This window comes from Phaethon aethereus (assembly GCF_964289735.1).
Source record: "Phaethon aethereus genome assembly, chromosome: 12".
Lineage (NCBI taxonomy): Eukaryota > Metazoa > Chordata > Aves > Phaethontiformes > Phaethontidae > Phaethon > Phaethon aethereus.
In genome coordinates this window covers 11,066,119-11,200,832 of record NC_138588.1, presented here as the reverse complement: position 1 = coordinate 11,200,832, position 134,714 = coordinate 11,066,119, and the positions used below count along the sequence as shown (strand labels likewise).

Here is a 134,714-nt window from a genome sequence, read left to right as displayed (position 1 = left end):
CAGGGAATTCCCTTTCGTAATTTCCTTTAATTCATTGATGCATGTGTATTCCCTAAGCAGGTGGGGCTCAGATCCTGCCTAGGAGCACCCAGACCATGCCACTATCTCACTGGTAATAGTAGGACAGAGAGCATGGAGTCCTTGCTGATCTTCCAGGAGTTCTACAATCGATACTGAAGGAGCAGATATATTTCCACTGAGGGCTGAAAAAAACAAGTATCCTATTTTCAAAGGGAACATGCAAGGAGAGGCAGAGTTGGCTGCCAGATAACGTTGTCTTCGTGGCAATTTTATATTGTGTTTCCCTATACATGCACCTATTGTAATCAGCTGTAATTTGCCACATGGCATTAATTTCTTCTGTTGCATGCAGGCTTCTGTGCCTAGTTCAAGGAAAAGCACTCTGGCTCTATTAGAGGGAAGCTGCGTCACACCATCAATATCTCCTCCACCTATCGGCTGCAGAGAGGATAGGGGAGGAAGAGTAACAGCATATGGGCCCAGAGAATGTCTCAGGAAGGGGGTAAAACTATTTCTTCATAAGCATAGTTAATATTCTGGGTTGTCTTAATGAATGGTAAAAGCAGTTAATTTGATCTGCTATAAAAATGCCTGATGCATCATCATCAAAAAAATGTGATCAATATGATTAATGCCCTGAAATTCACACTGCATCTTTAATGCCATTACTTGGAGTGTAGAGCTATGCTAATCAACCTTCTGTATCAGCCAGATTTAGGTCCATATTGGTGTACAGTAATCTCACTTAACACAGAACAGCGATTTGCAGACACTGAATGCAGCTCTGTTCATTCTGTTGTCCATCAAAATTTTGCTGTTGCCAGGGACAGATGATAATTAAAGTCTGGAACCAGCATGCCTGATCCTCACCTAAGATCTCTTGCCACTGAGCTGCTCTCTATAAGCTACACCTCTTCACCTTTCTGTGCGGTGTGAGGCTGTGCAGGTTCAGCAGGGCTGGTGCCAGGCTGTGCCCGTGCAGCAGGAAGGGCCTTGCTGTGGAGCAGTAACAGCTCTAATGTGATACTGAGCGCTCCAGGATCCAGATGTCTTTGGATCCCATTGCAAATTCTCCAGCCATTCCAGATCCCCTTCCTTTCCTCTCCAAGATTACATAGCACCACGTCATGCCTTGTGCTCCGAACCCTTTCCAGTTTAGTGTCTCTTCCTGTGCCTTTTGAACTGTCACTTGCTGATGGAGCTCTGCTTGGGACAGAAACCATGGCTTTACTGATGGTCCTTCACCATGGAAAGGAGAACACTGGAATAAAATGAAAGGGTATGATAGAAGTTATTCCCGATTTCAGACAGGCTGGCAGTCTTATACGGTGTGTATACTTTTCATTTGTTCTTGCTTTAATGCTAATACAAGAGTAAATTCCAATGTAGGAGAGGTCCTTTATGTACCTCCAGGGTTTTAATCTTTAAACTTTTAAAACTGAACAAGGTTCAGCAATTCAGCATTAAATGACCCATTCAGAATTATTAGCTCTATTTTCCATGCTGCATATTTTAAGTCCGGTAATACTGTTGCTAAACCTGGGTATCACTTGGTTTAGTAAACCTCGGTATCACTTTAGTTGCTTCCAGCTGAGTCTGAACTATATCATAATAGGTTACAAAAATGTTTGCTCCTCAGCAAATTGCCCTAAATGAATATCTTGGTCCCTTCAAGGGATAGGTATAAAATTCTAGGTAGTAATTGTTTATTCTTACAAAAGAAGAAACCAGACAGGTGTTGTGCACAGCTACCTTGTCACAGGCCTGAAGATGGCTTTCATACTACAATTTTCCCAATGGCTATATATAAATTAAATTATATATAAAATTAAAAATCACCTGAAATTGACTGAATGCCTTGGTTTTTGTGGCAGTGCTTTTTGCTGTGGCTGTCTCTGCTTGTGTCAGTAGAGACATCATTGATATGACACTTAAGAAAATGTGTCATGAACATGAAGAAATTGAAGCAATGACAAAGCCATTTCTACATTAAAAAAAAAGAAAGGATAATATAATTAAATATCTACTAATCCCTTACAGGATGCTCAGAAACAGCACAGGGCAACTCTAGTCAGTTGTGCCCTTCTGTGAGACCAGAAGGGTTTGAGTCATGAGTCTGCATGGAGCACTTTGAAATGAAGTCTCGGAGCTATTTGCAAGCTTCAAAACAAATAATCTCTCTGCCGATGTGTGACATCATGCCTCCAAGGTACAGTGGTCCCAGGGGTGCTCATTAAATGATAGCACGATGGATTGCATTTCATCTTGACATGATGTTTGGATGCAGAAAACGAGCTTCTAAATTACTGCCACGTCCCTGTGTAGCCTGTACTGCTGGTTCAGAACAAAGGGGATATCCAGGTACTTCAGATATCTTTTGTTCTGCTGAAGCTATGGCTCTGTGGGCAAAGGACTTCTGTCTTGTGACTCCACTGAATGCCTTCTCTTGGTGCCTGCCTTGAATGCTACTAGGGCAAAGTGTCTCATGTTTTCCTTTTTTCCCCTTGTTTAACATCTTTAAGAATCTCCTCCCACATTTCCCACACAAACCTCAGTGAACTTAGCTTTGCAAACCCTGCAAAGTGGTGTTAGCATCCTCTTTTAACAAGCAAGTCAGCTGAGTTAGAAAAGGCCAGAGGACTCGGAGCCACTAAGCAAAATGGGTTTGAGGCTTCTAAACACCTTTGAAGTCCTGGACCTTCAAGCTCTGCCTGTGGTTTAACAGTAAGTCTTTCTCAGGCCAGGAAATGGTCTTCCGGTCTTCTGATGTTCCACTTTTTCGCTCTGAGCTTCTGTGTCTTTCATTTTTCTTCTAATCCCATTTGCTAGGAGTCCTTCCCTTAACTTCCACTGGCTGTGATCTCCCTCGAACACATAGCCATAACGCTGGAACTAAATCCTGCCTTTCAAACTGACTCTTGCTGCTTACAACAACTCTTACCGCAAGAAAATCTTCTTTTTCTGATTCAAGTTAAAGTGAGCTTGGAAAAACACCCTGTGATGGCTGAAAGCCTTACACTGGTATCTACAGACAGAAGGAGAATACATAGTTAACTAAAACACTTTGTGAGCACTGCATTACTACCACATGCAGTGTGAATATGTATGCAAGGTCTTTTATATTCTACTCCGACATGCAAACTGAAGTTCAGGTGTGTTTGCAGGCACCTCTGCCTTTAAGGTTATGTTAGCAAATACAAGCAGCTGTGGACACTTGTTGAAACTTGAATCTCTCTTTTCTTGGTTTGCTTGCTCCCCCGCTCGAGTGGCAAGAGTCATTGCTAGAGCTAAGACTAATCTTAGTTCAGCCCACGGTAATTAACAGAAGTTACTTCATCCTTTCATCACGTATGTTTCTCTTGAGGCAGTGAAATAGCAAAGCAATGAAAACGGTGTTAGAAAGAAAGTGAAAAAGGTGATTGCCTGGTTTTGAAATGAAAGGAGGAATTTAGCCAGTATGTAATTATTCAAGTGAGAAGTTGGTCCTGTCTGTCTTTTAATATTCCAAAGTGGTATTTGATGCAAATCCTTCCCCAGAGTTCATTACATTAGCTCTTAGCTCAACCTGAGCACACAGCGCCAAGTTCAGTGTGCAGCACATTTTATAACCAAGTAGAATGACGTCATCCTAGTGATCCTGCAGCGCCCTAGCTCCTCAGGAGGAGGTACGGCTTTCTCTTCAGCCTAAAGATGAAATGGAATATGTTTGATGAGACTCCCTTGGTATTTGCAGTGTGGAATGTGTGAGGAATATTGCTTTGCGCCTCCAGCACGAACTGTTGCTTTTTGCAAAAAAAAAAAAAAAAGAGATCTTGCTTTGCTTGTAGTATTTTTCTTCACAGAAAATTAAATTTTTCCTTTACAGATCCTGAAGTGCTTTACAAGAAGACCCACAGAGCCCTTTTGCAGGTGAGTAAAACAAGTTTCAGGGAAGCACAGTGGCTTGTCCATGTCCACCCCATGGAAAACCCTGGCCTAGACCGGGGGGCTGCCAGGCAGGCGCTGAGGGCTCTGGGTTGAACTGTGCTGACTTTCAAAAAAAAGCAGGAAGAGAAATTTAGAAAGCAGGTGCTTTCGTAATGGTTTGTCACTGCCGCTTTACAGAGATACTGGTCAGAGGTCCTGAGAAGCCAGAAATCCGTCCTCCCTCCCCACTTTGTCCTGACCTCAGTGAGACTCGCGGGAGTGCCGAATGCCATCGGCGTGTGCACAGAGTCCCAGCGTCCGTCCCCAGCGGTGGGTGGTGCCAGCTATTTCAGATGCTGTTTACCGTAAGTAAGAAAGACTGCAATGATACAGCATGAATATAAGTGCTAAGAAATAGGCAAGGTGCCCAGCCACCCCACCAAGACTGGGCTGGGAATGGCATGCATAACATCAGACACAGCTTTTGGGGGTAGTTAGGGAGGAAGACTCCAAATGCAGGAATAGGCAGTTTTCAGGACATTGTGAGAGCAGAATGAAATTCTCATCGTACAACCAAGCCCTAAAAATGAGCAGCCTCTCTCAGACCCTGAAAATCCATGCTGGCAGACTCAGTGCAAATATGCTGTCCCCTGTTACGACAAACCTCTGACAAGCCAAGGACAGAAAGCAGAAAGTTTTAGCTGCTCTGTCATGCCAGGAACAAAGAAAGAAAGAAAACACAAAACCTTATTTTAAAAATAAGCTGTTTTAAATAAACAAGTGTTCTTTGAACCACATCAGAGTACATACCTAACAATATTTGTTAAGTAAACATCAGTGACATGTTTAAGTCTGGCTCCGTATGTCTGAGCAAAGTGGTATTTGTGTTGCTTTTGTTGTAATAAGAGTCAACAGTGTTTCTAGAAGGTGGTCTGAAAAAAGGGACTTCAGGGTTTTTTTCCCCACTTAGCATCCCACAGAGAAACATCTGCCCACCAGTAGCCCCAGGACTTTCAAGTAAAAAAAACTTCCCAATGCACTGATTTTGGTGAAATTATACTTCACTTTCATTGGCGTAGTTCAGTTCATTATCTGCCTCTTAGGTGTTAATTTTTTCATCTCTTAGATAATTTTGGCTTTCTGAAGGAAGTCTGCCCTGAGACTGGTTGCAAATAGACAGTTATGTTGTTATAGTCTGTATTTGAAATGCCACGGTGCTATGGCTGAGCGAAGTTCAGACTTATTCCCACCTCTTCTGATCAGCTGCTCCCCGAGCTGAGATTTTCTTCAGTTTGATACTAGTGCTGTAAGCACAGAGAGCCCCCGCACAGGCATGCCCTTCGTAGCTTCACAACTGAGCTGACCCAGCGTCAGCCGAGATACATTGGCAATATGCAGAGAGCCACTGAGGGACCAAGAGGGCATTGCACAGCCTAAAGGCCGATGGTTGCTTTTCCATGTGCAGCAAAAGAAAAAAGTAGTATCAATTTCTAATTTAAACAGATCTTTCTATATGTATTTGTATTTTTGTCTGTCTATCCTTTGACCTTTCAGCTATTTAACTCTTTTAGGAGCCAGATATTAGCTCTAGGGTTAATGCACAGACAGAGGAATGCAAAGCAAGAGAACAGGTTGTAACAATGATGATGCTGAATTTTTAATTCCTCCCCAGGAACAAAGATTTTCTTTTACATCTGACAAAGCTGTGAGGAAGTCGGTCTTGCTTCTTAAGTGTCCTTTCCTGTATGTTAATATGAGCGATCTCTTTGGGCATGCTCAGAAATTTTGAGCTTAATAAATCATCACTGTACACCGCGTGCTTCCATGTACGGGAAGCAATGTGACATTTTCTCCCTGCCTTTGTGGGGTGTTGGAGAGGAGGAAAGGTCACGCTCTATGGGACCCAAGAGGGAAAACTGCAGTTCATATATCAGGCTTGAGCTACCCCAACGTCAGGCCATTGAAGTCACGGTGAGGCTCTGCAGGCAAAAATGACAGCTAGGCTTTTATCTGTATGCCATGACATCACAGGTCAATACTATGACTTCTTTCTCTTCTTTAAAGCCTTCATGTCAGAGGAATAAAAGCCCCCTACCTTCCCCTCCCAAATTGCCTCCAGTTAATAATAGCACGAACAGTAGTTAGCCCAGATTTGAAAGAGGCTTTGATGAGATACTGCTCTTTGATAAGCCATTTCAGGGGCAGGAGGCAAAGTGTTTACTTTGCTTGGAAGATAAGTCTGATGAGCAATTTGCTTTTCTTTTGCTGAGGCCAAGCAGAGCTCTGTTACCTCAAGAATACGGAGACTGCAGAGGTGTTTTACAGCTACTGCTCTTTACCTCTGGCTGTTTCTTTGCCTTGTGCAAGGAAAAAAGTTATGAATGAAGCCCAGCAGCCTGTCTCTACTTGTGACAGCTGCCTCTGCCCTGAGCCTTTGCAACCATCCACTTTACTTCCAGTGGCTGTTTTTCCTGCCTTTGGCTGTCCTGCAGAGTTAGGAGTGTGGTGAAACCCAGGAGTGCAGCTGGCCCAGAGGGGAGAGCTGAGCCCTCCTAACGGTGCACTGCGGCAGAAAGGGGCAAACACGCAAATAAGGCTTCGGGTTGGGCTGGCCAGGCTGACTGGTGTTGGGCCAACCTGAAAGACATGAAACTATTTAGTCTGAGGGTACTGAAGCTCTCCCAAAGCCTAGGCTGGTACTAAATGCCCCAGCTGCGTTCCTGGAGGCAGGAAAAGCCACACCAAAGGAATGAAGGCAAGCAGGATTGCTACTGACTCTTGTTACAAGAAAGCTTTACAAACTCAGATTATAAATGGTGAGGCTATTCAACATTCATTTCACCAAGCGTTTTAGCACACAGGCCATGAAATACATCTGACTCTCACTGCACCGGCACAGTAAATAGGCTTACTCCAGGAGCCTAGCTGCAGCTTTCAGGTCAGCATGGGAGTAGGACAGGGCAGGTGTTGGGGTAGCCCCAGGCATTTCCTGGCCATGCGCTTTCCAACACTGTAGATGGAACATAAGGAATTTTGTTTAGAGGTTGAAAGAAAACTTGAGTGTATCCAGCTGGCTGCAAAATACCCCCAAATAGAGGGACTCCACATGCTACTTTTGGCCCAGCCCATCCTGGCTAGTGGGCGTCCACCAGCGGCTTGGGGAGGGGGACTGGGGAGCTGTGGACCACCTGCCCCAGGGGTTGAGATAGCTCAGCAGCTTTGTCATGGCCCCAAACCCGCCGGTGGAAACCCGAGCTGAGGGCTTCTTACTCAGCCGTGCCAGTGTGCCCGGAGCAGGGCCCGGGGGGAAGGAAATCAGTCGCCCGACCCAGTAAGGACGATGTTATTAACATGATTAAATCGACAGGATCAAGCACTTGTTATCGGAAGGAAAGGAGATGGACGAGGTAAGCAGGTGTTGCACAAGATGGTGGTGTTTGGGAGAGGGCTGCTAGAAGCCACCAATGCGCTACAGACGGAGCCATCGCTGGAAAAAACGGTTCCGCGGCCCGGCCGGCGGACAGGTAGGGCAGTACGCGGCCAATTACTTCTCGGGAAAACGCGGCGTTACTGAAGCCGAGACGGGCCCCGGGGTCACCCCGGCTCGGCTGGCGCTTCCACGCTGTCCCGAACCAGCCTCCGCCGCGGGCGCAAGTCGCGCTCCCGGCGGCTCCCGCCGATCCCCGGGCGCCTCCGCAGCCGCCATTTCCCCCGAGACAGGCGGCAAGAGGCCTGATGGCCGCCGCGCTCCCCCGCCCTACGCGTGGCCAGGGGGTGGCGGGGGCCGCGCCGGGACCGAGCTCCCGCCCAGAGTACAAGATGAGTCGTCTCGACACGCCCTGGGACACGGCCACGCCGGCGCAGGGAAGGCAGCGCCCGTCCGGCGCCCGGCTGCAAGGTCATGTTTATTCAAGCAAAGAAAGAGGCGAGCCCGCGCCCGCCCCCCACCGCGCCGGGGCAGGAAGCGGCGCTGGGCGGCCTTTCCCGGCGGCGCGGGGCGGGAGTTCGGCGCGGCGCCTCGGCTCGCAGGAAATGGCGGCGGCACGAGGTGAGGCGGGAAGGATCACTTACGGCGGCAGGGCGGGCGGCTGGGTGGGTGCCCGCGCCCCCGCTGCGGCGCAGCCTCTCCTCCGCCCTGCCCGCGGCGGGTTCAGGGCGAGCGGCGGCGTGGCGGCCGGCCGGCCGGAGCTCGTCCTCGAGCCGCGGCGGCGCCGTGCGGCGCTCGGGAACGGCCTCCTGTGAGGGGCGGCGGTGTTTGCCCGCGCTGCGCGCGCGGATCACGTAAAGGCCACGCGGCGGCGGCGCGGGGCGGGTACGCTGCCTCGGGCCTCGTCCGCTTCCCACCGGAGCGGTGCCCTGGGCGGTGGGCGCCCTGCGAGGCCCGGCCTCCCCGCTCCCACAGCACGAGCCGCCCGCCCGTCTCCGTCTTCATTACTCGTGTGTCGCCCTACAGGATCTGCCGCCGTGATGTGCGTCCCGCGTGGAATCCCCGCGGCCATTGCCGTGTCGGGGCTGGTGAAGAGGCGCTTCTGCCCGCAGCCCTTTCCCCAGGGCGGCAGGTAAGCGCCGCCCGGCCCCTTGCGTCTTGTGGTGCCCGCCGGGCCCTGCTGCCTGCAGGCAGGACTTGGCTCGGGCAGCGCCTGCAGCAGCGTGACCGGCCCTGCTGAGCTTGGGCTGCCGGTGGAGTTGGTTTTGTGAAGTGGCTTGAGACCCCGCTGTTTGCTGTAGCCCTTTTGGTGCAGTGTTTGAGCCACAGCTTTGTGTCTGCAGAAAAAACACTTCTATTCAGCTCCAGCTGGGGGATAAGCACCCATTTGTCAGAGAGCGCGGTGCCTTACAGCCATTTTATGAAGCATTTCATGGCCTCGGTATTTCTTGCATCAGAACAAGTAAAGCTTAAAATGTAAGCCAGCTTGGAAAAGGTTTTAAGTAAGCTGGGGCCAGGACAGCTGAGTCCCAATATATACTGGCAATTGAGCACGCCGGCATAAATGCAATGGAGACAAAATTTAACAAAAAGTCAGCATTGTGTGTTGGGCTGTCCCAGGACTGTGCGGTCAGTGGAATCCAGGTGTTGAGCTGAACGGGAAGCAGAGCTTCACCTTTGCATGGTCCCTGGCCGCTTTGCTGTGCGTTACTGATGAGTAATACTGGGTACTGTTGGAAAACAGAAGTGGGCAGTTGCAAAGATACAGCTGAGTTTGAGGGCAGGAATAGGGAATTGCTTTCCAGGCCGGGAAGGCTGTGCTGTCTCCTTTAGGAGAGCACAGTCGATTCCTGAGGCTTCCCAGGAGTTTCTTACACAGACTCATTTGGAGGACTAAGAAAGTGGAGCCAGTGACATTATATTGACTCCACTGATACTATCCTCCTAAATTAAATGGTGGAAGAACAAGGCCTGTCTGTGAGATAAAGTCAGGACCTACTTCGTCTGCCTACAAGGTTTTAATAGCAATTAGGGGGAGCAAGTTGAGAGACAGGTTTTTCTGTAGAAAATGGTGGGTGTGTTTGGTTTGAATCGAATGCACTAAACTATGTTTCAGGGCTGTTGTGTTGCCTGTTGCTCCATTTTCCATTTGTGCTTTTGACATGGTCTCACCTGTGTGTTTTTGCTCACAGGCCCGTGGGTCCCTTTGTTCCGGCTCCAGGACTGGGTGAGGAGGGATGCTGGACATGCTGAAGGATTACGGTAACCAGTTTGTAAACTAACCCTCTGTTCAGCCATAGACGGTTTGCATAAACCTGCCTGATAACCGGTGCAGCCTTGTGAAAGGCTTCGTGTGATGCCCTCCAGTGGCAACAACGTGTACTGATATTTTACATCAAGAGGGAGCAGAAGGGAATTGGAAAAAAGGATCCTTTTTGCCCAGCCTAAAGAGGTTTGAGGGTAACTCCTTGTAAGCCCAAGGGCCTTTGGGCAGCCCTGGCAAAATCCCCAGGTGTGGTTGGGAGTATCCTGTCCTCTGGCAGTTTCTGCTGCTGCGAGCTCTGCCGGGATGCATAGATCAGTGCTGCAAATCTGGGCAGCCTGTGGGGTTCAGGTGACCAATACCAGAGCTTTAGGCATGAGCCAAGATAGAATTTCGCTGTGTGCCAGTAAATGCACATAGTGAAAAGGAATGGGAAGAAAAACACCAACATGTACCAGGAAAAATGGATCTTGCAGCACATGACTCGCTGCCAGAGACAAGGACAACTTGTTTTTAACTGACGGTTGTCCTTTCACTTAATGTAGTTCAACAGTGAGCCAGAGTTCCTGTAGGCAGGCCAGAGATGAGAACTGGTTTTGCCTCAGTGAGACACCTTTCAGAGCAAAGAAATAGCTCTCGGATCGGCAGCTCAACACAGTTCTCCAAGATGAGTGCTATACCCAGGATTCCAGATAAACTGAATACACTTGGTGTTAGTCTGCTCTGGGTACCGTGCTGGACCTCTTAATGCTCTTTAGCTTCAGCAGGAGACTCGCCTTTTGCTGTCTAAGTACAACTTCTAGTTCTGTATGGGGTTTGGCCCTTACTCACAGGTGCACTGCATTTCCCCCTGTCTGGTGGACTTTTATGGAGAGATGAGGTTGATGGGAACTTCGGGCTTGGGTGCCATACTGGTCTGAGCAATAGACCCTATAGTGGAAGTGGTGGCCTCCCTGTAAAGGTTTTATATAAAGGTAATTCACAGTGACAGCTGGTTTTAGAGAATTCAGGTTGTTCATGTTTTTTCCTTTAAATGACAGGGTTGGGATTCCTAAGGGAGGAGATGCTTAGGTTATTGCTGACAGGTGAAGCTTTTATTAAACAGAAATGTGCAAACTCATTTCCCATATTGTTTTTAACCTAATAGCCAATTATTGCCTATTTGTTCTTTTTTCAGATAGTTCTGTTGCTGCCTTAGCTGTTCAGTACTATGCCTGGCGATGACCACAGTCATACTCTGCTGAGCAGGCTGCTCCGTACGCAGCCATCAGGCCTGCATTCTTCAACAGGTTCATCAAGCCAGCCACGTAATGACGGAGCTGTTTGGTACCTGTAGAGTCCCACACCAGGCGTGTCTGAGCACCTTGCATTTGGCTTAGAAAATCTGTCCTTGCAGCAGTCCTGTGGGAGGGTTGTGGAGTCCCGGGGACTCACACGGCAGTTCACCAGTTGAAAAATAGTTTGGATTGGCTTCTCGTATCATCTGAGGTGAATGGCTAATCCTGGCAATCCAGGTATGGTTTAAGCTCTTGAGGTGAAAGCTGTTGGTGGGGAGCAGTGGGACTGTTCACAGCAGAACATCTGCTTTCATCAGAATTGTGGGGTTCACCAGCAGTCTTTCTGCATTAAAGGCTTTGTTGGAAGGTTCAGACATCCTCATACCTCTGCTCTGAAATCTTAGGTGTTTTACTCTTTCAGGTATCTACTTGCAAAGAAGAGTGTGGTGCTTGATTTTTGGCAGATAAAGATAAAATGTGTTCCAGTGGGTGGAAGTTGGACCCTGAATCAAGGCAGACATTTTTAAGCAAAGAAAAAAAAAAAAAGGGTGTGTGTGTAAAACAGCTTGGGTGGTGCTATCTGACCACTTCATTCCCTGGCAGAGGAGCTGTACGCTTTAGCTGCTGTTCTGTGGTACAGCCTTGCCAGTGTCAGCAGGGCTCGCCTGGCCACATCTTGCCTTCTGCACCAGCAGTGGTTGCTGAGTCACCCATGTCTGGTGGACACAAGCTGTCGTGCTTACTGCAAGCCATAGCAATCGAAATTCTCTGGCCCGCCTTACAGGAGGTCTGACAAAGTGACCGTAACAACCCTTTCTGCTGTAGAAATCTCTTGAGTTCCTGGTAGGCTAAGAAATGATATTATACTTGCATAGCTCAGTGGTGCTAAACCCGTCGTCTTTCGAGGCTTGCAAAACAGATACCTGAGAGAAGATGGTACTAATCATTGTCATAATGACAGCTCCTGTTTTTATGGTTTCTGCAAAGCCTGTTTGGGGTGACTTTCTTTTTTTTTAACCTATTTGGGGAAGAACAGACAAGCTTTTGGCACACGGTTCTACATTAAATCTCTTCAGTTTTGCTAGGCTCTGTTTATTTCTAGGGACCCTGTATATTGAACAGGCTGCCACCTGTTCCTGACGATTCCCTAGAATGGAAACTTGAACCAATGATTTTTGTAATGAATGTGCAATAAATCTGTGGAAAAGCTTCTCTGTTAATGACTCTTGATTGAATTCAGGTGGTTTTGACATACATGAATGAGGCTGTGTAGAGCTAGACAAGCCTGCCTGACAGGAAGTGCCTGTCTGATTGGTGTCTGGAAATGAAGCCTGAACAAGGACATTTAGCTGAGTGCTGGACCAGAGTACTAACAGCCCCCAGTGGACACTGAGAACTTCAAGGGCACAGCAGCTGGGGTGAGAAGTCTTCTGTGGTGAGGGGGAGAACAGATTTGTGACTGTGGAGGATATACCCAGGTGGAGATGAGCATGGCCAAAAAGAATAAGCTAAAAATGATGCTCTAGATTTCTCTATAGGGGCAATCAAGTGCTGCAAAAGGCCCCGGTTTGGTTTTTGTCCCTGGATGAACGAATGAGAAGCATGGGCATTCTGTAAAAATGTCTTTTAATATTTGAGACTGTAGCACATGCCTGAGTATTTCAAAAAGCCTCACCGTGTATGGTAGGCGCTAACCATTCACACACAAGGGAGGCGTATTTGATTATCCTGTGTCACAGACTTCATGTAGTGACAAGAATACTTGATTGTGAGATCCACTTCATGGTTGGAGTGTTTTCAGCTCTGTGTAGCAGCTGTACAGTGATTATGCCTTTTGCTATTTTTGTTTATCTTTGAGTTTCTAACTCCTCAGCAGATCCAAGAGTGGAATTAACGATTGCTCTGGAAAGGGGGTGTTCCCTAGACATCAAGTGGATGCTGGGGGAACCAGAGATCAGCTGCCACTGCTGCTTGGTGACAGTGTCACCTCTGGGAAGGATGGTATCCATTTCTAACTGGACAATTCTGGGATGCTGATGGATCTTGTGATCATAATGGTTTGCTGCTAAGATCCTGCCTAAGAGGACCGAAACTGTCATAAGGGCTCAGGCGTGGCAGCTGGTTGGGGTCAGGGTTGCTTTGCTCTCTTTCTTTGGAGGCGGCTGGTTTATAGGGGCTGTGGTGGTGCAGTTAATGCTGAAAGAGGGCATTGCTTAATGCAGGTTATGTGTAGATGTGGCAGCTACAGAACACGTTACGGGAGGGCAGTCCATGGGGGTATTGCTATTCCAGTATATATCCGTAGGATACCAGGTGTTTCCAAAGCAAAGCAGGGGTGGACGTAATGCTGGAAGTGCGAGTTGAATGCGTAAAGGTGCTGGGAAATATCTGCATTGAAAAATGACAGTCTGCAGTTCTCATAGTCCAGCAGGATGCCAATCCTCCTGGGGGGAATAGTAATTCTGATGTCTGGTGTCATCCCGCTGTGCAGGAATTCATACTTGTGCCTGTAGGCAAGAAACACAGACAAAAAACCTCAGGGCACCCTGGCTGCTCTTAAAGGGAAGCGCTTTGTGTGCACGGGTGTGTTTCAGGGTACGCTTCCTGCTTCGCAGTCCCATCCCTCCTTCATGCCCTGTGGTTACTGCCTCAGTCCCATCACTTCGCTGAGCAATGTCTGTGTTTGCTGACTGTCTCACCCCTGTAATAGGCCTCTTGTTTCATATCCCAGTCTGGCTCCAAATGGATGAGAGGTAGCCCTTGGATATGGACAAGGTCGGAGCGCAACGTGGGACTCTGTAGGCACTGTCACGGAGGGACTTGTCAAGATGACTCAGTCCCATCCTTCCAGGCCCTGCCGTGCTGCCCACTTGCTCCCTGAGGGCCTGTGGTACTGAGCCCTCTTTCCTGCAAAGTTACAGGAACTGCTCATGCCCACCTTCACAGCAGCAGTGAGGGGAGTGTAATTCCTTGGGCAGAGGATGCCTGATTAACGGTGTGGCTAGACATCCTCCAGACTATTTGACATAATTTTTCAAACCCCAATCTCTAAATGATGTTTCTGGCTGCTTTTCCAACAAGATCTCCCTGCTCAGCCGTGGCAGTATGGATGGGGAAGTTCCAGTCTTCATGCTTGCTTACTAGAGGTTGATGTGTTTTAATTACAATTCCTGGACTGTGGATTATTGGAGGCCAGGAAGGTGCTCTGTAAGGTAAGCAGCTTTGTCATGAGGGTCGCCTACTTACTGCCTATGTAGTCACTGTTTGAGTAATGCTGAGGTCCTTCAACATACTCAAACAGCTCTCCCTAGTGTAGCACGCTGCAACCAAAAATATAAGACACTTGTGGAAACGTGTGCCTTTCTGAGCAGAAATTAGAAGATTTATTCAGCTGAAGTAAGTTATCTGGCATTTCATAAGGGACAGCTTCTTCACTAACCACCTCCTCCACCCACACGACTCAAACCTGAGAAAATTTCCCTGCAGAAATGGGTATGACAGTGAGTGACTCAAACTGAGCAATGGCCCAGCTCCCTTTTCTCTCCGAAGTCCATGCTCATTGCTCCAGAAGAATGAGAACAAACTTCAATGTACTTTGTTGCTCAACGTAGCAAGGAAATCAAATTAGCCTGCCTGCAGTGTATGGGAGTCATTAGCTTAGTGGGTTTGGTCTCCCTCATTAAGCAGCGTTTCTTGCTGTGTGGGAGGTGAACGCCAGCACTGCTAAGGGATCTGACTATGCAGCAGCCCAACTGCTGGGGAGCCGAGAGCAGCAGGTGCCTGGGGAGGAGCGTGTGCCCCAGCCAACTGAGCTGCATCTAAAACCTCTCCCTGCATACCGGCAGGCAGAGGACAGGCAGATTTGGGCTCATGCTTTGCCATCCTTACCATCTGCTGACTGTGCATGCTGGAGATGCTCAGGTGGTGTCCAGGCTCCCTGTTCAAGGGAGCCCAGCAGCACCCTGGCAACTTGCAGGCTGAGCAGTGAGCCATTCAGACAGGCAGTAGGCAATACTCGGGGATGCCTGGGGGTGTGACTTGTTTTCTTGCTCCTGGATGCTTTACAGGGTACCCAAATCTCACATGGGAGTCAAAGGCAATGAATCTAATTTAACACTGTCCAGGGGAGAGGCAGCAGGTTTAACTGAGGCATAAGGGGAGCTGGCATTTATGCATGTAGGTATGGCCATTAGCTACTTCCATAGCTAGGAGAGAGATCAAAACCAGTTGCATACAACTGGGTTTAGCCAGATACGTAGTTTCTAGGTTATATGGATCTATTACTCTCTCTTCCCACTGGGGTTTTGGTGACCTAAAACAAGGCTGTAAAGCTAACTTCTCTAATGCTGATTTTATGCAGATTTGTTCCTGGGACTGCCTATTTCAGCGTGAGAATGTCATTAAGCAGTAGGATTTGGTTAAAGGTTCCAGTGTACTTCTAGCACTAGTTCACAGTGCCAACAGTGGAATGCCACAGGAACCTGGTTAAGTGCTTGGTCTGGGCTTTGATATAAAATCTTGCTGCCACCTACAAGTAGGAGCTCTCTGCTGCTCTGCCTGCAGTTGTATGTGTAGGAGGTGGTCCTGTAAGAGACCTGTAGCCTCCATAGCCCTTACCTTGATGGTGTGATGATATGCCTCATGCACCAGGATGAGTTGTTTGCCCCCAGATAACCATGTCTTGGAGTGTTTTCAAAAGCCACGCCGATTCTGTACTCTGTATCTTCCTCAACTTCCACCTCCCAGTAATGCTTTCCTGGAAATGGGATCAGACTGCCCAGGATCCCAATACACCTGTGGGAGATGGACAGGTATATATGCTTTGGCAGGGACTCTCTGCAATGCTGTTTAAAATGTTTAGGTATGTAATGTACCTGGGCATCACATACCAATAAACAAAAGCGTTTTTTGCTGTCTCCTCAGCAGTGCAACATGGATTTTTGACTACAGCAAAGTCCACGTGCTAAGGACCTGCATGGTTTCTCTGTGACACCTACCCCATTTTTTCCCTGTGGGTAGTTTTGTGCAAATGAGTGCACTGGGCACTTTCAGGAATAGGAAGAACAGCATCCTGTGCTGCCTGGGTTTTCTGGAAAACAGAGTGCTCTGGTGAACCCCAGTATAGCAGGGGAAAAAGGCTACAGATTTTGTATTTCCTTCACAAACAGCCCAGGGCTTTAAATGTCACTATCAGGAATTGAGCACTGTAATGGCATGAAACTCCTGGGGCAGTTGGGGAGGAGATGACCTGCCTATGCTATGTTTGGAGACACCAGCAAGAATTGAACATAGTAGGAGAGCTTGGAATATGTTTAGGTACCTGGGCCATGAAAAGTTTTAAGAGTAGACTGTGGGTCCTAGCCTTTATGATAGGAAACACGTAGAAGATGACTCTCTAAAAAGATGTGTAGGAGAGACAAAGACAATATACCACAGACAGGCCCTTCAGCTTGATTTATAAGCACAGTCTGAGAGTAAAAAGAGCTGGGCACTTTGAAGATGCAAGTCTGCAAAAAACCAGGTTCTGAAGCAAGAAAGCTGGGCAAAATAACCCATGCCAAATGCTTCTGAAGCACCCTAACTCTGATTAGGAGGGCAACATGAATCCTGTAAGACTACACCCCAGCTTTTGCCCAGAAAAGTACATGGTGTATTAGCTGTCATTGCTGTATCACAGGGGATAGCAGGTTTCAAATCACGCATTCGGTTTTGGATGGGGAGTCACAAACAACCTGCATGTTTCTGTGGTAGGGTCATCTAAAGTTGAAGATTACAATGGCAAAGGATGTTGCTGGCAGACACTCTGAGCTTGTCTACCTCTGGCTAATGCTGAGAAAGAGCTGCACTGAGCATTCGGAGGGCCTGATGTTTAAGGACAGGCATCCACAGCAAGATAGCTGTACTCTGTGCCACCTCAGCAGCAATCCCTTAAAGCAGGTGTACAGTTCATTACAAGTGCCTGTAGATGTCCTGGGAATAGCTTAAAGGCTGCTGAAATCAGGACTCAGGCTGTGCTGCTACAGCTTGAGAAGGAAAAGGAATGCTAAAAATGGATGGGTAAACATCTGTGAACAAAATATTACCATTGTAATGAGAGTTGCAAAGCCATCAAGGCAAACCTGAGTCAGACTGTAGGAGCTGCTGTGGTCAGGAAACACATTAGCCTTTTGGACATCACACAAACTTCAGAACGAAGAGTTTGCAATGTAATTCTAGCCCAGTCTAGCCCAGCTAGAGCTCAGTCTGGCCACAGTTGTAAAGGATAATAAAAAATGCTTCTACAAATATATTAACAACAAAAAGAGAGGCAAGGAGAATCTCCATCCCTTACTGGATATGGCGGGGAACATTGTCTCCAAGGACAAGGACAAGGTTGAGGTACTTAATGCCTTCTTTGCCTCAGTCTTTAATAGCCAGTCCAGGTATCTGCAGGGTATTCAGCCCCCTGAGCTGGAAGATGGAGATGGAGAGCACGATAACCCGCCCATAATCCAGGAGGAAGCAGTTAAGGACCTGTTAAACCACCTGGACACCCACAAGTCTATGGGGCCTGATGGGATCCACCCGAGAGTACTGAGAGAGCTGGCGGAGGAGCTTGCCAAGCCACTCTCCATCATTTATCAGCAGTCCCGGTTAACAGGGGAGGTCCCAGAAGACTGGAGGCTTGCTAGTGTGACACCCATCTACAAGAAAGGCCAGAAGGAGGATCCTGGGAACTACAGGCCTGTCAACCTGACCTCCGTACCGGGGAAGATTATGGAGCGGTTGGTCTTGAGAGTGCTCACAGGGCATGTGCAGGACAACCAAGGGGTCAGGCCCAGCCAGCATGGGTTCATGAAAGGCAGGTCCTGCTTGACCAACCTGATCTCCTTCTATGACCAGGTGACCCACCTAGTGGATGAGGGAAAGGCTGTGAGTGTTGTCTACCTGGACTTTAATAAAGCCTTTGACAGCGTCTCCCACAGCATTCTCCTGGAGAAACTGGCGGCTCGTGGCTTAGGTTTACTCTTTGCTGGGTGAGGAACTGGCTGGATGGCCGAGCCCAGAGAGTTGTGGTGAATGGCATTAAATCCAGCTGGTGGCCAGTCACAAGTGGTGTTCCCCAGGGCTCGGTCCTGGGGCCAGTCCTATTCAATATCTTTATAGATGACCTGGATGAGGGGATCGAGTGCTCCCTCAGTAAGTTTGCATATGACACCAAGTTTGGTGACAGTGTTGATCTGCTGGAGGGCAGGAGGGCTCTGCAGAGGGATCTGGACAGGCTGGATCGGTAGACAGAGGTCACCTGTATGAGGTTTAATAAGGCCAAGTGCTGGGTCCTGCACTTGGGCCACAACAACCCCATGCAACGCTACAGGCTTGGGGAGGAGTGGCTGGAGAGCTGCCCAGCAGAAAAGGGCCTGGGGGTGCTGGTTGACAGCCGGCTGAACATGAGCCGGCAGTGTGCCCAGGTGGCCAAGAAGACCAACAGCATCCTGGCCTGTATCAGGAATAGTGTGGCCAGCAGGAGTAGGGAAGTGATTGTGCCCCTGTACTCGGCACTGGTGAGTTCGCACCTTGAATACTGTGTTCAGTTTTGGGCCCCTCATTACAAGGACGATGCTGAGGTGCTGGAGCGTGTCCAAAGAAGGGCAACAAAGCTGGTGAGGGGTCTGGAGCACAAGTCTTATGAGGAATGGCTGAGGGAACTGGGGTTGTTTAGTCTGGAGAAGAGGAGGCTGAGGGGAGACCTTATCGCTCTCTACAACTACCTGAAAGGGGGTTGTGGCGACAAGGGCACTGGTCTCTTCTCCCAAGTAACCAGTGATAGGACGAGAGCAAATGGCCTCAAGTTACACCAGGGGAGGTTTAGATTGGATATTAGGAACAATTTCTTCACCGAGAGGGTGGTCAAGCATTGGAACAGGCTGCCCAGGGAGGTGGTGGAGTCACCATCTCTGGAAGCGTTCAAAAAACTTGTGGATGTGGCGCTTCAGGACATGGTTTAGGGAACATGGTGGCGCTGGATTGATGGTTGGACTTGATGATCTTGAAGGTCCTTTCCAACCTTAGTGATTCTGTGATTCTGTAATTTCCTTGTAGTATGACTGTTACTCATTTCAGCTTGGGAGCTCCTCTCTTGCCCCAGTATCTTGGCATGAAAGAGGCTTCCAAGAGTTCACAGTGGCATCAAAAACTCAGCCTCAGAGTTCAGAATGAGATGAGTGCCAGCTCTGGCTGTTTATGTGAAACATAAAAGCACCCTGTGGAAGTGGGATGAAATCCCATTTAGGCTTATCATGATGGCTTTAATGAAGAGAATCTTCTATCTCCTGTCTCTTTTCTAACAAGCCCTCTAGTAACATTGCATTTCCATGGAGGGACTAAGTTGTGGGCTTGTATTATTCTGTGTCTGCAGATGCCTGTCCTGATTATATGTTGTTTCCATGGTTCTGACTGGAAACATCCATTTCGGCAAGCTAAGTCTCTCATTTCAATGGCAAAGGGTTTATGCTGTTTTGAAAGTAAAATCTGTAGGCCCAAATAGTATCAGCTAGATCTTTTGACAAGAGATAAGTATTCAGATCCCTCTCCTTTCCTTAGCATTTACTTTGCCACTTAAATACCTGTTTAAATTTAGCTCAAGGTGCCCAAGATGTGTAAGCAGGTTTGTACGTAACTGTGGCTGGCTGCATCTGTAATCCTCTTTATGAACTTGCATTAACTTCCAAGTGATGCTTAAGTTCCAAAGAGCAGCTAGAGAGAGAGATATTTAAACTCACAAAATCAATGAAAGCTGTTGAAAGCCCCATTAGACACTTCCCAGCATCTATTAAAAAAAAAACAACAAAACAAGAAACAGACCAGCTGTGCTTTGAACTACACAAGCTTCTCTTAAAGAAGAGGGTCAGGTGTCCAAAGCACCAACAGGGTTTTTTGCTCATTCTGTAGTATTTGCTGTAGTGAACAAGTTTTACATAAAATGAGTGTTTGGTGGTTTCCATTGGACAGAGCTATATAAAACCAGCCCCCAAATCTCCACGTGTGAAACCGACACCAAGGAAGGATGGGCAAAGCCTCCTGCACATTATGCGCAAAGCTCTATCACCTTGGCAGCTTGTAGAGGAAGGGGTGGGAGAGAGGGAGCAACAGCCAGCAGAGAGGAGCAGCTCCTCAAGTCTTGGAAGTGTGCAAGTGCTGGATCACTGTAATTAAAAGAGAACCTAATAATTATGTTGTTTTTTTTTTTAAATCGGTGCTGTATTAAGAGTATATGGGGTTTGATTTTTGGGGGTTTTTTTGGTGACATTTTTCTGGGGGTTTTGAGCTGTGTAAAGAATTAAGTGGGAAGAAAGTTTTGGAATTTAATAGAAGTCAGTGTACACATCATACAAAGGGAGATGTTGTAAATAATATGTATTAGTCACCCTAGAAATTCACTGAAAAGAGCAGCAAGCCACAGGGAGTTCAGTAATGGTGCTCAGGAACGATAACCTCAGTGAAATTATGGGGCCTGGATAAATGGATATGGAGTTTTACTCTCCAAGAAACTGAGGAAAGCCTACCATTTCAAACTGAATAGTTATCTTAGGAGCCCAACTTGAAACACCTTAAAATAAATCTGATTTTCTAAAAGATGAGTAATCCATATTTTAAAAGGACCAACAAAGTTGTTTGCAGTTGTCTAAAACTGAAGACAATCTTAGTCAATTATGCAAAAACCAAGGCGGAAAAAAACACTATACACACATACAGTCTGGAAGTTTTACTTGGTTGGTGCCTGGCTTGAAGGTGAGGAGAGCTGCAATACCAAACTTTTTAGTGGATTTAAATTCAAGGTAGGGGTGTGTTGTGAGTGAAGCAGCCACAAAACACATGCATTATTTGTAACCAAAATTCTTTTGCGTACCTTGTAAAGCTGTTATCATAGACGGGCAGATCACACTCTGGGTTTTCCAGTTCATCGCATGCAATTGTAAATCCATCATCTAGAATCGCAAGTAAAGGATGGGCTGTGTCCTCGTTAAGGCAGAAGTAGGTGCCTGCAAGACAGGATGTCTGAGGATAACTCCAGCAACTCCTTATGGCATTAGGGTTTGCAGCAAGGGTGTGGTGAAATATTTGGATCTACAAAAAGATTAACCAGTGCTCTGGAAGGAGTCTGTGGCTGACGTTGAGAGGACAAGGTTGTCCATTTGGAGTTTTTCAAACAAATAGGTGTTTTACAGTTTAACACTGTTTAGTTACAGCCTTGTGAAAGGCAGAAAAGGGGCCTTAACCTGGTTTTGAACCCAGCCAGGGTTCAAAGATGCAGGCACTGCACAGGAAGTAGCTATTCAAAGATGAGGGGTCCTCCCTGCAATGGATTGTCCGGTTTCAAGTCATCTTCCTCTGAGCTGAAGTGATCTATTTTTAATCGCTGAAAGGAGAAGGGGGGCTTAAAGGCCTCTCCATGGCCTCACTCTTCCACATAAATGCTGGAGACAGTTTAAAGAGAAGGAACCTCTACAAAGGTGCCACATGCAGCATCCCTTATGCTTCAGCACCTCCTCATCAGATCAGCCCTCAGAGAGGTAAGTCAGCTAAGCCAGCCCAGGGTAAAAGTACTTCTGCCCTTCTCCCTTCAGAGACTTCACAAAGCAGGTCCGATGTGCTGTGCTCTGATGTGCAGCCACATGCGTCACAGCTGCTGTTTGTAGTCGGTGTTTGTGTATCCACCCCAGTAAGAATCAAAGGTCATTCCCAGTGTTGGAGGTGAGCGCTTGCAGCTGACAGATCAATTTGCCTCAGCTGCTTGCATAATGTAGACTCAGAGAAGATAAATCTCTCCATGCTAATCCCAAATGAAATCATTATGATCAAACTGCAAGTTACTTCAATGCAAATACAATACAATAACAGGGCAATTACAGGCATGTGCTGCTGAAAACAAACATACTGTGCAAGCAGAATTGGCAATTTCAAATACTGAGTTTGATTTAAGTAGTTGAAACACACACAAACAATGGTAACACAATGACAGTCTTCCTCTCCAGGGATTTAAGAATGACCATTTCTTTTCTGTGGTGTCACTGATGTGTAGCAGACAGGTGTCTTACTGAAACGTAGCCTTTCACAGGTTAGCGGATGTGTGGTCAGCTTCCTGAATATGCACAAATCGCAAACCTCTCACAGAAGGTAAGGGCAGAAGAGACACGGCTATGGTGTGATGGCATCTGTGAGTGATGTGTGAGGTTTGAGACACCCCAGTGAAGTTGCAGCATCATTACAGCAGTGGTGAAGATGAAAGCAGCTGTCTACCTGTAAGTCATTAAACCAAGCTTTGACTAGATGGTTGGGAGGGGAAGGGGCTTCTAACTTCCCTTTGGGGGAGAAGGTTAATCCTTGCCCAGTGTGGCACTGAGAGCAGAGATGATAATGCTATGTCAGTTACCTGAAGCAAAGCTTCCATCTGAAAGCTGGACTGCCTTTTTCCTGCTGAAAAAGGGAACCAGCCATCAGAGCTGCCCCAGCCAAGCTGGAGATGTTCTAATATATACAATGGAAGATTTTGCCTATCAAAATGACTCTGGAAAGTGCTGACTGTCTCAGACATATTTTCCAGCAGCATCAGCATCATTACAAGATAATCTCTGAAGTAAAATGAAATCCCACTACAACTTTCTTCATTAGTGTGTCAGTACTTGGCAAGCTGGCAACATCTGGGAGCATTGAGTTGATATTGTCCTTTAAAATGTTTAGAAATTAGTAACTTTCAAGTATCAAATGTACTGGACAGAAATAATTTTAAATAACAGAGCTAAAGCAATGCACTTATTGTTACAAAAAGTGTTTTTTTTCATTCCTGAAAGATTACAAGGTGTGTAATTAGATGTAAGAGATTAGGACCTGATCGAGAGGCCATTGAAACCAGCAGGAATCCTTCCCTTGAGATAATATATGCTACAATAGGCTGCTGGAGTTGTTCCAAGCTGTACAGTACCTGTGGTGTGTATCAGGACAGGTTCACTTCTTTCACTGGAACCACCCAGATTCAGGGCTCTAACACAGATGCGATAGCTTTGTGTTGGCTGGAGGTGAATTAGGACTTCACAGTTAGGAATCCCAACAATAGATCTACAGAAAATAAATCCATGGAAAATGATAGGGTAGAGGACAAAAGTAGGCCTTTGAGATTATTTTTCTGAAGAACAAAGAAGAAATTACATGATCAGCTCCTCTTGTAGCCCATCAACAACACTTTACCTTGTACTGTTGTCAGTTGCGGGAGCAAGAGATAGTCTGTGATAGACTATGCAGATTTTTACATTTGCTTCTGCCCTTTTCCCATACCCTGTATCGTGATTTTTTACTAACATTAATACAATTAATTTTACTAAGAGGAATGTTTATAAAAGTGAATTCACCAAAGGGTCATGGGTCCTTTCTTAGCGCTATCTGATGCCACGTGACTTAAAATGGTTTCATCTCTACAGGTCATGGGACTTGATAGAATAGTGACTTACTCAGTAATAATATCACCATTTTCTTCATCTGTCAGCTTGGACAATTCAACCATGTAGGAATCAACAGGGTTAATGTCTCTAGATTCCCAGCACACCAGTGCTGCATTTTCACAGCTTCGGATCTTTTTACTCTTTATGGTAGGTGGTGAAGGAGCTAAAAAGTAGGCAAAAGAACAATTCTAAGCTGTTGCTTGAAAATGTTTGCAACAAACATGCTTTGAAGACTTGAAAAATAGAACAAAGTTGTTTACTAATACTATATAATTAGAGAGACCTGCTTCCCCAATGGACCATAAACAGCAGGCAAGGCAATTAACAGTACTATTCAAAGACTTAATTTGGACTATAAACATCCCAAGAGGATTAATCAGAGAAGTAACATAGAGACTGATTACACAACCATTTTCTATCATTGGTTTTATCTTTGTCACAAAGGTGCATCTCTTCTCTGCTCAAAGATGTCAAAGACATCTGGAACAAGTACTTGAAGGTCTCACTCTAACTTGCTCAATTTGATGTCAAGATTTCACAAAATGCACTTGACTGAACTGCAGTTACAAAGGGCAGCAGAGCAGGTGAATCCACAAAATACCTACGGGCCAATAAAAGGAGAGCTGGCATCCACCTGGCAGAACTGGGAGACTTGAGCCTTATTTCCAGCTCTTCTACATGCTTGCATTTAAATAAGTTATTTTGTCTCTATGCTTCTGTTTCTTCAACTCTAAAACAGGGACAATTGGCGTGACACACTCTCCAAATAAAAGTAGGAAATCCCCTTGCAGTCAGTAGACTAACATCAGAAGAAATAAAGTGCCCAGAAAGCGTTACTGGCATAAAACTCAGAGATGACTGTGAATTTTACTATGAAGGTCACATAGTTGTATGAATAAAATATTTTTACCTGTTACATAAACTGCTCTTTCACTTGGTGGACTGATACCAGAGGCATTTAAAGCACTGACCCAAAATTCATACTGTGTATTCGGCAACAGATTAGTAATGGTGCAGTATGTTTCTTTGACTTTTAGCGTATGCTCTGAAATGAAAACAACAAAGCATTTACAGTGCCTTTACACAGTTACTCACTCTTCCCCCAAAGCTGCCTCAAATAATGGAGTTGAGGTGCATTGTTTTGTGTGCCGAGTTCCAGAGAGCTCCTTGTGCTTCATATCCTTTGATTAACTGTCAGGTTGTTTCACCATGCCTTCCTCTAAGGAGGCATAAATCAGATAATGCATCAGCTTCTGAAGGGGCCACATCACTCAGAAGAAAAACACACAGAAGGAAAGGTCACCTACTTGTCACTGAATTTTTTCTAAAAAGACCCTGCATGTTCCCATTCCAGGCATGCTGTCTGGTCAGCTCATCTCAGCAGTGGAACAAGAGACGAAGCTATTTCCCTACTCATTTCTCATTCTTCATCTTATAAAATTAGGATGGGTTCTGTTTTTCTTTCTGAACTTTGGCACTCTACCGGTTTCTGCTTTTGCTGGGAAGTGACTGGGTGTTTTCAGTAAAATGTTCTGCAAGAATATTACTAGCAAAGGCAGTTTTGTTGCAAGGCTGGGACATTTTAGGATGGTTCTGTGGTTCTTTTTTTGTGCGTGTGGGTGATGGGGAGGTACAGCCTATTATTAGCACTGAGATAGACTGCAAAGTAACTGTGAGGGTTTCAGTGGGCGTGCTGATAACATGATTTGCTCTCTAGAAATACTGTGCTTTGCAGTCGATGCAGCACATGTGTGTCTAACGCAGTGCCCGCCCTCCAGGAAAGGAAATGCTACTGTTGAGACCTGGCTCCATTCACTGTCCCCTTCCCACTCCTGCTATCCCAGCTGCTGCCCCATCCTGTCTTTGCTCCTGTGATGGGTCCTGCTGCAGCTGGCAGCATGGCAGACCTGTCAAGGGAAGAGTGACAAAGCCAGAAGCATGAAATGTGGTGGCAGATATGACAGTTTTGGTGGCAGAAAGAGTGCACAGAAAGTGCAGTGGTTGCCACAGCAAGTCCAGAGGCACTTTGGAACCAGCTGCTTTTGCCAATGGAGTGCTGAGGTGTCCCCTTGTCCTTACCTGCTTGTTCATCACTGTGTCTCTCATTGCTCACTGGTTTATAGCACAGTTGGTAGCACTCAACAGTGTCATCTGAGAAAAGGCCCCAGCAAACTCTTAGTGAGGTGCCAGTCGCTGCATTGGGAGCCTGGGGATTGATCACAGGGGCACAAGGAGCTGGAGAGGGGAAAACAGGTCAGGTTTTGAGTGTATAAGCATGGTACATTGTTCATAGGCAAACACCTCTCCTCTCACAAAGGTGTTTGCACAAAGCCTAGGCATTGAATAGAGTCATATTCCTCCCACATGGAGAAAAGTGAGAAGCTGACCCTGTAAAGAGTTGCAGATAATAATCAGGTCACTGGTATATGAACTAGTTTGCTTCAAATCAAAATCAAAACAAAACAACACATAAATAAGCCTCAGCCTAACCCTTCTCTGTAAACTTGACCTCCCCTGCCCCTGAGGACTGCTGTTCCCCTGTGAGCTAGTACGGCTCTGCAGAGCAACTTCTGACACGCACTGAACTGCTGTGGACCAACCCCGGGGCTGAGGAGCCTCTGGAGGAAAGATGAGGGAAAAACTGTATAACATGGGGTCAGCAGCACAGGCAAACAAATAGCAAATGCTATTTTACTTTAAGAAAAGACAAAGTATGGGCATAAAAAAATGCATATTGTTCTTTCTGACCATTTGTGGTATGACAGAAAAGATTTAAAATCTTTTGTATTTTTATTTTTTTTAATTATTAGAAATTTCTTTGGGTTTTGCTCTGTTTCCTGTGGAAAATAGGAAAAAAGTTTGTTAAACATCAGAGGAACAAGCCACTGAAATCTGGTTATCAAGAGAAGCTGTGCAGGTTGTTTAAAGCAGTCTGGTGTCCCTCTCTACCTTGTTCAAGCAACTACAAGGTAAGACAAGTTATCACCAGTTAAGCATGCCTGACCCCTCAACAGAAGTCTTCTTAGGAAATCACTCAGCAAAAGCAGGGAAGACCAAACTTGGCAGTTCTGGTAATCTTATACTGAAAACAAATGAAAAAAAAAAATCCAAAAAGAGCTTCCAACGTCTCTGAATATACAGGCAAACAAAAAAATCTAGAGGGAAAGCTAGGGAGAAGCTAATTCTGCTTTTGCAGTTCTCCTTTAAAAGGAGTAATGGACTTCTGTTTAATACATATCCTTAATTAAATGTAAATAGGTCTGAAATAATGATCAGATAGGAAGAGTACCTGGAATAGTATTAATGGAGTTCATTAGTTGTTCAACTTCAGAGAAATCTATGACCCGCTCTTCAAAGTCTGGCAGTGTTGAAAGCTCTAAATCCACTTCTTTCTTTAAGAATTCTTCCAGCCTGTAATTGTAGGGAAAAATGTGTCTAATTGGAAGTACCATAGTGTTGGAGATACCTTTCTACGATACCTATTGGTAAGAGGAAAAGAACAACAAACTCTAAAATAACAGCTATTTCCTTAAAATAATGTTTTCATAGCTGTACAAAGCTCAGCCTCCCCAAGCCCTTTGCTTGGAGATACACGGCCATGCATCAGATCAGCGCTCCAAGATGCCAAACAGAGCTGGATGCTGATGGGACTGAGGGACCACGCTTTGTGTGCCCCAGTCATGCAGCGACCTGGCTGCTGCACACTGTGCTCCGACTAAGCAGGTGAGCAAGATTTCCCCAGCACCCCTCTGTGGGAAGCAAGCTATTCACTCCATGATTTGTATAATTTTGAATTTGTGACACTTACTAATTCAGGACCTCATGGTTCTAGGTGTTGTAAATTTGAAACAAAGGGGTATCTTTTCTCTGTGTTTTCATAAACAATGACAGTCAATTTAAATGTATATTTTTTGTAATTGATTTAGTGTGCCTTAAAATTTCTTCCAAATGCTCCAAGATCTTTCAGTATCTGTTTTGAGCTCCCACAGCTTGACTTTCTACCCCTCTATATTAATGCATAAATAAGCCTGTTACTAATCTATTTAGGGAGCTCAGTTTTAGGCAGACTTATATCCAGAGCATTTCTCTCAAGATCTTTAGCAATCCTGTTTCTCAGTCACTGAAATTAGTTCCTTATGAGTAAGCTGAAAACAGTCATTCATTCATGTTCTAACTCTCCTTTTGGGTTTTTTAAATTGTCTCAAACCTAATTTTGAGTGTTAAACTTGTTAGAGCAACTTTTCCTGCTGCAGTTTAAACCAGAAATACTAAAGATTTCAATAACTCTAGTAGCTTAGATAACACTTATGTGCCTGAATGGAGTCTAAAACATGCAAGTGTCTCCAATAACAGGTCCAATTAGCCGGAAGAAATGTGACACAAAATCTCAGTGATACTGTGATACTACCTGTCAACCATGGTTACTGCTGCCTGTACAAAAAAAGAAAGAGAGTGTTAAAGACAGAAAAGATAAATTTCTTGCATTAGTCTACTTCATGCTGTTGATCTGTATTACATGAATGGTTCCAAATGCCTAGCGTGCCCTAATGCCAGTTTGCTTAGAGTGAGCTAACTGGCTCTCACCCAGCTCCAAGAACAAAGACGTGCCTCACTCTCCATTCAAATGAACAGATCTTGGCTGAATTTACAGTAAGACAACGTGCAGAATCAGGCAGTGACCAGTGTCTGTCTACCCATCTAGACTCTAGACTGTGTTCTTCTTTGAGTGTCCAAAGTGCCAACAGATACTTCACAAACAAAAACCAATTGCTAGGGAAAAGAACTTAGCAAAATTATCTGCATTGGAGGGAGTCCAAGCAGTTCACGTTACTGGAAGGCAGATGTACTGTCCCTGGAGAAACCTAGGCAGCTGAGAGCTCATGACCAAGAGCTATTCACTTCTTGGTGAATAATGGTTCCTAGGGGTGATATAAAACTGTTTAAGAGCTTAGGAGAAAATAAGGTTATTCCAGAGCTGCAAAGGAATGGGAAAAGTCAGCTCATGCAAAGAACTCAGCAGGTTGGAGTGACACAGCAAGCTGATCCACTGGAGCAGACGGGAGGTGTTAGATCTGTTTACTGTCCAGTTCAGAAGTTACTGTGTCTGTGCTATAGAAACGTTCCCTCCCACCTGAGTCACAGAACAGCTCACATTAGAGCAATCACTCATCAGAAGTGAAAATTCTCAATTTTTTTCCAATTATTTTTCTACTTGCTAAAGAAAAGTAACTTCTTGACACCTCCTCAAAAGTGGGATTCATCCATCACTTTGCAGGAGCTCCTGATGTATTTAGTTTGGAGCCTCCTGTTCAGGTGAACTTTCCAACAAAATGAGCAAGAAAAAGAAACATCTTCCATAGTGGTTGCATCAGCCTGCCTGCTGTGAGCCCAGAATAGAGCAAGTGTGCTGAGCCTGCATGAGGCAATGAACGCTAAGTGCGTCCAGAGTTTCTGGAGATAAGCCTTTTAGGGAGGTATCTTCTCTCTAAACCCCAGTGAGACTCACAAATCATTGAGCATCCAAGTTACAAACTTCTGCTGCTGCTTCTGCATTTTGGCCCCATTGTGTTGCCCCAATAAATCAATGCCACCATACCAAGCACCTGGAGCAGTGACAGCACCATGGACCGAGCACCCCAAATGCTCTCTAGCAATAAAACCATTTGGGACTTCCCAGCTAGGGACTACTTGCAAGCAGCAAAGAGCATTTAGAAAGGGCCTTGCCAGTTAAAACTCTTTACCTTCATAAAATCGGCTTTGTCATTTTCCAGGTAAAGCTCCTGGGTTGCATCTGTCAACTCCTTGCAGCTGTCGAGATGTTCCCCACAACTGACCAGCTGCCCATATAAAGCTTCCAGCTTCTGTCTCTTCTCTTCCCCCAGTGCTTCCAACTGTTCTTTGTACTTCTGAGCAAGCACTTGCACTGCATCGTTGTAATGCACCTCGAAGTTCTGCTCTTGCCTCCCAAAGTTTTCCTGCAAGGCATTTGGGGGTTTGTTCCTTGGTGTCAGGCCTGATCCACAGGTCAGCCAGAGAAAAATCTTACGCAGGTCTGCCTAAAATTCTTCTTGCCAGGGAGGCAATGCCAGTACACAGAAGCTGTAATTTCACTAATTTGCATTTTTAGGGGTTTATTCTAATCATTCACCACTACTGAGGCACAAGAGAGCGTTGGATTTGGTTCCAGACATAACAGCATCAGAAATTATAATAAAAACAATGATGCAAGGCAACTGTCTCCAACCTAAGACCAGGGAGCACAACTAGGGATATATCCTAGTCATAATCTCACAAGTGTTTCCACCAACTCAGTCAAGCACATCCTTCCATGAGAGAAACCATAGCAACCCAGTGGGATCCATGGATTCACACTGTGGGAGCTGAGCAGCTAATGCTGGTATCCTCACTCACTGCTAGAGAAAGCATTAGGAAGATTTAAGGAGCAGGCAAGTCTTTATTGACAGCAGCTGCCCGCTGCTCAGGCACCTATGTCCATCTGTGCCACATGCAGCAGAGAAAAGACAGTAGGTGCCTTGAATTACTGCTTCAGTTTGACTTGCTGCCAGCTGGGCCAAACTGACATCAGCCGAGCAGGAGCACAACCCTTGAGATGCTGTAGCTCAGTGCAGCTGGTCCAAGGGTTTGCCTGTATCTGGCACTTCTGTAAATGAAACCAAGTGAGCACAAGGGGTACACTCTGGATGGAATAGTTAGATCACAGGTCCTTGGCCATTTAAAACCAAGATAACCTGAGTGGGGGTCATGTTATTTCTGACTGCAAGTGTCTATGCAAATGCTTAATGTGGTTTTACTAGCCAACTTAAAAAATTCTTTAGGATTAATTTTTTTGAGTACCTCAGTCTAGGCAAACACCAAGTAACTCTGTGCTCTGTTACCATAATTACTCACCTCATTACCAACTGAACACTATGACTGTCAAAACTGTTCTAACCCTAGTACCACAAAGTTAGCCCAAGAAAAAATGCCTTACCTCAACAGTGATGAAGATTTCCTCCAAGTGACTGGCAAAGTTTTCCATCTGAGCAATCTGCTCTTCCAACTTGCATATGTTTTTATGAATCTCCTCCTACCAAAACACCCAGTGTGATTCTTAGTATGTCTGAACACTGTTTTAGAGGCATCATAGTACACCTTTATTACTCTTACCTTTTCGCTTTCCACGGCACTGGGGAGCTGAGCCACCTCGTGATCCTTGTGCTCACCAAACAGTTTGTCAAAAGCTCGGATTGGCATCTTGCAGGTAGAGCAAAAAACATCTGCTGCTTCCTCCTCCTCACTGACAGCCTGACTGCTCCACTCATCTGATATGCCGCTGCTGCTAAGGCCCTCTCTGGACCATGTGTGGCTCTCAGCCTCATCCTCTGCTCTGGCTTTGCTCTGGTGTTCATTTTGAGAAGCCTTGCCAGGAAGTCCCTGTTGCTTTGTGCTTTGACTTTGATCTTTCACTGGAGAGCTGCTTTTTGATGCATTATATACAGAGCCTTGTGATCCTACTTTTTCTGTGCAAGCAGGTGGCCATCTGCCCTCCACCATCTCCAGATGTCCTCCAAGAAGCTCAAGCTCTTTTTCTCTATCCTCATCAAGTCCATACATCTTAGCCAACTCTGCAACCTCCTTTTCCAAGTCATATCCAGCTTCCCGTGGGCACTGAAATTTTTTGCTACTCAATGCAGATTCCCTTCTGGTATCTCCCAGAGATCTCTCTCTTTGACCAAATGGCTCTTCAGGAAAGATATCAAACCTCTCCCTTGATCCATAAAGATCCATGTGATAAAATATCAAGCCTTCAGCCTCAGTCTCACTAGACTCTGGAACTGGTGGGGAAGCTGAACGACTGGGCGACTGGTCACCAGTTTCATACTCTTTTGTGCTGCCAGATCTGGATGACATTGGTATCTTCAGTGAGGCTTTTGAGATGACAAGTCTCAATCCTGTAAAAGGAAAAAAAATCCTTAGCTACATGCTTAGATGTCAAACATGAGTTTTCCTTGCTTAAAAATACATAAATGGAATAGGTTTGGCTGAGGACTGCTGGAGGTAGGAGGTAGGCATGGGAGAGACCAAAGCCGGTAGCTTCACTTCCTAAGTGAAACTTCTGAAGTGAAGCCATGGGAAGCTTGTTTTTTCTCACCTCCATGCAAAGCATGGCAGAGCACTGTCTCTGGTGTGCATCTTATGTTAACTGAGTGGCTCACCTGTGACCCTGATGTCTGATTTCCAAACTGTGGAGTAATCCTGTCCTCAGCTCAACACTGTGACTGTGCTGTTCTGTGCAACTGGAAATGGCCTGATTTGAAGTCTGCTCACCCTTCAGCTGCTGTCAGCTTTCTGAACTGTCAGTCAGGCATACTGTAGGATGCCCTCTTTTGTCACCACTGATGCCACATAACACACTAGTAAATGCCCCAAAATATCATGTTCTGGATTTTTCAGGTTGCCATTCTTGATCCTGAAACTTGAGGTTTCTTTTAACATTATTCTCAGTCCATGTCTCCAGATCTTTTTATAAAACAGGGAAAAATACTGCCCTTCAGGGGTTTTCAGGTGCTGTGAAAATACATATTTTAACATAAATGAAGCTCAGAAAAATGATTGATGATGATCTCCATGTTAAAGCATACAGTAACTAGGAAGCAAGGCAGGTCATTGACCCCTGAATTGAAAGAAGTCCACTCCGACCTGGAGCTTGCACACTTTGTCCATTCTGTGCAATGTGGGAGGTGTGAAAAGAGCATGTGGATGCAAAATGCAAAGGTGTATGATAAAGCAGATGCACATGGGACAACATTGCAAAGGCAATTTTAATGCTGACTCCCCAATTATTAACAACAGCACATGAAATAAGGTTAGTACAGAGAGACCATGTGATGCTCTGTCAGAGCTACAATGTCGTTGCAGCCCTCCGCTGTTCACCAGCACTAACAAAATCATGGCTATAAAACTACTCAGGTCAATTTTCTCAGCAGTTTTCTATTACAATCAAAAAAGTTAATGGAAGGATTTCAGCTGAATATTAATAAGCCTGTATTTACATCTAGTACTAGCTCAGTGAAGCATATGAAAGCTTTAAAACCACTTTCTCACACAAAAAAGCCAAAAAGTCAGTCAGACATCAAGGTTATCAGAGCTTCTGCAGAAAGCTTTCACATAAGCTTAGCTTTCAAACTACTTTTTATGGTCTTTGTAGTATCAAGTACTTGCTATCACTTCAAATTTATTTCACCAATATTTTACTGATATCCCTAAGGATTACTTAGCTAACAAAATCAACAGAGTCAGTGACTTATTAGAACGCAACTTCTTGAACTGGTGAAAAATGCTAAGAAACTTCCAATTCTCCAGTTTTATATCAATGACTGAAAACAGTCCAGCCTACTACATCTGCAAGAAAACACATACAGGTCATCATTTTTCTTCTGGCAGTGCAGACATGGGTGTAGATTCTACAGCTAGCAATGTCTTTCTATAGACAAAAACAGTTAGGCAGAAATACTATTTATGCTAAAGGCAATAAAATAAAACATGCAAATTCTAACAAATTAAACAGAGAAAAGGTCTTGACACATACCAGAAAATGTTGTCTGGCTCCCACAAAGACTTTTCTCCCCATAATTGTATCAATAAGGCTTGCTTTAGAAGCTACTACTAACTAGAAAAGTGAATTAACAAGTATTTTTCCTACCAAAATGAAATTAAATTACATAAATTAAAATGAGCACAATTAAGCTTGTCTGGAACCCTGCTGCCTAAATAAGACTTTCAGATGATTGCTCAGTGTTTGCTCAGTTTACAAGCACAGATACAATTACAGTGAAGAATGTTCTAGTCCGTGACCATCAATTATCAAAAATATATAACAAAGAATGTTACTACCTAAAAACTTGCCTTCTATCTTAAGACGTCATAAATTCTTCTGATAGCTCAGATGGCATCAAACTTCACATTTACTTCCCCTAGTAAAAATCAATTCACATGAAAGTAATTCCCTGCCACTTTCCTATGACTGCAGTTGGAAGACTTATTACCGTAACCCTAGACCGCCTCTTTGCTCAGATAGGGCCATGCCAGCAATGAGCAATGGAACAAATATAGATGTGCCCCAGCTGTCCTTCAGCAGTGTGCTACGTGAGTGTCACCAGGATGAATGTCATACACCGAGAAAAGGCTCTGAAGGTTGATTCCTGGATTTGAAGTACTTGGAACAATTATACAAACCCCTTGCTAAAGCCAGAGCACCCTCTCACTTTCTGAGCTGGTGTTAATAAACCCAGCAGAGTGCAGTCATTGACTCTGAGGCGTGATTTCCAAGGCTGTGGTGCTAGGCAGAGTATCATGTGCAGGATAAAAAAAAATGCTCTCTGCACAAACAAACTCAAATGGCTACATGCGTGCTTACAGCATTGCTGTACAATTAAATGGAAGTATCTGTTCTGCTCTTTGCAAAAGTTTAATGGCAAAGTCTGTTAAATTAGGTGAAGCTTTACTACTGGGTTGAGTTGGAATCAAGATCAGATTCTAGAAAAAGATATTAAAAATCAGAATTTAGAAAAAAAATCAGAAATCATAATGTTGCATACCCTTATTATAAATATACATACATCCCCAGCCCATGGGTGTATGATAGACCTCTGGAAAGCTAATGATAGTGAAGAAAATGGCCAATGGCCCAGCTAGGGAGAGTTGGGGAACCTATCCCTTCAGTCTACATTCAGTAGTGCATCACCTGATGAAAACCAGGCTGTATATTACCACTGATTATTGTGATCACTGTAGTACTTGAGCTCTGTGTATCCACTCAAACCCACAAACCTTTCAGTTGTCCAGCATAAAGAATCTTCTGCTTGGGAAAGCGCTAGTGAGCAAGCCTTGCTGGCAAGAGGTTTATAAGCACGTTCAAGGACACTGCATTATATACATCTTGAGCTCAGGGGACAGTGCAAATGGAGACATCTATTGGATCTTGACAGCTCTGGTTTTTCTTCCTTTTCCAATTAAACTTGGTGTCATTTCCCCACATTTCTAGCAATGCAATTGTTTGCTGTTTCAATAAGGAATTAGAAGTTAATTACCCATGTAGTCATGATCTCATTACCACTGACAGTGCCTCTATCATCTGTGAGATCAGAGCAGAAATGTTTTCACATAAATGATGTAGCTTTTTGCTGAAATGTTAACATTTATGCTGCAAGACAGGTTTTATTAATTTTTCAAATGAGAACTTGTTTTTGCCTTTGTACTGTTAAGCAACACTATCTTCTATCTTGCAGGCCTTAATTTATTGAAAAATTAGTAGTGTCAGCTTTCCTTCCAAAGACTAGAACATAACATTTTGTTTACTGTGAATTAAATTCAGCCTGGGAGGCAAGGCCTGCATAAGAGATGCATGTTATATAAAACCCCCTTCACTCCCCGCTCCCCTCAGAGGTCTGTGAGGCAGTATTTAGGCAATATGACAACCCTAGGACTGAGTTTGATTTAAGGACCATTTGACTGCAAGGTGGTTTGTGGCCACAGCCTCTTGGGCACACGGCATATCAGGTGCTGGGGCTTGGGGCACCCACCACCCCCAGGGCTCGAATGCTGATGCAGGGCATCGCACGTCTCCATTTTGAAGTGCAGGGTAGGAGCATGGGGTTTCAACTGGCTTCGGAGAAGGGAACAACCTGTGAAATGCCACTGGGCCCATGGGAATGATGGCTGGAAACTACTCACACACGGCAGCTTTCCCTCAGCTGGTGGCCACAGCAGCCAACAACTCAAACCCTGGGGGCACAGGAAAATGGCGGCTGTCTCCCTCCGTGTGGGGACGCCCTCAGGTAATGCCTGCGCTCCTTCCCACAGGGCTCTGTGTTTTGTGCACCTTGCCCACCACTTTCCACAGAAATAACTGTTTATTTGACAAAAACATAATTTTTTTCGCACACTCGGGGCCTTTATGCATGTATGCCTCGCCTCCCGCTCTTTACATTTTATTATTATTTATTTCCATTCCGGCTATGTGGGGGCCGCTCGCCCCGCCCCCCTCCGGCAGTCACGCATTGGCCCCTCCCCCCGGCGGTGCCCACCAATGGGGACGCGATCTTCCCGTGACCCGGCGCGAGGCGCCCGCCCCCTCGCCGGGTGCGAGCGGCGCCTTTAAGGCCTGCGGGTTTCTGTTTCGCTCCGCGGGTGCGGGGGCTGCGCGGTCGTTGCTATCATGGAGCCGCAGCCTGACAGTCTGGAGGGGTGGGTGGCGGTGCGCGATACCGCCTTCGCCGAGCCTCACCCGCCGCGGCTTCGCTTCCTCGTGGGCTGGAATGGCGTGGAGGGCGCGTTCGCCGTGACCTGCCACGGCCGGGCGGAGGCACAGGCCCCGCAGAGCTGGGCCGGCCTCTTCTCAGCGCCGGCTCTGCGCGGCGTCCACCGGCAGCTGGCGGCCGTCTGCCCGCGCCTGGAGCCCGCCTTCCCCGCGCTGCCGCCTACGTTGCCCGGCGCCGCTGCTGCCGGCGGGCTCTGGGCCGTGTTGTTCCCCGGCGGCGCGGCGCCGGGTGAGGCCGAGGTGCAGGAGCTGTGCCGGGAGCTGGAGCGCTACCTGGGCTGGGCCCTGGAGCTCTGCGGCGGCCGTGTGGTGCTGGACGCCCTCTTCGCCGCCGACCGCCGCCGCGACGACGAGTACTTCGAGAGCCTCCACGAGCTCCGTGGGAGGGCCCTGCGCGGCCACCTGGCCCGGGCCAAGGAGGCCCTGCGGCGGGTACGGGCCCCGGGGCCGGGCGGGGGGGGGCGGAGGGGCCGCCCCGCAGCGCCGGAGGGGGCCGGTGGCCTGGGCCGGTGGCCTGGGCCGGCCCTGCCGATGGGGCCAGCAGCCGCCTCTGGCCTCGCTTAGGCCTGCCCGCCTGAGGGAGCGCAGCGGCCTGCGGCTGCCTTGAGGGGTGCGGGGCGGGCGTGCTGCAGAGCCACCCCCTGCTCCCCCTGCAGGCACAATAAGGTTTCCCTCGGTGTAGGGCCGCTTTCACTGTTTAGTGCTACAGCACAGCTCGCAGGTGCACCTGTCTGAGCCTCTGCTTTTGCCTCTTGCTCACCTGGGAGTTGCATGCATGAGGTTAGCAGCCTCTGCTGCAAGAGCTTCAGTCGCACAGGTCAGACTCATGTTTGGGTAATGTGAGCGGGGGTGACCAAGTCACTGATACCATCTTGCTCATAGTATTGGCCAATGTTCAGATTAGTGCTGACACAAACACTTTTTTGATTGTCTGGAAACAGCTAAGTCAACTTTCTCAAGTACTGAGTGTCATCAGTCTTTGTAAGTGCTACCTTATTAAGTGGGGAATAAGCCAGCTCTGGGTGGGCAGCCAATATAAGGCATTGGGGTGCTTACTTAAGCTGCAAGTACTCCTAACAAAAACACATTGCTAAAAATATCCAGCAGTGTTGTGCAATGGGTAGGATGGTAATCAAAAGGGAGAGTACAATCATGCACTAATATTCTAACCTCCCTATAAAGTTCTTGGACTGCCTGTTTGCAGTGATGCCTATAACTGGGAGATTCTCAGTCAAGTTTTTTCTTAAAACCAAACTTAGCCACAGACCTATGCCGAATAGGTGTTTTGTAGTTAGAGAAATTGTTATGTTTTTTTAAGTGTCACATTCTGACCTAATGATTGTATGAACTAGTGATGATGGTAGCCCTTTCTCCCTTTAGTACTGTAAGTTTCTTCTTGCTGTAGGAGTGTTCCTGGATTTTTTTCCCTCCTTCTAGTAAGCATGACTAAAGGGTGGTGTCTAGTAACATGGTTGCAATTTGGACATTGGTATGTTAAAACAAGGGTTACAAATACTTTAAGATTGCCAGTGTGTTTCTACTATGCTTTTCTTGCAGTATTTGTTTGCAGTCTATTGGCTCCAAACTAAGCTGAAAGGTGTTTTATGAAAATGATCATGCTTTGTGGGAAAGTTAAGACAGTTGGCTTTAGCCTTCTGTTTCCTAGTTCAGTATTTAACAGCTGTAACAACATTACTGTTTCAGAAAGGCACTGTTTTTAAAAATACAACTTTAGTTTACATGAAGTTCATGCACAGCGTTGTACACAAAGGCTAAGGTTTCCATAACTGCCTATAACAGTCCATGACCCAGTTAAAAATACATTCTAGCCACCATGCTCTTCTGCAGGCCACACAAGCGTGTACAGCCATGTGGCAGTTTGGGGTTTGGTGGTTAAGTATAACTCGGTGCCTGTTATTCTGCTGTTTCCAACTATAGATATTGCTAAACATGCTATGGAGTGTTGTATTTGCAGGCCTAACAGGGACATAAATTCATTATATTCTGGTCTACACCAAGTTACACAAGATTCAAGAAATAAAACCTGCCTATTCTGTCACTAAACTAGCCTTAAGTATCAGAGCATCCTTCTTCCCTTTTTACAACCATGTCCTTCTGAAATGCCTCATCCTGTGGGCCAGGAAATTGATTTTGAAGAATGCAGAAGATATCGGTATGAGATAGAGGAGAGTAGTATTGTGTAAATACTTCTTTTTTGTGTGTATGTGTACAAAGACAGAGGGGAAAAAACACAAGCAATACTGCTACAACAACTACAGGAGTTAGATGGGCTAATGGTGAACCAGAATTCTATGAAAAGAATATCAGATTGTGTAAAAGCAAAGATTTTTACTTTAAAACAGGGGTGGGGAAACAACTGGAAAACCCCAACCAAACAAAAATCCCACATCCCTGTAATGAGTAACTTTTTCATGAATTGACTTCGGAACTTCACTAATACTTCTCTTCTACTCACTATAAATATCCTCCAGGAGCAGCATGACCCTCATGACGCTTTGAGTATGGGAGCCAGAAAGTGAACTACCGTGTTTCTATTTGACTTCAATAGTGGGGAAAAAGCAGACTGTTAAATTGTTGCAGGTGGGCCCTAGGACTGTGTCTGGGCTACCATGAGCTCCTGGGGAAGCCTAAGAGGCCACAGGACTTTGGGGACTATCAGAAATGTTGCAGTTCAGATCCTCTTGTTCCCCTGTCCTGCTGGTGCCAGGCCTGGAGGGAGGATGGGTGGGAAATGCCCTTGAGCTGACTTCCACAGATTTTGCCTTGGGTAAATGCCTCCACAGCTGGGATCTTTGTTCCTGTTGTCTTACCCAGACTCAGCTGGCAAGAGCGAAGGTGATGGTTTAATTCCAGTGCATTTCAGTTGCAACGCAATCAGCTTATGTTTCTAATGCTTTTTCTCATTGTTGTGGCACCAACCACCTCCTAGTCCCTTCCCTCCTTACAGAGCTGTAAAGCAAACACTGTCCTTCCAGGAAGGTCTGTGCTTCTCAGTGGAACTCAGCTCTATTCTCTCAGCTGGCTTGCTCTACCCTGGCACATAGAGCGCACTATGGTCTCTGCTAGCTGCTGTCAAAGAAAAATCTTTGAAGCTTTGATTGGCGCCGGTAAACAAATGCAATTGACGGGAAGTTTCCAACTTTGTGTTTTGTCACAGAAGCAATTAAAAACCTCAAATAAGGACTAGTGTATCAGACAGTTGTTCCGTGGAAGAATTACAAGTTACAAAGTGCAATATCACTGGAACTGAGATTAGAATAAACTAGTATAAACTATATGGATGTTAAAGGAATTTAGCTGCAGGGTATATCAGGAGTAGAAATCTGTTTCTGAATTCTTATTTTTAAATTGCAATCTGATTTTTCTGTGCCCAAAATCAGAAATTCGGGATCCAGAAACTCATTTCATATTAGCAGGCATTTAGTAATTGTGGCAATACAAGAGCTAGTTGAAGAATACTTTACTTGTCCTTCCAGTACACAGCCATCCCCAGTTTCCCATTTGTGTTTATAAAAAGGAGCAACCAAGTCACCTGCACACAGTTGTTAGAATTTCTGTGGTGGAAGCCCTAGGCATGATTCTCCTTGCAGTCTCCCAATGCAATATACTGTAATTAGCGCCTTTAACAGTGCGGTGTTAACGATATTTCCAGCTAGGGGTGGCTGCTGAATGCCTGGCATATGCCTCCTGTGTAGTGGGTGTTCTTGCCTGTTCATCAAATGACAAGCGGCGAGTCCTTTCCACCAAAGCTCGTCAGTAGTCAGCACACATAGATGCAAAGCAGCCGAGTCTGATTTACCTTTTATTCCACTAGGTTCTTCAGCAGCATAAAAATGCTGACACAATGGTGGCTTTGATGAAGGTTTATGAAGAAGAAGATGAAGCTTATCAGGATTTGGTCACCATGGCAACACAATTCTACCAGTATTTACTGCAGCCCTTTAGAGATATGCGAGAACTGGCAACGCTTTACAAACTGGAAATCCTGGTAGGTCTGCCTTTACAAGGTGAAAGGCCAAGTTATATAGCAGGGCATCAGCTGCTCTTGGAGCAGTTTAGACTCAAATCACTTAACATTCCCTAGTTCTTGTCTTCACCTACTTTTTTTCCCTGCCAAGCCACCAAACATGACTGAGAAATTCAAAGTTAGGGCAGAATCACTCCCAGTGGACCTCAGAGTCCATGATATTGGCTTGAATAGAACTGCAGCTGTCTTCCCACTAGAGTCCCACTTCCCTCTGTGTTGTGGAATTAAAAGGAAAACAGCCCCAAGCTCCACCTGTCTGTGGTTTACTCTCTGAAGTAGCCTTTGTTGTGCCACCTTTAGTGGGATTAGTTTGTGACAGTGAGAATGTCATCCCCCAGCAATGCTGATGCACCGGATTAACTCAGTTGTGGAGGAGACCTTACCACACAAAGCAGTTTTGTATTGCTGCTACAGCCTGCTAGAAGTACAGATTAAAACATGTCAATTGTAACTTCATTTAATTTTACGTGCATCTTAAACTGAAAGCACATACTGAAAGTTATGATGCCCCTGGAAAAGACAGCTATCTACTATTTTCATTTTTCCTTAAATAGTCTGTTAAAATTAAAGTGAGCTTTTGATGTTCTAGAAAAGAGCAGAACAGTGCTCTGTTCAGTGCTTCACAGAGAGCACTGTGCTCTCTAACAAAGGTTCTTGATACTGAAGGTTTAAATCTGTGAAGATGAAATATCTAGTATGCTGTACTGAAAATTAAAGTTAAAATCTCCTGCGTTTCTTTTCTATATCCCTGTTCCTGTGTGAAAGAACTGCCAAACTGGAGAATCTGACAATGCAGTGTGCTGTCAACACGTGGGGAAAAATAGAAGAGAACATTGCATGTAGAAGAGTGCTTTTGAGTTACTTTTAGTAACAACTGAAAACACTTGTGTTGGACATGATTTTTAAGATGCTAGTTTAAAAATATTTTAAGAAATTAATTAATCCAAAGTTAAAGCATAAAGTCATGGTTGGGGAACAAATGTTGGTTAACCTGGAAAAGAAGAACAAGGCAATACACAGGCATGAGTAGTGATTCACTTTGTGTCAAGTGAGGGGAAGGTCATGTTTGCCAGCATGCTGTGCCTTGCTTGACATGTCCCTAAGTATAGCACAATGTGGGCTGCACCGCTGTGGTAACCAGCTGGCAACTGAGAATTTTGTCTCCTTGCAGAAATCTTTGCAGTATGACAATTTGGGGCCTAAAAGAGTAGCAGCTTTGCAGAAAGATGCTGAAGAATGGACTAAGCGAGCTGAGAATGCTGTGTGCTCCATTCAGGATATCACTGTGAACTACTTCAAGGAAACTGTAAAGGCTCTGGCGGGTAATCAGAATGATTTACACAAAAGGTTGTGTAAATACTTGACTTAGGCGACTGAGACCTCTTTTTATCACCTTTGCTGGTCTCTCTCTGCAGACCCTGAGGTTAGAATGAGTGTCTAGTTTAAGAAAGAAACATTTTATTCACTTAAGATTTATATCTTTTAACCAATTTGGTTTACAACTTGCATTTGGCTTGCACACAAACATTATCAAGGCCTGAGATTTCTGGCTGCAAACCTCTGAACAAAAACCATGCACACTTTTAATGCTCGATATGCAAGCTTCAAGGATTTTAGCTTGTTAACTGAGTAGATTGCTGTGTAACTGTTAAGACATGTTTCCATGGTACAACAAAATATTTTACTTACATATATAAAATCATAAGTTCAACCTTTTAGTTTTGTAATTTCTAAAGAAGCTTCAGAAATTGTTTAATAGCATCAGCATTTTTAGTACTGCAGTTGTAGTAGAAACCCACGAGGGCTATTAGTACACTGCATTTCTTGGCTCTTATTGCAATATTTTAATCTGCAGCAATGCACAAACAAATGGAACAAGATCAGGAAAGATTTGGTAAAACCACCTGGGCATCAGCTTTGCCACGACTAGAAAACCTGAAATGTGTGTTAGCTAAAGAAACCCTTCAGCATCTGAGGGCAAGAGAGTTGTGCCTGAAACAGAAGAGATCTGGCATTCAGAAAAACGTAAGACCTTGAAAAGCCTCCTTTTCTGTCACTGTTTGGTGAAGGGCTGATCAAAACCTACCAAAGTGGTCGTGGGAGTAGACTTTCAAAGTCTTTGTCTATGAAACAGCTTAGGTTTTCAGCATGGTTTTAAGTTGTGGTAAAATGCATGTCTTCAGTTTTTTTAAAATTGTGCCTGCACATATGAGGACACTTAGCAAAGGTTAAGATACAAGCTTTTACAGTTCAAGTGTCATATTAGCATTTGTGATATTAACCTTTAAAATTGCTAGTTTTAGGGAAATCAAGACCAGATATTATTTTCAGAGGATGCTGCAAAATAAAGATACTTATTTAATTTTAATCTTCTGATCTTCTGGATTTGATGCCATCTAACTGCTGCTAGGAGTACCTGGTATTTATTTTCCAAGAGTACGGTACTGCACTATATATAATTGTTTTCAGGAGCAGTATTATTTGTGCAGATTATAATGAAGTCCTTTCTGGTAGACTTAAGGTAAAATTACACTTCAGGTTAATAAAGCTTTCTGCTCCAAGCCATTTCTAATGTTGTGTTGTTTCCATACCAAAGCATGTAAGCAGCTGCCAGTTAGGCCAGGCTTGCGTTTTACAGGTATTTGTGCATCCATGCATGTTTCATGTGTGCATATTTTGTTATTAATGCTTTTTATTTTCTATTTGGGGCTGTACAGATGGAGAACCTCAGTGAACAAGAAGAGAGCCTAACTGTAGTGGAGGAGCTGGAAATACAGTACTATGAAACGCAGCTGGAATTATATAATATACAGCTTGAAGTACTGAAACATGAAGAGATGCTGCTTATTGTACAGTTGGACACTTTAAGGAGACAGATTAAAGGTAAGAATAAACAAATATTTAAGCACATATCCAAAACACAGGAGTGATATAACCTGCTCTGTTTTCACTTGAAAAAAAAAAAAGGATGATTATCACTACTCAGGTCTTGATAGTAGAAAGCATCACTGGAAAATGATGCTGTGGCATCATCTGATATTTTGTCTTCTGACTAATTAGACATTAATTGGATAACACAAGTTTTAAAAAAACCCCACGCTAGTAGCTCATCTTGACAGCAGCTGTGGTATGTGCATGCACTGGCTTAGCATATGGAATAACTTATATTGAAAATACTTTACTGCTCTTGTAGTTACAGGATCTATGCATAAAAACTGTGGATACCATGACCTGCTGAAATGGGTCCTGAATTTCAGGACACACAACACAGGACATACATCACAAATCTGTTGTAATTTAACATGTAGGAATTGCAACATTCTGTAGTGACAAAAAGAGGTAATTTTAGCTAGATGGTACTTGAGTACTGCTATATTCCAGTCTAAGTGCCTCTTTGTAACATATTTATGACCAAATTAGGCACCAGTCTTGTTTATGCTTATTTGTGCTTATGAATTCTCTGTTACTGTGTACACTGTGAAGTAAACATTGCTCCTGCTTGTTGCATATTTAAAGCCTGGTAAACAGTGAAATAAGTCACCCAGATCAGAACAGATGATCAGTGCTGATCAGAACAGTCTTCAGTTTTCCAGGAAAACTCCAGTCGGTGAATGTAGGAGTTAAAGCACAGAGAGACATTTGAAAGAGGAAGCTAAACAATAACAAATGTTAACAGCATAAATTTGATCCTGCAAAGCACCCCTGTGAGTAACATCACATGTTTGTGTAAGACTCTTGAAGGGCTAAGTTTGGCTCTGAAGCATTACATTTTCTAATAACTAACTCACTGCCTTCAGTGGCTTTTAAAATGTCATTAGTTCTTTAAATGTTTAAATATCTGTGGCAATTTTTGGGTTTTTAAAAAAATGCCAAATGCCTTTTTAGAGAAACAGGATGAAGTTGTTTACTATGATACATGTGAAAATCCTGAGGAGCTCAAGGTCATTGAACAGACAATGGGACAACATTACGCTAACTTGTCAGAAATGACGATGCTGAGGCAGAAGACTAAGCAGTTGGAGACAAAGCGTGGGACTATCTGTGCGAGGAGAGCCTACCTCAGGAACAAAAAAGTAAATGCAGTCCTGGAGATGTGCATTTTCTTTAGCTGATGTTTTGACTCATGAGGGATGGACAGGAAACAACTAGGGAAGCTTTGGGTGTAATGTGCAAGATGATACATGACTCAGTGCCAAGGCTGCCAAACAGGAAGAGGGGCAATGTGATTTTAAGCCAGCTTTGCACTCCACTGTGTGGTGCAAGTGCCTCTCTAGTTTATTAAGGGAGCACAAACTTACATGGTGACCCAGGATGTGTTTCCCTATCAGCTAAATCTTACCAGAGCCCTGCTGTGGCCAGATGGAGCTTTGCCCTGGCAGCCTTTTACAAAGCAGCTACAGTACAGGAGGAAACCTGGCCTGCAGTGGGGGAAGCTGCAGTGACAGAACAACCCACACAATGATACTTTAACTTTGAATGGGAGGGAGGGGAAAATCTAACTGCTGCAATTCTCTCTCCAGCCTCTCAGTTCTGTGCAAAGGGCAGTTTTTTCCTTTGGTTCCCATTCAGAGCAGAACACTAGGAAGACACAAGTGAGATCCCAGTTGACTCTCATGAACCTTCCCAGTGAGCTGAGCTTGCCTTACACCTGCACAGTCCTGCTGGGGCAGAGAGCAGAGTTTAAGCTCAAGTCTGTCTGGCCTTTTACTCACTAGCCTGGACAAAATGGGAATGAAATTGGAAATGTTTTGTGAGCCATCATTGTCTCTTGCTTGCAACTGCTTCCTCGTCAGACACTTCTTTTGCTTCTGTTTTCATTCACTTAATTGCTGTCTGTTGGGTTTATAACACTAAAGCCAAATGCCAGATGATTTGGAAATGCTTACCCAGCCATGTAGCTAATCCCCCTCTGTACAGTGACAAATAGTGACTCCCAGAGAAAATATTGAAGCCTGCATCTTCTCTGCAGCACTTTTTTACTAACAGAAGGTACCTCTGTCAGCCATTCATTGTGTTTCCTATACCTTTGTTTCCCTGTACTTGGGAGTACATAGCTCCTGTACGTGGGAGCTATGGCAACTTTGGAGCTATTATTTTTGTAATGCCCTGCTACCTTCCCTCTTGCCTTCTTCCTCATGTCTTTGTACCCCTTCCCTTGAGCTGGTACCTGGGTGAAATTTCTTCAGAGCTTGTTTCTGCCTTTTTTTTGTTGTTGTTCTCTTTTTTTTTAAACCTAAATGTAAGGCAGAGGGATTGGTTCAGATGTGGGTATATTTCCTCTGCAGCATGAATAACCCTATTGCTAATTAGGAGAACAAAAGATCCCATTGTCTTTAGCCATGAAGGAATCCCACAGACTTCACCTTCAGGGTCTTGCATCTGCCACTGGTTGAGCTTAGCTATCCTTCTTGGCACAGCCAAGCACTTGGCCTTGGTCACTGTTTAGTGGCTTTTACACAGGAGTTAATGGCACAGATAGTACACAGTAAATGTGAACTAACCAAGGGTTCCATGAATTTTGCTGTTCTACCAGGATCAATGTGAAGCAAGCCATCGGCAGAGACTGCAACAGGCAGAAGAGAGCAAAAAACGCTTCCAGCAGCATCACAGCATACAGATAGTGAGTACTGAATAGCAGCCTTGGAGAATCTGGCAGCTGTTTGTTTTCACACACTAATGCTCACTTACTTGTGCTTTAATGCAGAAGAGAGACAAGCAAAAAGAGGAGGAGAAAAAGAAAAAAGCTTGGATAAGCCAGGAACGTCAGAAAACACTGGAGAGGCTGAAAACATTCAGGGAGGCAAGTACTGTGAACTACAGTAGTCCTAAATGGTGTCAAAACAGCATTAGAAAGTAGCCATAGCTCACGTGTGAGAACGATCCAAATCAGAGACCACCGTTTGGATAGTGTAAAATAGGATTGTGTGTAATGAGTCAAGAGCATTAAATCCACTAAGGATATAGCTTCCAGATGTGGAACCTGTTGCGAAGAATACAAGTGAGGAAATGGCTTTGAAAGAAATACTTTGATATTAATTTAAATCTGTTCAGGGTTGAATTTTCTGTTTGAATGGGTGAGTGGGACAGGTCTGTACTCTGTGGCTTTTTGACCTTTGGGGTTGATGTTTTGGGCAGTCCAAGGAAGATGTGACCTCCTGCCTCATGATTTGTTTTTCAGAAGTGTCCAGCTCATGTTGTTCTGAAAACATCTCGTCCCCAGCCTCTCAGTCCCAAGTTGCCACGAAGCATCACTCAGCAGGTTGTGGTACTGTCCCCTCCACCTTCGTCAAGAGCAAGGGCAGCTCCAGAGCAGCCAAAGAGTATACTGCTAGTAGAAGCCAAAGAATCAAAAGCCTCACATCAGAACACCCCAGCAGATATCCCTGTCCAGACTCTTATTACTGGTGGTGCTGCAGAACAACAAAAGCACAGCGAGGGATTGATGGTCTCTCCATCTTCACCACCACCTCCTCCGCCCCCTCATCCTTTGCCCCCTCCTCCCCCACCTCCCCCCTTACCTCTCCACTTAAAGACACCATCAACAACAGCGGATAAGCCACTTCCCTTGAGCTCCAATAGCCCCACAGAAAGCCCTGCGTTGCACAAACAGGATGACTCATCCAGGAAGTCTATAAATAATTACATAGGTAAGAAGGCTCACATCGACTAGTGTTTTTTTTCTCCATTTCCTATATTTTTCTGTTCTCCGTCTCTCTGGTTCTGGACAGGAATAGTGTGCAGTCTTGCTCTAGAGAATGAAGCTCTTAGAAAGCTTGGTCTAAGAAACCACATACAATAACATTGACCATAACTCAGGTTGTTAAGTGAGTAACAATGATTTGTGTATCCCATTTGATACACTTCACAGGCTCCTTATGCTCAGAGTGTGTGACTTGGTGTTTTTTGGGAAGTGCTGTCAAATTGTACAGGTCAGTCTTTTACGACATTGGAACTTGAATCTCAGTTGGAATCCTGCACTTGTTAAGTACAGCCTTACAATTAATTTAAACCATGCTTAATCACAGCACTACTAGTTCTGTGGAGATCTTAATTCAGGACCTGCATTTCTCGTAACACTGAAAATCCCACTGCTGTAATAGGTAGGAATGTGTCAGAAGAAATTCCAAAGAGAGGAGGTTTATTCATGTTGTTTGGTGAGAAGCAGCTTTTGTTACCATGTTTGTTCTTGCCACAATTTTGAAACTTCTGAACCGAATGTGGTATTTTGATTGAGAATTAATCACCTGTCCAGTCAGAAGACCTCTGTGGGTAAATTTGTGGTTGTACTGAGGCTACGCTTCAGTGTTTATGATTTATGTACTATAGAGCTAGCAGTTGGGCTGCTTGCATTTCTAAGGTGTGCACAGCCTGTGTCCACTTACAATTTGCTTGGTTTCTAAATAAAGGTTTCTTAAGAGAATTCATGCAGAATTTAACCAGGATTTGAAAGGCAGATGGATAGCTTTGGCATACTAACATTCCTAGGGCAAAAATTCTGATGTTACACCTCTGCTTTCTTAGCAAGATCATGCAGGTGTAATTGAAGGCTGAACTTGGCAATTGAAACAGTAGTTTGAAAGAGAATAGAGCTCAGCAGTCTCTCAAGGCTGCACTGGTTACATCCTGCTAACAGGCTTATTTTTATCTTTAAAGCAAGCAGATATTTTGACTATGTCAGGGAGATTGATCTAAGTTTGAAAGCTGCAATTTTTTATTGTAATTTTTCACAGTGGAGCTTATGCTTGAATGAAGCATGTCTTTAAATGTGGTACATTCCTTTTCCTTTTCAGACTGTTCACAATACAAGCAGCCCTCGTATCCTCTCCGTTAAGAGGCAAGCCACAGGCAGAAATAGCTCAGCATTTTCAGTTCTTCCAAGTTGTGGGGAAGCACAAGCAGCTGAAGGGTTGAGATGCAGCTGAGTTACCGTGACAAACTAGTGTGCATCCAGTGGATCTGGATGAAGTGTGCAGACTTCAGTCTGGGAGGTCTGTGGGATAACTCTACCACAGATACTCTTAAGCAGCTTTGATTAGCAACAGGAGTTGTACATCAGAGTAGTCTGACTGCTACTGATTAGCTACTAGCCTTGGTAGTAGCTAGTATTTACTACCATTCACAGCCTTACACTGATGTCCTTTCATTATTTTTGGAGAAGAAAAATCCTTTTTTGTTTATCAGAGAGATCTGATTGGTCGTTTACACCTGTTTCATGAAGAAGACCAGCATGATAATTGCTGCATTAGTAATAAATATAAAATACTGCCACAGGAACTTACTGAAACAGCTTCATAAACAGGTTGGTTTTAGTTACACATGGACTACTCATGTCTTTGTACATGAAAAGGCAGGAGAGGTTCATATTCTGGTGTTGAATATATTGTCTGTAATGTGTTAACATACTTTCCAAGGGGAACTTGGAAAGTATGTTAACATAATATAATCTGTTAGTCTGACTAGTCTGTTACCACGCAGCTCATTTGATTAATGGACTGAAGACTTCCTTACTTGAAGGCTTTGTATGACAGCTTGGTGGATCTTTGCTTGATCCTTTTCTGGCACGTCAGTCTCTGAAGGTACCACAGGATTTAGCAGAATGTTGTATTTCAAGTGCTTGATGTGAATCGCATAATCTTCTGTGCACTGCGCATGGCAAAAATACTTCTAGCTGTGAGGCACAGATGGTCTGAACCTATGGCTATAGGAGTTGACTGCTGTCCAGGTAAACTTCCTCCCTGTCTGACAGTCTGAAGCTAGCAACAAAGAATCCAGCAGAAGGAGTAAAATACGTTTTACAGTGTGTATCAAGAGAAGTAGTGGAAGCTCTCTCAGTATAGTGTCAGTTATGGTCTGAAGTTCAGAAACATATGCCTGAGATTTAAATCATGTTGTAAAATGGGAAATATTTTTTTAAGTCCATACAGAAAAGAGCTGCCTGCCTGCTTGCTTAGGGCCTGATCTGGCTCCCACTGACTTCAATGGTGCAGTTTCAAGTCCTTCTACTCAAATCCTTTCATTTTTCTCTTGGCTGAGCAAAAATGCAATTGACAGTCTCAGCAGGCATCTGAGCAAGCTGGGAGGAATGGCAGATTGTTTCTAGTACAGAGTACAAGAGAATTTTTGGTTCAGTGAAATTTTTTTGAAAGCCCATAAAGTTGTAATGAAAAAGAAGCATCCTCCTTTGTGTATAGTTTCTTCTTTAGAGCACAACCTTGTACAATGTTGAAGAGGCATTGGATTCTCAATTCAGGATATAAAAGATTTAACCGCTTTTTTAAAGCAGTTCCAGAGCCTGGTGTTGCAGAAACTTGAAACAGTCTGTGCCACAACAGACCCGTCTTTTTCCTGTCTCTAGCAAAGATGAAAGGAAGAACCCTAAACACTTGGGTAGGGTTTTGTACCTCTGTAAGTGTACTTGTCTTGTTCTTTCTTCTGATAACAATAGATTGATTTATCTGTTGCAGGTTCCATGGATGAGGTTTTGGCTTCTCTAAAACGCAGTGAAGTTCATCTTCGCAAAGTGGAACAGCAAAATCCCTATGCCTCTGTAAAAGACAACATTCTCTCTGCCATAAGACAAGGAGTTAAACTAAGAAAAGTGAATCGAGATACTGAGAAAGATGTCAGTAAAGGATCCACTAATGAGCTGGAGAGAAGCATTAAGGCAGTCATCCAGAGAATTAAGAAAGTGTCTGCTGATTCTGAAGAAGAGGAGAACAATGATCAGAATAATGGAGAATGGGACAGCTAACCAATTCAGGGTAACAGGACTTACTGACTGGAACAATGTGTCTCATTTTGCATGTTGTAGAAGACTGTCCCTGTCAAAATGAAAGAACAGTGTGATTGTGTGTGCTCTCATAGTCCAAAATGTCTCATAAAGTAAAATAATCCTGCTGATTTTCTACAGGAGCTGCAAATTCTTATTTTTGCATGAGAAATCATACTCCAAATTATGCTTGCATTAGTAGGTACTTCTGGCTCAACCATGCAGAGTTTTCATCATATCTGAAGACAGCTAAAATGCTGGATTGAAACATACATTATTTAGGTTGTTACTACACAGTAGGTAATGCTTTCACAACAAAGTTTAAGGAGTGAAAAACTAACTGAAAATCTATTTTTTCAGGTAAAAGTAGAATCAAATCCATGGTGATAGAGGCAGACCAGAAAACTTAGCATAATCTGGAAGCCCCCATTCCTACCTCCATCGTCCAGAAAATTCTTTAACTTTTTGCTTGTCTAATACAGCTCACACTCAAATAATTACATGCATACTCCATTTATCTTTATGTCATAAAGTGTGCACTTATGAATGGGCTTGATAATGCTGATTGGGAAAATTAGCACCAAGTTTGAAACAAATGCTACTGTAGTAATTACTGAAAAGTTTACTTTTTAGCTGGAAGCTTAAACGTAGAGAATTTTTAGATGCTAAATGTTTTCCATACATCTACATTTACAATGAACTGTTGCCATGAAAGAGCAAGCCAAAATATTGTATAGAATATTTTCTGGGATCCAGCCCTGTAATACAGAGCTGCATTTCTCCACTGAGAACATCAATACATGTTTATAGCTACTCTCATGAATTTAAATTACCTGATAGCCTTATAAATGGCAGATATTTGCTTTGTGCGTGGAACCTGACTATTTAAAAATTCAGCTACATTCAATTTAGAGACTGTTTCTATTTTGGGTAGATAGTGACGAAAATTATTCAAAGTTTCTTTCTTTGAGTTTATTACTGACCCCTAATAAAAATATATCCTGACAGAAGAAGTGGATTCAGTGTGCTGTCATTTTGGGCTACTGCTGTGAAGTAAGCATTACTTACACCATGGTACTCTGGTTTTTGATAGTAAGTGTCAGCCATACAGCAACTCCACTCTTTCCCTAACGGTATATGTAAATGCCCTTGTTTTCTCAAATATTTATGAACTGTGATTTGGTAACAGAATTGCATATACAGTGCTTTAATTCCATGTTTACTGTGGAGTAGCAGATCAGTTTAATCAGCCCAGTAAATATGTATGCAGCAGTTTTCATGCGAGAAGCAGCAGCTGGGGGTTCATTTTTTACCGTTTCAGCACCTACTGCTATTTGGAAATCAGAAAAGAACAACTTTTTTTTTGTCCACTGCCATCAAACCGAACGGAGACAGAAGCAGCAGCAGCAGCACAGGTCAGCTCTTACTCGACACTCCTGACACGACGCCCGCAGAGGGGAGCTGGTGGGCAGGACGCCGCAGTGTGCCCACACCGCCCTGCCTGCCCCAGAGCGCGACCTGGGCACAAGGGGCCTGAACTGGGGGGAGCAGGGGCAAATTTATTGCACATTCAGACTTCAGCATCCCAAATACTGAATTCCTCCCATAGACTGGACTCGAGGACAAATACCAGTCCTTTGAGAGTGGAGATCTCTTCCCTAAGGTTACCCTGGGCAGAGTGGGTGCTCAGCCAGCAGCGGGGAGGGCTTGTGCTGCGGCTGAGAGCTCCCCCTGTGCATGCCTTGCCCTTTAGCAGTGCGGTTATTTAAAGCTGAGGGAAAGGACGCAGAGGCTGGGCTGCCTTCCTGCGGCTGGTCCCTCCTGCCAAAAGGCAGCTCAGAGGCCAGGGCACAACCATTTGCCTTTTTATTACTATGGTTGAATTCCCAGCTACACTACTAGGAAGTTAAGTACAGCAGGTTTAAAGTATACAGAGAGTTGCAATTTCTTCCCCAAATCTTACAGCTTTTGTGTGTCTAACAGCAGCAATTTTACCCAGGAGAGGCCGTCTGAGTAACAGCGACACTGGACAGTGATTTCTCCTACCTGGAGTTTTTTTTTGCAGCCGTACCTGGAGCTCAGCCAGGGGCTGATCTCAGGTGTTCAACAGAGTTCTCTACATCCCAGACTGAAAAACTTCCTTAAAAGCCCACTCAGAAACTGCCTGAACATGCCTGTTTTTCTGAAGCCCACTTCATTTGCAGTATGGCCAACAGATCTGCTCTGTGAAAGATGTGCTGCAGCGATTTTCTAGCTGGTGTGGAAGAGTTGACCTCTATCAAACATCCTTGCCGCCTGATTCACTACCAAAATTTGAAGGATGCTACTCGGCAGAGATGAGCCCCGATGGGAATAGGGCTCCCAGGACGCAAAGCTGCCCTTGCACAACTGCAGCGCCAGGAGATGATGGTGGGGGCCTGGCCATGCCTGTGTGTGCAGCTCCTGGCAGGAGGTGGCCGCCGGAGCACCAGCGCTGCTGGATGTCATAAACATGACCGGGAAAAACACCAAAAGCACTGTCATTAGCCTAAAGAAGAGAAGGCAAGGGAGCAGTTTTCAAATACGTAAGAGGCTGCTGCAAAGAGGAGAGAAGTTATTTGTTCTGCGTGTTCACAGGGAGATAACGGGCTTAAATTACAGTCAGAAGGATCAGGTTAATGGCAGGAAAACCTTTCTAACTAACAGTGAGAGCAGAGAGGTGCAGGGACAGATCGCCTGGGAAGGTGGTGAAGTTTCTGTCACTGGCAATCTTTAAAAGCAGGTTAGACAAACGCACCCCGAGGCGCTGCTGGTATTGCTGTCGCGCTGCAGCAGGGAGAGCTTTGCAGCCTGTGGCCAGCCCATGCACGGGAGCTCCTTGTTGCACTGCCTGGAGGCTCAGTTTGCCCCACAGGGGAAACCACAGCTCATTTTCGGGGAGATGCCCAAATGTAAGATGACTGAAAAAAGCCTTACTGAATCACCCTTAGATTCTTCTTCTGGCTCTCTGTGACTATGACCTGCCCTGTGCCGCCGGCACCGGGCTGCGGAGGCAATGGTGGCTAGGAAATGGCCCAGGTGCTCGGAGGCTTCTTGACTGTGGGTCGATGGGGCACTCAAGAGAAGCCACCTGCAGGTGTCAAGAGGACAGAGGCCTTAATCTGGATTTGAGCTCAGGCTTCAGCAGTCGCCTTGCCAGCTTGGCATGCTCCGGCAGGTTCGGTGCAGCTGCTGCTGCCATGCGCTTTCAGCAACGTGCGAGGGCTGATGGATAAAATGGGAGAAACTGGAGTGGCGCGTTGGCTCTGTGATGACCAGCTCTACCGGACTAGATTAATATTAACCTGCAAAAGTGCTGCGACAGCTTTTTGACATTTAATAACCTTCTTAAAATATCTCGCTCTGGGCTGGTAAATGAATCCCTCGGTGCGAATAGTCTGCCCTGACTGTCCAGCTGCAGAAATTGATTTGTTTAAACTGAAAAAATACAGTTGTCTGGCTTTAAAGAGTTAATAATGCACAGATTGTTGGAAAGCCCGATAATGAGGTAAAGAGATCAATTTCTGTACATCAGTATCTCTGTGGCTTGTGATCTCTCTAAGTAGGTGTGGGCAGTCCAGACAGCAGCTACCAGTATTTTTAGGGAGGTTTAAAGTCAGTGTATTCAAAGACTACTTGGTGTGACTAAAAGGATTTCACTTTGAAATCCCAGCGCTTTGATCACAGCAAGAGAAGAGTCGTGGCAGTGTTACCCGGCGTGCGTGGCCGTAGCTGGTAATGCTAATGCAGCTACGGATTTGTCAGCATTTCTGTCAACATGCCGCTTTTTGGGATTTATGAAGCTCCTCCATAACCAGCCCCCCAGTTCAGCACACAGAGCTGACTCACAGGCTGGATACTGACTTTTTTTTTCTGCAAAATGGTACTGAATCGAGCAAATCAAGTCTGAGTGTGAACACTCTGAAGTGATCCAGACTCTGATCTTACAGGGGCTTGAGCAAGTATGTCACGTCACTCATGTTCAGAGAGCCTCTCTGAATTAATTTAATACTGTTTGGACATTGGTGCTGATTTATATAACGTGTTGTTTGTGCAAAGATAGATAGCCTGTCCTCCCCTATGGACTTCTCAGCAACAGAAGCACCTCATCCCCATCTGCAGATCATGGTGTTACTGCTGTTTGTTTGCACAAGGGATGGGGAATGTGCCCGGAGCTGGGAGATGCTCCAGTCCTCACCACCAGTGCTTGGGAACTGCAAGCGCTTCTATATAGAGAGCGCTACAAACATGCTATAAAAGTACTTCACCTAACACCAAATTGTGTTAAAACCTCCAAAGCCTATCTCCGTTCAACCACACGCATTTCCTTCTGCTCGGCTGTTTGCTAAGACGCACGGCTGGAAGCGGCTGGCGTGCTGCAGGAGCAACCTGCTTGCCTGCGCGAGCCACGCCGTGCCTGAATGCTGCAGGCGCTCGCCTTTCCCTGCCGCCCTGTTAAAACCAAGGAAAAAGCCCAAACCACTGAATTTCTGTTTCTACCAAAAATCAAAGCTTAACCTGGTCTTTACAGGGCCCTTCCTCCTCGCCCCTGCGCAGAGGAGCCACCCCAGGGGTGTCTCTTGCCCCAGGCGAGGCGCGAGCATTCCCCGCCACCCGGGCCTGGGCTGAATGCCACTGCCGCGGTGCAGCCGCCACCGGCCTTGAGATAAAAAGATGCACATGTACGCCAGGACACCAGGAGCAAGAGGGAGAAAGCAGTATGAAGGTATTCATTAGGACTAACAAAAAGATGGACAATGCTTCTTTTTTCAGTCCTCCTTTACGAAGAAGAGATTGGTAGGTAAAGGTGTGCACCCTTTGGAGAAAATTAGATTTAAGGCTACACATGCCCTCACTTGCAAAGCGTGGTTTTAATTCCAGAACTTCCTGTTTGCATCCAAGAGCACGTCTGTGCACTACATGCCATAGTAACGTGATATAGGTAGGAAAGAGGGACATGTCGTTTCAATTAAACCCGTGGTGGTGATAAAAGGTGAATGGTATTGAAGGCACTTTTTAATAAATGCCACAGCAAACCTTGGCAGCAAAAACAGCTCAGAACAATATGTGACCGAATTCCTGGGGGAAACACATACTCGAAACTGCTCTAGAACATGGCATTTTTTTCCTGCTGAAAAGGTATGTGATTTTCATTCTCAGCATGTCGTGCTCAGCTGAAAGCAAGAAGCAGCACAATTAAAGCTGCTCAGGTAGCAGTGACATTAACAGCTCAGCTACTTGTGAAAATTCTTTGTAAAACAAGTCGTCTTTAGCAAGCCATTGCTCTTGCAGTAAGAGTGAGCCACAGATTGCTCAAAAAACATGTTTAGCAAAACTACAGTTGCTCATTTTCCTCTAGATCCCCCTCCTGCCCCAGATCCCCAGCAGAGCGCTGAGGACAGGCATGGAAAGCAGCCTCCCCGGGCAGCTGGCTGCAGGGAAGTGGGGTCGTGTGGCTGTGGCTCGGGGCCAGCCCGAGCCGGGCATCCCAAAAGAAAGGGAGTACACACACACCCCCCCCCCCCCCGCCCCGCCCCACAGCAACATACAGCGCTGCCCTGCTAGCAGCCAAGGGTGAGCAGCCTGGGGAAATGCTGGCCAGGCTGCAGCTTGGGGAAGGAACCTAGTGTCCTACTGGGAGACTGGGTTTACCCCTACTTGAGAGACTCAGTTGATCCCTCTTAGTGTTGCAGGGCCATTTGCAGCTCCCTGCTGGCCCAAGGCAATAGCCTAAACACCATTGCATGGGCGTCTTCGCAGAACCCAGAGGTATTGCTCTGACAACCAGCAGCAGCCTCTGCTCTGTCCCCGGTTTCCATCCTCCTCACCATGAAGGGGTTGACAGGCAGCCAGTTCTGACACCAGCAGTGTGTTTTCCGCACGTCTCGGCACTGTGGCAGTGGGCAGTGCAGACACTGGGGGTGACGAAATGAATCTGTCCCACTCCTGGAGACACGCTCGAATCTCTATTCGTCAGCAAGTGAGTCACTGCCCTTCCCACGGTCTCTTCCTGTGAAGCCGAGGTGACAGCGAAATAGGATCAAGAGCCTACACTTCCCCCAGCCTACACAGAGAGCTCTGCTGCATCCCCTCCCTCCCGAGCTGGCAGGCCTGCTATTTTGGAACAAAAATACTGAAAAGTGTGCAGGAGCATGCAGGCACATGGAGTGGTGAAGCAGAAGTGCCTCTTGTCTGCTGTGCCGAAAGGAGCGCTTTGCACGTGTAAACGCTCCAGGGAGCATTGCTGCGGGGAGCAGGGCCGCACGCCCGGGAGACACAGCCGGTGTGTGTGACACTCCTGTTCCCTCCCGGCATTGCTCACCGGTGAGCGCCGGTGCCTCTGCCTGCGCGCGAGGCAGCTGCCTGCTCCCCTAAGGGCAGGGTCTCCCCATGACGTACCCGGTGGCAGAAATGGGGCTGACTCTGTGGACCGGCCTCCCTCCCTGCGGGATGACTGCCAGCAGCAGCAGCGGTATTCCCCGGGGCGATGCGAATGGCAGGCTAGCAGGGCTGCAGCCGTCTGTATATCTATAATAAGCTTTAATGGGCAAGGAGGCATCTGGACCAGAGGTGAAGCAGCAATGTTTTCCCATGACACAGGTCTGCTGAGCCCGCCAGGCTCCACCACAGTCACCTGGTGTGACCCAAAGGAGGCTTTGGGACGAGGCATGCCAGTGCTGTTCCACATTTTGCACAAAATAAGCCAGTCTGCAAGACAAGGGCAGCCCAAATTAATTTGCTGAAACATTGCGCTTCTCGGTCCTGTTTGCACACTCCCATCAGTGCTAGTGTTGGCTTTTATAGGTATTTATCACACACAGAAACAAGAAGTTGTACACTAGTAATAGCCTGTCCATGTCCTTATATTTCTTTTCTAAAGAGGAGCTAGCTGTGAGCAGCAATGTTGGTTTATCCAGAAAGTATAAAAAAATCAAATCCCTTACAGCAATGGTATCTGAAGAAAATTGTCCAGAGTTTGTTCAAACCCCTCTGCAAAGTCAGAGGTTTCACCTTCTATCTTGATTACCCAGTTTTACGAGACACAAAAGCAGGACAGCGGAAGCTGTGGATTGCTGAGGGATGCTGCATCTCACCCTGCGGAGGGGCCAGGATACAGACCCTGGCCGTCTTTCATCTGAACCAGTAAGGCATGCAAAATATTAAGCCCCATGCTTATAAGAGCTAGGCTGCAGTGCAATGCGTCCGTGCTTCTTTTCCTTCTTGTTTTTTTAAACAGCGTCTCTGTGTCTCTCTCATCCCTGTCCTAAAGCCGCTCCCCTCCCGCTGAAATGACTGTGCTGATGACCGTGGGACCTCCGCAGCGTACGGAGAACGTGAATCACTGCAGTTTCTCTGGTTTCGGAGCCAGGGATTGTCTTTATAGATGCGCCCAACACCGCTATAGATTAGTGGGATGTGAAAGACACAAATACTTTGTTTCTTTCCTGGGTTATTTGCTCTTCAGGGAATTCCTGGATCTTGTTTTGCATCATTCATCTCCAGGTTAATGAACAGTGCAAACCTGCATCCACAGAAAAATGAAAGCCATGGCTAATGGTAGCAATGAAATAAATGGCAAAAGCCTAAAAGAAAATAGCTTTGAAAGCTGATACGCTTCAGTGTGGCATGATAATGCAAAAAGGTTGCCTGTGCTGGTATTATTTATAATTCCCTGAACGTCTGAATTCCCTCCAGCCAGCATACATTAAGCACAATCCAGGGCATATGCAACAAATCATATCCAATGATGGAAAGTTGGGAGAAAAGCAAGAGCTCAATCTCTCTTGATTACAGCAGCCACAGATTTCTTTTTCATAGACTGCCAGTACTAATGAATGAAGAGGACATGAAAGGACAACAAAAATACTCAAATCAGGGTGCTTCATGTACTAATAGATGTATCTGCTCATAAATTTGACTAATTAAATGCAAACCATTGCCAAGAAATGTTGTTCAGGGTATTTCAGCCCTCACTCAGACTGCAGCATCCAGCCACATGTGGAAGCATGGTCCCAGAAAGCTGCGTGGGGTTTAGCTCTGGGATCCTGGATACAAAGCACCGCTGCACACCAACACAGGGATGCACGTGTTTATGAAGTGATGCATTTTATGGTGGAGAACAGTTGGTCCCCAAAGCTCTGCTCGAGCAGGATTGATTCAGTAACATGTTTCTAACTAACAACTGCTGTGCCTGTACGGTTGGGGTACCAGCCTTAAAACCAGAAGCGGGGTCCCATATTGGCACACAAAATTTTCTTGTTTTCAACCCAAATGAAAGCCCACAGTTTTCCATCTAGAGATGACTTCCGACAGTGCTTCTGAGGAGATCTAACGGTTCTCAAAAGTTATTGAAATATATTCAGCTTTAAAGGAAAGTGTTAAGACCCACTGGGAATTTCATAGCCTGGAGAACCGTCTTTGAAAAATTCGCAGGCAGAGGTCAGAGTTAAGTACCGCTCAGCTGCGATGATCTGTCAAATGTTCCCAGCAATGCATTATTGCAATAAGATCGGAGATGTTTGCCATGCAAAGGTTAGCCAAGCTTCTAAAATTCACCAGGTCTCAGGTCTTCACAGCCTGGGACAGCTACACGGCCGTGCTACTCTGATGCGTGTTAAAGGAGAAAATGGAAAGCCGTGTTGCAGGTTACTGGCACAGACTTTGCAGAGCTGCTCTATGAGTCTTCGGATGTCCGTTTTTAGTGTTGCTCACTGAGGTCAAACTTGGCAGTGCAGCGGGCAGGGGTTTTTTTTCCACTGTCGAAGGATGGTTGGACTTCGCTCCAGTGGGTTCAGCGGCCGAAGCGCGGCGGCACCACCACTGCGGGTCAGAGCCCGAGCTGTGTTCGTTGCCTGCCTTTCCTTTCTCAGCTGCCACTGCTGTATTTTTGTATCATCTCACATGTACATCGCGGCTGCTGGCCGGGGAAGGTTAGCCTGCTATGTATTAGGCTGCCTGGTGCTGCTGTCCTGCTCTGGTTGGCAATGCCGATTATGTAAAGGATATTTAACATTGTAAATCATTGAAATTATTTATAAGCTTTTGGAGACTTCTTAGGAGATAAAAAGATATAAAAGAAAAATGTACGCACGTTTCTCTATGTATCAGTGGATTTGGGCATAAATGCTCAAGTCTCCTAGGAAGTGGGGAGACAGTTAAGAGAATAATATATAATTAACACAGCCTCTTTTCTTCCCTTGCTGGTGCAGACGCGCCTTTAGATGAAAAGTGCAGAACATTAAAGCGTTTGGAGGGCGTGGGAATAATGTTGCATTTTATGTAAGTGCATCCCTGTCACCCGTTACACGCGCTAGAGAGAGAGCAAGGCTGATCCTGCTCCGGGGGCTCCTCCACCATGCCGCTTCCATACAGGCCTCCCCCGTGGCGGCGTGGTGGGCCTCTTCCTCCGAAAGGAAGGAAATGAGGGCCTAGCTTTTCCTATGCTGTTGAAGGAACACAAGCTAACCAAAAGGAGCACATATTATCGGGTCCTTCATCCACTTAGGTGTCAAACATCAAACCTAAACGCCATCTCACCCTAGCTCTTATTTCCACCAGACATGCCGAGGCGGCACGCCACCGCCCAGTACCGGGCAGCTAGGTAAAACGCTGTTAACAGGTAACTGCGGAAGGGCAAACGCCACTGAGGAGGCTCCTGAGCTTTCTGACGTGAATCCAGTTGAACGTGAAAATTACAGGATCACAGACAGGCAGCAGCAGATTTCCCTGCTGGCAGCATCACTCGTCGCGGCTCCCGGACCAGGCCGTTTCTTTTGGGAACGCCGGTCGCCTTCACTACGAACAGCCGGCGAAGAACAGCCTTCCACGCAGACCGGTGACCTTCCCAATACTAAAAATATATCCTGGACTTCGTGAGGCGATCGGCCTACAGAAGTGTCAGGTGTGCCTGTACCGACCAGGCACCTCCGCGCGGCCGGCGGCACGAGGCGCTTCCCCTGGAGAGCGGCGCCCGCGCCGATCGACGGGAACGCGAGGTCACCAGCTCGCTCGGCAGCAGGAGAATGGGGCTTGCTTCTGGTAGCTGTAGGTGGTGGGACGTGTACACAGGTACTTCTATTACACTAAGCTTTACTGTCAGGCAAATCCGAATAGATGAATGCTTTTTTTGCCAAGAATTAGGGACCATTACTTGCCTTTTACTAGAGTACATATAAGCTGCTTTTATAGCTACTGGTTATTCAGGGACTGCCAGAACTTGCTGAACTGCCTGTCAGAGCTATTGACGGCTCCTGGAGGAAGAGCTCTGACAAAAGGTCAGGGGCAGACGCATCTCTCGCTCCCCCCAAAAGCTGGCATTTGCAGCCGTGTAGCCCCGAGTAACAAAGGCACAACGAGCCTCAGCCATTTAACGGTCTTCAAACCTTCTTATTTCCTTTGGGGAAGCCTGGTTTGGTGCAAAAACAGCAAACCCTGCTTCTGTACGAGGAACATGACGATCCCGAGAGCATCATTACGCACTCTCTGCGGCCGGACTTCAGCATTGTCCCCGACCAGGGATGCGCTGTTGGGTGTGGACCGTCGCTGGACACGAGCGCGGTCCTTGGGAAACCGCCTCTTCTGAGGGGGCTCTGCGTAACCGCTGCATGCTGATGCGGGAGATGACCGGTGTCAAGCATCTCTAATTTCAACACAGAGGGTTACTTCTGACTCCTGGGTAGTTCCTCCAGAGAAAATACCAGCTCTAGCTGCCACCAGGGGCTGCGAGAGGAATCACAAGGAGGGTTTCAGTCCTGAGCATCCTCCAACGGGGCGACAAAAAGCCTTCTCCTAGCCGTAGGCCTTTCTCAGCATATTCTAAATATTTGTAGATACTTTTCCAGTGTAGTTATGTGTGTACCCACCCCAATCCTGCAACCGCCTCTGGATATGCTAACAGTACAAAGTGAAGCAAGACAAGCATTTTAAAGCTTCATCTCCTGAAAAAGAGTTTTTAAGATTATCTATCATGTAAGGCACTAGACCATATGTATAGATCAAAACCACATTCGTCTTATCAAAGAACCGCATTACCTTGAGTTCAGATTTGCAGCCACAAGGATGTTCATTTTCCAAAGCCAATGAAGACAGTGAGACAAGAGTTTTTACTTAAACTATATATTTTTACATAAAACAACTTTTTGTTACAATAAAATCAGATAAAAATCACAAAGTTATTTAATAAGTTCATAAAGAAAAAAATCAAGTTTCCCTTTTATATATATATAAAACCCAGCATTTACTGCTACTAGGAGTCTAAATGTTAACATTGACTGTCTATGGTCAATTTGAAAAAAAAAGAAAAGACAAAAAAGAAGAGGAAAGTACTTTTTCACAGCAGACAAAATGACGAGGTAAGAGATGTTTTTACAATGATCCAACTGTAGTAAACACTTCAGTTTTCATTAAACCATATACTAAATATAATAAAACCAAATAAAAACATACATTTAAAGCACTGCAGTGTTTTCCCACAGTTGTATATCAACAAATTGTCAGTCATTCACTAAACTTTACTTGAAACAGTAAAAACAGGGTGTATGTTTATCTTTAGTACTAAAATTTCATAATAATCTAAATATTTTGGTATAGCAGACCACACTAAAACACTCTCAGAACTTTCAACTACAAGGGATATATTAACGGTAAAAATGATGTGTGCTTCGTTTGTCATTCATGATGAGTTTTATAGAATATTACGTTCATGACCACTATTAGGCAATTAAATGAAAACATCTAAATGCTGCAAAATACTCTTTTACTGAGCATAGCTCCCTCTTCACATACCTAAGTTAATCCACATACTGCAAATTTAGCAGCTTAGTTCACAAATCTTACATTATCAGTCTTTTTAGCTAGTATATGGCTAAAATAATTATTGCTGACCAGTGTTAAAAAAACAAACCCAAACCCAACCCAAACAAAAATACAACAGCAGACAGATTTTTCTCAAGTGCCTTTCTTTTATGTACCATTATTACTAGGTAATTAAATGACCAGAAAAGAAAAAGAAATCTATTTCAAAATGTGCATATAAAATTTTTGGAGGTACAGGCACCTTCATCCAAAGACTGTATGTTTAGGCTATCTGTTTTAAAAAAAAAAAAAAAGAAAGAAAAAAAAGAAGAGCTAAGACAAAGCACAGTAGAAAGTCAAACAGGTTAGACATCCAGCATCCCCCGGGATGCAAGCAAAGCCCTCCCGGCCAGGACCAGCTCTGCCCGCAGGCTGCAGGAGAGCCCTCGTTTGAGAAGCACCTTCGTCATGTTTATTATCCACCTCCCGACCCTGTATGTCACTTCAGGTACCATATCGTTTACCGCACAGAACAGTATTTAAGACATGCCAACTTCACGTAACCGTCAAGTTCATATTCTAACAATGAGCCTAAAGCGCGGCCGAGCTCCCGGGGGCGCAGGACTCCCGGCACGGCGTCCCCGGCCAGGCTGTGTCGGCCAGCTGGGGCTCTCCATCTGGAGGTGTGGCTGGATTAAATGCCTTGTGGCTACGTATTGCTTTGCTTGACACGCAGGTGCTTGTCGAATATGATCCACGGGAAGAAAAATTACCTTAGGGTAGCTCTGTGTCTTACTGTTGCTAAATCGTGCCCACAACCAGACCCTGCCAGCCCAGCCTGGGAGTCCTCGCTGCCTCGCAGCCCCCCAAAAGCTGAACCTGCCCTGCTGCGAGGTGTCTGGTACTGCTGTGCCCGCGTAGGATGGCATCAGCTTTTCCTATTTTTGACTGAAAGCGTCTGACCGTCAACCAGTGCCGTTGCTGCAATGCTCTCGCGCTGCTCAGCTGCGTGCGTGGACTTTCGCCTTCCATCCCTCGCATTGCCACGTTTGTGATATGCTGAGGACTTTTTGATATTTGGAGGCTTGACAAGCCCAGAACTGCTCGGACAAAGGCGGGCGAGCTGACGGATCAGCAGGGCCATTACAGACCTTTGGCACGTCCACAGCTTGTGGGCAGAGCACATCTTTCACCCAAGCTTCTGCTGAAACGATCATGAAAATTAGCTGCTGCTGCCGATTCCCCCTCACAGCCCTTCCCCTCGGATTCAGCACCGGTCACGCACTAAGCCGCGCGGGGCGTTCCACCCTGGCAGCAGTTTTATCTTTGTTAATCCATAGGCTCAGGAAGACAGCACTATATTCCTTACAAGCCCTTGATGCTTTGAAGGGTTTTGCAGAGATAACTATTCAGAAGAGCCTAACGAAGAGCATGGTCTTGTAGCTGAGAAACTCCTGCCACAACGAGGCGGTGGCGGTAACAGGGAACTTCCCTTCAGTCATTTATGAAGCAGCCAAAGGTGGCAAGAAATTAGTAAGGGAGAAAATGAATGCTTGGAGGAAAAAAATTAAACAGCATAAGGAAGAAGTGCAGAGGCCTATGGACAATTTGTGACCTGCTGAGAGGGGGACATGGGCTCCCTGTGCCCGATGAACCGACGAGCAAACACAGGACGAGCACGGGGCGAGCACCTGCCTTAAGACCACAAATGCTTTTGCTGATGCTGTTCGAAAGCGATGGCAGTGGCAGGGACAGCAGGAGGAACAGCAGAAACCCTTCCCGCTCTCCTTAATTCATTAAGCAGCTTTAAAAAATGTTCACCCTAAATAGCCCACATTATAAAAATAAAATCGGGTATTTTTCTAGAAAAAAGGCGTTGTTTACGTAACATTTGTTTTCTGGGCACAGATGCACCCAGCGTAAACGTATTTTCAAAAAGCACATCTTCTGAACACTAGGATATAGAAAGTGAGAGGTGGCACTGAGTTTCTTACAGAAAAGACAGTTTTCTTCCAGTGAGCTCACTTAGTAAAGGAGACACCAATTAGATGTAGACAGAAGAACACTGAAAAGTACTCATTTTGCTGAAAATGCACTTTTAGCAAAAAAAACTACTTGTGAAGTTGAGTCAAAATCAACAAATAAAAATTCATCCAAATAGGAAAAAAGCAAAAGGTTAAGCTATTTTTTTGGGGGGTGTGAAACAATGTTTCAGTTTTTCATTTTGAAATAATTTATTCCAAAGATGAGGCTAAGGTAATTTTCCAAAATGTGGAATAACATACCTAACGAAACATTCTTTCCCCTTGAAAAGAATTATCTCCATGTATTTTTATGTCACAGAATATTTTTAGGTTTTGTGCTAATACAAAGTAGACCTGTTTATTGTTCATTTTGGCCACCAAAAAAAAACCCCAACCCCACCGTTATTCAGCAGCTCTAACACCAGCTCAAAGGAGTATCCCGCTGGAAAGTCCAGAAGGCAGTAAGACCTGGTGTCACAAGAGGCCAGCACAGGTTTTTCTTCCCAGAGCCACCAGCCTGTCGAAGCCACCAGGGCCGGACAGGCAGGATGGGCGGTGTGGCAGGACCTGCGGCGGTGCGGCCGGCAGGTATCGGCATGGGAACTGCCAAGCACAAGACCTTTATTAACGAAAGACCATGTAACTGAGGTAGGATAGATCCTGCCATCAACCACCAGAGAGAGAAACCTGCGTCCAGAAAGGGAACCCATGACTGCCCAAGATGAGATACAGCCTCGTATAAAGACACCTCCACTCAGGCTCAAGGGGATGGAGCAATGACCTACTTGCTGATGGCATGGGGGAACCAGGCTTTGCCTAGCATTGTATTTTAATAACAGAAACCCAAGCTCTGAAGACCCTTTCCTGGACAGAGATGAGCGTTTCTTGGTCCCGGCAGTCTTCGGGCCATCCCTAACAGGTGGCTGCCAGCTGAGCGCAGCTCCTGGCTCGGGATGCCTGCGGGGATGAAGCCCCAATGTGCACAAAAGGGGGAACAAATGCCTCCATAGAATGGTGCAGGCATTTTGGTGGGGGAAGGCTGGCCCCTCCAGTGCTCCTGCTGGGAGGGAGGGTGCATTTCAATGCCGAGACGAGTCCCTGAGGAGCAGCGTGGGGCTCACAGTTTGGCACGCAGGGGTTATTGCTGGGCCACCACAGAGCGTCAAGGAATAAGCAGTGTGCGACACCGATGGTCCCCACTCAGCACGCACACGGGTCTCCGGTCCTGGGGCAGGGACGGGGCCAGGCTGGAGAGGGGAGCTGCAGCTGGTGTCCAAACACTCCTGAGAGCATGCACCGCCTCTTCCTTTTGGCTTTTGAAGAGGAAAAATAGAACGAAAAAGAGGGAAAGGTTAAAAGAGATGGACTTTGGGGGAGGATTTTGAGTGGTTATACATAGAAACTCTCAACTTACTGCTGTTGGGAAGGGAAAAGAGAGAAAGAAGGTAATTATAGCAAGACCTTAGATGCTTGAAGGATCCCTAACAACTAAACATCAGAGCAACAGCAGATAAGGAAAACATACATTTGGGCAAGACTAGAAAAGACAGGGCAGGGATTTCTCAAGGACAACACCCATCGTTCCTCTGGTGGGCACAAAGCACCCAGAAATAACTGCCCGTGTCAGAGCTATGCACTGGTTTAATGTGCCAGCATTAAACTCCATCTGTTAAATTGATGCAATCCCAAAGAAACACTTTTCTTGCAATTTAAGAGTGGCTTAATAAATTCCTAATGAACTGCATCTGAGATAGACCTGACTAAAGTGGAAAAAAAGATCTGGATTAACCCCAATACAATAATTTGTTCAGAGAGTCTTTTGCACCCCTCTACCCTGAATCATATTAAAAATTGTACTTTATATTAAAACCAAGAAGGAAGCCCCAAGATTGCTCAATAGGAAAAAAGAACCAGAAGATGGAACAGGGCCCTCGGTGCCAAAGCAATAAACCCCTGTGACGAGGAGGGCCCTGACTACCTGTATTGCTTGCAGCTCTTAGGTGTGTTATCCCCTGATTCCCAGCTGATGCAGGGACCAGCTGCAGTTCGGGATCTCTAAAGCAGCATGGGAGGAGAGGAGAAGCAAGACGAGCTGCGTGTTAAATGATGGTGTCTATCTATCTGACTTGCTATCAAATAAAAAGACTAAAAATGGAAATTATTTGTGCACAGCCACATAGAATTTCTGACGTCATTTTCAATTTGAGAAGTCTGATCTAACCCCACATTATGCAACTGTTGAATCTTCCACGCTGGCAAAGCCTAATTTTCACACGCCTACGTGCTATGTACCTGATTTTTACTTTTATTTTTAAATATCAACAGCCTACAGCAAATTTTTTAAAGAGACTTAAATGGTCATAATGATTATGAAAGGTCCCAGCTTCACATCCATTGTTTAAAAGGAGTGAAAGCAAAAAAGCACAAAGTCCAGTCTAAAAAACAGGCAATGAAGATAATGCAACAGTAACAGATGAAATGAAAACTCGAGGGACAACTGCAGACAGAACCTACCTCCAGCATGGGGATTATATATCCATGTGCAAAAGGTATTCAATGCACCCACCTTTCTTTTAAAGGTCACTTTTATAATTGATATGCGCTGAGAAAAGGAAAAAGCCCCTAAATAAAAAAACCCGCAAGGCCGTTTTATCAGTCACTGCTGGAATGCACTAATGCGGTGCTTAACCAAGCTTTCACCTGAATTAAGCAAATAATAATGTCACATAAACAAAAGTTCTTTCCTGACTTAATTCCGATCCTGTGTAAACAGACTCTCAAACCGGGTTATTGAGAAAGAAGAGAAAGAAGCTGAAGGCAGTCCTAGGGGCAAGAGCAAAACTTGGGCTGAGTTCTCCTCTCTGGCCCTTTTTACATCCCTGTCTGTGATGAGGTGAACTTCCTTCTCGCTGGAGCCCAGAGTATGACTTTGCATTTCTCAAAACATGTTTAGAGCTGCTGAATAATCAGTTTGAGAATACAACAGCATTTCTGCCTTTTGCGTTGGGGTTTTTTTGGACAGTTGAACTTGGTGACTAATTCCCACCCTACTGTCAAAGATACATGAGGTGAGAATGCAGAAATCGTAAGGAAGGATTTTGATTCCATGTGTCATGACCCTGCCAGTCTCCTCGGCAGAAACTTGCTTCTGAGCAACACCTTCAGGTAACCTCATACTGCTTTTCAGATCAATGTCTCCTCCTTCACCACTGCAGAAGTTAACCAACCGTGATCAAGTTGCACAGAGGTCCGTGCGCCCTGTGTACAAACCAGCAACATACCACTTTTGAAAATAAGTATCTGGTCCCAAGACTCAGGTGGGCATTCTTCAGAGATGCACATAAGGATGGAACCCCTCATGGGCTCAAAACTGAAAGCCAAAGAGAGATGATCTTGCTGAGCAAGAGAAGCTGTCCTCACCTACCAGGTAAGAAGCATGACTTGAAGAGCGGAAATTAATTTCTACATCATTGATTTTGTGCTGTACGGGTCCGGGCAAGCACATGCAACCTGTATCGGAGGTTATCTGAAATCCACTGGACTTTTTTCAGTGAATCAGGCCTGACTGACATGGTCCCTAAAGATACTGGTATTGGTGTGAAGTGATTCACTTCACTGCAGCTTATCACAGGCACATTTTACAAACTGCAGGAGCTCCAGCTAATCTTCTCTCTGCTCCACCAAGGAATAAAAGTGGATGTTGCTAGGAGTGCTGATAGTTCGGACAAGAAAGAGACTTGTTTTCTGTTTCTATGGTTGCAACAGCCCTTAAGAAAGATATAAATTTCCCTGCAACAACTAACTGCATATTCATTTTAAGGTAGATCTAGTTCCAGATTCCTGAGACAGAACCCTCTACCTGTTCCCAACCCCACGAAGCCAGAGCAGCAATATAGAAAGTTTCTAATCTCAACAGAATTTAGTGAGCAGCACGGTTGGTTTGGAAAATAAACAAAAAAACTCAAACAAACCCCCCTCTCCAGCAAATTTTCAGCCTCTATGTACAAAAACAATGCAAACGAGTGGAATATTCTAGTTATATTTTGTAAAACACATGTTTGGGATCAACAAAAACATCAAACATCCAGACCCTAGATTACAAAAAAATCTATTGCCATCTAATTGTCAACCCCAAGTTTAGACAGTCCTTGTCGGAAATCATGTAATTCATCTATCTTCCCGTCTAATACATCTAAAAAATTCTTTAATTCAGTTTTAAGGTTGGTCTGCCTATGTTTGCTCTCTTCGACTTCTGTCCTTAGCGTTCTGACTTTCTCTTCAAGATCTTTGTTCTTTTCCTCAGCAGCCTTAAAGACAAAAGAGACAATAAGATGAATCATAGAGAAGAAGGATGAACAGCATTTAATAGGGTAAAGCAACAAATGACAACTGGCTGTAAAAGTTTGCTCCGACTTCTGCAAATTGATTAAGAAAAACATCTCTGAGAGCAAGCGACATGTGCTAGTCAGATTAAAAGGAAAGAAAGCCCACGCAGGAAAGGACACAGATTAACTGGAAAAGATGCTTTCCATCAGATTTTGTCATTTGGTTGATATCTTAAAATTCAGCTGGATTTAAATCATGCACTGTGCATACATTTCTGTCATTGCTACAGTTGCAGAATGAGACGCTGTGCCACCAATTACATACAGAATTATCTACGGTGGTTTAACCTTAAAAAACAAGCTTAGAAATTACCGCCTGAGGCATAATAATGCTTTATTCAGCACTTTGGGATTTATTGGTATTTTTTTAAAGTTCCACTTTGTGTGAGCACTCAAAGCAAGAACAGGGCAGCCTGTTCTTCCCTTGCTGCAGTTCATTCTATTATTTTCCCCTCTCGTTAGCCCTTCTGCCTATCGTTCTCCATTTTGTGCACGTAAGCACATGCTTGTTCTCGCCAAAAGCCATACACAACATAACGAATCAAGCAAAATTCAGATTTTAACCATTTTTAGCATCTGCACTCCTCGGCAGCCTTCCGAATTATTTCCGATCACTTAGATTGTCAGAGTGACGGCTTCTTTGATCGACTGGGTTTTGTTCCGTCGATGAGCCTGCTTACACTTGTCCTCCTTTCACGTATTCAGTCGTCGCACTTCCACAAGCCCCGGCTTGAACCGGCGATGCCCGACGGCCCGGCGCTGGCCGGGGCAGGGCTCCCGCAGCCCAGCCAGCTCCGCTCGGAGCGAGCAGCCCCAGCAGAGCAGCCACCCGCGCAAAACCAGGCCACGGCGGCCGTGCGCCGCCGGCAAGGAAGGGCGCAGCGCTACGCGCGTCCCCAGGGGCGGCGCAGCGCTACGCGCGTCCCCAGGGGCGCGCTGCTCCCTGCTGGCGTGCAGCCGCGCTCATCTGCCTCTCCCCACTGCCGCCCCCGCGCCGCCGCGAGCGCAGGGCAGCAGAGAGGAGACACAGGGTAGCCTGGAATCTGCAGGAGACAAAAGCAACGCCATGCCAGGCAAACCAATTTCTGCAAACAGCGAGGCAAAGAAATGCAGCTTTTTAATTACTCCGGTGCTGGGAAGGGCACGGTGTATTTTGCAGGCGACTAGCTTTTTTTTGTTTTTACAAACTGGGGCTCTTTTGCCTCCAAACACTGAAGTCTGGACAGAGAAAAGCATATAGTTACAAGAAGGAAAGTAAATGTATCAACTATTTTAAGATTAATTTCATTGCTAAACCGTACCTGTAATTGTTGAGATACAGATTCACATTCTGACATTAGCTGCGGTATAATTTCCCCCTGCTTTCGGAGCTCTTCCAGTTCCTTTGAAAACACAAAAGAAAAATAAATATTAGTGCAAGCTTCAATTTAAAACACGATGAAAACGTGAGAAGATGAAATAGCTTTGCATATTTTATTGTATTCTGCACAGTATTTGGATGCAAAATAATCAAAATAGCATGTCTGCATTCCCAAATGCATGATAATTTTCTACTAGAATACATTTTTTCACTACATTTTTTACTTTGTATTTCTAAAACAGACAATGTAATCCAATCGCTAGCATGAATGCCATTAATTATATTAATGAAATCTTAACTTAAAACACATACCTCTGCAAAAGATATATTCAATAAGAGAGAAATCTGAAGGGCTGTAATGCTACAAGCAATTTATAGATGGTAGCAAAGAGCAAATTAGACATGAATTTTCGATGATATATGGCAGCAAAAAAGGCCAGTGGCATTATGAGCTGCATATATAGAGGCATCATTACAGAGCACAGCTATAATGGGCTCTCCACTGTACAGCTCTCAGAAACACTCCCCCCACCCCGAAATTTGTGTTTGGTTCTGGCATGGCTATCCAAATTGAGAGGACCAGCTGAAAGGAGTTCATGAAAGGAGAAATGTGACTTGATAGGAGTCCATGTCTCTGACGGAAATTAAGACAACTTGAATACATTAACACCACAAACAAACACCACCAGTGTGGGTAGTAGGGAAAGGCTCAAAGAAAGCCTGTAGATTTTGCAAAAGGATTGTCAAAGCATCTGAAAAGCACATTTGCAGGTCCAAGAGCAACTCTGTGATTTGAAGAGAGTGCAAGATCCTCCTCCAGAAGCTGCCCAGGTAGGTGATGGTCTCAAGAGTAAGCAGGGGTATATCCTCTCTGAGCTGTACTGGCACAGGACAGCAAAACCAGCCCTATCTGAAAGGCAGATTTCTTGGCTACAAAAGATGATTTCTCCCCTAATGGGCAAACTTACAGCATGATAGGAGTGCAACAGAACCCGTAAGTCAAGCTCTTCCACAGAACCAGACAATAATGGTTTTCCTCAAGTCCCCCTGATTCCCTTGTTCTAAGAACATCAACACTCAGCACTTCCAGTCTCACCCAAATTTCACAAGAATCCAGTCTACCCTGGAGAGCATGTTGCTTTATTCTGAGGTTTGCCAAAAGCACGATTACATCAATAAATTCTTTTTTTTTGAGAAATTATGTAAAACCAGGTCAACTCTAACTGCTTTTATTCTTTCCTCATGTTTTTCAGCATTAGTTTACATTAAGATAAGGAGACAAAATACTACAGATTTTTCGTGACCTGCGCTGAAGACTTTAACTAATGTAAGAGTAACTGTATCCAGGTAATGTCGCAGCTGCTGATACAGGAGAAAGAAAGGGTAACTTACCCTTTGTTTTGAGATATGAGCTCCCATGCATATATATCTGTATATACATAAACAATGCCTGGGAGCTCACATCTCAAAATATAAATATATTATACTATATATACCTCCTATATATGTAACTACTATACTGTATACTTACTATATATAGTCTAATACAGTGTGTGTATATATATACACCCTATATATATGGTACATGGCATATGGCACATGATAGAGAGAGAGAGATAAAAAAATATATAAATATTTCACTAGATAGCTCTGTCCTGATGCCCATTTCTTTACATTTCTCTATCCTCCGTTCCTACATGAGGAGGGTATCAGCAGCCGCTCTTACACAGCAATGTCCATGAGCAGGCTTCATGCTGGTTTGAATTGCAGACCATGAAAAGGTTACTTATGGGTGGTTTAGGCCTAATCACGAACCCGCTAATGTATGTACGCAGCTTGAAAACAAGTTAGTATATTGTCAGTGTAAATGGAAGATAGGCATGTAATATTCACAAGTCAATAAATTTTCTGGTTCATTTGGTACTGTAAAAATGTGAATCTTGAGGAAAACGCTAGCAGAGAACAAGGATTATTATACAGGCTATTACCACAGAAAGTTTGGGAAGAAAGCATGACATTTTCCTTTGAAATATGGGGCTGAAAACCATATTATATTTATAACAGTGCATCAAAATCCACCTCCCTAAACTATTTCCTTGTGCCATCTTAAAACCCCTTAACAGCACTGCTTTTAAGAGCACCAGCAGAGATGCTGTAATGGCACATGGCAAACTTTACTGCACCTGCTGACAGCTTTTTCTCTTCAGCCAGCACAGAGCATTTGGTCACTGTGATGAAGGAAAAAACCAAGGATCCTATTATTTTCCCCACTGTTCAGGGGCTCCAAGCCATCAACATCACTCTCCTTAGAAAAATGGAACACCCTGTATGTCAAAAATGACAAACCGGGGTACTCTAAACGAATCTGAATTTCTCACTCTTGGCATTAGTCCTGAGATCAGAGGGAGACCATAAAATGGCAAAGCTGAAGACCACAAGGTGTCCGGAAAAAGACACAGGACTTGTTATACAAACACCAAGTTATTTTGTAAATGATGTCTTTTTAATGCTGGAATTCTACAGGAATTCGGGGCATGGGGACTGGCAAATGAAACTCTTCTCAGCATGCATCTGTCTGGCTTTGGGCAACAAGTTCCACCACTCCAGCTCTTCTATTAGGAGTAAAGTGCTGTATACATGAAAGTATTATGTTTGTTAACCACTGCCAAATTGAAGTGTGCTGTCACAGCGCATAACACATCACGAAACTGAGACTAAGGGACTCTATCAAACTGTTGCTAAGGAGCTGTGCATGGAAAATCTAGAAACAGGCAACACGCTGAGACATCAGGTTGCTTCTGGTTGTAGGTGAGCCAGTCCATAAATTCACACTCCAAGTGAGACGCAGACGGACCCACCCAAACTCTAAAGCATGCCATTTCCGTGCTCAGGACGCTTACCAGTTCTTTGTCCTGAAGTTCTGTTTCCAGCTCCTGGAGACGTCTAGTCAGCTGCGCATTTCTTTCCTTCTCTTTGTTTATTTCATTGCACTGTTCCTCCAGTTCTTCAATCTTTAAGAAATGTCAGACATTAGGTGAAATTTCTCAAATTTCTGAAAATCTGGGGCAGAACACAGCTGATGTAAATGGGTATTGCTCCACTGAGCAGAAGGCAGCACAGACAATTTTAAGTTGTCGTGGATGTGTTTCCTAGATCACAGCACTTGATTCATTGCAACCAAATTATCACTTCTTTCCTTAAAAAGAGCCAATTTACACATCCACTAGGAAGCCCTGGGACTGTGTTTCTTCTCTCTTGCACCGTATCTCATCTCAGGAATGCACAAAACACTGAGCTGCTAAAATGAGGGGAGCTGTGGGTAAAATCTGCACTTCACTGCCATGAAACCAACACAAGCCTATAAGGGATGGGTTTTCTTAACACAGCAAGGAGAAGAAATCTCTCCAGTGCTCTCAGCTTTGCCTCCTCAGGGGTTGCTTATTATTCTAGCTGGAGTATGAGGGACACAACATCAAAACTTTGCGGGGAGAATAAGTTCAGAGCAACGTATGCCACTTTGTTCTCTTGCCCAGGGACGTGCTTTGCTCTCTCCATACCTTCTCCTGCCAGCTCTGGACTTGGCTCCCAGGAGATGCACTTCCCACAGGCTGACAGGCCTGCTCATTAAAGTATGTATTTTAATTCTCAGCTTCATGTTGCTTTGGGATTATAACTCCTGTCATTTGAAGGTAGAGCAATATGCAAAAAATTCTGACCCAATTAATAAAGGAGAAGGATGCTGCAGCATGAGCGCTGAGCAAGGAACCTACATGGGGGAAAGCTCAAAAAACCTCTCTGTATAGGAAAAGACAGCACATTATACAGACAGCGTTGCTGCACAGTCTGGCTAGTCACCAGTGTGATCATTTTGCAGCTGTAGTAAGGCAGTGTTTTGGTAATCTCTTCATATCTAGGCTACAGCTACTGAGATGTGGCATGTTTCATCAGTTAATGTGAACAAATTTTCTCTGCAATAGTATAGAAAAGTAAAAAGCTACACTGCAAGTTATATCTTCTTACAACATACTGTTCCAGTCTCTCATTCCTTCTCTATCCAAAAGAGACTGAACATAAGAACCCAAATCATGTAACAACTAATATTAATTTTTTAATGTAACACCAGTAAATACAGCTCTGGTTTGATCTCTGAATTATCACACCTAAAATATTTGTGAATAGATAGAGAGTATCTGCCTCGGGAAAAGGTTGCTCCACATGGATTTTCAGTGCCGACAGACAACCCAGGCCACCTCCAACACTGAAACACTATTTGCAGCCTACTGACATACAAAAAGATAAGAAATTCCCTCCCTCTTTGAAAGCAAACATGAAACAAAAAATCCTCACCAGACTGATACAATCTCATCCCTACTCCAAACGTCCCAGTGATCCATCTAAGCAAGCAGGAGAAGGATCCAGCTTTTCCAAAGACATTTAAGATGAACAGAGTGAAATTATGCCTGCAAGCAGCACTCGGGGAAACCCCTGCCCAGGCTGGTGCCAACCCCATGTGGGGCTGTTTCAGAGAGCACAGTATTATTAGAGGGACAGTACCAATGACTACTCCAAACCGAGGCTTTAAAAATTTAAACTTCCGAATTGTTGTCTGCTGTAGCCGCTGCTCACTGTCAGTCTTACACTTGTGCCCAGTAACGGAGGGGAAGAGGCTTTTGACAATGCCTCTCGGCAGGTTTCTGGACAAGGCGTGCCCGGCGTTAGTGCTGGAGGACCCAGCTCACCGCCTGTGGTGCTGAGGACATAACTCACAGCCTCGTTCCCCGCCCGCCGTCGGGATTTGCTTCCAACACTGAGTGGTTTCCAGCTTGGTTTCCTGTGGGTAACCAGGCCACAACGTGCCTTCTGCTCATTCGTCATCTGGCAGTATTCACGTGAGCTTCGAAAGGGATACGCAATAGTAATCCCACTTTCAAAACCTTTCTGTTTTATCACCCCGGCCAGCAACCCCTGCTGAGACCAAGTCTCCCCAGTGAAGCGGCAGAGAGCTCCACGCGATGCGGCGGCACCGGTCCTCCCGCTGGCGGCCGGCCCTTTGACCTTCCCCGCGCGCTCGTGCAGCGGGAACCAGCTGCCTTAACCCCCCATCCGCCTCCTTTTCAGGACAAAACCCGTCAGCTAGCACACACAAAGTAGCGGAGCTCCAAGAGAAAGAGCAATGGCAGGAGCAACGGGAAGAGACGGCTCTCCGGCGGCCATGCTCTGCTACCTTGCTCCTGAGCTGGTCGTTCTCCTCCTTGCAGGCGGAGAACTGCTTCTTCCAGTGCTCGACGCTGGCCGCAGACTCCTGCAGCGCCGTGCTCAGCCGGGCGTTGCTCTCCCGCAGCGTCTGCAGCTCCGTCTCCCACTTCTTCACGTTGGATGAACTGAGAAAAACAGGGTGCCGTGAGGTGGCTTCACCTTACCACCCCGCATACCGTTACTCGTTACCTGACTGCAAACATCCACCCGTGGCGCGTGTTTACCAATAATTTGTTGTTATAAGATCAAGAATACTCAGATGCATGTAATTGCCTTTAGCCGTGGCCCACCTGAGGAGAACACAAGCCCTGATTGGACTGTCTCTGCTGACAGCTGGGATCTCCACCATTTGCGGCGAGGGGTTTTACGCCGGCGCTGTGCACGGTCTGCGCTCACCGCCAGAGCTGAGCACCCGCCGCAGGGCGTGCCTGGGGACGCGGTACCCGGGCAACAACGCAACTCCACACGTTTGCAGATGGTACAATAATTCCGAACAGGAGATGTCAGGGGGTTGACACTATCTATAGTTGATTTTTTTTTAATGCTCAGCCTTACATATAGACATGTTACGTAATGCTGAAGAATTAAACTACTCATTCCCCAAAGCTTCAAGCCGCAGCGTAGAGCGCAAGATTAGAGAGTGAATGGAAGAAAGGCTTTGAAACTCCCTGCTTGCTAGTTGCTACTTGCCTGTGGAGGTGTCTTCAGCAGGAGGAACGAGTAAACGTTATGATTTGAGATAGGTTACGCTATTGAAATGTCAATGAAGAGAGACGATGTACTTCAAACATAGTACACGCAACCTTAGAATTGCTCACTGGGTAATGCTCCTTATGACACCACCGCCTTATTTTTTAAATAGCTTTTTAAGAGTAGCTTGATCCTGTTAGGTTTTCTTTCCATTCACAGATATAGTCACATGCAAGAGGCAGACGAGGCAAGATCCCAGCAGAGAATTATTCTATTTCAAAGTTGTAACTTTGCATATTCTAATGCCTGTGTTTTCACTGTGGCTGCAAATTACTCTTCTCAGCATTTTCAAACAGTTTATCAAAGCAAATAGCAAAAACGTGACTTCAAGGGGCATTGTCCACAGATTTAGAAACATCCCCCTAAGACTCCTAAGCAGCCGGTGAAATTGTGTTTCTCACTTCAACCTTTTACGGTTGAGTTAATTCCCTTTTCTAATTTTAAATATACAGATCTATTTTCATCAAAGTAAGTGTAGCAAACTCAAAGAGGAAGAGAGATTGGCTTCACATGTTATCAGTAGCAATTGCTCCCCGATGGCTTTAATGTTATTTCCATAGCTCTAAAACTTCACAAACGAAGATGGTTATAAGAGCTGGCATCAGCAGAATAAAAGAGATCTTATTTCATCATGAACTAGATCAGGAAAAAATTAAATGGTAAATATTTCTCAACTGGATACTGGGAGGTACTTGCTAAAATCTGCACATTCATCCCTTCTACCGCATCATTGTAAATTAATGCAATTACATTTGAATAGTATCTGTTAATATCATTAGCCATCAGATAATTACAGTACGCTATTCCAATGCAATTTAAGTATTAAAGGAACTTCACCTTTGGGCTAGAGCAATTTTTAATTTATCATTCTCAGACTTGAGATGTGCCTCAGCAGGACCACCATGTGATGCCTTCTCATCGTCTGTCCCGTTCACACTAGATGCTCGAGTGGAAGATGGTGTTTCACGTCCAGATTCCTGCAGCACAACACACAAATGAACACTGAGTGTCTCCTGCAACACCAAAACACCAATTTCATTGTAGTCTTGCTCCCACACCACCCTGCTGAGATCTAGGCTGTGTATGCTCTCCTGGCAGAACAGTGGTGACAAACACATACCCTTGACATCTTGGCTGCAACGCTGGTCTGTTTAAAAACAATGAAAAAATGGTAACGATACACAACATGGTAATTTAAAGTGTTAAAAAAAAGTTTAAGTGTTTTAACTGAGAAGGCTTGTGTTTTCTAAAGGTTGGGTTTTTTTAAGATAATGAAACAATTTAGTGCACCTGGAAGCAAACAAAGTCCAAACCAAAAACAAAAAAAAAGAAGATACTGCTCCTCCAAAGAGATACCATTCATACAGTGCTTGGTGCTGATCACCAACGGAGAACAAAGAAAGCGAACCATAAAAGCCGTGACCAAAGTCTTTAAAAAACAGGTATCCAAAGTTAGCCTCTCAGATCGCTATTTGTGGACCCTACACAGGGGGTTAGTTGCAAGACTAAAAGCATTCGGCAACTTTTTTCTGATCGTGCATCTGACTTCCTCTCTGATCAAAATTCACCTAACTCTCCTCCAAACATCAGCCCAGGCCAAGAACGCCCGCTGACAGCGTTCATCCTTACCTAATGCAATGGGTATGAAATTGCCGTCAAACACACAGAGAGGCTGGGACAGCACCCAGTTTCCTCAAGCTGCAAGAAACCCGGATCTCCCTGGGCATGGAGGCCCTTGGCTACACCAAGGTGTACTGCCTAGAGCAGGGCAGCGTACAAACACGCAGCACAAGCTTCTTCCGACCACGCCATGGAGTCAGTCCCCGCACTGGCAAACCTAACTCCTGCAGAAGTGGATTAGACAGATGACGAAAAGAAGCGTCTCGATGAATCTCATTGCTGGCTGCTGAAGCACTACACTGACTTAACTTTCCCGCGACCCAAACTATGTGCAACAGTACAAATCAAAGGATGTACGGCTTTCCCTGTTATTAAAAAAGTTGTAGCAGCTCAAGAACTGCTGAAAAAAATTAGATTTAAATGACGGCAAAGAGCTTGGATGGATGAAAAATATTCCTCTGACAATGCTAACATCCAGCAGCTGACAATTACCTTTGGCAATCTTAATTTTATATGCTTTAAGTTTGCTGCCAGAAGCTGGCACAGTCCATTAGAAAATTTAACTTTAAATTATTTATCCTGTATGCGTACAGGTATTAAAGCTAAATTACAAACCTGGGAATGATTGCTTGAGGTCTCAATTTTCTCTTGAGATCTGTCTCTTGCTAGTTTGGCAGCTTCTTTTACTTCTTGGAATTTCTCTGCAAACTGGAAAAAGCATGAAATATATTTATTCAAATTATTTATCATCTATGAAACTGTTCAGATTACTGTCTTGATACGATTCATAGATCTCCAAAAGTGAACAACTGATTTTGGTAACTTAAAATATTTGGCAAGTAAAAACATTCTAATTCTTTGGCAGGAAGGTTCTTTCAGAAGGAATGGGGGTGTTTCTAAGAGGGACATCGCTGTAGCTGGGGTACTCTCGATCACAGTAAAAACCATGGAGAAAAGGAAATATTAGTGTCTCCTGGTTTGATTCGGTTTTGTTTATTTCCTCCCTCTCTTCTCTTTCACTTGGTGTTGACAGTTTATTAAAGTTGAAAGTATAAAAGACATATGTTTGTATTTAAAAATTATCAGTATCTTCTATTCCTAAAAGCAAGTCAATTAAAGAATGCAAATGAGCTCATCTGCAGGATGCAAGCAAGGGATATCAAGACATAGAAAAAATTAGAAGAAGGTAGATCTGAATGTACGATGGGGCCATATGAAAACACAGCTTTTCTGGTCTAATTTTCTTATTACTGGCAAAAATAAAGGTAGAAGATCTCAGGGAAAGGCTTGAATGCTTCCTGTAAGAAGGTTATATCACACTGGGGGAGGCAGGGGAAAGGAGAGATAAAGACGAAAAGTAGCGATCCCAATCTCCGCAAGCTGCTGTAGGACATCTGCTCCGAAGCCAGTCTGGCACTTGTGAAATAAAAGTATCATCACAGCCAGCCAGGGTTGCAGGGCTTTAAACACTTTAAATAGTGTTTAAAGTTTTAAGAGAGGATTGCAAAGATAGAAGAAAAGGCGTAACACACAACTTATTTTTTTAATTAAGATTTATCCGGTATAAGAATGAGTAACTTTGTCTTTCTGCTAAAGCAGCTTGGTCTCGCTTGCCTGTGTTTTGAGAAACTTCAAATACTAGAACGGAAAGACATATTATAAGTAAAAATATAAACAGATGTGTTTTGTTGCACAGCTTGTGAATAAAAGTATCGCCATTATATCCTCAGATAATTCAGAATACTTATGACAAAATTGTAAACAAAAGCATGAAAAAACTATCACATTTTATAATCATTATATGATTATAGAAGAAGAATCATTATCCACTTACTAATCTTGTCTTTTAACTTTTAGACTTAGGGCAGGTATTTAGCATGCTCTCTCTCACTAAAATACTGGGATTATAAAGCCAGATAAAACAAATCTTCTCCAACTGGTCAATATGTGGAGGCACCCGTGTTTTGTATAACAAACAGAAATGGAAACTTCCAACAAACACACATACATCATTCTTAAATCCCATGGACAAGCACGTTCTCAACGCCGAGTGAAATTTCGGATGTAGACTACGATCCGTGACGACGCTTATGAATGAAGATCGAGCTCTCAAACCAGCTGTTTTCCATACAACAGCTGAAACTGCATATGCAAAGTACGAGCTCTCTGATGGCAGTAGTTGCTGTCTGATGGCGTGCGCAGCCACTACACACACAAAGGACTTGATTACCTTTGTAGCACTATAAAGATCATTAGGAACAACTACGTCACTTTTTCGCCTTAAGTGATATAAGATACATAAAATGTATCTTCTGCCGCGACAACACAGCTATAACAAACTGATTATTTCTAAAATATTGTATCAACGGTAAGTTCTACGCTTGGGTTTCCTGCAAACACTACAGGGCTGTTTTGAATCTCTATTTTACAATAAATCTTTATGGGCAAGTATGAAAAATTTATGAGGGTTCTTCATGGACTATATGAAATATGAAAAGACAAAAAGAATTGGAAGTGATCTATCAAATTTTATTTTTGCAGTTATCTTCATAAAGCACACAGGAGACTGCTGTGAAAAATTATGTGAGCTGACAAGAAAAGAACATTTTTCCACATTTCCATAAAAAAATTGTATATGACTGAGCAAAGTTAATCTTCAATATAAAGCCAATAATGATCTCATTGCATAACAGATTTCAGTCATGTCTCTAGGTTACCAACACGCGTTTAACATGCTTTTGACAATGTATTTATTTGCTTTTAGAAACAAGTACAAATAACTGAATTTTTCACCATCTTAGTGACAGATGTTTGGCTTTAAGAGTCAAAATATTACCCGTCCTTCTTATTGTTCTTACAGATGTAAAGACGGCTGTAACAGAAATGGTGGTGAAAGACTGTCTGGTTTTTGTTTACCCCGTACACTTAGAAACAGTCACTCCATAAAGAGTTCTGCTGCCACTTCTTTTTCATTCTTAGCTAATTAATACTTGCTAGATTTTACTAACAGTCTATTTTTGAAAGCTACGGAGGATCAAATTAAAGCCTTTCACTTGATTACTCTTCTGAGTGCAGCAACACGGTGGTGACAGCCCAAACTTGTGTAGCATCACCAACGCTAACGTCCCCGAGAGCGACGGCACGGCCACAGTGTCTAATCACTAGCAGAAATTAGAGAGATGCTTTCTCTCCAGTAACTGATTTCTTCTGTCCCAAACATACATAATTGACAAATACTACAAAATCATGTGCCACCTCCAAGATCTAAGCTGACTTTGAGGTATCAAGCCATTGCAACGATAGTGGGTGCTTTCTACGTGTGAAATTCCTAGTTAAAAAGTGAAATAATCTTCTGTTTAGTAAATGAAGACTTGGTAAATGTGGTCTCGAGGGACAATGCATGTATAAATACCCAAAACCAATTAAAAAAATCATCATGCTCCTTCTCCTTCCATCTTTACTCCCTTCGTCTTCCCTTTCCTTTGCCCTTGTCCGTGGGCACAGTTGCCCAATATTTGCAAAAAAAAAAAACCTGGAGTAGCAGAAACATCAACTAAACACCACTCCAGTAGCCCATCATGGATTATATGATGTGTCTTCCCATGCCCCAGGAAGCTGTGAGACCAAGCTGCAATAGGGAACAGCTTTGCTGCTACCCACACTTGTGAGGTCTTTTAGTCTAAGGCTGCTGCAGCCCACGAGCACTGTTTGATTATGAGTCTTGGCCAGTGAAATTTAATGGGGACTCAAGGATGCTACTGTGCACTGCACAAATTATTAAAAGGCTGTTCAAATCTGCAGCCAGCTTGTCACCTGGAGAAATATATATGTGTATAAATAGACTTTCATAACATTTTAAACACTAAAAACCATTATTTTGTATGTGTACATTTTAAGCTCCTGATCTGGCATAGTATTTTACGTCTCCTACTGACAAATTGTGCCAGTGTCAGATAGATGAAACAGCTGCTCCCACCCAAAGTATTCCCATAAATATTTCATCGCCCTCTCGGTTTGCGGACGCCGGGCGACGCGGCGCTCCCGCTGGGGAGCACCGCCGTGCCGTCACCCGCAAGGCACGCCTCACTTTGCTCGCCGTTTTCTCTGGACGAGCCCTCAGTATCGGGCAGATTGGCGGCAAACAAGACTATTTACCCCAGAAAGCGGACGGTAATTTGCGCTAGCACAAGCAGAGAGCTGCCAGCACCGCAGCCCGCTGGGCCGGGGGCTGCGCTGCTGCCCGGGGCAGGGGCCGGCTCCGCTCCCAGCTTTCTCTCTCCCCCGCAACACCATGCCCGGCAACGCCGCACACATAATGTGCACACGTGCATAGAAACAAACTCCAGTGCTTCCCAGATGCTGGATGCAGTTGCGTTATGGTGTGCAAAGTCTGGGTTTACTGGGTTTCTCACCTGTATAAATCTCTGTCCCTGTGCCCTCGACTACACACAGCTCCTCAGACAGCGTGTTTGCGTCCAAGCATCCCGAGTGATAGCAGAAGTTCTACTTAACCGCTTCATGTGGAAAACACATCACTACCTTTACAGCACCTCATCATCACAACCCAGGCGCACCGTTAATCCTCACCACTCTCGATTTGGCCGTGGCAATGTATGAATTATGTCTCTACAGCTTTTTTGAGGCACAGGGTGGGAAGCGGGGAAAGGAGGGTCAGCGAGTCCTGCAAGAGGGGGAAAGGACCCCGAGCAGGACATCAACTTTAAGCCCCAGGATTCTCCCAATCAATTTGAATGGTAATTAGGTTACTAGGTCACTGAATGCAGTTTTCATTAATGGCTCATGTTTAATTTGAACTGCTTTTCCCTATAGGTATGGATTAATGCTTGAGTATCTCCAGAGAAGCAAGGCATTAGAGAGAGGCAATATCTTTTATTAGGCCAGCCAATATACTTAAAAATGCAGACGTTTTTAGGCGTGCTAACCTCTTCCCATGTCTCATTATTATTCATTGTTTTCAGCACACATCTTTCAGCTTTATTTAGTTATTTATTTATTTAAAGCCAGGGCTATTGATCTCTGGCTTAGTGGAGTTTTAGTGTGTCCTTCCAATTCCTGACTAAAAGCTTCAATTATTTCCAGTAAAACTGGCACGTTTTAATTTATATCTTTTATAAGAGTATAATAGTATCAACATAAAATGAAACTCAATTTTACTATTCCCAATACGCTTACATGTCTGTAATCTCTCCACTATCTCTGATCTTCCGTACTAACGGTTCAGTAATCAAACTGAGGAGCATGGATGATATAGGGTATCTTTGTCCCATTGCTTTGCATGGTGGCAATAAACCAGGTTTTCTAACATTTTCTGGATAGACAACTGTCTGTTTTTTGGTTTTTTTTTTTTTAAAATAGATCATCTTAAACCATTTTCAGAAGTGCTCCCCTTAAGCTCCCCTTCGATATTCTGTCCAGAAAACGTCTTTCTGCTGATTTGGAAAGCTCCTGCTGCAAGTAGAAAGCTGTATTATTGGCAGTGGGCCCTTCAGCAGATCCTGCAGGGCACACAGATGTACAGACCGATCCGGAGAGAAACACAGCTGGTGCTGGGGCCCATGTGCCCACGTGACATGTTTTTCTGATGGGCTCTTGTCTGGCCACATGAACATTAAAGAGTTGCTTTCTGACACCAGCATTAAATTTGCTCTAAGTATGTGTTTGGACAGTTTCGGAGAATATGGTAAAATCTCTCTGATTAGGGTGCAAGGACCTCCAGATGTACCTCGTGCCTTGCTATACCTCTCCACGGGGTGCATGGTGCATGTTTAACCCCAGCCGGCACTGAGGTACCATGTGGTCACCTGTCACGTTGCAGAAGTGTGACCTCAGTAGTCTGGGATTAAAAATTACCATCCAATGGTGGTAATTCTTTCATTTGGTGTCCAAAGGTTGCACGGTATCACGCTGATCTGTTACTCAAAACAAACTATTCTCCTGGGTCCTCTTTAATCCTCCCATATTCCCATACTACTTAGCTATTATGAACACCTCTTTGCCACAGGAGTGGAGCATATACATAGATGAAATGAGCAGTCCTTTACACTTGATTAAGCATCATAAAACATAACCAGCACCTCTTTTTTAAAAAACAGTTTTGCATGTGATTGGCTGGGTGGCCTTAGCATCCCAGAAGAGCAGATTATTGCCATGGCACCTTTATGGACATCCCAAGTCCAAAAATAACTTGATGTGAATAAAGTAAAAATATGTAAAAGTAGTAAAATATGCTTTACCTTTAAGAAAATTTTGCAAAAAATACAATTCTCTGGAAATTGCAGTAACTCAGTAAGGCAGGCTTAGTAAATTCCTGTAACAATTCAGTTGATGGAAAGGTCCTCCTTCTATCGCAACGGTCTGCCTTTGCTATTTTAGACACTACAAGAAACATCTTGTTCTTCTGATTCTTTTCATATCAAAAGCAACATGAGAGACTGCGTGCCATGCCCAAGGACACAATGTTGAGTTAACTGACAAAACCCAGTGCCAAGTAGCCACGCTTCAAGTGTCAACTATGTGTTAGATAAGTAGGGTTTTTTTGCTGCATGAACAAACATCTCAGCTGCTTGATGAGCACTTGGCGAGACCACTGATCTAATGACAGAGGATGTGTTTGAAACCGTTGGTTATTCATGACAAGAGGCAGCTCTGGACTTTACAAGCCTGCTGTGTAGCCAGCCTCTGGTCCAGGCAAGTGTTGCATTAGTACCAAACCTACGTTTGGGGTGCAGCTCCGAGAAACAGCTCTGCCAGCAAACCTGGCCTCAGACCTCCCTGGCTACTCATCCCCACCTCTGCCACAACTCACTGTCACCTCCCCAGGCCTGTGATAAAAGCGCCTTGGGTCAGGGCTGCAAATCACACCACTGAGCTGAAATGCCAAAAACGCAGTATTATTTTAACCCAGATCACTTTACCGAGCCTCCTGAGAGCATGGCCCCACCGACTGCGGTATCTGCAAAACCAGGGCACCAGCCAGCCCCGGGGGGCTGGCAAGTCTGCCTCGGCTAGCTACCAACAGCAGCAAGTCATCAAAATGCACATTTCTGAGGCTGGGATAGCAAGTCTCTTCCTTCAGAGACATCAGACGGCCCTAATGCCAACAGTCCTGGCACATCAGCGGTTCCCATTGCTCTTGGTGCCGCTTCCAGCTGGAATGAGCACACAGGGCAGGGGGATGCCAAAAAATACTTGAGTTCAGGTTATTTCTGTAAACATCTGAAAACACAAATGCTTTCAGCCACGCTGGGGGATATTGTTAAGATCAGCTCACCAGTACCATCATCAGTGGTCAGATCCGATTTACAGTTTTAACCATAAAGTTTGCAATACTGCCTGCTTCTGTATATACAGACACTGGATAACTATAGGAGATTGGCAACTTGCACGGATAAAGAGGACTTGCAGAAGCATGCAGCTCAGAAGAGGTCGGATGGGTATATGCAGTTCTTCACTAACAAGAAACAAGACAGCCTTTGCAGAAATTCAGCGAGCACCCGTACCTTCGTCAGCTGCTGCTCGGAGGGAAAGCCCAAACCAAACACAGTATTTGCTCTGCTGTCCGCCCACTGGCCGAACTTCTGCGATGTTTTAGTGAAGGTCATGTTAGGTGTGATTGTGCTGTTTATGATCACCTGTTTAAAAACAGATCAAAAAAGAATTAAAAAGTAGAAGCCACATCGGAAATGCATATCCTAGCAACGGCACCATCCAAAGCAATTAGCAGTCTAAATTGGGAAATTGCTGTATTCAGATGATTTTTTCCCAAAACAAAAGTTTCTATGTTGTCTTACTTCATGCAGGAATTCTGATGTTTTGTCTTCTTTTTCCAAAGCACTGTCAAGGTCCTGCAGTTAAACACTGCTACAGGAATGTCACTGAACTCAAAGCAACATCAGGGACCGGGAGCTATAAAACAACACTGGCAGAAAAGCTGACGGAAAATGCTCTTTTTTCAGTGCTACTCTTTTTTTCACGGCTACTCCCACTGCCCCGCCAGGCACCCAGGGTGGCCCAAGGCCTCCAAGCAGTGTGTCCACCAGCAACACCAGCCCTCAGACTGGAAGAGCCAGGAGGTATTTTTGCATTTCTCCACTTGGCCTTGGGCCTCTGCAAGTAGGATGTCTGAGACATGTCAGAAATTAAAAAAAAAAAAAACAAAAAAACCCCAACAAAAACCAACAGAAAACAAGACAAGGAGAAACTGGTAGTTTAGTAGTGAGTCTAACTTGGAGGGGTGGTGCAGTGCATCACCAACAATGCACATGCACTATCAAATGTGGGCCTCCAGACAAATATTCTGCCACTTCACACCAGTTAACTAATATCTGCTTCACCACCAGCAACCTTGAAAGCAACAGCGGTTCTTGTAATTAAAGAACCGGCCAACATGAGGAAGGCTGTTGGGATGAAGTCTCTAAGGAACTTAGTGGAGCAAGCATAAAATGTAATCTTGCAAAAAGGAATGAGATGTATGTCAGTTCATTATCAAAAATCTTAACTTATTTTCAAGACATATTATTATATGAGTCTAGAGACTCCTTCCCCTGGAAATTAATTCATGCGCAATGTTCTTTCTGCTAACAGAATAGGAGCTTTCTTCAGTAACGCGCACCATCATTTCCAATATGCAAATCATGCAGTAATTAAGCCAAATCTGTGGGACAGTTTAATTAACATGATCAGGAAGTATCCTGGCAACATCATTTACTATGTATTCCAGGCAGTTTTTTTCCTAAGCGATCATTTACATTTAGCAAAAAGTGTGAATTAAATTTACCAGGGAAAGACCATTACTGGCCTCTGCCCCCCCAACTCCTGACCTCTGTGCTGGTGCTTCTATTTGCTTTCTTAGAAATTGCTCAGCTTCAGTGGTTCCCTCTGTTTGCATCATCACTTTCAAGTAAAAATACCATTTTCTGCCATTTCCTGCCATTTCCTACCCCTGAAAGTTTCACCAGAAAGGACCAAAACAGAGGAGGGCTGGGTGGCTGGTACCCCTGCAACTTTTTTTTTGCAGGGGAATAAACAGGGCGAGAAAGGGGGAGAGGCGACTCTGCAACCAGCGCTGGCCAACACACCGTGCAGGCACCAGCTTTAAGGCCAAAACATCTTTTTGAATGGCCGGTTAACAGGCAGAGGTATAAGCAAAGGTTCCCAAATGTGCCCTCCTCCAGCAAAGTCACACAACAGAAACACAGCCAGTATAAAATCTAAGTGCGATTTCAGAGATTTAAGTTATAAGAAAATCAAAGATTTTATGTAGGGTTTTGACAACACAAAGGGAATATGATGATACGAGGATTGCATGTTACAGAGAGTCACAAGAACAGGAGGAAAAGCTACCGCCAACTCAGAAAAATCAGGATGCTTTCCAAAAACTTTAAGGAAAGTGCTATATGTATATCTCTTCTTTAAAAATCTTACATCAGACAGATGAACTACTTACAAATGTTTAGCTTCTGAAGTTACAGAAATTATTTTAGAAGCTATGAAATACCCATAAATTTCAAGTGCTAAAAAGTATTATTTCAGTCCTACTGTGCCTACCAAATTAGACATCTGTGGGGAAAAACTAATAAAATGGTCCATTTTATTGGAACGCAAAAGCTTCACTCACTGGAAGCAGACTCAGAAGAATAAAATTCTTCCATACCTCCTACACTAATCATTGAGTAAATACAAATATATTAAAAAAACACACCAAAACTATCTTTTAGACCACAGTCCATTATCATCCAAGATGCGATAAAAGGAATAATGAAGGCTGCAAACTGTAAACCAGGGAACACCTGACTGAGCGATGAAATGCACCACATCAGCTTAGCACCTTAGAGGTTAATTTCTTCGATAGCCAGCACAGAATCCAAGAAAAGGTTGTGGTGATCACACACCTTCAAGAAACTGACAGTTCATCTGTTAAATTTATAATAAGCTGCAATTAGTGAAACTGCCTAGAAACTGGCTCTGCCTTTTTTTTTTTTCCCTTAAATCCTCCTCTGTCAATCAGGTACTTCAGAAATGCTGTGTTCCTTCAGAGAAGCAAAAACCTAAGTAGAAGTTTAGGAGGTTAAATCAGAGCTCATGGAAACAGTTCAGAGGAGCTGGATGCTGCGGGTACATTGCATTTATCCTTGGTCTTCCTCCTCATCCTCACCCCATCGCCCTGTCACGCTCGCGGGAAGATGCCACAACATTAAACATTGGGAGCATCAGCCACTTTATGTTCACTTCCCATGTAAATCTGGTCATCATTTCCAAGCAGAGACTCTACATTGGCCAGGGCACAATTATGATGGTTGTGTTTAGGAGAAGAACATTGAAAAGTGAGGCTTGCAAGTGCTCCCGCCAGGTAACCCAGGCTATCCCCCCTCCTAAAGCCAGCTCACCCTCGGCTACGTGAGACGGGGAGGAAAGTGCTCCCCACCACCCCTGCATCTCCCGGGCAGAAGGTCTCGAGCTGGGGCAGAAGGCAGAGGAAGCATTTGTGGCCACCACAACAGGAAAGTTCAACCAAACCAGGAAAACTTTCTTTTTTCATGAGAGGATGAGGCAGAATTTTCAAGTTGCAAAGGCAGAAGGAGCTGAGAGGAAGGGTGCAGAAGGGAAAGGGCACTATTTGAAAGCTGTTGCAGGCAGGATGAATCTGCAGGCTCTTTTCCACCCCTAACTGCAATCCAGTATTATAATTCTATAAGAAAAGGCCACTCATCAATTCAAATGGGCTCTTATGAAATAACTTTGCATTTAGTCCTCACTCATATAATACACACACGGTGCAATTCCAGCTGCATCAGAAAATGGCATAAACTTGCAGACTTTCACCCAGGATAATGGATGCAAAAGACGAACTACTCTCTAATCAAATGCAATCAACCCCTGACGTGGTTAAAGAGCTCTCCCTAAAGACAAAGGCAAAGAGAAGCATAATATAATAAGCACCTTACAGAGTAATAAACTCATTCGTCACACTGACTGAATTGTCTACATGTGGTTAAAAAAAAAAATCTGCCTTTGCTCTCATCTTGCGTCTACATGCAAGAGTATCAGATGGCGAATGTTCCCGATACATCTGCATAAGCCAAACAAAATCTCATACTAATTCCACTTCCTTTGGGAGAAAAACAATCCTGACAGATCTACATTTTCATTTGAAGATGACACAGAAGAATGTTCACAGTACAAGGTAGTGCTACATCAACCAGGAATGACTCCAGACATTTATAAACACATCGGGTTTGTTCATCAGATAAAAGTGAATGCAAATAAGCTGGCGTAGAGCAGAACATTCGTCGGCTGTAACACACCCATCCCGCTGCCTTCCCACGGAGACAAACTGCCAAATAAATGAAGCAGGGAGAGGTCACAAAACAAGTGGAGTGCGTCGAAGGGAAAAAAAGATACTGGCAGCTCATGCTGCTCGAAATACATGAGCAGTGCCCATATACACAGCTGCCGTTTCTTTTAGGGGATGCTTCGAGTATTTGAAGGGTTCCCCTCCCATACTCCCCATATCACAACAGTGCACTAAAATGAAAAAGCCAACGAGGTTCCTGAAAATACATTTTCCCAAGTCGCCATTTCATTAACGCATGGGGAACGTGCGTGTTGGCCGGCCGGAGTAGAGATGGAGCGGAGCTGGAGCAGCACACAGGGGTTGCTGGCTCGGCTCACAGCGTACGCCCTGCCTGCACCGGCCCCGGCTTGCCAGATTTGCAAGAGGGAAAAGCAGAGATGAGAGCAAGCTCAGCTCCGAGGGGAGGACAGCAGCGACCGCGGCGGGCGTTTGGCAGAGCCATTGGCACAGCCCCGAGGAGGAGGGCCAACGCGCCGGCAGGAATCGGCCCGGACACCTCCTCTGATGAGACACCCACCAAAGGGGATGATGAGCCAATTCAGCCAGCCCTGTCACAAGCTTCTCTCCCTGGGAAAAGACCAAAATAACAGCTATGAAATATCTAATGAATATATTAGCCAATATATTTTGGATCTGCATTAAATTAAAACAGAAAAGGGCCTCTTATTCTGGGACAAGAGTGCCAGATTAGGAATTATTCTGGAATTTCCCCTTTAAATTCACAGAATCACAGAATCACTAGGTTGGAAAGGACCTTTAAGATCATCAAGTCCAACCATTAATCCAGCACCACCATGTCCCCTAAACCATGTCCTGAAGCGCCACATCCACACGTTTTTTGAACACTTCCAGGGATGGCGACTCCACCACCTCCCTGGGCAGCCTGTTCCAATGCCTGACCACCCTCTCAGTGAAGAAATTTTTCCTAATATCCAATCTAAACCTCCCCTGGCGCAACTTGAGGCCATTTCCTCTTGTCCTATCACTAGTTACTTGGGAGAAGAGACCAACACCCTCGTCGCCACAACCCCCTTTCAGGTAGTTGTAGAGAGCGATAAGGTCTCCTCTCAGCCTCCTCTTCTCCAGACTAAACAACCCCAGTTCCCTCAGCCGCTCCTCATAAGACTTGTGCTCCAGCCCCCTCACCAGCTTCGTTGCCCTTCTCTGGACATGTTCCAGCACCTCAACATCCTTCTTGTAGTGAGGGGCCCAAAACTGAACAAAGGATTCAAGGTGCGGCCTCACCAGTGCCGAGTACAGGGGCACAATCACTTCCCTACTCCTGCTGGCCACACTATTCCTGATACAGGCCAGGACGCTGTTGGCCTTCTTGGCCACCTGGGCACACTGCCGGCTCATATTCAGCCGGCTGTCAACCAGCACCCCCAGGTCCCTTTCTGCCGGGCTGCTCTCCAGCCACTCCTCCCCAAGCCTGTAGCGTTGCATGGGGTTGTTGTGGCCAAAGTGCAGGACCCTGCACTTGGCCTTATTAAACCTCATACAGTTGGCCTCTGCCCATCGATCCAGCCTGTCCAGATCTCTCTGCAGAGCCCTCCTACCCTCCAGCAGATCAACACTCCCACTCAACTTGGTGTCATCTGCAAACTTACTGAGGAAGCACTCAATTCCCTCATCCAGATCATCAATAAAGATATTGAATAAGACCGGCCCCAGAACCGAGCCCTGGGGAACACCACTTGTGACCGGCCGCCAGCCGGATTTAACGCCATTCACCACAACTCTCTGGGCTCGGCCATCCAGCCAGTTCCTCACCCAGCGAAGAGTAAACCTGTCTAAGCCACGAGCCGCCAGTTTCTCCAGGAGAATGCTGTGGGAGACGCTGTCAAAGGCTTTACTAAAGTCCAGGTAGACAACGTCCACAGCCTTTCCCTCATCCACTAGGCGGGTCACCTGGTCATAGAAGGAGATCAGGTTGGTCAAGCAGGACCTGCCTTTCATGAACCCATGCTGGCTGGGCCTGATCCTTTGGTTGTCCTGCACATGCCCTGTGAGCACTCTCAAGACTAACCGCTCCATAATCTTCCCTGGTACAGAGGTCAGGCTGACAGGCCTGTAGTTCCCAGGATCCTCCTTCTGGCCTTTCTTGTAGACGGGCGTCACATTGGCAAGCCTCCAGTCTTCTGGGACCTCTCCTGTTAACCAGGACTGCTGATAGATGATGGAGAGTGGCTTGGCAAGCTCCTCCGCCAGCTCTCTCAGTACTCTCGGGTGGATCCCATCAGGCCCCATAGACTTGTGGGTGTCCAGGTGGCTTAGCATGTCCTTGACTGCTTCCTCCTGGATTATGGGGGAGTACATTGTGCTCTCCATCCCCGTCTTCCAGCTCAGGGGGCTGAATATCCTGTGGATACCTGGACTGGCTATTAAAGACTGAGGCGAAGAAGGCATTAAGTACCTCAGCCTTGTCCTCGTCCTTGGAGACAATGTTCCCCGCCATATCCAGTAGGGGATGGAGATTCTCCTTGCCTCTCTTTTTGTTGTTAATATATTTGTAAAAACACTTTTTATTATCCTTTACGACTGTGGCCAGACTGAGCTCTAGCTGGGCTTTTGCCTTTCTAATTTTGTCCCTGCTTGACCTAACGAGATCCTTGTACTCTTCGTGAGTTGCCTGCCCCTTCTTCCAGAGGTGATAAACTCTCCTCTTTTCCCTGAGTCCCAGCAAAATCTCCCTGTTCAGCCAGGCTGATTCACATCAACTGTTACTCTGAAGTAACCTCACCTCCAGATCCAAGGCTTGAGGCCATAGGATCTACTCATTAAGAGGTCACTACATTAAAACCTCCCCGTTTCATTTTCACACCTCTGAATATGTGCCTTCCAGTTTGCAGCCCTCGTGAAATTTAATTTCCCCAACCCACCAGGCTGCTAATCTTCAGTAAAGATGTATCCCAGTCTGAAAACAGAATTGAAGAGGGAAAGAAGCTGCTAATCCTCTGGCCACAGCTATCACAGGCTCGGCAGGTTCTTCCAGCTCATCAAGTTGACATGATTCAGAAGGGCTTGTGACACTGGATGTGAAGATGAGGAGACAGGGATGGATTTGCAGAGAAATTCTCTCTCTATCCCAAATGTTCAGCAACTCCCTTGTGGAATTAACCCACCTACGTTTCCGTGATTGGCACTATCCTTTGCTATCTATCTACCATCCTTCCAACCTCCGCTGAGAGCTTCTAGACTTTGATGTAACACCTTTTCACCAGTAAGTCACCAGTGATAAACTGATCATCTCGTTTCTAGTCCTACAGAGGCAGCACACACACACAGTTAATCAAGACAGCGCTACTGAAGTCCCTTGCTGAGGGCCGCTAGCACAGAGTAAAGCAGGAGCAGCACGGAGACATGCTCGCAGCCGCCTAAGACTGTGGGGATGAAAGAAAGAACAGCCTTTGGCCAAAACAGTGAACCTGTAACGCAGGAGGATTAATCACAGTTGTTTTACAAATCAGGGCCAGCAGATGTGATCAAATCTTTCTTCCCACCCTTCTTGCTAAGTCTTTGTAGAAGGTCTTTAAAAAAAAAAAAAAAAGCCTGGGAAAATCAAAAGTAGCAACAGCACTTGTGCTAGCTTTGCTTTATCTGCTGCACCTGACACGAACACGGCGCTTTACCTGGGACAGGCTGGGGGTACAGACTGATTAGATCGGGAGCACTGCAAACATGTTAAGAGCAGCGCTGGGTTTCTCCATTTTGCTGTTCCTCCTGCTCCGCTCCACCATTTGTGCATGGCAGCGGGGGCAGAGCACAGGGTGGGCAACATCTGGCAGGACATCCACCACCAGACTCTTGCTCTGGATACCCATCATTTTATCCACACGGTGCGAGTACGCCTGGCCAGCCACCGCTTTTCAAGAGTTTCTGTTCTACACAGTTAACCAGGACAGTAGCTATTTCACCCACCACTGGACTCCAAAATCTTCCGTAGCTACATCATTTATTTCTGCGGGAGGCGGGAGCGGAAGGGGAACCGCAGTGACCGGTCCGCACTCTGCAAGAGGAAGATGCCAGGACCCCTTGCAAGCTGCAGAGGACTTGCTGCAGTTCGAAGCATTTACTTCCCAACCCGAGCAACCTCTGCAGAGACGAGACTCACCGTTCATGGCTGAAGTATTCCACATGCTGCTGCTGCTTGCTTTATGGGGAAAAGGGCCATTGCTACAGTTGCACATTGCTTTTTCTTAAGTCCTGCATTACCTTGCATCCCCAGGATAATTCAGTGAATGATGAGGTTCATTTTTAACCCCCAAAATCAACAAATCAAACAAAACCCATAGAGTTCTTGTCCTCCTTCATGAAGGGAGATGTAAAAATAGCCCCCCTTCTCCAATAAAAATACTAATAACTGTTTTTCCTCTGGTAAAATATTTCTGTTGCAAAGCCCTCACTGAGAACCTGTCTAAATGCAACGAAAGTGGGTTCATGATTATGTGAATTCTATTAAGTAAATCTCCTGCTACACCTACTACATTGCGCTCTTTTTCGTCCCAAGGTAATTAACATCTCTGCCGAGTTGGCTTCCCACCTCCTCCACCCAGTCTAAATCTCTAAAATCTCCTATTTTTGCTTTGACATCTGACTAGAATTTTTTTCCTTTTAGGCACAGCACACACATCCACCCACCCACCCGATTCAAAGCACCAGCAGCTGTTTCATGAAGAACTACAGCAAGGATTTTGAAACCCTCCACGCTGGAACAAATTATTACCCAGGAATTTCACACAACATTTTACAAAATATATAAACTAAGATGCTTGTGTGTTATTTCCACATGAGAAATGAGGTTTCTATCTTGTCAGAGACAGGGAGAAGAATACAGTGGAGACTGTTTATTGTTTCCTAGTGACTAAAATTGGGGTGAGGGAGAAGGTTGCGTTATCTACAATTAGATACAATTAACACACACACACCACCCCCTGTTACATCACATTCACACGTTGGAGGATTTAATAAAAGCATGTAGTCTTTGTATAGAGTATAACATCCCTACATAAATCATTTAAGCACTGACCATCTTCTGCATCCTTCAAGCTGTACCACAACAGCTTCACTTAAGCCTGAAGGTCCCTTTGCAGAGGTCAGAAATGTCATGGCCACGTGGCATCGTTGAAGACTCCTCTACTCTTTAACAAACTACATACCTCAGGGAGTGGTTAGCAATGGGATGGCTTGCCGCTTCCTCTCTAAAATCTGGAAAACTTGTCCCTTGTCACGAGAAATGGCCAAGCAGGGCAGGTACATTATTTTTTAGGAGATGACAGGATCTACTTGGCAAGTCCTAAAGCATCTCGAAGTGGTCACTGTTAGATAACAATCAAGGGCAACCAGGTCTAGCAACACTTCAGAGCAATACACTAACGTAACTGAAGATACAAGGTATCTATAAGATAATTAAAATACCATTCCTTCTGCGTCCTCAGAAATGCCTCATCCCCTTTTCTTGCTGTTAGTAAATAAAGCTAGGGGGAGGTTAGCTGGTGTTAGCGTGATCGTCTTGTTCGCTCCTCAGGAGAATCAGCTTTGGACTTCAGCTAGTATTTAATGGTTGACAGTCATTTATACTATTCCTCATTTTCCATCTAACCACCCCTGCGCCACTGGATGCGACTTCACAATCCAGAATCAAGAAAGAAGCGGTCTGGGGTTTTTTTTTGTAAAACTATGAAAATATTGCCTTGAATTATGTTTGATGCTCAAATTTCAAGAACACACGTTGCAGTGTAGTTACTTTATAACTACATTATAGGTAGTTTATTTATAAACTCCATCTGGCATGACTTGATTTGCATGTCTGATACATTAACTCTCCGAATAGGGATTTCCAAGTATTAGATACCTCTGGCACTACAGTGTGAGGGAGAAGGGAACAAATAATTTATATAGTTGTTTCAGTGGACAAGCAATCCTTAGAGTTTCATAAAGCAAGCTTATAGGAATTATTCTTTATTACTTTCAGCAGCTGAACTTAAAAAAAGACGGAGTAAAAATCCCAGATTAGGAAACCAACAGCTAACCAGTGCTGTATTTACTGTAATTCTTGATGGAAGTCCCTAATGCCCTGGGAGGAGGCTGTGGAAAGCTCGAGGGGATGGAGCATGTGTTCCGTTCACCTTTGGGCACAAGGTTCCTCAGCCCCCTTATAATTTCTTTTGGAAGAAAAAGGCAGCACAACGCAAAACCCACAAGCAAGCTGAACACCACTGCGCTCCCTGGAGTCTGCTGAGCAGGTATGGAAGTTTTTACCATCTATAAATTTGCCTACTTCAGTCCCATCCCACAAGCTTTGCTTTGATCAGCTAATGAAACCAAAAAGATGAGGGAAAGCATCTGTAAACTCTGCCATGTTGCACCTGTGTTGATGATGTTACTAAAAACTTCTTTTTCTCAGTTTTCACCTAACCACAGGCATGGATTATTTTCACCAAAAATTTGTTCAAGATTCTTCAAAAGCTTTGCTGAGGTCGAGGACCATGACCTAAACCAGCCATCCTTTGCTTGATTCCACGTTTCTTGACAGTAACATCACGTGGTTAATGAACCTCTCTGGCATGTTCAGGTGCCACATTCATACTCGAGTCTGCTGATCAGAAACAACTCTGTGTGAGGCAGTTACGTGCTGACACACTTTCTTTTACAGAGCTTTTCTGAGAAATTTTACGGAGAGGTTTTAAAAAGGAAAAATTTGCCCAGACCGAAGTTTCCCTACTTGCTGGTGAGCGGTGCAGCAAGAAATCCTCTAGCATGGATTTTTATATTTTCCTTTTTTTCCCTCCTTCTTTTTAAAAAGTAACAAATTGCATTTCTGAAAAGGTTTCTGCAACGTTGATCTCCTGGATTCAGTTGTGTGTGGTCCTTCCAGAGCCAGTGACACATGCACGCACTGTATATACATGCGGAAAAATGAGCCAGGTAGGATCAAACAGTGGCAGATGTGTCTCTGTTCTTCTGTCAAGGATGGATACAGCTGTTTCCAGCACTTTGTTATCTTTTATCCTAAGCTTACTAACGGGCTTCTGAAAGATTTACTTCCAGAAATAATCCAGACAATGAACAGAGGATTTTTCACATTTCAAAGTTAATAACTTGGAAAGAGATTAATATAGAAACATTTCAGTGATATGAGTTCTACAGCTCCAGACTTTTTTTTTTTTAAACCAAAACACATCCTCAGCAGATGATCAGGATTTCTGGCTGATGCAGTCTCAAGGGACTCACCAAATTCCCTGGTATTTACTTTGCTCCATTTCTCTGCATTTTCTTTCACCTTTAGCCCCAGGTCTTGATTGTGGAAACAGTTTTAATTTTTCCTTCCATTCCCAGTTCATCTCCACCGGTATTGGCAATTCTGAAATTTCCACTGCAGTTAAGCTCCAACGGTATTTATTTTTTTATCCTCTGAACACTCAAGGACCTGTCCGCACAAGCACACCCAATATTACTAGCTCTACCTACTTCAACCTGTCTTGGCAAAAACTGTTGAAAATTGTCCGGCAGACACAACACCAGGCCATGTGCTATCCTCCCAGTTATTAAATCCTGCACCTCTCCTCAGCCTGCATTTCTGAATACCTGATATCACCTTAAGCAAATAAAGGATGATACGAGTGGGTAGTCTCATCCTTAGCTGACAGCTCTGCTTCTCCTTTATGCTGTACTTCTTCATCACCAAATTCCAAAGAAAATATTCTGAAGTTATTTTAACATGTAGAGAGAAACAAAAACTCAAATAACTTTAGTCAAGCTGAATACATCACAGACATAGACAACACAGATATTTTAAGATTATCCGGGACTGTTATTTTCCTTAATTTAATTCACTCTTATTTCAGGGATGTCTTCGAGAAGAACGTGAAGTCCTGGTTTATGTAGCAGAAGGATCCAGTGCACACTGGAGTGACCCCACACAGGTACTGATCCTAGTTTTAAAACGTGCATTTCATTTTCTGTTTGCATCTGTCCTGCTTCAACTTCCATTAACCCCAGCATTCACACTTCTCTCCGATACTCCGCAGGCTGAACGATTTATGTCTCCACAGGACCCCTCTGGAGCGTAACAGAACATTTTGGGCACACCCCGCACCTCCGAGGCGCCTGACCGGCCACCCCACGCGGACACCCTCCCGCCACCGCCGCCGCAGCCCAGCCTCCAGCGCACCGGCATCATCCACCGACGGCGAGTTCTCCTTAAATTGGGAGTTCTCCCTGAATCCTTCAAAACGATGCTAAAAAGGTAGAAGTTGCATCACCACAACCCTAACATCTTTAAATGAAATCAGGAAATAGCTATTAAAACCAGCACAGTAAAAATATTAATCACTTGCTGCAAGTTGCTTCACTGTCCGAATGAATGTGACTAGTTCCAGCTCAGGTTAGGCTGGTGCGCTACGACAGCGCAGGACATGTGTTCTCCTGCTCTTACTCTTCTCCTGCTCTTACTCTGTTCATCATACAAAACGAAGGAGAACTTTGCTACAAAAGGAGCAGCTGCCTCTCAGAGAAGAGCCCGATCCAGCTCCATTATTTACAGCAACAACTAGCCCAAAAGGGACTGCAAAAAGCAGCTAGGGACTCTTCAGGCATCTTTTACAAAGTACTTTGTTTAGCACTACTGGTACTAGAACGTGTCTCCCAGCAGACAAGCATCATTCTCCAACACAGGCTGCGAAATCTGAACCAGGAGAAGCCCACGCCGCAGCTGCCTTATGAAGCAAGCTCATCTGATGAGAGTGGCTTAAGTGGCATCAAATTATTCTAAAGGCTCTAGTATGGATTCACAGTATATACACGCCGATATTATTATAGTTGCTCTGTCTCAGTGATAAAGTACTTATCTACTATATGATGTATATAGAAAGATCATAAAGCTACAACTAATGTTTTTACTTCATAATAATTTTGCTAGCATAAAAGCACTGAGATGTTTACTATAACATAAGCACGAACTATGCACACTGGAAGACAGGATTATGCATTGAAATTCTATTTTATACTGTGTTTTTGTATTTCAAAAGATGATGTTCTCTTTTATGTGGGGGGTTAATTAGTTCCATTTGTTGGAATTACTCTTCTACGGCTCCAGTATCATCTCCACTGCTAATAATCATCTTGAAATTAGCTCCAATTGTTCACAAAATACTTAACATACTGTGATAAAGAGAAGATGAAGACCATCAAATATGCTTAAATTTCTGTATTTCAGTAATCAGCCTGACCAGTACTGGAAATATTTTCTCATGGCATATGCAGGTTTCCTTTGTGGACAGGGACAGCCAAGAATACAGGAATACTGCATCAGTCAACTCAGACCTCCGGAGGTCACAACCTGGTCGTCCTTCCACCGGCTTACCTTAGTGCGGCATCACCTTTAAGCTGGGTATGTCTTTTGGGCTCTTCAAACAGTAACAAGTGTCAGATGCTGCCTTTTGACGAAAGGTCCTTCTCATGTTGGTTGTCAGCACCAGAAGTGTAAATAATATTGAACCCACGCTTTCCCCACACCTCTTTTGTGGTTGGCACTCTTTCTGGGACAACCAGAAAAGAAGGGATTTCCCACCCGGCCTGGAAGAAATGGCATGAAAGGCAAAAAAGAGCGCAGCAGAAAAAGTTTTGAAAAAAAGAAATATCCATCTCAGTTACCCAGCAGTGAAAAAAGCTTTGCAAAGCTGGAATAAAAATATTTTCTGCTAATTTAATCAGATTTTACCAGCGGGGGCTCTCTGGAAATCATAGTCCTGCCAGTGCTGCAGTCTGAAAAATAATCTTCAGGGTGAGGAGCGGGGCCTCGCGGCATTTCAGCAGGCTCAGGGCAGCCGGCTCAGACCCCAGCAGCACCGCGCTCCTCCGGGATGCAAACAGCACGCGGCCCTCCTGACAAGGGATGGCCACAAACAAAACTAGGGCAGGCAAAACTGGAAATAAAAGCATCTCCATCCGTTTGACAAAACACACACATATGCTCACCCACACCTTTCAAAATCGTAGCGTTTAATTCGGTGTTTCTCTTTAAACACATTAAAAGAAAAGGCAACACGGCGCTTTGTAAGGTCGCTTTTCATGTACTTTTACATCCCTTTATCTTTGGCTACCCAAGGCTGTAAAACATCCTCCGATCGTTTCACTACAAAATTATTAAACCTGAAAATTTCGGCAGTTAAGAAACGTAGGTATTTAAAACAATTTAGGCATTTTAAAATTATAAACCACAGCACATCCCTCCACCTAATGCATCGAGCACGGGGTGAGGCAAACACACAGGGACACTCTGACTGCCAAGCGCGAAGGCGATGCTGCGTGTTGTGACAGCTTCTGCTGCACATTATCGCCAACCAGATCCACGAGGCATTAGGGGCACGGTTAAATACTGCCGCACCAACGCAGGCCCCTGGAGCAGCCTTTTTTAATTCGATGCCAAAAATTCTGTAATGTCTAAATTACTTGGTAGGTTTTTCCTGAGAAAGAGTTGCTATTGGTTTAATGGCCGAATTTACGTCAATGAAAGAAAAAAAAAAAGAACATAAAGAACTAGCCAGATGAGGGAATTTCATCCATGCTACTGCACCCTGCAATTTTTTTCCTGTGAAGGGAAAGCTTCTTAAATCTGAGAGTCACCTGTTGGCAAATTACTCTAGGATATTTTTAACAACTATGTCTTAAAATAATTCCATTTCCATGGGCAAAGAAAATGATTTGTTTTGAGTCTCTGAACTCCGAATTTCCTCTCCGTGTGCAGAGGACGCCTGCCTCCAGTCGTGAGAACAAAAAAGCGTGGTCATAAAAAGGTGGGCAGCTGTTAAATTAGGTAGCAATTAGGACTGGTACAGGAACTGAGAAAGCGAGAAATATGTCAAATATTAGCAGATTTACATATCATCCCTTCTCACCTCCCTAAATATCTGCTACCAGATGTGGCTGGGGCTCTGTCCCTGCCAGTTGCATCCTGCGCTGGAAATCACACTGTCCGTTCTTGCTGTGACACTCACTGATACATCCCCTTATCCCATATATGCCACGTAATCAAACAGCTTCAGCATACTGTAGAAAGTACTGTATTCACTTTGGGGAACGTTATGTGAATACTGATTGGAAAAATTTGGTGTGTATTCTTATTCTTACTAAATGCAATTTACTTCAGAAAGAGACCCACTGGTTTTGCTTTCCCAGCACAGCAATTTTTCTGGTTCTGTCTTCAATACTTCCACACACTTACGCCCAGCTTAGCTGCTGATCTTCAACACTCAAGGTAACTGTTAGCTAATAGACTCTTTTAAATGACCTAGCAAATGGGAATGAGTGTCAGCTGACAATTTTTTGTTCTCCAAAACACAAAGTCTTTGTTTCTGTATCATGTATTTACCAAAATTAGTCTTGCAATCTATTCATCATTTTAACCCTGATTTTAATTTTTTATAGTCATTTGTTTAAACACTTCACAGAGACAACTTAGGACTGCCATCTGATATGACTCTTGCTGTGTCACTTTTCTTTGCTGCTTCCGTCTCAGAACGTCTCACTTTATTGCTGGCTATTAATTTTTAAGATAGCATTATGTTCTATATTAACAACTTATTTGTCAAAAGGTAAGAATGATGCTGTTGCAATCACAGGTTCTGTAGAAATGTAACATCTCCACATTTGAAAATAAGGACAGAAGCTTGTTTCTGAGGGATTATATCTCCTTCTCAAATTCTATACAGAAACAAGTTTCTCATCCTTTCCCCCTTGTCTATATTGTCTGCATAACACATATTTCCAATTTATAAAAAATAAACAAACCCACCAACCAAGGCACTGCCATGCATTATTTCAGAAGATGACGGAGGATATCGGTCTGAGTAATTTTCATGCTTTCAAACTTTCTTTTCACCCCTAAAAGGCAGAATAATGTAGGCCACTTTTAATGAGGAGCCCTGTGTGTGGCTTTCCCCACACACTACAGAGCAACTGGGCATTTATGGAGTCATGTTTTCCCTGCATCATCACCATATTTTGCCATTTTTAAGCAGGGTTGACTTTTGCCTACAACGCTGGGCACTTTCATATGATGAAGCCTTTTGGCTGCCTCATTAGCTCTTAATCAGTATGTGCCCTTGCATTTTACTGTACCATTTCCTCCAGCATTCATTATGCTGCAGTTTAAACAGCCTCTAGCTAGAAACTTCTTAAAACATCATGATGAAATTACTTTCTCGACAACATACTAGTCAATTATAATGTAATTAAAAGATATACTAATCTATTCCCTTGTTTGGTAATGGTATCTTGGTTAAGATCATCCAGAGCATACTGTTATGGTATCTGTGAAATCTTTTACTATAAATTGTAAGCTACTGTCCACAGCACCTGTTTTTGCCGTGAAAGACGCAGGAATTCTAATACCTATTCTCTTTTAGCTTTGCAAACATGAGGAATTAAAGTGGTACAAGCTGTTTTGAATCTAGGGTCTCCACTTTTCAGTGCTTGACTCTCCAGGCATTTCAATGGGGTCGTTTGTTGCTGGGCTGGGAGGATTTGGAAGCAACCTGTCACCTGGAAGGCGTATACTCTTGCCTGGCTGCCCTCCATCGTGTCTGACTCCTGGTTTTCAGCACAAGCCTCTTGCATATCCCTCTGCAAGGGAAGAGTTATGCTCTCCTGACTTCATTCTGCTCCCTACCTTTACTCTACTCCTCTTCTGTCCCATTTTCCCCTTTGCTGCAACGTCCGTCTTCCCCACCTCCACAGGTACCAGCCAGGCCCTTCTGTCCTTCCTCACTGCTTGGCAAACAGGTAAGGACCCGAAGGCGGTGTCCTGCTGTGCTGGGCAGCAGAGCCCAGCAACTCCTCTGCCAGCCATGCTCACAGAGTGAGGGCCCAATATTTAATAATATTTAATATTTACACCTTTAAACACACAGGCTCAGAGGTTCCCTCGATGCCGCCCTTCAGCTCACTCCTAAATCCTCCTGCTCCCCTCTGCCCTGCAGTACCCCTCCTCATCCTCCTGCACCCCAGGGGCTTGGGGACGAGGGACAGAGACCTGCCAGGAAGCAGAAGGGGACAGGCTGCGCCTGCTAGGAGAAGAGAGGATGGGGCTGAAGGATAGGGGACTGCGGGGGGTCTGGACCTTCGGGGACAGCAGCAGCCTGAGGAAGCCACTCCTGTGAGAATGACAGCCCATCAGGTTGGTGGTGCATCAGGAGGAAACTAACTACGCATCAGGTGGAAACTAACTACGCATCAGGTTGACATTACGCAGCCTGCCCCACGCCCCGCACGACAGCGGCGCCAACAGGCTTCGGCAGCCCCACGCTACTCCGCGTGCTTGCAAGTCAACACGCTGCCCAGCGCGACACGTAAAATAAAGCTTATGCAACCGGGTAATGAACAATGTTTGAGTGAGGTGTCCTGCATTCTTGGTCACTTTAAAATTTTTATTGTTACTATGTAATGTCAACATAAAGTAAAAAAACAAACAAACAAACAAAATTAATCCAACAGCTGCATCCAAGTTGGATTTAAGTGAGATTTCTCTGCAAGCCAGTGTGCATTGTATATGTTTGTCTAAAATAAGCTGTTAGAACAGCCCCTTTGCAGTTCAGATGAGGATGGAGAGATACAGGTCCTTTGTCACCACCCTAGAAAGACCTAGAGCCAAGTCCCTTAGTTTACTTGAGCTTCAGCTTTTTTGTCTTTAAAACAGAGATAACTTCTGCATGCAGTGATGCTGTGATGCTAATCCACCTGGTATTTGCCAACGCATGGAAGACTTTATTCTAATAAGTGAGATGTACAGAAAACAGGACAACACCAACCGATGGTGTTTATGTTCTTCCTCACAGTCCTACCCAGTTTCATTTTTGGCTAGAAAAGTAGGTCAAAACATTAAGCAATAGTTGTTTGAGGGAGAAAAGCAACTTTTAACTCATTTGGGTATAAACACTCTTCTTTTTCCAAATCAGCACTCTTAAAACGGACAGGCAGGGTAACTGAGACTCTCCAGAGGCGAGCTTCTCTACTCAACCTGTTCCTTGATCAGCAAAGGTTCAATACAAGAGGGATAATTCATGTGGCCAGCAATTGACCCTTGCTCAGGAAGTCCCAGGAAAGAATTGTAACCATCGGAAGCTCACCTTTTTTTGGGACATGCTAAATGAGGAGGGGTTGGTTCCTTCTGGGTGTCTTTTGGGCAAATTACAAAGCAAAGCTTGGATCTTGCCCATTTTGTTCTCAGCGCACACTTCGCAGTTCTGGGCAGGACCTCTGGCTGTGGGCATACGCTGCCCCTGCGGCTTTCCCCTGCCACATACAGTAATTACTTTCTTTCCATTAATTGCTCTTAATGCATGCATGAACACCCACAAATCAAGCGACCCGCTGCTGTGGGTACAGCAGTTTTGGCTTGGAAGTCACGCTCGCCTGGGTTTGTAAAGCCAACAGCCCGCAGCCACCAGCACCAGCTTCACCCGAGCAAGAGTATCCATGGGGTATAAGCAAATTTTGGGAGCCTCAGCTTTCGCCAGCAAGCTGCAGGGGTTGTGTGTGCTGACGGCAAACCGAGGCAGCCGGGGCGGTTCGCTGGCGTCCCTGGAAATGAACACACCCGCACAAACAGCGTAATGATGGTGACATATTAGTGCTGTGCCAATGTCAACGAAACATTACCATCAATTTAAACTGGCAGTATGGCTGATTTATAAACCAATATATAACCAAATATAGCACAGAAGATGTTTGGAAAAACAAGTATGTGAAATAGGCATGACAAATAGAAAAGCTTTAAGGGATGATTTCTGCAATAGCTCTCTCTCCCAGGACAGTGATATTTTAACATCATCATCCAAACAGAAACACAGATAAACAGGCTGTAAACTTGTTTCATTACCCTGTGGTTTGTGCTTTGGCAGAACTGACCCATGATTTTTGTACCAGTGAAATGTTTTAACTTCTACCTCTGACGGGGGTCTGCTAGGGGAAAGCGGTCACCGTGCAAGTTACTTTGGAGGGACTTATCAGAGGGATAAATCTAGTACCTAATAATAAAAACAGTTGTCTGAGCAACCCATTCAATCCAACTGATCAGGATTCTTACAGGAATTACTTCAGCACGCTATCTGGTAATGCAAAACAAAGTAAGACAAAAAGGTGGGGGAAGTCTTCATGCCTAATTTGTCCCACTGGTGAATTCCAGTACAAAAGCTGAAGAAAATTAAGTGCTAACGGTAAACAGTTCAACCAGGCAAAATTGAATATGCAGTTGGCATTTACATTAAAAGCTCTAGTCTGCACATATCTGTCTCCTCATTCCCCTTAAAAAGAACATTTTTTTCACCAAAAAGGCCTCAGCCTTATCTACCTAATATAGCTGGTGGTTTTAGATACTGTACTACAGACTGAATTTGGACACTTAAAGCTCTTGGCTTATTAAGATCATGAAGTCAGACTAGTCAGAGATAAAATCAATTAAGTTTGGCAAAATCACTTTAAAGGTGCCCCGTGTTTTTCCAGTTACCACTACAAGTGTCCATAATGGATTATATAAAAAAAGTATTTATGAACTTAAGTGCTTAATGTAGCCCATTTATGCCTATCTTCAGCCAGGGCTGACAGTCACGATCCCCTCCGCACAGTAAACACGCCGGGGTACCATCAGCCTCCTACCTTGGCTCCATCCACACTGATAATCCGATAGCTGTTTCTCGTGCTGTCATAGAAGTAGGAAACAGTTACAGCCTGCTTGCTTGCGGGAACCCAGTTCTTCTTCGTGCTGGGGTCAATTTGGAAGACATGGGCTCTGGTGGTGAAGATGGGCTGTTCTCTGGAATAGGGAGGGACAGGAGAAATGGATGCATGAGTCTGCGGAAGATGAAATGTCCCAGAAGCCCAGCCTTGACCAGGCACGTTGAAAGCACAAGACAGAGAGCACCTGGCAATCCCCCAAGTGAGAAGGCAGAGCAGTGACTCTGCTGAGCCACAATCCAGCCTTGGGTACCTCTCCTTGGCATCGCTAAGTGACATTCACCACCCTAAAGTTACTCTTGTAGCCCAGGAAGCAATTGGCTTTTTTCTCCCCATGTTTTACTTTTCCTCAAAATATTTATTTCCAGGAAAGGACACTCACATGCATCCTTTCTTTCCGCATCCACATATTTTGTCAAAAGAAACGATGAGCCCCCCACGGCTGGGTTTCCTCCTGCTGCACATTCCTGTGAACTGCTACCTACAGCCAGGGTTCCTCTGTGGATGCACCAAGGACTCCAGCAACCTACAGGCACGGTATAGTTACTGAAATATTAATCTCTACCCTTAGAGTCCCACTGTTCAGTGGATGTGCATGAAAATTTCATCAGATACAAAACCCGTCAATTATCCTGGGGAGTGAGGGGGAAAAGAAACACAACCAAAACCCATACATCGCCTTTCAGTTCAACTCTCAGCGGATGATGTACTGCCCCTGACACCCCGTTCCCAAACACCAGCCCTCCTCGGATGCTTGTTCTCATCAAGAAAATCGTGCACACAGTGGAGTGGTTTTGTTTTAGCTTCAACACATGACAATGCAAATCACACATAAAAGCAGAGAAGACGCAGGACCAAAAACATGATACACACACAGTCATCTAGGTTGAAGATCAGAATTAAGACTTACTTAAAGGTCATAAAACTACATTCACTTCCAGCTATACCTTTAATCCATGTTTAGAAGTAGAAGTGAACTGCAAACCAAGCTCTACTGTGCTTTTCTATACATTTTTATGCTTTTAGTTCTTAGAAGCTACAGTCTATAGTGGTCTATATTAAATGTACCGCTCAGTATATTCTTATCACATACAAGATAGATACTATATCATGAACAGTTACACTTGACAGAATTATGACAGGATTCAAACCCAACTGTACTACAATAGAGTTGCCGCCCAAAAATATTTACCACGTGGAAACTGAAAAGGCTGAATCTAGCACAAAGCAAATGAAAAGAGGTAGGTGAAAGGCCAGAGAGGTTGCTCGCTCCAATATGCTATTTTTCCTATTCCTATAAATAGTTCTCTTATTATCAAACTCGGTTCCATAGTTTTGGAACTGTTTTTATTAAGATTTCTATAATCTTCAGCTCCTTATATAACTACCTGTGCATTTTTCGAAGAGAACAACTTCAGACACTGTATGTAGGAACTGCATCAAACACACATGATCTTGACCCCTGCAGTTAAATTAAAATCGAGGGGAGTAAATTTACAAATGAAACAGATAAAGCGATTAAGTGGAGAATTAGCTCAGGAAAGGTGGAGTGAGCTTGTAAAGCCCAGCAAGGCCTCAGGAGGGAGAAAATGAAACAATGGTTTTCTCCTTGCAAGACATATGCAAAGCTTCACATTCTTCCAGGGGCTGCCATGCAGGGTTTCTAGATGGACAGCTATGCTGAACCCTATAAAATACTTAGATGGAATAAAAGGAAACTACAATGGGACTGTCACGTTACAGCTGTGAAAGACTACCATTCACTTCCGCTCTTCCTTACCAGTAACTCATGGAACCTGACTCTCATTTCACATGCTAAAATTGATGCCATCCTCAGCTGGGAGGAAAGAAGGGGCAGGTCTCCATACCATTTTTCAAATACTTCCATCATCCATTACACAGGATTAGCAGCATAACGCCCATGAAGGTCGTGGAGTTTCTTTGCAATAAGGAATGCAGGGAAGCGAAGGTTCCCCCGAGCTGCTTACTCTTTCACTCTAAAAATACGTACTTTCCCTGAGTGTAGAATAATTTTGGATTTATTTAGCCTTTTACTTAGCTCTGTATTTTTAGTGGATTCTATTAATAATTGTTTTTGCTAAGGGTAATATGACCTATATATTGCAGTCTAAACTTTCAGAAGTTTCCTCCATGCAAACCTATTCCACAAATGACTTTTGGTAACTCATCTTAACAATACCAGAAAACATTGTTAAAACTATGCTTGGGCTTTCTGCAGCAGGAGCAGTAAGCATATAAACTAAACCTGGAGATAAAAGTAGTAGAATGAAGGGGAAAACTATCTACCTCCATTTTTTCAGGAGTCTTGTAGCAGCTACTGTTGTCAACAGGACCTGTATACATGTATCCAAGCAGGGAAAATAATGGATAATGAAACTCAGGACTTGAGATAGCCAATCTATCCATTCATGTGGGGCTTTTATGAAAAAGTAAAGGCAAAACCTGACTATGTTTCTAATCCTTGTGATTATTAAACCAAAAAAAGTGTATTTTGTCTTCCTGGGTGCAAAAAGCAGCCCCACCACTCACAGTGATAGTGTGCTAGTTGATAAATTATTTTTAAAAAAGGAAATGCAATGTGTAAAATTAAGCATTTTAACTCATTCAAGATAAGTGAGCTGTTGACCTTTTGTTGAGACTCAAATTTGGAAGGGCCAGTTGGTTGCTCTCCACATATGCCTTTGACCTTTCTGCCATAGGTGGCTCTACAAGGCAGCAAAGCCCCAGGACTGATTTTTGACCCCATGAAGCAGACCAAGTGCCCCCAGGACACAACCCCCTAGAAGGATTTCCCAGTGTTGGCTTGTAATAATTAAGAAAAGAAGACGCATTTCTGCGGCCATGACTGCCCTGCCGCACTCCCTGCTGCCGAATCCACCCACAGGTCTGCACTCAGCTGGCACCCTGAGGAGCCCAAACCCATCAGCAGGGCCCATGAGCCGGTGCCACTGGCACTGGGAGCCGGAGCCACCACGCTTTCCCTCATGTCATGGCGGGTCGGCAAAGCCAACAGTGTTGACAAACTCTAGCGGTGCAGTTCTTAACACGGGCGGGAAATATCCTCCTTCATTGCACCTCAAACTCCTTTGACCTGTGAAGCACACACAGCCAACTATAAAACTGCAGAACTCAATTTTCAAATGAAATGCTGAATTAGACACTTTTAAAACACTTACCATGGCCTTACAGAGCTTCAAATTGAGAGGGATTATTCTGCCTTACTCACTTGCAACTTTGGACATTCAAGAAAGCACTTCAACCGATAAAGGAATGACTTTGTTTTCCAGGGTTTCTGTCCTTTTCATTTTAACACAGCTTTATCAAGTTTTATGCTTAAAACAGCAGCAATGCTAACGTGAAATGCACACAGCACATCCCGCATCCTTTGAGCCCCTGTAAGCTGGGCAGTACGTGAGACCGGCAGTTTGCACGGGGAGGCAGGGAGCAGTGGTGCTGCCAGCCAAGCTGCGGACTCATAAATCAGAAGACAAAAAGAATTCATGAATGTTTAAAATCTCATTAATTTTAACCAAAGTTGTTAATGATTGATTAAATACTCTTTTAAAAAAAAAAGTTTTAAAAATCAATTTGACTAACATCCACTGTTTAGAGTAAAGCTGTTTGAAAAGTAGCAAGTGGAGACCTAAATTATAGCTAATAGTTCTATGTTTAATAATGCAGAGTAAGACTGAAAATGCAATTTGATAAGCTTTTTTTTATTACTAAATATGGCCAGCATGCTTTAGAAATATGATTGCAATTTTCAAGTCATGGTTTTACGCGTTTTAGCTGACTTTAAATTTCCATCCTTGTGTCATATGAGACAAATCTCAAGTAAAAAACAATCATGCTCCATTAATGTAGAAATATGTCAGAAACCTTTTCTGAAGAATTTAAAAAGCAAAAACCAAGACGCTGGAGCTAGCTAACTGCATCCACAGCTGTGTGAGATACAGTATCACTTTCTGGTTAATATACAACCCTGCCAAATTTTACAAGTGTGTGACTAGCTGCAAGCCATGTGTTTTATATTACTCTTCCTAATCAACGGCAATAAGCTCTCACTTAGGAAAAGTTCAAATTATTTAATTCAAAGTTCCTTGTTTGTCATTTGAATCAGGAGCGTAACCAGTGATTTAAATCACTTCAGCTGCAAAGAGCCTTTGCCGACTGGCAGCCAGCACCGTAAGGGCTGTGGGATACTGGTGGCTGATGGAGCCGTGGCACGGCAAGCCCTGGCCGGGTGGCCAGCCGGCATCTGGGAGAGCCCCCGGCCCCAGCCATGCACAGAGCCGCGCGGAGCCGGCTCCGGCTCCAAGCCAGGCGCTGATGATGTGAACACTTCTATATTGAAGCAACCTCTTCTGGTAGTAAATACAACACGGCGACTCACATGGGCACCTGCAGGAGCAGCACCCACGTTCTTTTAAATGTGCAAAGTGCCCGGTGCACATCAGGTGGGTGCGCTTGACCGAGCAGTAAATAGAACAAAGCGGGTCCTTTACTTGTAGGATCTGGAACATCAAACATATTTCTGACAGGAGCTCTGGTACTCCACCAGAGGCAAACCCACTATTTACACATTTTGCTAAAACTTTCATTAACAGATTACACAAAATTTCTGGGATAATGATTCCTAGTTTACAGGACAGGCTTATTTGCACTCTCCCCATGCTAACACTAGACAGCTTTGCATTAACTAATTTACCAACTGGAATAAATATATTTTTTAAAAGAACACATCCTCATAAAGCTGCCATTTGGCAGCTGCAGACAGCGTGTCAGCCTAGAATTTTTGGAACGTGGTGCTTCCTGCTACAGGCCAGTGTCATGCACACACTGAGGTTTATACTACCTGACAGTGCCAGCAGGTTTGCAGTGATTTGCTGTAACAAGTATTAGATAATGAGCATCTTTCAAGGAAGAAGAAAAGTAGGTAGGAACACAAAATCCTACATTGTGACACAGAAAATTTATTTGCTAAACGCAACATGACAAACTTGGTGTCAATAGTTATTTCTACTGAGCATCACTACTACTGCCTGACAGTGCAATAAAGAGAACTGATCCTTTATGTGTATCTTCACACAGAACGTAGTTCCGAGTGCCATTTGTATGTATTTATGATAATTCAAAAATAAGCAATGTTACTAAAAAGAGGAGTGCTGTTCCCACACGCCCCCTCCCCAGGTGTGGCCAGCTGTGCGCGCACGGCTCTCACCAGGCCGCCTGACAGCCGCTCTCATCTCCTGTGCGAAAGCAGGACAGCAATGATGCCAGCTCCCAAAGCCACCGAGCGTTACCATGCCCCTGACTTCTCAAAAATGCACACGCAGCTCCAAAGGCTAAGAGCACGTTGGCAAGGCAAATGCGTGCCTTCGGTCCCAAACAAAACTGAACAAATGCATCCTGCCCCTTGAAAGCAGCAAGCTCTGCAGCTGCTCCTCCAAGACCCCAGAAGACACCAAGTGTCCCCTTTCAGCCGGCGGCAGTGCTGGCACCGGGGGTCCCCATGCCTCGGGGCGCGCAGCTGCCCTGCCAGGATGCTGCTGCCTTGCCTTTTGAGATTCTACCGTCGCGTGACGGCCCCCGAGCTCACGGATGGAGACTTTTCTCCTATTTGAAACACTCATCTAGAAGAAAGTCCAGGCAAGTAATGATGCCTAAAAAATTACCTGTGAAAATACTGCCTCATCTACCCATAACACTACTCACCCGTTCATACATGCACATCTCAAACTTTAAAAAACAACCAACCCCTCTCCTCGAAACACCAAAATCCAAGTAAAGGCAGACCTCTGATGAAGGACATAACTGCCGTGGGGAGAAGTTACAGTTCACGGTGTCGCACATAGTAATTCACACACCGGTTGCAGTTTATACAGAAAATTTAATCTGTGCTCAAAGCAGAAGAGAGAATCCGCGATCCTCCAGCCCGTTACCTCTACGAATTGAAAGCTCGTGCCATCTTGGGTTAAAGCTTTTCAGGAATTGGAAAGCCACACAAATTAACTTCTTAATGATGACCAAGGACGAAGTTGGAGGACCCCTCCCCACCTCACCGTGTGCACTCCAGCCAAGACAAGTGCAACCCCACTACACTCGCCACAAACAAAGCAAATTCAGCTGTCGCAGCCCAATTCCCTGAGATACTGCAACCTCAGCGGCCCTCGCTGCCCACTTCGTGGCTGGGGTCAGGGGCGAGGAGGGCAGGCAAGGCCCGGCCAGCACAGGCAATACACAGAGCTGGGGAGAGGCAAATGCTAAACCTGCACGTTTTACACATACGGTGGCAGCAAACCGACATGAAAGCAGGCAGCTTGCCCCCTTCCCAAATTGGCATGTGCTAATTAATCCAGGCCATTCATCAGCTGCGACAGGCTGCCAGCACACACAACCAACAGAAGTGAAGAGCCTGTTTCAACTTGCAAGGGTGCAAAACTCATAGCATGAAGCAAGCAGGTGGGTAATGGCTCCATTTTACACCTGAGGAAATAGCCCTGGAGACTGACATGGCATCCCGGGATAACAGAGCCAGTAGCAAGCCTGGAAATAACATTAAATCACCTCATTTCCTCTCTGCAGTGTTGCTATCGCCATCGTTGCAGGGCAGCGTTACACCAGATCTTCTACCCAGGGAAGTTTTTGACTATGTGCATTTAAAAGCCTAAATCAACAGCTGACTACTCACCGCTCAACAGAAGAGGCTATTGTAAAAATTAAGTCTTTACAGACCAGGGAGAAGCCATCGGGGGTTTTAACCGCGGCTCCCACACGATGCGGAGGAAGGCGGGCCAGGACGCCAGCCCTGTAACCTGCGCGCGGGCAGCTGAGCGCTGGTGGCCAGATGCGGGTCTGCCCAGGGACCTGTGCAGGCACAGGCCTCCTCACACAGGTACTTCCACGGCAGAAGTTACCTGGAATGATGGAGAAGCAACCCCACGCAATACAGGGCAGGAAGGGTGAGCTCAGAGAGCAGAAGGAGGCCTTAATATTCGTCGTACACGAGGGATGGGAGAACTGGCCCAGACCGATGGCTGGGCTGGCAGGGGACAACTGCACTCAGCTTTTGCTCTTCTTTTTTCTCTGTGTAAAAGAAAAAAACAAACAAAACCGCAGGTACCCCTTAAACTGCATTTGTGGGTACTCTGCTAGCCAAGCCCTGCGCTGCCCGGTGGCATTCCCTGCCGCAGGGTGAAACTGCGGGTACACAGAAGGGTACGGGCAACAACTTCTGAAAAACTCAGACTAGCAGCACAGAAATTACACTGTCTCTAAAAAAAAAAGAGAAAACAAGAAAGAGAAACAGCTATTTAAAAAATATGACTTACTCCAAGTCCTTCTTTTCAGCCTTTCAGCTGCTGAAATTCCTACTTCGTAGGCAGACGGATCTCCTCGCAATGAGGTTGAACAGAGGTGCGGAATCCGGCAGCAGCGCTAACTGAGGGCAAGGTTGTGCACCTCATTCATATAACCACAGTCGTGATCCTCTGGTGCCCACTCTATACTACATTTCATATCAACTCACCTGCAGAAATGTATGAAATTCATGCAAAAAATCCATCTTTTTTAGCTCCCTTCTTTTACAGGCATTATTATTTCAACAGACAGAATGTAATTAGCAAAAGTGCTTCTTGCATTTGTAGGAAACATAATAGTTCAAGTTACTTAGACAGAAAAAATTAAGAAAAAAACTAAGCTAGCTAAAGAGGAATTTTATGTTAAAAGGACAGATGTTAATTAAACTCGTTTTTGATTTGCAGCTGAATAAATCCAAAAGAATAAATCTTGAGGACAAGAACTCTCAGTATGAAAAACATTGTAACATCTGTGAGGCCTCCCAATACCATTCTGCCTTTATGAAATCAATATACAAATTAAAGGCATAACTTGGGCAGTGAAAAAGCTCACACTTCATTTTTGGGCTATCTCCAGATGGCTATTAACCTGTCAAGACACTGTGGAAAAACACTCATACACAAGTGACAGGAACTGAGAAGACCCTGAACTAATCCTTCACAGGTAAGGTTATCTATTAGAAAAAAAACAAGTTGAGGCATGTGTGTGAAACTGGTTGTGTTACTCTGGTTATTTCAGATTCTTCTTGAGATGACATTGAAAGAGGATCCATAAATTTGCAGCCGCGGTAATGTTTGCACGGCCTCCCGTTTGCGTAAGGATAAATTCAAACCCTATTAAACGGAAAAAAATACCTGCATTCTGTTCACCCCCAGCACCAATCCCACCCTTGTTGCCAAAGGAGGCTGCCTCCGCACACAAACAGACCCCCAAAGCCCTCCCAGGCCTCTGCATCGGTTAGAAATTACACCCTCTGGCTCGGCCCCAGCTCCAGTAGAGTTAACGCTTTTAGCACAGCCTCCTCTGTGGCACGACGTTTGCGTTGTAGTATTTCAGCGAGAGATTGCTGTTGCAAACTGCACCTGTAAACCACAGAGCAGAGAGGCCAGCTCTGCCGAGCGGGAGAGCAGCCGCCCTCCGCGCCGCGCCCGCTGCCAGCGGCCCCCGCCCAGACACACGCCCAGGCACCGCCGGGCCTGCGACGACTCCCGGGGCTCTGGCTCGCCTGCGTGCCCCAAAAGTTACCCCGTGCAGCTGGTGGTGGGAAGGATGAAGCGCTGGCACGCGCCAGCCTCGCATTTTGCGCCTTGGGGGCCGCTCGGGAAAGCTCTCGGCGAGACCCTCTGCCCTTGAGCAGGAGGGACCGCGCAGGAGCGGGGGTAACGAAACCACTCGGCTCACCCCCGCGGGGCACACACCGGCCTCTGCTGCTGTCAGAGCAGCCCGACCGAACCCACAGCTCTGTGCCACCGCGCGTTTTCTCATGCACAGGTAAAACACGGTGGGGGTTGGTTTTACAAGGGAGAAATAAGGAGCCAGCGAACAGATCTGAACTGCGTCAAGCTCCTCGAGCACCACCCAAAAACAAGAGGCAGCGCTCCCCAGAGCCCTCGCCTGCCCTGCAAGCGCTGCCCAGCAGCCCCAGCACAGGCCTTGCTGGGGCGATGCGGTGCCAGCAGCCCCAGTCGCTCCCGGGCCTCCTCACCCCACATCGGACACCATACACACCCAGAGCTAGCAGTGGTGAGAAATGATCGAAGAGGAGAAAATAATGTGGACGTAATTTTGGAGGAACAGAGTAATTTATTTTGCATCTGTAAACCAGCAGGAAAATGCTTCAGCATGGTAGCGGAGGCTTTATTATTAATCCTTTGCACCACATCTTCTGTGTGGCAGAAGGCTGGGGATACTTGGAGGCTGTGTGCGCTACTTGGTGTTTACTTAAAAGATGAAGGGATTCAATGTCAGGGGATATATGATCAAAACACACTGTACCTACAAACAGAAGATTGACGTGAAAGACCACGCGTGTGTTTGTGCACATAAAGCCCACTGACACCACCAGGGCAGCATTTTTATGTTCAGGATGTTTCCTCCTCCCAAGAATTTGCATGGCAGATGAGGTTATGGTCACACAAAGAAATCTGAAAAGTTGATTTTAATCAGTAGCGTAATCAAAGCCTCGCTATTGCAAAATAATATGATTAAACACTCCATTATTTCAAACGCCACAGAACTAAGCAGATCCTTGGAGGGGAGTACTTTTGTGCACTAATCCATGCATGTAATTATCGATATGCTTTCCCATGCCCTATTCAAATGCTCTCCCCTGAGGCTTTTCCTCCACTTACACTAGGGAGGGGAAAAAATGCCCATCAGTTCAGTTTAAAGAACAAGTTGTATAACTCTCTCTGATCTACTGCCCGGAGGACCCAATAAGGAATTCTACCAGCTGTAACGTCAGAAGCAAGCGATTGGGCTTTGCTTGTCCCGGCGGCCACCACCGCGTGCCGGCAGCACTGGCAGGGCACGGCGTGCACCCTGTGCTGGTACACGCTGTGACCGGAGATGCTGCCAGAGCACCTGGGCTAATAAAACACTCAGGTCCGAGTGCTGTACTAGACTGCAAGAAAAAGGGTGCCAACAGATGCTTTAATACAAGGGTGCATGCCTTTAATGAATCTTAAGCATGTAAAAATTAAAAGCAATTAAAGAATAAGTAATTTGCTCTGAAAGACATCAAGAAGATCCAAACCAACGCCCGCACTGGGTTTTGGGTACATGTATCAACTTGCCAGTGCTGAGAACAGCACTGGGCTGGCAACAGCACTGCCATGGTCAGACAGATGTGTTGCTACCAGCCTCCTTCTAGAGCAAACCATCTAGAAAACAAAAATCACCAAATGTAGTCAAGAGCATGAAAGACTGTATATTAAAAACAGCAAAGAGAGGTTCCAGCACAAGCGCATCCCCTGTGCCCACAGCCAGGACCCTCACAGAGCTGCAGTTGGGAAAGGGCAAGGTGTTGGGCACAAACGAGCGCATCTAAAGCCAGCGTCATTCCCCACTCAATGCAGTTTAAAATCAAACTATCTGGAAAAAAGCAGATTTCCATTTTCTGGTGATTTTAATAGACTAATAGAATCAACAACCAGAGTATTTTGGTTGCTGCTAGCACACAGGCAGCACCTCTCTAAGGAATGTGGGGACACAGTTCTTGAAACTAATATGTTTACTAGCAGCCAATAAGATCACAAAATGACACATTTCTTCTGCTTCAAGTTAAAAATACAAAGGAAATTTCAAACATTTAGAAGCTAACGTTATTCACTTTAATCTTTAAAAATGGAACACCATCTGTTGTCATCAGATTTACACTACAGATCTCAGATATGTACGTTTATGTGTTGGTACAAAAAGCTGTCAGCAACCCCAGTGCAAAAGTGAAGATCCTCTGTTTCTCTCTGAAGCTCAGGAGATTACAACTACTAAACCTGAAAAACTTAACCAAAAGGTTATTCATGAGAAACACAGTATCTACAAAACAAAAAAACCAGTACTCCCTTGCCACAAACAAAACCCCATACCAGTAAAAACACAAAACTAAACCCCTACAACCTGCGAACACCACAAGCTGTGGATATTTGGAGGTACTGTTGGGAGAAACTTATCCCAGAAATTCCTGAACCTCAGCAGCCACCTATTTCTGATCCCTGCAGTCCTCTCCCTTGGCACTTTTGATTTCTGCATGCCAACGCCTCCAGCTTTGTGGGTTATGCGAGGTACAGGTTATATGAGGTGTGGGCTATGGGAGGATTTAATTTCAAGTATCAGCATTTTTCATGCAATGCAGGTTCCATAACTACAGGCTATAATGCAAGCAAGAAAAAAAAAATGACATTCTCATGTCAGCAGAGTCTCAAAAATTAGTGTGGGCTGGCTGAAAATTTGTAGAACAAACAAAACATAGCACACATCCTTATTATAAACTTATTATGCAAGTTGAGTCCAGGTAGTATGTAAAACTGAATTCAAAGTTCAAGTTATTTTCTGGATATACACTGCCCATTTCAAATCTAACCCAAGTTTTAAGGAGGTAACAGTCCCGAGCGGCCAGGCTGGGACACCTGCCAGGGGCTAGATTTACAGGAGCAGTCAAAAGCCAGACCCCTTATAGCGTCAGATCATTAGTAATTTTAAAATAAAAAGGCCTTGACCTTTTTTCAAAAAATTATGCAGTCTGATGAAAAGCCATCTTCTCACTTTTCTAAAGTCAAATAAGAAATCTTGGAAAAATAAAATCTTACCTGTATGATGCTAATGATCACATTTCTCATGTTTCTAACATCTAGTTTTTTGTGCCTTTGAAGTTAATACAACAGGAGAGGATTTAATAATAATTTTTTCCCTGTGACATACTCTGCCCTGCTGGCATTTCTTGATTGAAAGACTGGAAGTAAATCTGGCTTTGACCTATGAAACTAAGGTCTATTAGACATAAAAATCCAATTAGTGCTACAAAAATTAAGGCATACCCTTTCCTCAGTCTCATTTACACCAATATAGACTTTTTTGCTTTCTGTCAAAGGTGAAGGACACAACTGAATGACATGATTTTTTCCATCTCATTAATATATTGATTTTAATAAGGCCAGACAGGTAGGCCTATACAAGTGCTGATTCTGTCAGTGGCCAAAGTTGCCAGGACCATGAATATTGTCACTTATAGATTGATAAATGGACTACACGGACTAATTGTATTTCAGCATCACTGGACAGATGGCAAATCTTACAGCCATATGGTGATTATTTCCACTGCACTCGAAGTATATTAACACTTACCAAAACGTTTAAAGTGATGACATGATCTAAAATAATTTTTCCATGAACTGGGATAAAAACGATGGGCTCAGATGGGCCAGCACGCTGGGGCTGGGCTCCCTCCCAGGACTCCCCTTCGGTGCAGGCTCGAGGGCCTGCGGGTATCGCAGAGTTATTGATGAAGCCGGCTGCGTGCTGGGTCCTCGGCTGGAGTCCAGCGCCATTGTGATAGCCAGGGGATAACATCCCTCATTTTAGCTATTCTGCATTGCTCTTATTTAGCTGCGGCTATTTGCTGCTTGATACACCAGCTGCCCCGTGAGTTGGCAGCCCTGATACATATAGTTTCTTTTCCTGGTATTTTTTTCTAAATCCTTCTCTGCTCTCTGGCTGCAAACACGTTGAAGTCATTGTCCTATTTTTAAAGGTAGCCACATACCGAGCCCCGGCCCATGCAAATGCAGTGGAGGACTGCCCAAACCATGCACATTAGGGTCTCTGGGGTAGGACTATACATGCACTATATGCATTTATCTGTCTCCACGTCTGCTCACAAAAGAGGAATCAAGCGGGAGAGGACAGAGCTATCCCCCAGCAATCCTGTGAAACAAAACAAACCGGCTGGATGGTGACCAGAGGCTCATCCTGCTCACTGCTGACTGGATATGCCATTGCTAAATTCTGCAGTGCTACTTCAACACGAAGCCAGTCGCTCACCGTATTCACCGAATGCAAACAAAGCACTCGATGGATAATACGTCTGGCTGACACGCATCCCACATGACACAACCTGCTTACGGCTGCATCCTTTACTAATACTTTTGCTGGGGGCTTTGAACCTTTTATGAGATTTATGCAGCAGTGAATTCGCCCTTCAAAAGAACAGGAGAGTACGTGCAGGAGACCTGATCCTCTTCTGCTCTAAGTTATTGCTTATTTATACCAAACAAACATGAGCAAAATCAGCTCAATAAATTCTAGACGGACTTCTACACTAGAATGGCCATATTACACAACTCAAGTGATTTTCTGCTTCATTTTCAGAGCAAAATTCTGGACTTTTACTTGTTTTAAAATAGGATTAAAAATTTTCTTGTATTACATAGTAATTTGGTTTGAGAGCACTTTCATGGCAGGAGATTCTTGCTAGTGGAGGCAGACTCCTCCCTTGCTGCTAGAGAAAAAGTTCATGCACCAGTCTCCCCTATTTGCCACAATTATAAGCAAGTCAAGAGGTAGAAACTGCACTCTTTGTAGTCCCTGTGATCTAAAATTAGTGCCTGGTGTTAGTATGCAGAATGGATCAAGTACTCAGCCACTGAGAATAAGGTGCCAACTGGTGAGAAATTCTTACTATGCTTTTTGCACATTCACACTTTAGCACCCTAAGAATGAAATCGATTTGACTTGTAAGGCTTGTATTACAGATCTCTCTTAAACACCGTTTTCTTTTAGGAAGAGTTACTACCCCTGAAAGGCAGCAAAAGAGCATTTCAGTTGCCCACTTCTCCCTAGACAACCCAGACCGGCCCCGTGTTCTCCCATGTGCCTCCCCAGCCATCGCTTTGACCCGGGCTCGAAGCTGCTGCCGCCCCGGGCACCAGCTGCGCTCTCCTCCCCGCAGGGAGCCGCAGCAGCTCCAACGTCACCGCGGGGGAAAGAGCAGTGCCAAAAGGAGAGAGAAAAAGAAAAGAAAGGGAGGAAAAGTAACTTAGATCCAAGGTGCAAAGTTTGGACCGCCCTGTTTACCTCACGGAAATCAATCATTCTTTTAAGGAATGACAGGCAGCACTGAACCATCCCAAATCGTTCCCAGCAGTCGTGTGTCTATTTTCTCTTCTGGCCAATAATTCAGAGGTCACCCTGTAAAGCAGTTGACGAGCATAAACTCTTTCCAGTACAACCTCACGTCACTTATGCTAATTTAACAGTTATTTGAAAGTGTGTTGCAAATCAGTGCCATGTTACTTTGATATTTCACAGAAGAAGCCTTCTAGATTCACACAACATTGCTCTATGTCTTAAGGACAAGGATGCCAATTCATAAGGCAGAGAGGAAAGACCAAACAGGGAATGCAAAATGGATTAGATATTTTGAGTCTGTTCCAAACTCTAAGCTTAAAATATAAAAACTTTGGCAACTTCTCCCCCATAGAATTTGAAATGCTAATTTCTAACTCAATGGAGAAAAGTTCTTGCAAAGATCTGAACAATACATGTGCAGGATTACTGCTCTGAGACTGAAAAATTCAGAACAGACCTTCCCTTATAGAGGGAAAAGCAGGTAACCACAACCGCAGGAAAGGTGTTCACCCCAGGCTTCATGAGGAGCTCGGTCCAGCTGAAGAAGGAAGCCCTCCCCACAGCCCTCTGCAAAACCGCAGGCTTTGCAGAGAAGTCTGGGGAGGCCAAGCAGGGCGAGAGAGATTCTTGGGAGCACCAGGCTGCATACGACTAAGTCCTTGAAAGCTGATGCAACTTCCATAACATGCAATTTTGAAGGTGTCGGAAAACAGGTGCTCAGAACTTTCTGCCCAGGGAACATCTTTGAGGATTGCACGGCAACTTTAAAGACATTTTTTGTCCTTCGGATCTCTCAGAAGACAAAGTGGAATTATACGTTACGCACAAACACCCAAAACACCCATTCCCTTGCTCCAAAGCACAGAGGAAGGTGGAAGAGGCACAGAGGGAAAGGAAAACTCCCCAGGGAATCATGGGCTCACACACACTTCTGGATCTGCCTGGGAAGAGGTAAGCAGCCTCCCCGTCTACGCCAAGTGACTCCCAAACCAAGAGCTCCCTTCCTGGAGCATGGACCCTTGCTCTGTAGCTGTTGTGTTTCATGGTAACTGAGATTACAGATTCAAGCTTTTAACTGAATTTCCTTGAATTTGGGTGGGTGTAGTAAAGTGTCAAATCCCTGTTCTCAGCCAAGCCAGTATCTGTTTGTCTTTAAAAGAACCATAAACCAAATTAGACTCCCTTTTTATGTATTAGTACCTTTAGAAGATCCCTTAAATACAAGTTGATAAAGACCACTTCCATAAACAACAGGAAACACAAAATTATCTATCTCCTGTAATGGACTACATAAGTGACAAACAGCTGTCACACACCAAAAAAAAAATCATGAAAAGAGAGAGCTCTCATTCCATGTGTGCCGTGAAGTTTTAGGCAACTAAATCATCTTTATTGTTTCAGAAAATAATAATTTTCTCCCTACCCCAGCTGGAGGAGAGGGGATTATTATGACAATCATTGGATTACACGTATACCTAAGTATAGTCTAAAGATACTTTTATCTCCTCGTCGTATACTCAAGGACAACAGTTGTGCTCTTGGGGGTACGTTGCACCCCTGAGGACCTCGGGGCTGCTCTATCTGGGCAGAAACCTCCTGACAGGTCACGGAGGAGTATTTCGGCTTTGGGGCAACCAGGGGTTTGGACTATGTGAAGGTGTAAGAGGTGGGGGCTTTACTTGGAGGGGCAGTGCGTAGGTACACCCCGGTTAGAGACGGGCGATGGCAAGGCAGAGACGGGGGACAACTACGCTGTTGCCACCTTTGCACCGGTGGCTGAACTACCCACCAGAACACAGCTGCTGCCTCGTCTTTAGACACCACCACCTCCGAAATAAACAATAATAAGGTGTCCAACTCTCCCCAGGTTTACCCACACCTCCTCCAAGCAGCCCGGAGCCGCCCCACAGCCCCGGGTGCTGGCCGGTGACATTTTGCATGTCTCCTCTCAGAGCATTTCTCCTTCCCCCCGCCCCCCCATGCTCTCATTGACAGTTTTCAATATCACAAACAGATCACATGTTCCCACTTAAACAACTGCAGGGAGACATTTTAGATGTGTGCAACAGATTTATAGCGGGAAGCCAGAACACAAAAGCCTGATGAAACCAGGGAATGAAACAAAAGCAACAACAAAGTGTTGCTGTTACACATTACAGAGCAACTCGCCGAAAGCAAAGAACTTGAGTCGGTCACTGCAATGCAATTAATATGGAGAGACAGTGTGTCAGTTGAAGTATTACGTTTTTCAAAAGGAAGAGCCTTGCTGAATACTCCCAGCTCTGGCTACACTACCTGTCCTTCTTCCAGGGATGAAACAATCAGTAATGAACACTGAAAATAAGATGCTCATACCTCCATGTAATAAAAGTAACATTTCCCTTCAGAGCCATGCATGATTTAAATTTTTTGTAACCCTCCCCAAAATACAGCATTCCATACCTGATGAGGATCTACTGCAAAGCCCTAAGCAGAGGCAAACAAGTATTTATACAGTAAGTTTGGTAGGCATACACATCATTTCACAGTCCACAAGGAAGAATCCTCAGTACAACTGGAAGTAGCTTTAGGAAAAAATACTGCACAAGCTGGCTGCGTATTTTCAGACATATTCCAAAGAGGCCTTTGCTGTCTTGCTGCACTGATGTACTAAACTTCGCCTGATAAGAATGCAGTTGCAGGACTTCTACTGTTATACTGCAAAAGCTAACGGGGAACACCACCTCGCTTGCTCTGGAGGCTCTCTCGGGCCCCTTGATGTGTAGGCAGAAGCATACAACTTCTACAGAAAATAGAATACATACAACTTCTACAGCAGGGTTCGAGTTTCTAAACCCTGTACGCTGCAGTGAAACTTCCAGACAGAAAGAAAACAGTTTGTCACTTCAGAAATTCTTACAATCTTGCATTTTGATAAGCCACACCAAATAAATAAAATCGGACTAGTGTGTGGGGGAGGCCGGAAAGGAGGATGCGTTGCCACTGAAGTGAACAAGCTTTGCACAGTAACCAGCAGCCACTCCTGCTCACACCTCCATTGCCAGGCCCTCTTTCCCCGTGTCAAATCTGCTTGCTCTTCTCCATGACAAAGCCACAGTTGTTTTGCAGCTAAAGCTCCCAGTCTTGCCAGCCTTCAACATGAAGCCCACAAATCCTAAAACATCTACACAGCAGAGCCTCCTGCTTCCCTATGAGTCATTAAGCAGGCTGTCCCACTTAGTGATGTCATCTAGCAATATCCCTTTTTTTTTAAAACAAATCCTAAAGCGCCTCAAGCATCAATTATTTAAAATATTATCTTCATTTTAATCCTGACCCCAGTGGCAAAATTACCATTACGAAGCATTTCCAAGTGATGCAAGAGGGTCCAATAGCCTCTAATAGTTGCTACGTCAATGAGGAGTAAGCAGCCAGCTACTCGTGTCACACATGAGCTAAGCACAGAGCATCCAAGCCAGCAGCAGTGGGCAGATTTCTCTCTTACAAACAGGCAGAGAGCAGCTAGGATGTGTCATCAAAAATATAATCAGAGATCAACTGCATCATCCAATCTCATCTTGTACATTTTGCATGAGCACATATTACACAACCCCTACTCACACCGTCTCCAACCTGTGCTGGGTGCTGTGTGGCTATGGCGCAGCAGTAACCTTCCCTGATACTAATGGTCTATTCCCTGCCTAATTGCTCTTGCCATTAAAAGTGCTTCTTTAATGCTCAAGCCTAAATGCTTCCTGTCTTCACGTGAAGGCAGTGCCCTCGTCACATTCTGAGATTTAATAACAGGATTGTCAGCTCTTTACAGCGTACAGCTGAATTAGCAGAGAAAAACGATTGAAATACATTCCCCTGAGCACATTTACATCCTAAAGAGCCACGACCAAAACACGGTATAAACGAGTCACACACTGTATTTGCAGTGCACACAGAGCACAGACGCGATGGACAGCCTTCAAGGTGAAAGCAGGCAGAGACTGGGAGGGCACCGTGCACTGTGCAGCAACCTTCAGTACCGAGGACCTTCCCACTTCGCACATGCCCTTTCACAGTCAACAGGAAAACCAGTGGCTGACTCAAAATGCTTACGCGTCCTTAAATATATGTTCAAGGGTGCGGCTATTTATTATAGGCGCTGCATTAATAAAGCCGAATGAATGAATAAAATGAATACACAGCACTGCAGAAAATCTAGATGCAAAACCAGGCTGATGCCCTTGCTCTTGGGTTCTCGGCAAACTCATTGCTCCTCTCTGCCTGTTTCAGTCATGCTGGGAATACACGTGAACAGTTTAAGACACTTTGTCAAATCTTGAACCAGTTAAAACTACCTTCAGTGTAAAGGAACTGAACATCAAATAATTCTTTTTAATATTTCAAATGATGCCTTTGTTATCAGGAGAACTACTCACCATCCTCTTTTCAAATAGAAAGAAGGGCTTGAGGGACATCCCAGCTTTGTGGAGGATATTTTATTTGTAAGTTTTTTCTCAAGTGATAATCAAATGAACAGTGGTAATTAATTAGGTTAGTAGCTGAAAGCAACTTTACTATGATCACTCGCTCAGCATTAAGTTTTCTTTCTGTTCACTCTTTCTACAGCATTGTCTACATGAGCAGATTTTGGTGAAATTTGCACCAGAGCAGTCAAACTAGTTGTGGTATTGGCAGATTTTTCCCATTGTAACTTGATTAATTTATCTCTAGCAGATCCTACAATTTTTTTTCTTAACCCACTGTATCTTTCATGCCAATCATTCCTTCATTATTTCCTTTTGCTGCTCTTTTATTAGCTTGTTTTGTAATTTCTCCCAATCCTATATTTTCCTTGGAGCTTATTCACACAAGAGATTTTTGCCCATATTCAGTTACATGCATCTATCTGTACTGTTATGAACTTCTCCCGTATTTGTGAGAGGGGCGACAAGGTCTCTCACTTGACGGCGGACTTGGACGAAACACTCCAACATTACAGATTTGTTCACTCACTTGAATGCAACCACACCAAAATCTTAAGCACACACAAATCCTTACGATGATCTAGCTATTTGCTCTTTTTTTTTCCTGCCCCACACCCCACCAAGCTCCCTGCCCCTCTAACCTTATTTAAATCATGTTAAATATAAGAAAGGAACTACACATAACAGGTTTTATACATACTGTTGAGGTCAACGGAGTTTTCCCATCCATTTCAGTGAACCCAATATACTGCTCCAGAACTCAAAGTTCTCTGGACCTGACTTTTCCACTGGATTTTGTACAGACACCGGTATCTGTACTCAGAGATACACAATTCTCCAACAGAACAGCAGCCATTTATACCCACTCCGCCAAATAAGAATAGCTACATAAGGAACTAATGCTGTGAAGAACCAAGCACCCCCAGCCAGCTGCTTCAAAAATCATGAGATTAACAGCCTTGGTATCTATCAAACCTCAGTCCCGTCCCTTGAACACCATCACCAGTTGGATGATGCCTGATATTATCTATCCCCCTGAGCTATGCTAGGAACCGAACAGAAGCTGCTGACCTTAAAACCTTAAAAAAGAGTCCCTGAGCTCACAGTATCAAGACAGCTGCGTTTGGGCATACACTTGTCCCAGCCCTGCTTTGAGGGACACCAGCTTTGCAGTGAGAGCCAGGTGCCGTTATCTGCCCGCCACTCCCGGGGTCCCAGGATGCCTCCTTCCCTCATGGACAGGTGGCTCAAACTTTGGAAGGAGCCGGCATGAGACTCCCATGGATTTCCGCGGGAGCTGAACGATGGCCAAGGTGAACTTCCTCTGCAGCGTGCTATTCCCCGCTACAGAGCTTCTTAGGCGAAGCTTATCACCGTGGTACCTAAAGTACTGCTGGTACTGCGAAAGGCCAGCTTGAACACCATCCAAAATTAATGTCTTCCTGTAACACTAGCTTCATCACATCTTCTGCTTCCTTCACCCTCCTCTTTCCTCATCCTCCCATTTGTTTGTCTTTTACTCCCCCAATAAAGCTGTATGTTGGCCGACGGACCTGACTACTGCTAACAGCAGAAGGGAAGAGTGCAAGGCAGACTTTCCTGATGCTCTTAAATGTCACTGCATTAATAAGAACATTACATAGGACTGCTCTCAGCAATACAGGCCCCCAACTGCACCTTTTCATGAAAATATTACAGGAGGGGCATAGTTTTGTTCATGAGTCCAGTCCCCTTAAGATGTTACTTCATTGCTTGGAAACTCACCTTTTCCCACCTTCCTGGAGGAAGGTGTGGACTCAAAGTCCACCTGGGGGAGGCACGGATGGATCCCAGCCGGAGGGGACTAATTTACCACATTAGCCCCTGTGGAAGCAGCACAGAGAAGCCACCTCACATCAGCCAAAAGAAATGTGTGCTATGAGCTAGTTCATCATTAACCTGTACAGCACACGCTTCTACACTGTTGTGCAGCTTTCTGCAAGAATTTCTAACACTCAGAGGCCTGGTTTTCATTTTTATATGATTTATAAAACAGACTTATACTTCAATTTTATTGCTAGAGGGTATTTAAAATAATTGAGTTTTAATCCAACAGATAATATAAGTAACGTCAATGAAGTGATTTACAGGTCTAATCCAAACTAGATACTTGTCACACACCTCATAACAAGAAATATTTTGTAATGGAAAGATAAGGAAATACAAAATAATAAAGACATTAAAATAGTAAAAGAATGTAAGCACAGATGAAGCAGCTATCCAGTACCTCCTTAAATCATCTAATAACTAAACCTGAAGCATCTTTATAACTGGAAAGTTAGGTTAGACTGCTTAAATTGAGGTCAGATTGAATCAGACCACAGCTATTAGATGAGTAGGTACAGCTCACTAAAATCAGAGCCATAGACAAGCAAGCCACTTTCTTGGTTGCGTTAGCCTTTGGCTTGCAACACCAAGAGACAAATCAGGTGGTATTTCCAAAGATTTCTACAGCTGGAAATGCGTTAGATTGAGGTTTGCCAATAGCTCTAGTTTAAGCTCCAAGACTACTGAGGTAACAGCAGTTATCAGATATGCTGGGTAGAAGAAAGTGGTGATTTAGGAAAAGATTTGTTCTCTTAAAGTAAACATTTGTCCAGTGAGATCCTTAACAGTGGCTTGACCCAAATACAATGGTTTTCAGCCAGCAGGAACCTTTACATTGACTTTAACGGGCACTGAATCAGATTTTTTTTTTTTTTGCCTGGACACTGTTTTTTTTTTACATTGTTTTCACAGCCCCTGAATTACAGGCATTAATTTTTTTAAACATGTAAATTACTTTTGTAAAACTTGACACTACCTTGCTGCCTAGTAAGTTGAAGTAAAACAACAGTTTAAATAGCTCAGCTCACAGCTAATAAGCAATTTAAATAGCTTTGCTGAGCTCAAGTAGCTATATCAGGTTTCACAGCACCATCAGTCACTGCCAAATCCATAGGCAGCATTTAAATGAATCATTAGCAATGGTCCCCCCCAGGAAAACAAAAAAAAAAAGGGAGAAAAAAGTATTTGAAGAGCTAAGAGTCAAGTTATTGTTGTCACAATTTCTGTGAGAACGTGCCCCATACGTGACACCCAAATGTGCCCAGGAAGCAAATCCCACTGGAATGCCTGGGACAAAATACATTCTTTCAAGTAAGAAAGACTGAGCTCTGTGCTCTGATCACAACATGCTTCACAAAGACAGGTGAGCACAGAGGTGCCCATTTCACAGAAGGAAAAGCTGGAGCTTGCAGAGGTGAAGGATTTGCCAGCAGAGATGGAACAAGGAGGAACCTGGGGGGGTTGCTCCTGCATCACGTGTGCTAAGCCATGGCTGCAATGACACCATCACAAACATACTTCCAAGTTCTCTTTATGAGAAAGGTGAATGGCAAGATAATGACGTGAGACACTGGCAAAACGTATATCCAAAAAACACCTTGTCTGCACTGCATGTACGAGTGTGTACAACCCACGCTGAAACCCTGGGAATGAATGATGCTGGGAGCTTGATCTCACGTGCACCGGTATAAGACTGAAATAACGTGCTTGAAGTGAAACACATTAAATCAGGATATTGAACTAGACTGGTGAACGTGCCTCATACCTGTACAAGTCTCCATGACCCAACACGGCGTACGCAGCAGCGCAGACACGAGCACAACCAGAGCACTCAAAAGCCTTCAGGTCCTTCGCAGCTTGAACAGCTCTGGAGGCAGAGCAGGACCACGCCGAGCCCAGCGCTACCACTGAGGTACAAAGGGGTTGGCGGACCACTGCGACCTCCCACTCAATTCTCTCCAAGCCACAGCTAAACTGATCTACCAGTATGGAAATGGTTAAAAAATGACGAGAACAACAAAAATGTTTGCCTTTAGAGATGCCCAGGTAAAATGACAGAGGCAAGTTTCCCTTGGATGGATGTTTCTGGCTATCCTGGGCTCAGCGGGGCAGCGCTGCTCCAGACAGGCTTTGATGCTTCTTTCTCCAACCCCAAGGACAGGTTCTGTTTTATTTTCCAGTGGAACTTTACATAATTAAGCAGCAGACGAGCCCTTGTAACCCTGAAGTGAAACACGGGGAGATACTCAGATCTTCTTTCTCCCTCTGCCCCTGTACTTCTATTCAGTACTCCTGGGTATCAAATTCAAGCACATGCATGGCATTTTAAATCATTATTTATCCATATTGTCTCAAATTCTATCACTTTGACAATAACAAACAAATCTATAGTGGGAGTTTGCGTAGTTGGAAGCAGCATGAGGAAGCTCAGAAACTGGAGAACAGTTCCTTGCCACAGGGGGGTGAGGAGAGGCAAGGAAGACAAAAGGTGTAAGAGAACATAATAGGATAAAAATAAAGCAAATTAAGTGTGTGGGTTTGGAATCCCCCAAGACATTCTGGTCGCAAGGATCTCAAACCTATATATAGCTCAAGCCAAAACCACAACGTTAACCTGCGTCTCCTGATTATTTAGCTCACAAACTGCTCTAATGCCAGCATTTGGCTTTTGCCCCCTCGTTAAAGTTAGAGGATAGAAAAAAAACACAGGGCGCATTTTTTGAGAGATCAAGATGAATTGTCCAAGAGGCCGTCACATGCGGTCAGGGACTTCTGGCACGATAAACCCCCCCCCAAAAACCCACCAAAAAACCCCGACAAAAACCAAGCGGGGGGATATTTACACAGACCAGCGAGCAGCCGGCACAGTTCAGGCAAGTTCACCGTGCGCCTCCGGCCGCCCAGAGCTGCCGCTGAACCGGAGCCCGAAGCACGGACAGCGGCTCGGCTCGGCGCGGCGCGCGCGCCCCACAGCCCCGCGCGCTCCAGCGGGGACTCCGCCGCCGGTAAGGCGGAGGGGGTCCGCTTCCCCCGCGGCGCGCCCGCTCCGCTCGTGGCTCTGGCGGGAGCCTGCCCACCGCCGCTCCCAGCGGCCGGTAAATGATTAACGACGTTCTAAACCGCCGGTCTGGGGGAGCGCTGACAGGGCGACCGGGCGCACCTGCGGCGGGGCCAGGGCGGCGGAGCGGCGCCCACGCGTGGGTCGAGGCGCGGGGCCGGGGCGGCGGAGGCGGCGCCCACGCGAGATCGGGGCAGGACGCGGAACCCACGCGGGGGTCGGCGCCCGCGCGTGGCCGGGGCCCGGCGGACTCACCCCATGTCTCGGCACCTTTCGGCGGCGGCGGCACCCCCGGGCGGCTCCCCGCGCTCGGCGGCCAGCGGCGGCCGCGTTCCCACTTCGCACATGCGGCCGCCCCGACACCGGCCCCGGCCCCGGCTGGCTGCGGCTGCCCGGCTGCACGGCGGCGGCGAGGCGTCCTGCTCCCGCTCCCGCTCCTCCTCCCGCCGCCTCCCGCCCCCCTTACATAACCTCCCTCCCGGGCGGCGGCGGCACCGAGCAGCTCCCGCGGCACCCGCCGCCCTGCCAGGCGGCAGCGCGGGGGCGGTGGGGCGGGGCGGCGGGGCGCGCCCCCGGGGCCCCTCCGCTCCCCGCCCCGCGCCCGGGCAGGCGGCGGCGGCCGCGATGAGAGCCGACCTGCGGGCGTGTGTGCCCCGGCTGGGGGGCGAGAAGCCCCGACGGGAGGCTTCAGCCTCTCGTGTCAGGGGGTGCGACCTGCCGGAAGGGGACGGGGCGGCGAGGAAACTTCGGGTGAAGTTGGGGGGTGCCCCCCGCGCGTCCCCGCCCGCTGCCGTGAAGCCCCAACGGCGAGAGGGGCAGCCCAGACCGGCGGTCCCGGACGTGCTCCTCCCGGGACCGGGTTCCCCGGGAGACCGGCTGCTTCCCGGCAACGGCTGTCCCGCACCGGGAGCGCGCCCCGCTTCGGCGGCGGCCCGAGGGCGGATCCCGGCGCTGCCCTTCCGACCCCGAGGCGATGCCAACGCCGAGCCGCCGTCTTGCGAAACGCAGGCAGCCGAGCCCCGCCCGCCATCACGCCCGCCCCGCGCCTCGCACCCCTTTTCCCGGGGAAATGAGGGGAGCGCGGCGCCGCTTGCGCGTGCCGGCCCGGCCATCCCGGGGAGCGTTCGAGCCACGGGGCAATTTCAGCCACGTTTGGGCAATGGTAGGCCCAGCCCCACAGTCGCGATCTGGGTCTCGCACCCCGCCGCCAGCCTGCCGCTCGACCCACAAGTGCCAAGTGTGATCATCAGGAGCGCTGCCCCTCTTTTGGCCCTCCTCAGCCCCCTGCAAACCTCTGCCAGACGCGGTCCCACCGCGATCGTTTCCCTATAGGTTTCATGAAAGTAGAGAGAGGGATGAGTCCTTTCCACTGAGGGAAAAAGGAAAAATAGCACTGGCGTGGAAGAGCTGTGTTACGGCCTCCCTGCCAGGAGGGTGACACTCACAGGCAATCCCAGGACACAAATCCGCAGGAGAGCCAAGGACCTGCTCGTTCGGGTATTCCTAGGACCACGCTACACAGACACACTTGCTCTCTTCTGGGGAGAAGACACCCAGTTCACACATAAGAGGATTTCAACTTCTCCCACACAAAGCTATAATTAATACCCTGCCATCAAGAACGATTATTTTAATCTTTTTTTTAATCTCATGTTGATTTATCCTTTCTTTCAAAGAAAGTTTAGAAGTTGTGGTGAAGGCTTTATATTCACTTGCTTTATCTTGTGTGTCATAACTGGGGTCATCCCCAGTATTACCCAGGGACCTCATGGGAAAACGTAACCAGCAACCCAACACCTTCCAGCGATGGACAATGAAACTCTCTCCCACTCTGACAGACAACTATTTCCTGATGTCTGGAACACCAGAATGGAATTTCAATCCCATACACTCAAAGACTATGCCATGGGGAAAAAAAGGGTGACTTACATAGCCATTTTCAAAAGGCTATGGGATGACACCACTCTAACATACCTGCTCTCTTTACCATGGTCAGGTGGTTACTGTGGATGGAGACGTAACTCCCTACCTAATCACTGACATCTAAAAGACTCCTCATGTCCCATTCTGCCAGCTGCAGGTGAGGTTCCCCTTCCTCCGGCATAGTCATGGCAAAAGTGACAATCCTTTTGTGCCCACGATGGGCCGCAGCCTTGAATATTGCTTTGGTCCGACCATTCCTCTCGTCTTGGGGAAACAGTGAGGGGTAGCGTTCCGTGAGGTAAAAAAAAAGCAGCCTGGCAATCTTGTGGAAAAAACTTCCACCATAAACCGGATTATTTTATCTCACTATTTTACACTATTTACTTCATTTTGTTAAATTACATACTCCATTCGTCAGAGAGGGGTTGCCTTAGTCATCCCTGATTAATCAGCTCGCTTTGGTGAGTATCCGGAAGCTGTGTTTTATGAACCAGCACTGCATGTGACTTACAAATATCTAATGGATTTGGATCAAAATGGGGTAACACACTTACTATGTGTGCCATGATGAAAGGAAAATTGGAAATTGGAACTGCAGTTGCCTTAGAATTTTCTAATGTGTTAATTTTTCCCCATCTTGCATTCAAGAGTGTATTTTCATCCCCAATTATAAAAATAGCTCAAGTTTATGGAAGCATAATTGGCTGTGAAATTCGCATGATACAAAATTTAGTATATTGCTTTTGTTCATAAGGTCTTCCCATCTGATTTATGCTCTTTTCAGAACTGTCTTCTAGAAGAGACAAGTTACGGTCCCGTTTCTCAAGGACCCTGGGACATTCGGTCTTGCAGGCAGCGAGTTAACACGGTTTTCTGCTCATATCTCGTTTCTGTAAGTGCACGCTCTTCATCTGAAATTCTCTCTATTCTTCCAAATGGGTGAGATACTCCTCTTTCTGAAGTGTGGCACACTGTTGTTGTCCTCTTATCTCTGCCAAAAAGAGGATGAAGTCCTGTCCTCAATTTAAGTCAACGGTAAAAGTGCCATGGATATGAATGAGGCCCAGATCTCATGCAAACCATTAAACATTATCGATATTGAATAAAGCCATTGCTCTACAGACAGTTCCATCTTGACCTCCTCCGCCATCACAAAGAGTCCTAATTTGTGTATAGTTCCCATTGATTTGCATTATTTTACTGTAATTTAGTATTCAATTTTTTAAAGTATTTTGAGTTCTCTGTAAATGAGAACTATAAATATGCTATCAAAATTAATCAGTTCTTAAGCTTTTGTATGTGACATGATATTTCATTTCCGATTTGGCTCCGATGCAGGATGTGTACATGATGGTAATTCAGTCCTCATTTTGTATTCACAAGTGTGCTCTTATTACTGTGGCACGGGTTCAGGAAGACTTAAAATACTGAAGGCACAGGATCCCTCGGTATGATTCCAGCTGAGCAATAAAAATATCCACATTCTGTAAATGGGTGTAACTTCTTTAGATGAGAAATTTCTCCTATTCCCACGGGCCTCCTAAAGATATAATTTTTTGATTCTTGGATACAGGGTGAATATCCTTTTCAGAAAACTGATCTAGCAATCAGGAGTATGTACCCAGTCTGCATTCTGAAAAGCAAAGAGCTCACCGGTCTCTTCCTCTCTCTCAGTTTTTCTGTTCTCTCCTTTTGTTTGGCTTTCACTATTGTCCTCTTTTGCCACTCTATTTTAGATATCGTTTTATTTCAGAAAACCTGCTGTTTAGTCTTTTTCAAATCTTATACTTCAAGACACTCATGTCCCTGTTTCCCATGGCAGATAGTATTAAATAAAAAATTCAATACTGTGATTTTCTCTTTTTTCCAACTAGACTGATGGAATTTGCATTTTTTTACTCCAACAGAACCATGCCATTTCCTTTTTTTTTTCTTTGACAAATAACCAACCTTTTTCAAGCTCTAAATCTTATCCAAAAGTTTAACCAAAAAAGCTTTGGGGAATTCTTGATTTTTACATTTGAAGCAGAGAATTAGTTTTCAAAATCCCTTGATGAATGGAGAATTAATGTAATTATAGTATCACTGGATATAAAATTTTAAGGATGAGCAACTGAGAAAAGAAAGGATTTTAAGTCAGACTGTTTAAAACGCTCTGATTTACTATTTTTGTTGTTAAAACCTACTTAATCCAATATCTAATAAACAATTTGGACAAAGGATCTATTTGTTTTAAAAAAACAACACTTCTGTCCTTTCAATTAAAATGTCAACACTCACAATAAACATCTGAGACCTTCAACAAGTCCTCCACCAAGACAGAACCCCCCCCAAAGCTGACATTCATGTGGTTCCTGAGGTAAAAGCAGTTCTCCTCTCCACTCCCCTCCAGAAATAATCCAAGAACAATCATTTAGGACTACTATCTGTGTCTTTAAAAGTAAAGAGGGAGAAGCCCATTTTTAAAAGCATTTTGTCAATCATCTTTAAAAGAGTAGGTTGAACACTCTCTTATTATTCATTGCAGTTTATTCTTATATGTATAATTACTTAGTGCCAGGAAGCTCCTGTCTGAGTAATAGAAGGTACACAAGCGTTCTACCTCACTTGCAAAAAGTTGTCCTGTAAAATATGCAAATATCAGTTCAAAGCAGATTTTTATGTAAATGCAAAAAGCTGTCATTGTCACACTGTGCTATACACTGCCTTCTCAATGAAGACAAATACACAGCTAACAAAAAATAATATTAAATAAGAATTTAGAAAAAACAGACATCCAGTACAGTGTTGAAGGCTGCAAAATTGTAAGAGGCTGATGGATTTCTAATAATACTGGCGCAGTCAGAGAGCATCTGTCAGCATTAATAAACAATTTGGGACAGATTGTCGAGGCATCCACCATTTTTTGGTCTACTAGAAATCCGGCCTGGGACACATGCAGGAGTGCACGCTGAACCTGAGCATTTGTAAAGGTGGTCCCGTACTTGGAGTAAACCTTGTTCCCTTTAACAGAGCTATTTCTTTGTACTTAGAAGGTAAGACAGAGAAAAGAGATACTCCCAACTCTCCTTCTTAATGTTTTCACTGATGTAGACACTTTGATTGTGTCTCCTCCACTGTAAAGCAAGTAAGTTTGGTCAGTCATGACCAAATGATGACAGATTTCTTCTGTACCTAGTGGGTCTTGCTGCTCTTCTCTGAAATCATGCTAATTTGAACTGGTTTTGCAATGGGCAGACTGGGACGCTGCAGAATAGGTGAGGAGCACTGCATGCAAAAGCCTCCTTGCAGCTTGCATTTGAGTTTATGGACTTGTTTCATACACATCCTGATACCGCTGGTTTTGAGCACATATACATGAGTGGAGATCTTCATAAACCCCTCGCAGTAATGCACAGCTCTCCCAGCTGGTGAGCTGGATCCTGAAGCGCTCCTCAAAACTATACCAAATATGTCCAGTTTTCCCTTTCCAATATGCAGTGCTTTGCATTTCACGGGTCACTTTAGAAGCTATCGGCTTTTCCACTCGAAGTTTATTTTGGTCATTTTCTTTTTAAATCCAGAAAAGAAGGGAAAAAAAAATGTCCATTTCATCTGTGAGTACAGATGATGACTCTGGTTTCCTACCAGGCTTACATCACAAAATTCTATTTATTTGTGATTTATAAAATGGAAGCTAGAGAAATCAGGCACCAGTTATGCAGGTGGGGTCGATGAGTTTTCTTTTTCAGCTAATTCAGATCAAATTTTTTTTGTCCTGGCAGACTGAAGAGATAGGAGAAGGAAAGAACTACATGCCTTGTCTGTTAGAAACAGAACCCTCATCTTGTGACTTGGCTGTGATGATGATGGTGACAGCCAAGGCTACTAGTAGAGAAGCAGATAATACGGAAGGGAAAAGATATTCACATTTTTGGTGAAAGAAGCTTAATTTTGAAACAGGCAGAATTGCATGACCATTCATTTCAGCAAACCATTTTGCTCACATGTAAATTTTCTTGTAGCTCAGGAGTTTTTAATTCTCAGGCCCTTTCCACCATCTGTAACTCAATCTCTATTTTTTAAAGAAATTGCAGACATCTGTTTAAATACCCATCTCTTCCGTCACATGGAATTTTGGATTCAAAAATCTAAGCTCGAAAATAATACCGAAGTTGGATTACATTTCCAAGCAACCACAGACTGGCATTTTAAACGCTGCCTTTTTAATTAGCCCATTCCGCTACACTGTCTGCGTCGGGCTCTACGGTGCACGAACAGCGGCTGGTGTGGGTGCGGCTCGGCGAGCCGGGCGAGCGGGTCGCGCTGCCCCAGGGCTGGGGGGAGAGGGGAGAGGGGAGGTGGAGAAGACCCCCCCCGGCTCTTTGCAGCCGGCTCTCCTGCAGCAGGAAGGGGGTCCGGCCTCCAAGGGGTCTCCGGGGCCGAGGGCCCGTTGCTGAGCCTGGGACTCCGCTGTGGTCCCGTGTCATGTGTAGAACTAATCCCGCCTGTGACACCAGAGCCAGCTCAAGTGGCATTAGCCAAACTGAATTTTGCTGCCCACACCTGACCTTCTGCAGCTGTGGGTACAACTCCAGAGTGCATTCAGCAACATGTGGGGACAGGGGATGCGTAGGGCAGAAGGAAAGGGAGGGCAGAGCAGTGGGACCCATGGGAAGGGATGAGAAGGCGATGGGGGATGTTCCTAGGGGCTGCGGTGAGAAATGTGGTTTTTAGCTTTTGCAGCCTGTCCTCCTCCAAGACACCCTGTCTTCCCCTCGCCCTTCTCCCAGGGTCCTGGACGTGCCAGCAGGCAAGTCTCCATCCCCCAGCTCCCTTCCTGAAGGGTCACTTCCCACTGCATCCCCATCCGTGCTCTCCCAAAAAACCACAATTCCCATGTAAAATAGGACAGGGGAAGAGGGGCTGGGGCCAGACCTTTCAGAGCATTTTAGTTCTCCAGAACAGCTTGCCTTGGCTGCTTGTAGGAATTCGTACTTCAGACTGGTGCAAAATACCTCATTCTTTGTGTTTCTTTAGAACTTACTCATCGGTGGACTTCGCCCCTCCATCAGCTCCTTGCTTGCCTTACTGGAAAAGGAAGACGTGGCTACACTGGAGGTCTGATTCATTTATGTGAATACCCAATGGCTTGTTAAAGGCTTACGTGTTTCCTTGTGGGCAGAGGTATCAGGATCCCTTGCCTGGATGAATTTCTCAAGAGACTGAGCAGTACAGACAGAGCGCCAGGTGGGAACGAAGCCACATGGGATTCCCAAGCCTATTTACAAAAACTGATAATTGAGATACAGTGGTGAGCACCCCAAAGCTCTCACTAAAGCTCAGAAGGACGTGAGTGGCACCGCAGCACAAGGTTTCCCTCCTCCGATTGTGGAAAAGATCTTGAGTTCAGGGAAGCCAGACCTGTCTGAGAGGTATGAAGTTGGAAGTGCCCAGCTATGGGTGTCTTTTACAGACAGGGATAACTTCCATTTGTGAAGGAAACTATTTGTCACCACAAAAGCTATATTTTGCACCATTCTCTGAAAAATGTGTTGAGTTTTTCACCTTGCAGACTGTGCTCTGGAAAGTAATTAAGATGCATTTAA

The 134,714-nt window shown here is 45.0% G+C and overlaps 3 protein-coding genes across 3 annotated transcripts; 1 reads left to right on the top strand and 2 right to left on the bottom strand.

Moving 5' to 3' along the window:
* Positions 1–13,148: 13,148 nt before the first annotated feature.
* Positions 13,149–31,281, bottom strand: FSD2 (fibronectin type III and SPRY domain containing 2; the record flags this gene model as incomplete). The annotated part of the gene is made up of 12 exons (XM_082005116.1): positions 13,149–13,401; positions 15,512–15,688; positions 20,784–20,916; positions 22,857–22,990; positions 23,380–23,533; positions 24,281–24,415; positions 25,450–25,605; positions 26,660–26,781; positions 27,779–27,801; positions 29,112–29,345; positions 30,362–30,457; positions 30,538–31,281. 12 exons carry the CDS (start codon positions 31,279–31,281, stop codon positions 13,149–13,151), a joined length of 2,361 nt encoding a protein of 786 aa, XP_081861242.1.
* A 4,306-nt stretch (positions 31,282–35,587) lies between these two features.
* Positions 35,588–49,488, top strand: WHAMM (WASP homolog associated with actin, golgi membranes and microtubules; the record flags this gene model as incomplete). Its single annotated transcript, XM_082004977.1, has 10 exons — positions 35,588–36,121; positions 39,525–39,698; positions 40,909–41,059; positions 41,593–41,762; positions 42,455–42,620; positions 43,623–43,810; positions 45,271–45,357; positions 45,442–45,537; positions 45,916–46,384; positions 49,202–49,488. The coding sequence occupies 10 exons, from the start codon at positions 35,588–35,590 to the stop codon at positions 49,486–49,488; spliced, it is 2,322 nt and encodes a 773-aa protein (XP_081861103.1).
* Positions 49,489–67,459: 17,971 nt separating this feature from the next.
* HOMER2 (homer scaffold protein 2) lies at positions 67,460–128,146 on the bottom strand (the record flags this gene model as incomplete). The annotated part of the gene is made up of 9 exons (XM_082005153.1): positions 127,459–128,146; positions 103,741–103,897; positions 84,233–84,364; positions 77,328–77,420; positions 75,930–76,069; positions 74,311–74,467; positions 71,987–72,097; positions 69,028–69,108; positions 67,460–67,648 (listed from the first exon to the last, which is right to left on the bottom strand). Exons 1-9 carry the CDS (start codon positions 127,548–127,550, stop codon positions 67,460–67,462), a joined length of 1,152 nt encoding a protein of 383 aa, XP_081861279.1. The 5' UTR covers positions 127,551–128,146.
* Between the last annotated feature and the right edge of the window lie 6,568 nt (positions 128,147–134,714).